Source organism: Mytilus galloprovincialis, chromosome 4 (genome assembly GCF_965363235.1).
Source record: "Mytilus galloprovincialis chromosome 4, xbMytGall1.hap1.1, whole genome shotgun sequence".
Lineage (NCBI taxonomy): Eukaryota > Metazoa > Mollusca > Bivalvia > Mytilida > Mytilidae > Mytilus > Mytilus galloprovincialis.
The window spans coordinates 26,053,724-26,157,540 of NC_134841.1; the positions used below are offsets into that span (position 1 = coordinate 26,053,724).

General features: G+C 31.7%; 1 protein-coding gene across 3 annotated transcripts; it reads right to left on the minus strand.

Moving 5' to 3' along the window:
* Window positions 1-7,446: 7,446 nt before the first annotated feature.
* LOC143071708 (furin-like protease kpc-1) lies at window positions 7,447-85,367 on the minus strand. 3 transcript variants are annotated; one of them, XM_076246200.1, is made up of 15 exons: window positions 84,879-85,367; window positions 76,760-76,858; window positions 68,568-68,675; window positions 58,569-58,697; window positions 39,718-39,794; window positions 31,828-31,916; window positions 30,892-31,064; window positions 30,108-30,320; window positions 22,748-22,848; window positions 18,516-18,619; window positions 18,069-18,186; window positions 17,315-17,616; window positions 14,400-14,927; window positions 12,196-12,333; window positions 7,447-11,422 (listed from the first exon to the last, which is right to left on the minus strand). In XM_076246200.1, exons 1-15 carry the CDS (start codon window positions 85,035-85,037, stop codon window positions 10,845-10,847), a joined length of 2,916 nt encoding a protein of 971 aa, XP_076102315.1. In that variant the 5' UTR covers window positions 85,038-85,367; the 3' UTR covers window positions 7,447-10,844. The 3 variants fall into 3 exon arrangements, with proteins under 3 accessions (XP_076102315.1, XP_076102317.1, XP_076102316.1); XM_076246202.1 differs by lacking the exon at window positions 14,400-14,927 and having other exon boundaries at window positions 84,879-85,364; XM_076246201.1 differs by lacking the exons at window positions 76,760-76,858; window positions 84,879-85,367 and adding an exon at window positions 76,515-76,560.
* Between the last annotated feature and the right edge of the window lie 18,450 nt (window positions 85,368-103,817).

A 103,817-nucleotide genomic window follows, 5' to 3' on the forward strand; every position in this document is an offset into this window, starting at 1 on the left:
ATACGACCCCAAAAAAATTTTGGGTTCGTATAATTGTATGATGTCGTCGTTGTCCGAAGACACTTTGGTTTCCGGATAATGACTTATGTTTAAGTGAATAGATCTTAATGAAATTTTTTCAGAAGGTTCAATACCACAAAAGGAAGGTTGGGATTTATTTTGGGGATGATGGTCCGAACCGTTTAGGAATTAGGGGCCCAAAAGGGGCCAAAACAAGCATTTTTATACGACAGCAAAAATTTTAATTTTTTGGTCGTATATTGCTATCACGTTGGCGTCATCGTTGTCTGCGTCGTCTTCGTCGTCGTCGTCCGAATACTTTTAGTTTTCGCACTCTAACTTTAGTAAAAGTGAATAGAAATCAATGAAATTTTGACACAAGGTTTATGACCACAAAAGGAAGGTTGGGATTGATTTTGGGAGTTTTGGTCCCAACATTTTAGGAATTAGGGGCCAAAAAGGGCCCAAATAAGCATTTTCTTGGTTTTCGCACTATAACTTTAGTTTAAGTGAATGGAAATCTATGAAATTTTGACACAAGGTTTATGACCACAAAAGGAAGGTTGGGATTGATTTTGGGAGTTTTGGTTCCAACAGTTTAGGAAATAAGGGCCAAAAAAGGGCCCAAATAAGCATTATTCTTGGTTTTCACACAATAATTTTAGTATAAGTAAATAGAAATCAATGAAATTTTAACACAAGATTTATGACCACAAAAGGAAGGTTTGGGATTGATTTTTGGAGTTGAGGTCACAACAGTTTATGAATTAGGGGCCAAAAAGGGGCCCAAATAAGCATTGTTTTTGGTTTTTGCACCATAACTTTAGTATAAGTAAATAGAAATCTATGAAATTTAAACACAAGGTTTATGACCATAAAAGGAAGGTTGGGTTTGATTTTGGGAGTTTTGGTCCTAATAGTTTAGGAATAAGGGGCCCAAAGGATCCAAAATTGAACTTTGTGTGATTTCATCAAAAATTGAATAATTGGGGTTCTTTGATATGCCGAATCTAACTATGTATGTAGATTCTTAATTTTTGGTCCCGTTTTCAAATTGGTCTACATTAAGGTCCAAAGGGTCCAAAATTAAACTTAGTTTGATTTTAACAAAAATTGAATCCTTGGGGTTCTTTGATATGCTGAATTTAAAAATGTACTTAGATTTTTAATTATTGGCCTAGTTTTCAAGTTACTCCAAATAGGGGTCCAAAATTAAACTTTGTTTGATTTCATCAAAAATTGAATAAATGGGTTCTTTGATATGCCAAATCTAACTGTGTATGTAGATTCTTTATTTTTTTTGGTCCAGTTTTCAAATTGGTCTACATTAAGGTCCAAAGGGTCCAAAATTAAACTAAGTTTGATTTTAACAAAAATTAAATTCTTGGGCTTATTTGATATGCTTTATCTAAATATGTACTTTGATTTTTGATTATGGGCCCAGTTTTCAATTTGGTCCAAATCAGGATCCAAAATTATTATATTAAGTATTGTGCAATAGCAAGAAATTTTCAATTGCACAGTATTGCACAATAGCAAGAAATATCTAATTGCACAATATTGTGCAATAGCAATTAATTTTCAATTGGAGTTATCTTTCTTTGTATAGAATAGTAGTTGATAATATATGTTGGAAATTTGCCAGACATGACTATGATGTCATTTTCTATTTTTATTTGCCAATAACTTTATGTAAATAACTTCATTGGAAATTTGCCAATATAAAATGTTGCTGATGAAGCTTTTTTTCCTTATCTTATCTAAAATGTTTTTAGATAATGTATGTTGGACATTTGCCAGACATGACTATGATGTCATTTTCTATTTTTATTTGCCAATAATTTTATGTAAATAACTTCATTGGAAATTTGCCAATATAAAATGTTGCTGATGAAGTTTTTTTTATTGTTTTATACAATAAACAATGTATATTCACTTTTACTACCAACCAATCTTTACCATTCAGTGATAACAAGCACTTTATTTTACATTTCAATATTTTATGATGTATTTAAAAGAGAAGTTATTGTTGCAAACTCCATTAGAAATTTGAATTGATTTCAGTTTTGGAAAAAGGGAAACGGGGATGTGAAATAAAGGGGGGGGGGGGGGGGGTGTTCAATTTTTCTCATTTCAGATTTCATAAATAAAAAGAAAATTTCTTCAAAAATTTTTTTGAGAGGATTAATATTCAACAGCATAGTGAATTGCTCAAAGGCAAAAAAAACTTTTAAGTTCATTAGACCACATTCGTTCTGTGTCAGAAACCTATGCTGTGTCATGATCAACTATTTGATTTTAGATTTAAAAAGTTTGAAGAAGAAATCTTTAATTGATTTGTAAAATCTTGACATTTGTTTTGTGTAAAAAAAACCCCATGTAATGTCAAAAATTTGATCACAATCCAAATTCAGAGCTGTATCACGCTTGAATGTTTTGTCCATACTTGAGGCCCCTCATGGGGGGGGGGGGTCCTAGTAATCACATAATCACCATTTTTTTGCCAATATAATCACATAATCATTAAATATTTGCTTATCTTTAGTAATCAAATAATCATAAACTAAAAATACAGTCCTAGGTAATCAAATAATCATGAAATATTTGGCTTAATAATCAAATAATCATTAAAAAAACGGCCAAGTAATCACATAATCAAAAACCTCATGAGGGCCCTCATACTTGGCCCAACTGTTCAGGGTTCGACCTCTGCGGTCGTATAAAGCTGCACCCTGCGGAGCACCTGGTTCTAGTTTCAGGATAATAACTTGTTTACCAGTATTTCAATTGCTTTGAAAGTATACTGCAATGTTTAAAATCACAAGTAGAAGGTTTGGATACATTTAAGGGGTTATGGGGCCAAAGTTTAGGAATTAAGCCAAAACAAGCATTTTTCTAGTTTCCAGACAATACCTTGTGTGTATTGCATGGATCTCTCTGAAATTGTACCACAATGTACCATATAACAAAGGGGAGGCTGGGATTAAGTTTTGGGTTAATTGCCCAAAATATGTAGGAATTAAGGGCCAAAAAGAAGCATGTTTCTAGTTTCCAAACAATTATGACAATAACTTGTGTTTATGTGTATGGATCTCTCTGAAATCGTACTACAAGGTTCAATATTACAAAGGAAAGCATGGGATTGAGTTTAAGGGTTATTGCTCCAAGGGGGGGTTTCAATAAATTGGGGGGGGGGGTCTCAGTTTACCATTTTTTTAAGGGATTTTTTTTTTTTTTTTCAACATTTTTCAAATTTCAAATTTTGAAAAGTTTCAATAAGAAATATTCAATTGCACAGTATTGTGCAATAGATGTGTTAGATCTTGAGCCACATTAATGTTGTGGCAAAAACCTATATTATGTCAAAAATTTGATCACAATCAAAATTCAGACAGTATCAAACTTGAATATTGTGACTAAATTTGCCCCAACTGTTCAGGGTTCGACCACTGGGGTCGTATAAAGCTGCGCCCTGCGGAGCACCTGGTTTGTACCTTGACCTCATTGTCAGCACTGGCGGATCTAGAAATTTTCATAAGTGGGGCCCACTGACTGCGCTTAGAGGGGGCCCGCTCCAGTCACGCTTCAGTGATTCCCTATATAAGCAACCAATTTTTTTCCCAAAAAGGGGGGGCCCGGGCCCCCTGGGCCCCCCTCTAAATCCGCCTCTGGTCAGGGAATTTTATACGACCACAAATATTTTTGCGGTTGTATAATGGTATCAAGTCGTCGTCATCGTCAGCGTCATCATCAGCGTTGTCTGAAGATGGATAGTTTGCAGATGATAACTTTAGTTTAAGTAAATTGAAATCAATAAAATTTTAACACAATGTTTATAATGACAAAAGGAAGGTTGGGATTGATTTTGGGGGTTATGGTCCCATTGGTTTAGGAATTAGGGGCCCAAAACTTACATTTATCTAGTTTCAGGACAATAAGTTGTGTATAAGTATTTCAATTACTTTGAAATTGTACCGCAATGTTCATACAATTAAGTAGAAAGTTGGGATTTATTTTAAGGGTTATGGGGCAAACAGTCTAGGAATTAAGGGCCAAAAACAAGCATTTTTGAAGTTTCGGAACCATTAGTGTTTAGTTTTCTTGGTTAAATCTGTTTCCAAGAAAACTAAAAATTGACCAATGAACTATGAAAATGAGGAACAATGCCAGACATACCGGTATACAGCTAACAATCCTTCCATACAACACATATAGTTGATCTATTACTTATAGTTTAAGAAAACCAGCCCAAAACACAAATATTTAACACTAATCAATGAACTGTGAAAATGAGGTCAAGGTCGAATAAAACCTGCAAGACTGACAAAAACATCAAAAAATATTTCCATACACCAAATATAAATTACCTATTGCATATAGTATTAGAAAAAAAAAGAACCAAAACTAAAAATCTGACCACTGAACCATGAAAATGAGGTGAAGGTCAGATGATACCTGCCAGCTAGATATTTACAACTTACAATCATTCCATACACCAAATATAGTAGACCTATTACATACAGTATAAGAAAAAAACAGACCAAAACACTAAAAAACAAGAATGTGTCCAAAGTACACGGATGCCCCACTCAATCATTTTCCATGTTCCATGGACCGTGAAATAGGGTAAAAATCTAATTTGGCATTAAAATTAGAAAGATCATATCATAGGGCACATGTATACTAAGTTTCAAGTTGATTGGACTTCAACTTCATCAAAAACTACCTTGACCAAAAACTTTAACCTGAAGCCAAAAACTTTAACCTGAAATTTGCACTATCATTTTCTATGTTCAGTGAACCGTAAAATTGGGGTCAAAACTCTAATTTGGCATTTAAATTAGAAAGATCATATCATAGGGCACATGTATACTAAGTTTCAAGTTGATTGGACTTCAACTTCATCAAAAACTACCTTGACCAAAAACTTTAACCTGAAGCCAAAAACTTTAACCTGAAATTTGCACTATCATTTTCTATGTTCAGTGAACCGTAAAATTGGGGTCAAAACTCTAATTTGGCATTTAAATTAGAAAGATCATATCATAGGGCACATGTATACTAAGTTTCAAGTTGATTGGACTTCAACTTCATCAAAAACTACCTTGACCAAAAACTTTAACCTGAAGCCAAAAACTTTAACCTGAAATTTGCACTATCATTTTCTATGTTCAGTGAACCGTAAAATTGGGGTCAAAACTCTAATTTGGCATTTAAATTAGAAAGATCATATCATAGGGCACATGTATACTAAGTTTCAAGTTGATTGGACTTCAACTTCATCAAAAACTACCTTGACCAAAAACTTTAACCTGAAGCGGGACAGACGGACGAACGAACGGACGAACGAACGGACGAACGAACGGACGAACGGACGCACAGACCAGAAAACATAATGCCCCTCTACTATCGTAGGTGGGGCATAAAAATGGCTATAACCACTGAACCATGAAAATGAGGTCAAGGTCATATGACACCTGCCAGTTGGACATGTACACCTTACAGTCCTTCCATACACAGAATATACTAGACCTATTGCTTATGGTATCTGAGATATTAACCACTGGGTCATTATCCCTATATTAAGCTTTCTGCTCGACAAAAATCATACAATACTAACAGAGGCCAGAGGCTCCTGAACTCAATTAGTAGTCTTATACTAGATGCCCTAATGATCATTCAGTTCAAGTTTGGTTGAAATTGGTCTAATGGCTTCAGAGAAGAATTTTGAAAAAATTAATGACAACAAACACCAAGTGATGGCAATGGCACACTTGGTCCAAAGAACCAGGTTACTTTTGATATGATATATAGTCATGAACCTGTAATTCAGTGGTTGTCATTGGTCGCTGTCATATTTGTCTTTTGTTCCTCGATTTTTCAAAGCATATATCAGGCCGTTTGATTGCACTTTTGAAATGAATTGTTCAAAATTTGGCAAGCCAGGGTCTTTTAAAGCTTAGTATAAATAGTCAGTTTTGCTTATTGTTGAAGGCCATATATATATATGGTAACATATACTTGTTTAACTCTGGGGTCTGGTTTACAGTTATATGATATATCACAATTCTGTATGCTGGTAAATTATTTCTACACCATACAACTGTGGTAAATGGTTTCAACAACTGTGGTAAATGGTTTCAACAACGGTGGTAAATGGTTTCAACAACGGTGGTTAATGGTTTCAACAAATGAGGTAAATGGTTTAATTAACTAAGCAACAGTAGTAAATGGTTTCATACACCAGACAACAGTGGTAAATGGTTGTATACACCAAACAACAGTGGTAAATGGTTTCATAAACTAGCCAATGATGTTAAATGGTTATATACACCAAACAAATGAGGTAAATGGTTTAAGATACCAGTCAACGGTGGTAAATGGTTTCATACACCAAACACCTGTTGTACATGGTTTCATACACCAGACAACAGTGTTAAATGGTTGTATACACCAAACAACAGTGGTAAATGGTTTCATACACTAGGCAATGGTGTTAAATGGTTGTATACACCAAACAACAGTGGTAAATGGTTTCATACACCAGACAACGGTGGTAAATGGTTTCATACACCAGACAACGGTGGTAAATGGTTTCATACACCAGACAATGGTGGTAAATGGTTTCATACACCAAACATCTGTTGTACATGGTTTCATACACCATACAACAGTGGTAAATGGTTTCATACACCAAACAACAGTGGTAAATGGTTTCATACACTAGGCAATGGTGTTAAATGGTTATATACACCAAACAAATGAGGTAAAAGGTTTCATACACCAGACAACAGTGTTAAATGGTTGTATACACCAAACAACAGTGGAAAATGGTTTCATACACCAGACAACGGTGGTAAATGGTTTCATACACCAAACAACAGTGGTAAATGGTTTCATACACTAGGCAATGGTGTTAAATGGTTATACACACCAAACAAATGAGGTAAATGGTTTCATACACCAGACAACGGTGGTAAATGGTTTCATACACCAAACACCTGTTGTACATGGTTTCATACACCATACAACAGTGGTAAATGGTTTCATGCACCAAACAACAGTGGTAAATGGTTTCATACACCAAGCAACTGTTATAAATGGTTTTATAAACCAGACAACAGTGTGGTAAATGGTTTCATACACTGGACAATGGTGGTAAATGGTTTTATACACTGGCCAATGGTGGTAAATGGTTTTTAAAGTACCAAACAACTGTGTTAAATGGTTTTAGACTTCAGACAATGATGGTAAATGGCTTCAGACACCAATCAATGGTGGTAAAATGTTGCTGCTCATTGTCAGCCAAGGCTCTGGATGACCAATAATGTTTTTTTTTCTTAAACAAATTGTGACTTGGATGGAGAGTTGTTTCATTATGACTCATATAACATCTTATATGTATTAGCACCAAACAACAGAGGTAAATGGTTTAAGACACCAGACAACGGTGGTAAATGGTTTTATTTGTATCATTTATTCTCATCATACAATTATAACTTATTGAAAAATCACCATGCATCATAACATAAGTGTATAAATATTGCTTGGTTGGTTCTGGTGGTACAATATATATATATATATATATAATGATTGTCTAAGTCAGCAAAACATGGGGATCCAGTAAACTCCTGTTAATAAAATTTTATCATGATTCCAAATACATTTTATCATGATTCCAAATACATATTAGATTTCTGTTAAATTTTCATTGATTAATTTTCTTAGAAGATCTTCCATAATTATGTTACCAAAATAAAATTGTAGAAATATAAAACACAGCACTGCAATATCTTAAAACTGAGCTTAGGGTAAACCATAGTGCTCAAATGCAGAACAATTTTACTTTATTTGTCAACTTTCTGGTATTTCTTTTTGTAGACTAAAAGTCCATTTAAGACCCCCATGTAATGTATGTAAGTAGTAAAAAAAATGACTAGATGTGAAAAAACAAAACAAAAATGTGCCCAGGTTACCATTGAAACCCTGAGATAACTATATTGAACTGTGCATAAACAATGGTACATTCTACCTTCCTCAGATCTCAGGATTTCATTATCTATAAACACTTTAATTCTTACTTTAACTTAAAATTGGAGAATTGGTACATGTATGCACTGCTTTTTTATATGACTTATTAGTTCAGTAAGTTTTAGAAAATTTATAATTATCACAAGTGTATATCAAAACAAGATGATTTGTGAACAGTAATTTCAGTAGAGAACCAACCAATGGGGGTAACAGTAGTTTCTATATATAAACAATGAAATTATCTATAGTTACTTTCTTAAAAGTTCAATTACTTCTTATGTTATGAGAAAGGTAAAATGTTTCCCTGATATTTTTCATAGCAATGAATAATTCTACACCAAAAGAATTACATAATAATGTTGAACAAAAATCAACTATAAAGTGTCATCAGTTAGGCATAAGTACATTACATAATCATAAGTAGACAAAAACATGTTACTGATGTATCTAATGGTTAGTATACTGAAGGTCAGCATTTACAAGGCAAGCAATAAGTATTTACATTATCACATTACCATAGCAACATAATAAATATACAGAAAAAATATGTAACTCTTTTCTTTGGCTTGTCATCTTGAACAAGTGAACACTTGTGGTCATTTCATTTCATTGTAAGGATTTGACAGGGGTAAAAGCAAAGTATAAACACTATTACATGATTTGAAGCTATTCGACACTTTATCATTGTCCCCTAAATTTTTGTTTAAGTAAAGCCTTAATAAACCAAGCACAGCAATACATTAACAATTTTTTCTAAAGTTAGTAAACTGAATATTAACAATTTTAAACCTTTAATCAAGAATATTTAATTTTCGTTAACCAACATTTGCTAGTTTATATCCTGTTCACCATTACTACTAATATAGATATGAGCTTCTTACAGAGTGAAATTGTAATATCAATTAAATGATATCATTCTAAATACGAGTATGATTTAAACTGAGGTAGCTTTGAGGCATAATGACATCTGCTAAAATTTTCTACAAACATTATCTGATAATAACTTACTAAAATTCCTTATCAAATTTTTTGATGCAGGACTGCAAAAGCTAAAAAAAACCTTATAAATTGCTCATAGTATGTGTGTATTTCTGATTAACAATATGGGTGGCTAGAGGAAGTCCCAAACTTAGTATGTGTGTATTTCTGATTAACAATATGGATGGCTAGAGGAAGTCCCAAACTTAGTTTTGACAAATCATAACAAAGAAAACTGTAAGTAGATACTGCCTTTGTAATCTAATACTAACACTACTGTTATCAAAATGAAGGGAAATCTTAACTTTAATCCAAATACTTAGGCAAAAAGAATAATAATACACTCAATTAGTCACAGTTCTAACATTAACAAGTATTACATGATTATGTTCTATAACAGTACTTAATCATGTCAATAGTATCCTCCTATTAAGTACTGACAAGGCTTTATAATAAATATCAAGTCTAACAGCAGCAAGCAGATTCTCCGTCACAACCAAATATATCAGGGACACTGTTTCTAAGTTACATCAAACTTAAAGAGCTTGAAAGGAACATGATTTTGAGGCTAAAAAATTTGCATGCCAAAGTTTTCAAATCAACAGTGAAATTATTCTTTCAAAAAATTTATTTTCAAGATCATAAGATATCTTTTCCCAATTTTCTTCTAAAATAGAACAAGTACACCTGGCTTCTTATACAGTAATGACTACAACACAAGAAGATTATTTCTTCATAGCAAAACAGCAGGAACATTAATATTAATAATATGTAAATAACAATTGTGTTTTAATTAGAAACAAAATAAAGAATTAAGTGATCCCTGTCTGCAATAAAACATCACAAAAATATTTACAAAATGATTTGTTCCCAAGTCACAAATATAATACATCTTATTGAGCTTTAATTACAATCAACCTAATGAAATATACAACCTACAGTCATAAAGCAATTAATATCATACACTTTAAATACCTAATATGACTGAATAAAAGTGCTAAGGTTAAAATGGAATTCAAAATGTTTAGATTTATTTTAATGAAAATAGTTCTTACATTGAAGACCCTACAAAAACATTTTTTTTGTATTGTTTGTTTTATCTATTCATACATGTATACATAAAATAACTGCTTAGTGTGTTAAGTTGGTAATTCTAGTCATTTATGTTAGAAATGTCTGTGTGTATTTCTAACCTTGACACCAGTTGGGGGGTTGCCCTATTTTTATCACATGAATACATGACTTATAGTTTAAGATTATATCAATATATCCCGAAATACAATTATGACAATATTATTTCATCGCAAATGATCAATTAAGGATATTTTTTCATTACATATATGATCCATTTGATAAACAAAATGTATACCCTCCTCTATTTTAGTGACCTTATAGAAATATAACAGGCATGGCTATGGTATCATTTTTTTTAACAGGAAAAGTATCAACCTGAATTCAGGCATCTTATGTTTTATCTTGATAAGCTATATAGGAAAAATCAAAAGAACTGAAAATGAAAAAAAGACTCAATTAATAATGCCATTTAAATGAATGAGACAATTCATAACACTTTTTGTACAAGAACAATTGCAAATTATATATAATATTAAATTCAACTTTTACCAACATTCAATCTACATTATATCTTATACATCATCTAACTAGCTAGGATCTCATATCCATATAGTAAACATTCATAAACAAAAATCAAAATAAAAAATTGAATAAACAAATTTTGACAACTGGCAACATGAATTAAATTGACATAATTATAATTAGACTTTTGAGCTGACACATACAGACGCACACAGACAATCATCAACACTGAACATGCGCTATGCATGTTGGTGTGTATAATTATTATGATATATATTACACGTATTTAAATTAGTTGTATGTCTGTTTTGTAAAACATGTTCTATATGTTCTGTATCACTACTCTCCTGTCCTGCTGACAGATTTACTGTTATACCGTTATATTTTCCCTTAGAATCATCGTAATGTCTTTTTTCTTTCCAACAAAGAATTCTATGGTCCCGTGCCTGTAGCACTATAAATACAACACCAAACAGTAATATTAATGAGGTGCATAGTATTATAACCCAGACAAAGAAACTCAGCATATCTGGATCAAGGAAGTTCATCAAAGGTTTTTTGTGACACTGACCGTCCCTCACTTCATACCCATTACTGCACTGGTAGCAGTCAGTCACATAAGGCCCCTTACATGTCTTACAGGCAGCGTTACACTTTTTACAGACTCCATGTCTGTTATAGGATGACGAGGAGGAGGACCTGGAAGAAGAAGTATTTCCACCATTTCCTACTAAAACTGTTTCCATTTCTCCATAATAATGGTCAGGACAATTTGGTACACACCCCTCACCATATCTATAAAATCCTGGCTTGCACTCTGCAAGAAAACACTTCATATATTAAAATCTATTGTCATTTATATAAGGTCTAAACTTAAACTGAGGAAATGTGTACCTTTATTCCTAATTGATACATTACAGCTATACACTTTTAGAACACCAAGATATATATGTACTGTAAAAGCAGAATTTTTTGTGGAGGTTTTAATTTTGTTTATTTTGTGGAAAAAATATATCCACATTTAAACCCCACTAAAATTTAACTTTCATATAATATCAACTCCAATTAATCTAAACCACAAAATTCAATCCCTATGAATTTTTATACGGAGACAAACAACAAAATTTTAACCCCACCAAAAATAATGATTCTACAGTATGCAAATGTATCACGGACATAATCACAAGAGGCTAAAAGGAGAGAATCATAGAAGATGATTGCAGGTAACAAACATTAATTGTTTACACTTCATATATTATAATAATATCATGTCATTTTGTTTTGTTGTCTGTTACTAATATACACTTGGTTTGCAGGTTTTAATTTGCTTTTTTTTTGTGTTTCTATTAAGTACTTAGTTCTTCAGAGTACTAGTGTATAGTATGTATAGCTTACAGCAGTAAATTCCATTTTGTTGTTCTATGTCTGATGTTTAGAGGTTGGGTACTGTAAGCCAACTTATTTTCGTGGATATATATTTTGCATTTAGCCCTTTCTAGCTTAATTTCGCAATTTTTGCAGAATACTGTAAATGAGACAGCAACCCAAAAGTACCTAACATTGCTATACAAGCATTTTTACCATACATACCTATACACACTCCATTATTTGTGATGCCAGCACATTTAAATGGCTGTTGAATGGGCATATAAGATGGAGTAGAATCATTCTTTTTCTGGGGATGTGTTAATGTTCCCCTCATCACCAAGCTCCACTGTTTTAACTGAGCTGCAATTAGAAAAAAAAAAATCAATTTATATTTACTTTCTAATAAAAACTAAATTATGTAACTTGAGTGTTTGACTATAAAGATGATAATAGCATTGAAGAATAAATCATACAAATTCAGTAGTTAGAAATCTTGTCTGTTGAAGATACAAAAACCACTGCTATTTGACTGACAATTTTTCTAAGTAATAACCATTAATGTTACCCTGGTGTTTTATCTTTTACTTTTTTATTGATTTCTAGATACTGTAAACCAACTTATTTTCATGGATATTTATTTCGCATTTAACCCTTCAGAGTCCAATTCGCGTCGGTTTAATTTCGCAATTTTCTGATTTAGTCGATATATTTACATAAGGATAGATCCAAGATTTACATATTAGAGACGATTTATATTCGCGTTATTTCACTACTCGCGAAAGTCGCGAAATTAAATTGCTCACGAAAATAAGTTGGTTTACAGTATTATGATGTACTGAACTGAAAATATCAGCTACCCAATATCATTTATAAAGGTGGTTGACTTTTTAACTTTGTCTTAAACAGTAAGGTAAACAAACGAATGCAGCATCTACAATCATTTGATAACTATGAAAATATGGATATGTAGCATAATTGCCAATGATCAAAGAATGAGGGCATCAACAACTATAGGTTACAGATATAACTCACTTAGAACAAGTGTATTCATAAATGTGAATGTATTTAATCAAATATGGTCTCATGAGAAATGTGTACAAGTTACAATCATTCAATCACACACTCACTTTACTTCACACTATCATCATGTCTTCACCACAAACTTTTTAATCTACAGGCCCGGAGCTCAATTTTTGAAAATTTTTAGTTAGATTCTGTTGGCCTGTAGATTTGATTTTTACAGGCCCGAGAGCAGTTTTACTAGCCTGGGCTGCCACTCAACATGAAGACTGCGGCTTGTAGAAATGTTACTTTAAAAACTTTATCTTATAGAGAAATTTAAAAAATATGTGTGTAAAAATACTAAATACAACTTGAAAAGGAAGCAAAATAAAACACATTACTGCTATTAGTTTTGTTTCTTATCTGCAGTGAAATATATAGCTACATCGAAAGGTCGTGATTGTGAAAGACTATATTTCTCCTTTTTTGCTACATATATATACATATACTATTATAATTGTTTTTTATGTATATAGTTTTTTTACATTAATCTCATTTAGATTGTTTTACATTTTTAATGTCATTGGCCTTTCATTGCTTGATACGTGGTCAGGGTTTTGCTCATTGTAAAAGGCGGTATGGAGTCCTATAGTCGCAAACCTTCTACATCATTAGGTCTCTTGTGGAGACACATCTCATCAACTCTTTTTACAGCTCTTTATCTTTAAAGTTATATAAAATTAATTTGCTGACTTATTAGACTTCGTGACATATTTTTGTAACAATCTACTCCTGCTAATTCTGTGTTTAATATTTCTACTGAGTTGTGATTCCTAAAATACTATGGAAATATTGTACGTGGTGAAGGCTAGAAGTAAAAATGTGTAAAATTGGTTAAAGTGGAAGTATGCACACACACACACATACACACACAACAGTGATTATCTACAAGAATCATCTGCAAGGAAAATAATAGAAAAGAAATAATATGAAATAAAGCAAAACAAACAAACATTATAATAAACTTCTCAGCAAAATATAAAAGCTGTTTTCAAAAAAAAAAAAAATCCAATAAAAAAAAAATTGTAATATTACTGACAGGAAAAACAGTTACTTGAGTTATTGGTTCACAGAAAATATTGCATAATTATAGCAACAATATATTACTAAGATCTAAAAAAAAAAAATACAAAAATTAAAACATCTCAAACAACATACTACTACCAATCTTACAGAACACAATACATTCAGTACATGCTAACCAAATAGTACTCCATAAAATATCATTCAACAACAATGAACAATGAATACAACTCAATACGTCATGGGAGATAACTCTCAGTCAAAAGAGTTATGTCCCTTTACAACAAACAACTAAGGAGTAACAAACAACAACTTCATGCCAATATGAAGATATTTCTTGCCTGGAGTCATGTTTTCTCGTACCATCCTCATGTATTGCTGAGCAGACATGTTTTTCTTTTTGGCCAACGTTTCAAAAATGCACATGTGGTCCTTGCTTGGGAAATTATGATTTTGAAAGAAAGGATCATTGTAGTGCGAGTTTGGATAAACATGTCTATTTATATTGCTGGACTTTGCCAGAAATGGTGCTTCAGTAGTAGTAGTGGTGGTGGTTGTCGTGGTAGAAGTTGTTGACGATGTAGTTGTAGGTTTTCGCTGATAGAATCGCTGATCATATGGATCATTGTAATTAGGATAGTTATGCTGGTAACGATTCCTATGAGGATCATAATTTCTTTCTGGGTGGTAATTATAAGGTTGCTTATGTACTTGAGAATCAGATTTGGGATAAAAAGGGTTATCATAGTAATTCGGAGTATAGGGGTTGTAGTCATTATTTTTTTTAGTTCGTGATTTGGTTGGCTCCTGTGAATGTTGCTTCGTTCCATACAAGACAAGCACCCAATCCTTTAACTTAGCTCCCCGGACTGTAAACAAAAAAAGACGCACAAAACAACATTAGTGGCATTGAATCAAACACACACATAATAGGGAATAAATATTACAATTTTTGGTTTACAATGCAGGCCCACAAGTAACATGCTCCTAGTAACAATAAGATTTAAATAATAAATGTATTAAACAAGTATCACCAAATTTCTTGGTTGGCCTGATTTGACTTGAAAATTCCTCAACATAAAATTCAGATACAAATGATTTATTAATAAAGATAATAAAAAAAAACAATCTAAACCACAAAAGAAATTATATGTCTACTAAAAAGCACCAGAGCAGCATTTTTAAAGTCTGTAGTAGCTTTTTAAATGTGGGTGAACATACAAAAAAAAAAAAAAATTCTAACAGCCAAAACTGAACTTAAGCTTCCCATGCAATTGCAAATATGGCCAGCTTAAAAATCAAAGCTTAAATAAACATAATTGAATATCGGTTTAAAAGGTATCAAACTAGAAACTGAAAAATGATCTCCCTTTGACATAACTTTATTTTAAAACCAAGACTGTTATACAATACTTTAATTTACAGAAAAATCTAACTCTTTGTCTAAAAAATTAATATTAGGAAATTAACATGATTGTATATAAATTAGCCATTCCTCTTGTAGGATAAAAATGATATATGAACATTGTAATAAATATCAGTTATAAATAAACCAGAAATATCTTTTGCTTGATAAAATGGTATGTAAACAATATCATAAGTATGATTAGCCTTCAAATCACAGAAAAATCGATGTTTTTCTTACAAAAAATATACATGGCCATGCTTTAAAAATTCTAAAACTGCATACACTAAGCTTCCAAATATCTATCTTCTGTGAACCATATATAAAACATTGACCCACAAAATATTTCAAGTATTGTAGTATCACCATATAAGGAATAATTATTGCGTCAAAATAAGATATTGCAAAACAGAGGATGTCAATTAGAGCAAAGAAAAATAAAAATACAGAAAACTCTGTGCATGCAAATCTTATTTCCAGAATTTAAGCCCATAACTCTTGAATTTATTCTTCATTAGAATAACAGAAACTCTTTAAAACAAGAGTGCACACGCTGAAATGTCTCGCCTTCTTTTCTTATCATTGATATTATGTTGATAGTCCAAAATATAAAGCTATATTACAACTGTCACATAAGCTCAACATTAACCAAGAAAACAAAACATTGATCAATGAACCATGAAATGAAGGTCAAGGTCAGATGAACCATGCCAGGCAGACATGTACAGCTAACAATTCTTCCATACAACAAATATAGTTGACCCATTGCTTATAAATTAAGAAAAACAGACCAAAACACAAACACTAAACACTAAGCAATGAACCGTGAAAATGAGGTCAAGGTAAAAAAAAAACCTGCTTGACTGACATATAGATCATAAAATATTTCCATACACCAAATATAGTTGACTTATTGCATATAGTATTAGAAAAATAGACCAATACTCAAAAACTTAACTTTTGACAACTGAACCATAAAAATGAGGTCAAGGTCAGATGACACCTGTCAGTTAGACATGTACACCTAACAATCATTCCATACACCAAATATAGTAGACCTATTGCATATAGTATTAGAAAAACAGACCAAAATTCAAAAACTTAACTTTGACCACTGAACCATGAAAATGAGGTCGGGTCAGATGACACCTGTCAGCTAGACATGTACACTTTACAACCATTCTATACACCAAATATAGTCCACCTATTCCATATAGTATAAGAAAAACAGACCAAAACACAAAAACCTAACTATAACCACTGGACCATGAAAATGAGGTCAAGGTCAGATGACACCTGTCAGTTGGACATGTACACCTTACAGTCCTTCCATACACCGAATATACTAGACCTATTGCTTATAATATCTGAGATATGGACTTGACCACCAAAACTTAACCTTGTTCACTGATCCATGAAATGAGGTCGAGGTCAAGTGAAAACTTACTGACGGGCATGAGGACCTTGCAAGGTACGCACATACCAAATAAAGTTATCGTTTTACTTATATTAAGAGAGAATTTAACATTACAAAAAATCTTAACTTTTTTTTCAAGTAGTCACTGAACCATGAAAATGAGGTCAAGGACATTTGACATGTGACTGACGGAAATTTTGTAACATGAGGCATCTATATACAAAGTATGAAGCATCCAGGTCTTCTATCTTCTAAAATATAAAGCTTTTAAGAAGTTAGCTTACGCCGCCGCCGGATCACTATCCCTATGTCGAGCTTTCTGCAACAAAAGTTGCAGGCTTGACAAAAATCCTCTTTAATCTAAACCATAAGCGTGTATAGTGATTCTAATATCTAATAAAAAATAAAATGATGATAAGATTCAATATACTTACAAGAACTAGCTCCATTTTCTATCTCCAGGATCCATGTTCCCTTAGCAGTTTCTCCCCAGCTATGTGTAGTCATGAAAGCCCAATTGTTAAAGCCTTCTCTGGAGTTATCATGAGCACGTCTGGCCAACAGGGTAGATCTGGTTCCCATTGGAGAGATCAAGAAGATCTGAATTTCTCCTCTCCGAGAGGCCGTCAGTGTGATCCTAGCCTGGATATGCTCTAAATATTTCACATGGTCCAACGTTCCTTCACAACCATCTGTGTCTAGATATACTGTTATTTTACCATTCATTGGAATAGGTCTAAAAATAAAAAGCATTTTAAAACTTCTATTTACAAAAGTAGAAGTACTTTGTATTGCTTGTGAATTCTTTCAGGAATATGAATGTGTACAACAACTGCTTCATATTTGCTTATATAGCAAGAAAAAGTACACTTCATATGTTCTTTTTATCCTATCTTTGAATATAAAAGTTCATCATGTGAATGTTTTCCAATCATCTAGCTTTAATTGTTTCTAATGTAGGTTATAAACTTTAAAGGCAGTATATTTGTTGTTAAATGTTAGTACTAAATTTTCCATAGTATTCTTTTTTGTTAATGATTTTGCTTCCTAGTAAACCATGGTTACTTTTGGCATGATCTAATAAAAGTAAATTATTTTTTTCAAAATATCTATCGGTGTGAAAGAAAATGATCATTACACTCTAAATTTTTAACATATTTTAAAAAATCACTGTAAAATTATGATTACTTGTCGACATCTCTTGATCTGATTTCACAAATATGCTGTTCAGGCACCTTTGTCCAGTTTCTGGCTAGTCTGACCATAGCACCTGCATCCATAAGACCATAACCAAAGGAATGACTTACTGAAATAAACAATTCACATTATGTAACAATAAGTGTTCTATCAATATCATTAAGAATACAATCTACTACAAGTTGATCTTCCTAAGATTGTTTAGAGATGAAATATGATTATCTTAATGAATAGCAGTGTGAAAACTGCATTAAAACAGATAAAATGTTATTTAACAGACTCATTTCCCAAACAGCATCTAAAGAGAAATAATTATGACATATGTTTCACTCTAATTTGATTGAATATCTAATGTAAATTTAATATAAGATAAACTTTCGCTTAATAATTTTGTGTTATTTTTCAATTTGTTTTAATTTATTTCTGTCATATACATACCACTTCTGTTAACTCCATTAACAATCCAGTCATCAGCTTTTAAGTTGGCTTTTTTGGCAGTGTGTACCACAATATGTTGCATATCTCTCCATGTTAGACCAGGACTGTAAATAATAATAAAAATAATTGATAAATAAAGGCAACAGTAGTATACCAATGTTTAAAACTCATAAATCAATAGAAAAAAAACAAATCCGGGTCACAAACCAAAACCGAGGGAAACACATTGAATATAAGAGAATGACGACACACCATTAAAATGTAACACACACACAAACGAACTAAGCATTAGACAAAATCTGATGAGAATAACCAATATAACATCAAAACTAAATACATGAATTTGGGATAGAAAAGTACCGTGACACGTCTTATAATAATGTGAATTCACACTCAAATATAAGAGGGAACAAACGACACAAAAGAAACACAATGTTAAAATGTATTAAACACACACAGAAACGAACTATAATATAACAATGACCATATTCCTGACTTGGCACAGGACATTTTTTAAAGAAAAAAATGGTGGGTTGAATCTGGTTTTGTGGCATGCCAAAACCTCCCTCTTTTATGGCCATGTTAAATATAACATTAAAATGACAACACAACATTACAGGACTACAATACAAAAAAATAGAACACAATTGACAAAGAAACACACGAATAATAGCCAACAAAAGGCACCAGGTTTAAAATTTAATACGCCAGAAGTGCGTTTTGTCCACACAAGACTTTCTTGTGACGCCCAGATACAAAAGTTTGAAAGCCAAAACAAGTACAAAGATGAACAGCATTGAGGACCAAAAGTTCAAAAAAGTTGTGCCAAAAACGGCCAGGGTTTTCTGTTAGGTACCAGAACATCCCTATTATTTAGAATAATTTATACTTTTGCAAACAGTAAATTTAATAAATGGATAAAAGCTGCAATCAGCTAGGGTTGATTTACTTGTCTGTAATTGGAACTACCAGTTAAATAGTAGACTCTAGCATAAGCTATGCCTCAGGGAGAAGTAGTTATTAATGTGTAAATTTTCATGCAGGGTTTATAAAAGCTTATTTTGCAAACAAGTAAAATGCATGAAAATATATCACATATAAATAGAACGTAATAAAATTGGTGTGAAGGGGGAACTTGGTGTTCAATGTGCAAATTAAACCCCTGAACAAAAAGTTTATGTATTGAAATTGTGAAAATAACAACCAGCATAATTATCCATGTTAACTGTTTCAAATGCTACCAACAAAAAGCCATATCTAATTATTTTTACAAATGATCAACACTATGGCTTACTATAGTTTCCCATTTCAAGGAGAAATTTTACATTGAATGAATTCTGACTCTGTAAAATCTGTAAACCAGATGCTCCTCAGGGCACAGCTTTATATGACCGCAGAGGTTGAACCCTGAACGGTTGGGGCAAGTATGGAAACAACATTCAAGCTGGATTCAGCTTTAAATTTGGATTGTGATTAAATAGTTGACACAGCATAGGTTTCTGACACAGAATGAATTTGGTCTAATGAACTTAAAATTTTTGTTTTGCCTTTGAGCAATTCACTATGCTGTTGAATATTAATCCTCTCAAAAAAATGTTTGAAGAAATGTTCTTTTTATTTATGAAATCTGAAATGAGAAAAATTGCCCCCCCCCCCCCCCCCAATTTTTTTTTTCACATCCCCCTTTCCCTTATTCCAAAACTGATCTCAATTCAAATTTCTAATGGATTTTGCAACAATAACTACTCATTCAAATACATCATAAAATATTAAAATGTAAAAAAAGTACTTGTTATCACTGAATGGTAAAGATTGTTTTAATTTATCAGTTGGTAGTAAAAGTGAATATACATTGTATATTGTATAAAACAATGATTTAAGTTGATTCAACTACTATTCTGGACAAAGAAAGATAACTCCAATTGAAAATTTCTTGTTATTGCGCAATATTGTGCAATTAGATATTTCTTGCTATTGCCCAATACTGTGCAATTGAAAATACTTGCTATTGCACAATACTGTGCAATTGAAGATTTCTTGCTATTGCACAATACTGTGCAATTGAAGATTTCTTGCTATTGCTGAATACTGTGCAATTGAAAATTTCTTGCTATTGCACAATACTTAATATAATAATTTTGGATCCTGATTTGGACCAAATTGAAAACTGGGCCCATAATCAACAAGAATGTGTCCATAGTACACGGATGCCCCACTCACACTATCATTTTAAATGTTCACTGGACCGTGAAATTGGGGTCAATACTTTAATTTGGCATTAAAATTAGAAAGATCATATCATAGTTAACATGTGTACTAAGTTTCAAGTTGATTGGACTTCAACTTCATCAAAAACTACCTTGACCAAAAACTTTAACCTGAGCTTCACACTATCTTCTTCTTTGTTCAGTGGACCATGAAATTGGGGTCAATACTTTAATTTGACATTAAAATTAGAAAGATCATATCATAGGGAACATGTGTACTAAGTTTCAAATTGATTGGACTTCAACTTCATCAAAAACTACCTCGACCAAAAACTTTAACCTGAAGCAGGACGAACGAACGGACGAACGGAGGCACAGACCAGAAAACATAATGCCCCTCTACTATCGTAAGTGGGGCATAAAAATCTAAGTACATGTTTAAATTCAGCATATCAAAGAAGCCCAAGAATTCAATTTTTGTTAAAATCAAACTTAGTTTAATTTTGGACCCTTTGGACTTTAATGTAGACCAATTTGAAAACGGGACCAAAAATTAAGAATCTACATACTCAGTTAGGGACGACATCAAAAGATCGATGTAGGATAAAAAACTTAAATCAAATAGTTTGGGGGTGGGGGGGGGGGGGGGGTTAAAATTCTGCAAGTTTTGTATATCAAATATCGATTTTTACATATATCCCTATTGGTAAATCAATTTTTCCCAAATTAAGTTAAGAAGGGGGGGGGGGGGGGGGGGGGTCAGTGAAAAAACTATGTGAATTAAGTTTTTTATCCTACATTGAACTTTTGATGTCGTCCCTTAGATTTGGCATATCAAAGAACCCCATTTATTCAATTTTTGATGAAATCAAACAAAGTTTAATTTTGGACCCCGATTTGGACCAACTTCAAAACTGGGCCAATAATCAAAAATCTAAATTCATTTTTTAGATTCAGCATATCCATGAACCCCAAAGATTCAATTTTTGTTAAAATCGAACTAAAGTTTAATTGTGGACCCTTTGGACCTTAATGTAGACCAATTTGAAAACGGGACCAAAAATTAAGAATCTACATAGACAGTTAGATTTGGCATATCAAAGAACCCCATTTATTCAATTTTTGATGAAATCAAACAAAGTTTAATTTTGGACCCCGATTTGGACCAACTTGAAAACTGGGCCAAAAATCAAAAAATTAAGTACATTTTTAAATTCGGCATATTAAAGAACCCCAATTATTCAATTTTTGATGAAATCAAACAAAGTTTAATTTTGGACCCTTTGGGCCCCTTATTCCTAAACTGTTGGGACCAAAACTCCCAAAATCAATCCCAACCTTCCTTTTATGGTCATAAACCTTGTGTTTAAATTTCATAGATTTCTATTTACTTATACTAAAGTTACGGTGCGAAAACCAAGAAAAATGCTAATTTGGGCCCCTTTTTGGCCCCTAATTCCTAAACTGTTCCGACCTCAACTCCCAAAATCAATCCCAACCTTCCTTTTGTAGTTATAAACCTTGTGTCAAAATTTCATAGATTTCTATTTACTTAAACTAAAGTTATAGTGCGAAAACCAAGAAAATGCTTATTTGGGCCCTTTTTGGCCCCTAATTCCTAAAATGTTGGGACCAAAACTCCCAAAATCAATCCCAACCTTCCTTTTGTGGTCATAAGCCTTGTGTTAAAATTTCATAGATTTCCATTCACTTTTACTAAAGTTAGAGTGCGAAAACTAAAAGTATTCGGACGACGATGACGACGACGCCAACGTAATACCAATATACAACCAAAAAATTTTCAATTTTTGCGGTCGTATAAAAATCTCTGTTTGTTTATGAGATGTAAAATGAGGTACAAAATTGCAATATCCAGAAAGTTTTAATCTTCTGGGTTGACAACTTTAGAACTTGTTGATTATGCAGAATGTAAGTACCAGTTCACTGTTTTCCGTACTGAAATTAAGCAATTAAATTTCCATATGTGTATGTTATACTACCATCATCCCAATATCTATTACTTACTTGGCTTCTAAGGCAAGGGCTACCAGTCCAGCAGCTAATGGGGCACTAGCTGATGTTCCTGTATGAGTTTCTGTGCAAGTTTTTCTCAAGTCAGTAGTTACCTGGGTAGAAATAAACGACATTTGAATAATGCATAGCAAAATTATAATTTTTATTATATATAAGTGAAAAAGCTAATTAAATAGTGTCTGAAAAAGTAGCCCTGTTATTAAGCCCCCTTTTCCATTGGTAAGTTTGTTGACTTCTTGCTTTCTAACAAAACATTTCATATTCGATTTCTGTAATTTAAGTAGAGAAATTTTTTAGACTGTGAACTTTTCCAATTTAGAAATAAGGATAAAAGTTGTGCCAGTTAGTCAGATATTTCCCATCTATTATGTCTCTGATTCAGAACCAATTATACTGAATGAAATCATAAAGCAATTTTTTCCTTAAATAAAAATGTTCACTTTTTTCATGTGTTTTTTTTTAAGCGTAAAACACCAGTTTAAAAAGACAATACATATTTAGTTAACTTTTTAAATGGGTACCACCTATTTCTTATTCATGTTTATTTTATATAAAAAAGAAGATGTGGTATGATTGCCAATGAGACAACTATCCACAAAAGACCAAAATGACACAGACATTAACAACTATAGGTCACCGTACGGCCTTCAACAATGAACAAAGCCCATACGGCATAGTGAGCTATAAAAGGCCCCGATAAGACAATGTAAAACAATTCAAACGAGAAAACTAACGGCCTTATTTATGTAAAAAAATGAACGAAAAACAAATATGTAACACAAAAACAAACGACAACTACTGAATTACAGGCTCCTGACTTGGGACAGGCACATACATAAATAATGTGGCAGGGTTAAACATGTAAGCGGGATCCCAACCCTCCCCCTAACCTGGGACAGTGGTTTAACAGTACAACATAAGAACGAACTATAAAAATCAGTTGAAAAAGTCTTAACTCATCAGATGGATTTTAACATGGATTACTTCCCTTTGTACTGTTACAAATTATCTGAATTTTCTAACAGGGTTAATCAATAAGAGATAATATTTATTCCTGTTTCTTAGTTATCTAAAGAAATTCCAACTGTAAAACTGTCAGTTAATATCATAAATAAAAAACCTTCGCTTTGGCAATTCTTAAATCAACACAAAATTTCACTATAATCATGATAATCAATTTATCCACAACTTATTAATTTCAGAATTATGCTGCATATGTGGTCTTTATAATAGACTGCCAAAAATGTTTACTTGATACTTCATGAACAAATATCTAACACTATAATGGTATCTTTGGTATTCTCCATGGTCATTCAAACAACTGTACAACCAGGGACCAATCTGGTACATTGACTTGAATACCAAAGTATTACTGCATATATTGTCTTGATGAAACACCTATGGCTGCTTCACAAAATATCTTGACAAGTTGTATATCAAATTTAGCAGAAAATCTGTCCAATCATGCAAGCTGTTTTTACAGATTTAGAAAGGTTTCATGTTTAAATACATATGCACCAATCACTCATTGAATTAAATCTTTCAGGATGAAGAGACAATGTTATAATGAAGGTTTAATGTGATAATAATGTCTGTGTTGAGACTGTCACAGACTTGTAACATTTAAATTAGTAGACTTTCACAGAAATCCTAGACTTCAAGAATGATAATTTTCTTTTAAGAAATTTTTTCAAAACAAAATCAACTTTGGTAGAATTTACTCTCAAATTAAATCAAAACTTTCTATCAATGTTTCAATGACACACAGGTTTCCTTTTCTTTCTGTATAGAAAGTGGTAAAACATTCAGAACTTTTAGGTAAAGAGGGAGGAAGGACCTTTTTCTTCTTTGTTCTGAAAATCACAATTCACACTTATCAGGACTGGGGAATGGATGATTTAATTTTTGGAGAATTCAAGATTCATTGTTAATTTTATCAGGAATTTGGGATACAGCATTTATTTTTGTGGGAAATCATGATAACTACCCTTCCTACCCTCTTATAAGTAGACAGATAATGAACAATAGTGATTTACAAATAAAACATTAATAAAATGCTTCGCTGAGCACAGCCTGATATACTGCTGGCCTTGAAGGCATAAAACTTTGCTCAGTGCTCGGAGCACAAAAATCATGCTCGAAACATGAAATCCAGCAATTTGATTGGTTGATTTTCGAGTCTGAGTACAAAAACCATGCTCGAAAGTTTTATGACCCTGAGGCCAGAGGTTGAACCCTGAACAGTTGGGACAAATTTGAACACAATATTCAAGCTTGATACTGTCTGAATTTGGATTGTGATCAAATTTTTGACATAATATAGGTTCCTGACACAAAACAAATGTCCAGTTCTTACAAAATTGCGCAATACTGTGCAATTAAAGATTTCTTCTTAAAACTTTTCAAAATTTGAAATTTGAAAATTTTTGAAAAAAAAAATTTGAACCCCTTCAAAAAAATTGCAGTACCTTGTAGTACAATTCAGAGAGACCCATACACTTTAACACAAGTTATTGTCTGGAAACTAGAAAAATGCTTGTTTTTGGCCCTTAATTTTTGCATGAATGGGAAAATTATCCCCAAACTCAATGTCAGCCTTCCTTTTGTGATATGAAACCTTGTGGTACAATGTCAGAGAGATCCATACACTTACAACCAAGTTATTGTCCAGAAACTACAGAAAAGCTTGTTTTTGGCCCTTAATTCCTAAACTGTTGGCACCATAACCCCCAAAATGAATCCAAACCTTCTACTTGGGGTATTAAACATTGGGGTACAATATCAGAGCAATTAAAATACTTATACACAAGTTATTATCCAGAAAGAAGAAAAATTCTTGTTTTGGGCCCCTTATTCCTTAACAGTTGGGACCATCATCCCCAAAATCAATCCCAACCTTCCTTTTGTGGTATTGAACCTTTTTATTAAATTTCATAGAGATCCATGCACTTAAACAAAAGATATTGTCTGGAAACCAAATGTGTCTACGAACGAGGACGTAGACGATGACATCATACCAATATACGATTCCTGTGGCCGTATGAAACCAGATGTTCCGCAGGGCGCAGCTTTATACGACCACAGAGGTCGAACCCTGAACGGTTGGGGCAAGTATGGACACAACATTCAAGCTGGATACAGCTCTGAATTAGGATTGTGATAAAATAGTTGACACAGCATAGGTTTCTGACACAGAATGAATTTGGTCTGTTGAATTTAACCCTCTCAAAGAAAAAATATTTGAAGAAATTTTCTTTTCAAATTCTGAAATCTGAAATGAGAAAAAAAAATTGACCCCCACCCTAATTTTTTGTTCACTTCCCCCTTTCCCTTATTCCAAAAATGATCTCAATTCAAATTTCTAATGGAGTTTGCAACAATAACTACTTATTCAAATACATCATAAATTATTAAAATATAAAATGTCATACAGTCATTGTAAAAATTAATATTAATTAATAGTAACTTCTAAAAAAATAAATGGGGAATGTGTCCAAAAGGACACAGTTGATGCCCCCCGCTAGCATATAACGTTATAAATGGACATAACTCAAGAACTGTAAAAGTGAAGCTGCCAAAAATTGAACTGAAACGGAGTTTAGAGGTAATATGCATTATATACACATTTCTTTAAAATAAGAACAGAAACTAAAAAAATCTTAAATTTTTCCACTTGTAAAGGGGCTTTACCCTAGAATGGTAATCAAAGTGCTTGTAATCACTGAATGGTAAAGATTGCTTTAATTTATCAGTTGGTAGTAAAGTGAATATTGCATTGTATATTGTATATAGCATTGATTTAAGTTGATTCTACTTCTATTATGATCAAAGAAAGATAACTCCAATTTTCAATCAAGATTATATAAAGCATTGGGTTTAGGTGATTCAACAACCATTCAGGACAAAGAAAGATAACTCCAATTTATTGACTTGAAACTACAAAAATGCTTGTTTTTGGCCTCTTTTTGGCCCTTTATTCCTAAACTGTTTGCCCCATAACCCTTAAAATATATCTCAACCTTCTGCTTATGGTATTAAACATTGTGGTACAATTTCAGAACAATTAAAATACTTATTCACAACTTATTGTTCTGTTATTGTATCTGTTAGATAAATGTTATTTTATTTTATTGATTTCTGTTTACTTATACTAAAGGTATTATCCAGAACCATCCGTCTTCGGACGACACTGAGGACGATAACGATGTGATACCAATATGCTTGTAATTCATTTTTATACGACCGCAAAAAATTTTGAGGTCGTTAAAAATGAATTACAAGCATCATGGTATCATATGCATGAACTATTATATAAACTGACTAAATAAAATTTCAATGCTCGTGATTACAAGTACTAGTATATTAAACATGACAGAAAGAAGTCTGGTGTCTGTGGCTTATATTTACTCAGGAGGTTAAAGGAGTTAGTTGAAGAACTGATTAATCTTAAAATAGAATCATTCAGGATGAAGCGCTGAACTCAGGAACCTTACTTTCAGCTAAGTGTTTTGATAACAGCAGTTTAACTCCTGAAGAATTAACCAGATTAAAGAGAATATATATAAGGTATTGAAGTAGTGGTTTCTAGAATGCAGCTAACACTCTAAGTCTTAAAACAACAAAGTCAGACATGATAAATTAAATCCAATGAAATCCAACATTTTCCATCCATATCTTGTAATTGATCCTGTCACATTTGAAAATGACCAGAAAGTGAACTGAAAAAAATACCCATACCAGACCTTCATCTTATTAACTTTTTTCATAAAATATTAGTATGCTGTTAGACTGTAATGTTAGTATAGATTGTCAGATACAGCTCATCAATTTAACAAAAGTACAAAGCACTTAGACGAATAATTATTGTATATTATTGTATGTAAATATTGTTCTTATTTATTGATTACTTCTCACAATAAGTTATATACATTTCTGCTTTGTACCAATTGTAGACTTAATCTACATGTAAATTATACCTATAATGTTCCTTGAGATATTGTTTTTCAAACAATACATCAATAACATACCAAAGCATAGAAGAAATCTAATTTAGTAGACAAGAAAAACAACGAGGGAGAAAGAACAAATAATGGTCCAGTCAATGTTTGATGACCACTTTGGTACCAGTTCGGTACCAGTCTATGGTATAATTGGTTTTGTAATAGGGTGATAATCAATCAATATCAGCCCTTCAATGACAAACTCTGACCAGTAATATATCAATAGGTCTGTAATATAATCATGACAAGAAACCATAGGGACATCAATTTCAATAGAAATCATTACATTTTCAAACCAGATTTACCAGATTGTAGGCTATTTACAATCTAATACCACTTATTACTAAGTAAGATTCTATCAAAAATCATTGAACATCTAACAAGCTAGTGTTTATCAAGTCTATCTTCTCAAGAAGTATAAGATTAAAACAGAAAAACTAAAGCAACTACCTTCCATGTTAAACATCTATATATAACAGAAATAAAAGATCAACTGGCTTCAGTGATTGCTAATGTTTGGGCATGAAAGGCTATTTTTCAGGAAAACTCAATTTTAGTGTTTGGAAGTGGTGAAATTATTAGGTGTCTTAGGTGTAGGTTTACTAAGGATTTTGGAAAGATCTGAAGTTTATTAATTGAAAGGTTTTTCCACGGTATTTGGTTTTTTAATGAACAAGGAAACGTCCCCATGAAACCACAGACTAATAAACAGGTATATCTAACAGAGACTGATCATGAGATATTAAATGATGGTCACATGACCTATATTTTACCATTACATTTGTTTTGACTCTGACCTATATTTCAACATCATGTTTGTTATAACTCTGACCCATAGTTGTAACTTCAGTAACTTTAATTAAGTTTTATGGCCAAGTTCATCAGCCAAGTTCAGTTAAATTACTATTATTACTAATTGTTAGGGTGTACAAAGGAGAGCATTACAAATTTACATCAAAACTAGGTTCTTCTCACCTACATTTATACTTCTGTAAGACAGTTTAACATCTAAGTTAAGTTCTGAGGCACCAAGTGACCTACTAGCATATAATAAAACTTGGGTGTAGTTGGATGAATCTATAGATGTAGTTATGATGACGGTTATTAAAGCTTTACAATGAAATTACAAACTTGTATATAACGGTCCTTCTTGGGACCAGATAAAATTGACATTAAAAGAGGTGACCTCCCTGATTTCAATCCAGAGAGGATCAAAACCACAAGATATTTCATTACCTCCTTTCTACATGTCTTTTTTAACAAGATTGGATTTCTTTTTCCTAATGCTGTATTTCAATGAAACAACAGAATTCATTTGATGGTTACAAAAAATAATATAAAAAGTTTAGTAAGTAACTTAAACAAGTAAAAGGAATAAAGAGGTCATTAGTTATAAATGTTATCTGTATATGAAATCATTAACACTCTAGTCACCAGGGTACTCTTATATTGTTCTCATGAATTTTTCTCCGTACAATGCTGATCAATAACATTTTTATATGATAAATATCGATAATTATTGCACACCCATTAGCTTCCCATAGGGAAATCAATTTTATAAATAGATCACTTGGTCCGTAATTGTATCTAGGATTTTTACTTTTATTTTATTGTCGTTCAACTGAATAGCATCTGAATTTTCAATACACGGATTAAAATATCCCGTACAAAGTTATAAAGTCTTCAATTTGAAGATATAATAAAACATCAAAGACATTTTATGACGAATAAACCTTTTTGTCTATATAATATTATCAAATTATCTTTTTTTCAGAATTCGAAATTTGTATAAATTCTTTCAAGGGAATAAGATTTGAATTGTAATTTAAATATATTCATTTTTCATATTTTGGGTTCTTTGACATATTATCTGGTCACATTGAGACAAAATGTATACAATCATATATTAACTTTTTCCATAATGAAGTTTAGCAAAAAGTGTCATTGATAATCTTCAAAAATTTATAACTGTGTATTTCAACTCTTTAAGACCAATAAACCAATATTCAAAATCTTTAAAGCAAATATACCAATATCTATATGCACATACATTGTTTTTTTCCCACATCTAAATTCAAAGTTTTCGCATTCTCCACTGCTGTTATTATTATTTCAAGAAAATTGTAATACAGATTAGGCACAGACATGCAACCATAAAGAGAACACTCAAACTGATCTCTATTTTAATTCATTGTTTAGTATTGGTGGCCTAAACAATGGCCAAGTTAGGGAGTTGTAAAACAGGTCTCTTAATATTTGTTAAAATTAAAAGCACTGATTTGAAAGTGAATCTATTTTTTCCATAAATCTTTAAATCTTTCAAATGATGTATGGACAGTGTTAAAACCTACTATTTGTTTCTCTCCTCCTGAACCACTGCTATAAGTCGTTGCTAATGTGGAAGAGCATGCCTCTGAGTACCATGGAATGTTTCCATACTCTGTCGCACTACTGATAGACAGAGTGTGAATACTGTTTGTATACCCATCACAATTACAGCTATCTCCATCTCGACCTCCATTACCAGAGGCCCAAACATATATGGAGCCTAAACCTCCTCTTCCCTAAAAAGAAATGTACAGGTGTCACAACCTACAATACTTAAACTAGCATTCCAAACATACAGGTTAAACCTTTTTATCCCTTGAAATGTACTCTTCACAATTAATGCTGTTATCCACAGCTAAAAAGTAGCAAAACTGAAAGAGTCTTATCAATTTTATTCATAGAAAATGGCAATACATGGAACTTAAACCTTCTCCTATCTGCAACAGAAATAATATGTGACCAAAACAATAATAATCATTTCCAACATCTATGTGCCCAATTAAAACCGGCTTTTATTTTGAAACATTACACATTTACTGTTGATTTAGAAATTATTGTGAGGTTTTTAAAATGTTTAAAATAATATGATAGAGTGTGATAGATACAACTGTATGCAAATTTTCTTATAATCTCAAAAAATCAATCTCACATTTTTTACCATTTTTTTTCTCAAAAATCACAACAATAAATGCATGCAATAATTTCCGAATTTACAGTTTTGCTTTGTTGATATTCTTTTTTTAAGCTGAATACAAGTGACTATTATCATTTTGGAGGTACACATCACTGAGTAAGCTTGAGGTATACCTTTGTGATACCATCAAAAAAAGCTTTTCTGGCAAGTGTGGCTGGTCCATCAACAGTCCTTCCATCATCATCTGGACCCCAGCTTGCACTGTAGATCTGGATGTGTTGTTGGTTAAGACTGAGAGATGTGGCTTCCACTGAATCTGTCACATCTCCATCTAACATCCTCACTCCTAAAAAATATATCAAAATAAACATAGGATCAGATCAATTAGTGTATATGCATCATAAATAATGCCCTTACTGCTTATGAAAACCCAAAATAACACCTCAAATTCATCATAAACAATGCCCTTACTGACTTGGAAAAATCCCAACCTAACACCTTAAATTCATCATAAACAATGCCCTTACAGTCTCTGAAAAATCCCAACCTAACAGCTAAAATTCCATTAAATATTAACAGAGAGATCAGTCCAAACTAAAATCACAAAAAAACTGAACTCTGAGGAAAATTCAAAACAGAAAGTCCCTAATCAAATGGCAAAATCAAAGAGATAAAACACATCAAACGAATGAATAACAACTGTCATATTCCTAAAGAGAAAGTAAAACTTTCTTCATTGATTTCATCATGTTTCTTGATTGGTGTCTCGATAATGTATTTTTTTTTTTGGAGGATTTAGCAAACTTTGTACTTTTCTGAAACTGTAATGTAGGATTCAAGTGTACCATAAAAAAATCATTTCAAAAAATCAAGTTGAAGTAAGTTTGCTTTCTTTTATCATGTACCTTCCAATTTAAATCACTCTTTAAAAAAATATTTTCATCTTATCTCAAATATCTTAAAATCACTAACAGTATAAAATATCAAAGTAAATAATTTTACAATAAAATTAGCTAAGTAGATCCAATCTATGCACCTTCAAATTGGTACTGCTTGATACACCAACACAATATATATGGTATGTAGCTTGTGCTGTCACCTGTACCTACCTCCAATTTTGGCATTATATGCCACTCCAACACTACACATATGGTTATCAGCTTGTGCTGCCACCTCACCAGCACACCGCGTACCATGTCTGAAAAGACAAAAGTATCATCATGAAGTTGTATCATTCCAATTTTTTTCAGGTCCAAAAATAAAGAACAAGTTCTTACAATAATAATATGATGAACACCAACAAATGTATATGTATTTACTTGATGAACACCAAAGAAGGTATCTGTGTTTCCTTTATGGACAACAAAGAAGGTATTTGTGTTTACTAGATGAACACCAACGGAGGTATTTGTGTTTACTAGATTAACACCAGTGAAAGTATTTGTGTTCACTAGATTAACACCAAAGAAGGTATTTGTGTTTACTTGATGAACACCAAAGAAGGTATTTGTGTTTACTTGATGAACACCAAAGAAGGTATTTGTGTTTACTAAATGAACACCAACGGAGGTATTTGTGTTTACTTGATGCACACCAACAAATGTAGATGTATTTACTTAATGAACACCAAAGATGGAAATTGTGTTTACTAGTAGAACACCAACATAGGTATTATGTTAATAGAACACCAACGAGGGTATTTGTGTTCACTAGATGAACACCAACAAAGGAAATATTGTTTAATTGATGAACACCAATGAAGGTATATATGACTTGATGAACTATACCACAGGCATTTGCGCTTATTAGATGAACACAAAAAAGGTATTTGGGTTTACTAAATGAGCACTAACAAAGGCATTTGGGTTTACTTGATGAACACCAACAAAGGTATTTGGGTTTACTAGATGAACACCAACAAAGGTATTTGTGTTCTAGGTAAACATCACCAAAGGTATTTGTGTTTTAGGTAAACATCACCAAAGGTATTTGTGTTCTAGGTAAACATCACCATAGGTATTTTTGTTCTAGTTAAACATCACCATAGGTATTTTTGTTCTAGGTTAACATCACCAAAGGTATTTGTGTTCTAGGTAAACATCACCAAAGGTATTTGTGTTCTAGGTAAACATCACCAAAGGTATTTGTGTTCTAGGTAAACATCACCAAAGGTATTTGTGTTCTAGGTAAACATCACCAAAGGTATTTGTGTTCTAGGTAAACATCACCAAAGGTATTTGTGTTCTGGGTAAACATCACCAAAGATATTTGTGTTCACTAGATTTTACCATATATGATATTGAAAAGAATGATAAATGCAAGGTTTCTAATTTCATTTAATGACATCTTGGTGTAAATGACTATAAACCAGGGGTCAATAAGCGATGAGGTATCTGAAATGCCATATAACCTTATGTTTGTGAGAAAATGAACCTCTATGCAAAATATTATTTCCAAACTGTTGAATACCAACACAGAAAAAAAACAATGAGTAATCTATATACAATGCAACTGGTTTTTTTACTGGCCTAAAACACTTTATAGCATTTCTAACACTAATGTTTTCCTTTCACCTGTTCAGGTACGAAAAGTTGAATTACAAATGTCAGCAGGACTATAAATTATCCCAAACAAGGTGTCTGAGGTCAAGGTACTCACTAAAATACAAATCATCTGTCTAACGAGCAACCACAATCTTGTACTAAACACTGTTTGTGTCATTCAGTAAATCTGACACTTGATAAATACAGTATGATATACACCTGAGAATAGTCAGGACTTCTTATTTGCCATGACTTTTTTAATGATTAAGATAAATCCTGAGAAATTTCATCTGGAATGAAGATTATATAGATAAGTAATAAATGGATCTTACAGATATCATATTCGTTTGCATTTTTGACACCTAATCCTGATGTAAAGGAAAAAATATCTCTCTCTAACTATTAAGACATCAATTTGGATGACAATTAAATTGTGTGTAATTTAGGAAGTATAATTAGGCACTTTGTACTCTTGTTACCTGCATGAGTTTGTAATTACAGTAATTTTAATTCATAAAAAATACCCGCTATTTTGACGTATTTAAAATACCACCTAGAAAACCTTTTCTTTTTATATTTTAATTCACAGGAGATATGTATTCATTATATTATTATAATGTCAAAAAAAACCACAGTATTAAATTAAAAAGCTTCAAATTAGAAATTAACTAATTTTCACTGCAAGCCTGGAGGTCTACTTAGATTGAATACAATGGAAAAGACCTCCCAGAAAATAAAAGTGAAGAGCCTTATAAAAAGGAACATTAATTGGTAATAAGAAATTTACATGTCAGAATATGCCCCCATCCCACCAATGAACAAAGCACTCACAGCAAACACCACAAATCTAAGTAAACACATCTGTCTTGTGTACATCTGGAGCAGGCAATAATCGTTACTTGTCCAAGTCAAAGTTATAATTTCATAATTCTTTTGTAGAAAAAAACAGGCCAGAAAAAATACAAATACTTGAGTTATAAATCAATATTAAAACTAGATGTGTCAAAGCGACAGGAATGGCCACGTCCCAAAAAGTTGAAAAATCTGCAATTTCAATATCAACACATGTGGACACAAACATGATGGTAGTCTCACATATAAAAAATTCTGCTCAAAATCTGGAGGGGAATAGAGAAAAAATCTGTATAACTGTGAATTTCAATAATTTATCAAAGTCCAAAGCCCGTAATTTCAGCGAAAATAAGCGGAGCGGAACTAAACTTTAGCTTGACCTATAACTCATCATGGTTAACTCACATACCAAAAATCAGCCCTAAATATCTGAAGGCATTTAGAAAAAAAAGTCTGTATAACTGTGATTTTCAACAATTTCTCAAAGTCCAAAGCCCATAATTTCGGCAAAAATTAGTGGAGCAGAAAGAAATTTAAACTTGATCTGTAACTCATCATGGTTAATTCACATACAAAAATCAGCCCAATATCTGAAAGCATTTAGAAAAAAGTCTGTATAACTGTGATTTTCAACAATTTCTCAAAGTCCAAAGCCCATAATTTCGGCAAAAATTAGTGGAGCGGAAAGAAACTTAAACTTGATCTGTAACTCATCATAGGTAACTCACATACCAAAAATCAGCCCAATATCTGAAGGCGTTTAGAAAAAAACTCTGTATAATGGTTTGTTGCAAATGACGGATTAATGGAAAGACGGAAAGAGGAAATTTCGAACAAGGGTAAAACTATATGGCACCGACAACTTCGTTGCGGACCATAAAAAATTACTTTTATATCTCTTTCTTATCTAAAATAATTTCATTTAATATATAGTTTGGATAACATGTTATGGTTGGAATAAATAGAGAACAAAGATCAGATTTAGTTTGTTACCCCGATTTTGTTTTTTGTCCATGAATTTATGAGTTTTGAACAGCGGTATACTACTGTTGCCTTTATTTATGTTCAGCAAGTGAGGGATGCTTACAAAAGTGAAACAGTATTTAGGAGCATTATTGAAATTTATGTAAAGAAAGAATGACTAAACTTGCTTAAGTTATGTCAGAGCTATTTAATTTTGTCCTTCATATTTGTTTATTTTTGTATCAGCATATCAAACAATTTGAAATAATTTTCATTTTAAACTTGTATGAAGGATATAGGAAGTGAAGGATAAACGTCAAAAACACCAAGCTAAGGACACTAATGATTCTTCTTCAACTGATCTAATCTCAAGCTTTAACAAACTGGTGACACCTTCACTATGGCCAGAAAAAGTAAGCCTAATGCTACCCCCCCCTCTCCTCTTGACTTCTTCTAGGGGAGATGAAAAAGAGACAATCATAATCTTGACACATTGAATAGACACTTGGTGAAAATTCAGAGTTAAATCCATGATAAAGACACTTGTCAGACAATCTAGAGCTTGATAGGTTGGTCCCCTCCATAAAATATTCAGTATGCCTTCGTAATATACAAATATTAACGGTATTGTCAAGAATTTCAATACACAGATTAGACACATGACAAGTTAGAGGTTGACACATGACAATTTAGAGGTTGACACATGATTATTAAAAGGTTGACACATGGAACAAACACTTGTCAATTTGCCTTTCCAGAATCTAAAGGACTATGGGTAATCTCATTGTGCATACACCAAAATTAAAGTAACGTTATGTCATTGGTTGAATTAGCATTGTTTAGAACTTTTAAACCAATCACAATGTTTTGGTGTACACTTGTGAAAATGTTACCAAAATGCATTAGATTTTGAAACAGGGCATCATGGTACAATTTAGAGTTTGACACATGGTACAGGTACTTGACAGGAACATTACAAACTTGACACATGGTATAAACACTAGTTAGAGAATTTAGAATGCTAAAACACATTTTGGTATGCTGTATTAGAGAAATTCTTTGGTACTAAACTATATACCAGTAACCCTAAATAGTGTCTTGAATACACAAGCACTATAAAACATTTAATCATCAAATATTCTCCACTCCAAAAATAGTCTTTAAATACACAAGTGGTGAAATACATGTTATTGTCTGACATTATAACAGATGTTCTACAACGATTAGACAAATCTCTTCTAAAATAGCAACAAATTCTTGTAATAATCTACATACTCATCTGAAGATGTGAAGACAAACAACTTTATCAACTATTATACAATCTCTGATGTTAAAAAAGATCAAAGTCCTACAGTATGCAGATAAAAGAAGATGTGGTATGAGTGCCAATGAGACATCTCTCAATCCAAGTCACAAATTGTAAAAGTAAACTATTATAGGTCAAAGTACGGTCTTCAACACACAGCCTTGGCTCACACTGAAAAGCAAGCTATAAAGGGCCCCAACAATAACTAGTGTAAAATCATTCAAACAGAAAAACCAACGGTCCCATACAAAAAACAAGAAATATATACCTGCAACTATCCTGTGCCCAATACTACTGACTTGTTAACAATTATAAAATGCAGACAATTTTTGTCACATTTTTAAAAACATTCATCACTGTTTGTGTTCCCATGGTGACTCTATATATGGTATTCATATTATTGAGAAAAAAGTCTGACGAAGGCAATCAGTCCATTACACTATAAGCACATTATAGTTTTTGTTTATACATTTCTAGCTAATGAGAATCAACTGGGCTTTTGAACAAATTAATTCTATTTAAGGTGAATAGGATCTCAATAATAGAAAGACCTAGACAATTGTTGCATGCCATTATAAAAAAGTCAATTTTTCCTTCTATTTGTAGCATTCTATCAATAGATCAGATAAGATAACATTTATCTACTTAGAACAATACATCTCCATAAATATTTAACTACCATGTTACAAAACTTTGATGGGAATTCCAACATTAGCAAATTGTTAACTGTATATTTAAATGCTTTCAAGAATTAAGATAGCATGATACTTGGCATTAAATCTTGTACCTGAAAAGAGCTGAAAAACATCCAATGGTTTATTTAAAAAAAACCATTGGTTAATTTACAAAACATTGTTAAAATAGATAACATCAGGGCATACTCTAGAATTTTGAAAAGAAGAAGTGACTTTTCCTTCCACGAGAGAGTAGACCTAAGGGAACATTTTTTTGGAGACAAAAATGAAAATGTTAGATTATAGGTCTGTGGACTAGAAGTTGAAAAAAATGTTGGTGCTGACAGCTAAATATGGCAACTTCATTGCTGCTTATTGTTGCTTGGACATTTAAAATTTATATATTTTATGACTTTCTGAAATTCAAGCGTCAACTGTTCTCATAAAGGTTAATTTTGTAGAGCACTTTGATGTAACAAAGTCTTATGATGTTTGAATTTGACTTTCTTTAATTTGGCATCTAAATAAACAATTCATTTTACAAGACTGGAGGTTCCTTTCCAATTTAGACACTAGGACATCAATTTGCTGTGACTCAGGGTAGCTTGGGTTGGTTGGACAAACTTAACTGTTACCTTCTAACTTGTCTGACACTAGGACACCAATATGCTGTGACTCAGGGTAGATTGGGTTGGTTGGAAAAACTTAACTGTTACCTTCTAACTTGACACTCGAGACATCAATATGCTGTGACTCAGGGTAAATTGGGTTGGTTGGACAAACTTAACTGTTTACCTTCTAACTTGACGCTAGTACATCAATATGCTGTGACTCAGGGTAAATTGGGTTGGTTGGACAAACTTTACTATTACCTTCTAACTTGACACTCGAGACATCAATATGCTGTGACTCAGGGTAGATTGGGTTGGTTTGACAAACTTAACTGTTACCTTCTAACTTGACACTCAAGACATCAATATGCTGCGACTCAGGGTAAATTGGGTTGGTTGGACAAACTTAACTGTTACCTTCTAACTTGACACTCAAGACATCGATATGCTGCGACTCAGGGTAAATTGGGTTGGTTGGACAAACTTAACTGTTTACCTTTTAACTTGACACTTGGACATCAATATGCTGTGACTCAGGGTAAATTGGGTTGGTTGGACAAACTTAACTGTTTACCTTTTAACTTGACACTCGGACATCAATATGCTGTGACTCAGGGTAAATTGGGTTGGTTGGACAAACTTAACTGTTTACCTTTTAACTTGACACTCGGACATAAATATGCTGTGACTCAGGGTAAATTGGGTTGGTTGGACAAACTTAACTGTTTACCTTCTAACTTGACGCTAGGACATCAATATGCTGTGAATATGGGTAAATTGGGTTGGTTGGACAAACTTAACTGTTTACCTTTTAACTTGACACTCGGACATCAATATGCTGTGACTCAGGGTAAATTGGGTTGGTTGGACAAACTTAACTGTTTACCTTCTAACTTGACGCTAGGACATCAATATGCTGTGAATATGGGTAAATTGGGTTGGTTGGACAAACTTAACTATTTACTTTCTAACTTGACACTCGAACATCAATATGCTGTGAATATGGTTAAATTGGGTTGGTTGGACAAACTTAACTGTTTACCTTTTAACTTTACACTCGGACATCAATATGCTGTGACTCAGGGTAAATTGGGTTGGTTGGACAAACTTAACTGTTTACCTTTTAACTTTACACTCGGACATCAATATCCTGCAACTCAGGGTAAATTGGGTTGGTTGTACAAACTACTGTTAACCTTCTAACTTGACACTAGGACACCAAGATACTGTGACACTGGGTAGGTGGGGTAGTTGAAAAAAAACATGTTCGTCTCCTAACATACTGGGTATGTAGTGTCACGAACCAAATATCAAATGCAAATTCAAGAAAAAGGATAAATCTTGGAAACCATTGTATAGTTTTACTGATACAAGTTTTGTTATCTCTATAATAAGCACCACTGCTAGATAGTACTAGAACAGTGTTAATAGTGGTATAAATAATCAAATACTATGGATGCCAAAGGTGATTGGTATCAGCTAGTACTAATTGATAGTACTATTACTGGCTCAACTCCAGTAAAAGCAAACATATAAGTATTATTTATACTTCTACTACATAGAAACTAACAGAATACTGAAAAGTCTAAATACTTTGTTTTGCTTTGCCTCAATGTTGGAATGTTTAGTCAACCTTGACTGTGAAAAGAATGTATCAATCAAAGTACTGTTAGTACTAACAGACAGGTAATTTATGATCATCAATCTTTAAGTTTACTCATTGTGCTAATTCTGGAAATAAACAGACAAGCAAATTATTTTCTTTTTCTCCTAGAATTTCGGTCATAGAAATGGCTGTCCTATTTGTTTTTAAGAAGATAAATTATGTCTTTGCTGTTTGTGATTTGAAAATGTTGACTTTTTTTCATCGGTGAATTCAGATTATGGTTAACATTGATACATAACTATTTACATGCTTTCATGTGTGTTGTTATATCTTAGTTAACTAAAAATATTAGGTATTTTCATAGGTGTAATTAAACCTTGGTTGATTGTGATATAAAAATACTTATGTAATCATATCTTGGTTGACTGTTATAGAAATTCTTACCTATTTTCATTGGTGTAATCATATCTTGGTTGAGGGTCAGGATCATGATTATTAACATCATAACTTGCTTGACTATCCTGTGAAAATAAAAATAGACACATGGTTTAATTAGTTTCGTTTGTAAAACAGAAATGGTCTTTTGAATTTCTATATTTAAATGTCCCACGTACAAAGGAAAGAAATGTTATACCTAGAGGCAGCTGATGGCAAAAGCTATCTTTCATCTATCCAAAAATTATGCTTCAATACTCAAGGAACTGTGTGCAGGAAGAGATTACCTATCATAAATTACCAAATCTCATACTTTCATGATAATGATAAAAGTCTCATACATGAAAATAAGGAGATGTGGTACTTATCATTGCCAACAAGACAGCTATTCACCAAAGACTAAAGGATGGGGGTGATCACAAAGTAATACAACTCTTGTAATGACATACAGGGAATCTGTACATTATTCCAAGTACAAAGGCAACTCCTACCAAATCAAGAGAGGTAATTTTTGCTAAGATTGTAAATTATCACAAAGAAGCAATTCTATCTCTGATGGGTCAACTTCTGCAACATGAAAGGAGGTAATTTTTACTAAGATTATAAATTATCACAAAGAAGCACTTCTATCTCTGATGGGTCAACTTGTGCAACACGAAGGGAGGTAATTTTTGCTAAGATTGTAAATTATCACAAAGAAGCAATTCTATCTCTGATGGGTCAACTTCTGCAACATGAAGTGAGGTAATTTTTGGTAAGATTGTAAATTATCACAAAGAAACACTTCTATCTCTGATGGGTAAACTTCTGCAACATGAAGGGAGGTAATTTTTGGTAAGATTGTAAATTATCACAAAGAAGCAATTCTATCTCTGATGGGTCAACTTCTGCAACATGAAGGGAGGTAATTTTTACTGAGATAATAAATTATCACAAAAAAGCACTTTTATCTCTGATTATAGAGATGTCAATGACCAAAATGATTATGTGTTGATTTTTTTCACTATGATTAGAGTTGGCAGAAGATCCCAGAAGGATGATTTTTTCAACAAACAAGAGATCAGTTCTTTAGATAAGACATAATGTCTTAATATCAAATCATGATTCCTTGTCAATAATGTGTTTTCTATCCAAATAGAAAGGTGTACAATACTGATGTACTTAACAAAGCAGACTAGACTATGGGTGAGAGTGGGTTAAACATCTGTTGTTTGTCTTTACTCAATAAAATATAAAAATAGTAAAGATGTTTTATCTAAACAGAGTTCAATGGATAGGTGCAGTCATATCTCTATAACACTTGATACTAATTTACTGATTTCTCAGGTCAAACAGTCAATTATGTTACCAAAATAGTCCTGATAATGTATACAGAAGATGAAGATTTCAAAAACCTGCTCATTCTATGAATGTATAGTATTGTTCTGAGTTCATTTGTGGTGTACAACTAACATGACTAAGGAATCAAATCAAAATTCCTTGTTTCTTTCAGACATGATAACTTAATAAATAATTATGAGTAAGTTATATTTTTAGTTCCTATACTTTCTTAAAATACAAGAATTATTAAAACATTGCATCTTTTTCTTTTTTCTGAAATTTAACAAAAAAATTTCATTTTGTTTATTGTTGTTTTTTTTTTCCTTGCAAATACAATCTAAGAATGCTTCCACAAAATAATGATGAAAAACAAGTTATATAAACAAATTCAACTTCAATTTTTTTACAAGCACTTAACTGGATCCTTAAAATTTCTCTGATTCTACATCAACTTTTACCATCAAGATTCCGTTCACTTATAAGACCTGACATGTCTATAAGAAAGGAGACATTTTAACCAACATATAACGTATCATCAATATTCTGTACCCATCATGTCTGAGGTACTCCTATAGATTTTTCTGTCAAACATGATAAATTGCCCCATCTCCAAGGCAAGAAATTATATGGTTAAGGCTGGAAGATACTGATGGATCAATAACTAAAATTGTCTTCAAAATGGAAATTAATTTCACAACAGAAAATCAAAATATGGTACATTAGGTTACTATTTGTATTCAATTGCATTGTTTTGTAGGGGTGAAATCATAAATTATAGATCTTCTAAGCTATCAACTTGTCAATATTTAGTAAAAATAAATTATAAAAATCTTTTGAAAACGATAATTGCTGTCTATTGCTGATCTTAAAATCTTTATATTAAATCTTAAGTCTATTGTAGATATTAAAATCTTAATATAAAATCTGAAGAGTCCCTCTTCTCTTCAAAGTGAAACAATAATTAAACTATTTGTAGTGATTGAATAAAGAATACTTAAAGATAGCAAATAAAAATCTTTCTGCTTTTCCACTCTTCATAAACAAATTTCTTGATTCTAATCTTTTTCATGTTCTTGAGCAGTACATTGTTTCAACACACCTCTTATCCTCACCCTACTGATTCCAATAGTTTAAACAACTCTGGTTCTATATCTTAACTATTCATATGTCTTCCTGAAGCAAGGAATCTGTAATGACTTATCTATTTCATTATTAAAGCTATGATTAACCAACCTTTGTTTTCACTGGAAAAACAACAGTTTCAGGTAAATTACTTTGTAATTACGTTAAAAACCACATACAGAGAGAAACCGCTTTTTGCCTTTCTGCTCAAAGCAATATTTCCGTGAAAGCGGTTATATATCGCCAAGAGTTCGTCACTTACCGATGTAATAAGATGTTTTCTCAATTATCACCAATGACTACATAATGATCAATTATTTACATCATTAATTTTTAATTGTGCTACAAACGCTGAAATAGCGATTACTGGAGAAAGCCAAAAGATAATACAAACAGTAATACTTTGAAGCTTCTCATATAAAACATGATTTTCTATTTGCTTATGTAACATGTTATTACATACAACAAGTTCTTTGGTTGTTTATATGCTGGATAAGACATACAACAATCAAGTAATATACTGATACTTGCATTACTGAATACAGAAATTGCTCCTTTCATCTTATCACCCTCTATCAACAACTCTTGGTTCACATCCAGACAAATCTCTCTAGGCAGGTTAATTTAAATTTGAATTAAGATATAAAAAAGAGAAGGTTGTCAAAAGGTGATAAGACGACTTTAAAGATGATACTTTTCTAAGATTGGCCTGTTTTCATAAGCTGACTGGTCTGATAAAGTTCTATATCAACGTTATAATCTATATTAGTATAATCTGCTTACATAATTTAAAACAGAAAAGACCTTGAGGGGTATAAATATTTACTAGAAACAATTGTTGATAACAAAAGATGTAATTGTTACATCACACATCTTTGCTATTTATATATATAGTTAAGTGTTTTTCAATGTTTGCCTCGATACGTTGGTCATGGGGCATGATAAATATATTTTTTCAAACTTATTCCACACTGCATAAAAGGTTTACTGTCAACAAGAATTTAAGTGAAGTGTTTCAGAATTTCTAAAGTTTTAATCACAACTCCCTGAAAAGCCGATGTCCCGTAAGAGAAGGCAATTAAAAAATAAAAATTACCCCTGAAAATAACTTCAGTATCAAAACAATATTTGTGCTTGCCAAAACAGTATATAAAGTGATGATAGTATTTTCCTTAATAGTTTCCCAAAGGTTTGCCGTGACGTCTTAGAAAAGTAGCTACAGTGAATGGTATAATCTGCTAGGTCATGCTGATAGTAAAGATCTTGAGAAGTCCTTCAACATTTACTTTGAGTAGTGATGATGCTCCTGTGTTGATCTTGGCAGTAAGTGTGATGATAATTGTTACTAGCAGATTAACATGAAGTTTATCTTGTAGTCAAAGAAAAGCCTACTTGTTTCATGTAGATTACCCAAGTAGGTTACTGATACTTTGATGTTTATTCTGCAGCATTAATTTAGGTTGGTCTTCTTGATTGGTATTTCCTTGCTACAATAAACCCAAACTTCATTTTCAATCTATTTCTACCATCATTAATTCCATGGACAGAAGTATAATTCCAGAATTATATCTCTGATCTCTCAAGTATCCACTCTGTACCATGGCAACATAGGACATTGATGAAGGTCAAAATAGAAAATCTAAGTAAAGGATCAATTGCTGTAGATTTACTGAGGCGAAATATGATCGAAATAGAAATGGAAAATAGGACAATACAATATGTTTTAAATATGTCAGTCAAAACAAATCACACTCGCTAAAACAGACATACAGTAATGGGAAAATCAAAGTCTACATGGAGCAATAAAATAGGTTTTCAATAGCCATCCAACTCAATAATCATACATATTCGATTATAATATAGTTCTACTGTACTTGGTCACATGTGTTTTTACACCAATGACAAAAGGTCAGGACAACACAAGATAACTAACAACAGAAATGATCCTATGACAAGTATGATGCTTATCAAATATCTACTAGACAAACAGTTCTAAATGGACAATTTTAATATCAGTAATGACCAATTAGATAGATTCTGGAGACAGAGGAGTTACAGATTTATAATCAATCCTGTGGAGACTAAAAGCTTGAAAGGTCAAACAAAATAATCATACACAGTAATGGAGACATTAGGTTCTTATATAATTAGAACTTAAAGTACAGAGCAGGCAAATGGAAATTACGTTCAGAAAGAAAAGCATCGGTAGTCATTCTATGTCAAGTAAACTTGGACTATATATATGTATATGACATAAATGTTTAATTTTTCATAATAAGCCTCTCATGCTAATGCAGGAATAACTCCAAGGAAATCCAGACACTGCTTAAAATGGCACAACAGAAGGGTATGAAGGAGTATACAAATCCCAGTATTCTGAGGAAGTCATTTAAGAATCAAAACATTGTTTTCTCTTGTGTTCACACATATGAATTATTCTGGTTTAAACAATGTATATTTAATAAATCAAATCATGATGTACATAAGATAATACATAATAAACAAATAGGAGGCAAGCAACATTGCTAATTCTCAAACAGTCAAACTTTTTTTTCCTAAAGATTAACTTAGATCCATTTTACCATATTTATAAACATGACCTAAAAAAACAAAAAACAAAAAAAAATAATAATACAGCATAAAAAACAAGAAAAAAAAACATTAATTTTTTTTATTAACAGTACTATATCACCGTCTTACTTAGATGAGTTTAATGGAAAGGAAATTGATTTAACCTTGAAAATCTTTATTGCTGATTCAAAATGGCATTTCACTAATATAATACATTCGTGATGACAATGGTTCAGATACAGAATCATTAAGTATCAGTAATCTATACATTATTTATTTCCCTAATAAGGGATGGAAAAAAATGTCTGATTCAGCTTCGGATCTAGTCATTGGGCGGTGGTGACTTTATTATTACTAATATGGTTTATTGACCTTACTCTTACTTGTAAATTGATTTCATTAATATCAATTATTTCATTCCTTATAACTTATAAGAAATCAACCTCGTCTGTGACTTTTAATGAATACTAATATTCGTATGTATAACTAATGTATGTCTGGACATCATCTAGATCAATATAATCTTATTCAATGTTATATAATATTTGTAACTTGTTTATAAGACCAGTGATATATCTTGCTTGTTTACAAGACCAGATAGATATAGAGATTAGATCAGGAAGCTTAAGTATTGAGATTTTACATCCTGAATGAATAGAGATTCATTGTTTTAAACTAAAACACCTGTCATTATAAAAGTTCAAAGTAAACTTTTATATTTTACAAAAGATTAAAAAAAATTAGGACTAAAATATTTCCAAATAATTTCCTTCCCTTTTACAATTTCTGGGAAGGATATCTTATTTAAACAAATGAATCAATCTTTAATAAGCTGTGAATACAACCTGCAGACATGCTATATTATGCAGGCGATATTAAATATCAAAGAAAAATAAAATCTACAATAAGAGTGCAAAGATAAATGTAGAAAATTTAGCGATTTTTTTATGAGAGGACATTATCTATGTTGGCTCTGTTCCCTACCAAAGTGTGAATGTGATTTCATGGTATACTGCTATCAATAAAAAGATAGGTATCTGGAACAAAGATAGGATGTACAACTGCACTTACTGAAGGCTCTCTTAGTAGTATATAAAGATATTTTGGTTAACCATATTGAACTGATCTTTTTATATTATACCCCACAACTGTTCATTTGTTTATGAAACTTGCAAGTTCAACCCCTCAAAAACTATCAAATGGATTTCTATGAAATTTCATAAGAAGGGTTAAGTACACTGTATGAAGATAAAATAAAGCAGAACAGCATACACATAAATAATTCATATCAATACATTAATCAGTAATGGACCAAATGGTGTGGAAGACCTGATATTAATCAGATTGATCAAAGCAACCTCGTTTTCTTTGGTTTTGTCTATGCTTACATTTTATTTGGGGGGTGGGGGGACTTCTGCTTCATGTTTTTTAATGTATTTTTGTGTCTTTTCCACGAGAGTGTGTTTCATATTGACTAGTGTTCTTATAAAATTGAGAACGGAAATGGGTCAAAGTAAAATAACCAGAACAAAGAGCAGAAAACAGCCAAAGGCCACCAATAGGTCTTAAACATAAAATCATATATCAAGTATAGTTTTAATGCCAAGAAAATAACAATAAAAAGAGATATATTTATGTGTTAAGCACCATCGTTATAGCAACCTCACAGACAAGACATCAAAAGATTCCAACAAATAGCTTCCCACTGACCAACAAGTACCCACTCTGTATGGAATTTGCCCACTATCAAAGTAACCTTTACAATATGTGATGGTGGTTCCTACTCATGCCATGCTGAGAATAGCATCTTGAACGATAAAACTGTACACAAATCTACATAAATTACAATAAAAGCTAACCATTTAGTTAAACCAATTAAATTTGTAATAATCTCTCATCTTTGCCCATAAAAAAGATTCCTTATCTTTCATTGATGATATAGATGTCTGCCGAATTATCATCTTACAAATATAAGTACATAGTACTTAGCTAGTAGTTTGAGCCAAAGGTACTAAACTAACTGTGAGGAATAACTTGTATAGATACTACCCAGTAAGATACACTGATATCACATACTTAGATCCAATAAACAGACTTCCTTTAGGAATATGGATCTCCTGATTTCACAAGGCATGATAAAAATTTCCACTATTTTTGTAATTTATACCTTGGCCTTTTTTACAGGAGTTACATTTTAAGAAAATGATTGATTTTTTTTTCATTCACATATTGACACCTAGTCAATGTAATTAACAAAAACATATATGTGATTCATAATTTCAGTTGAACTACCATCAATGGGCATGTTTATGTTAACCTTCGAAAAGATAAAATTTGTTGAATTGCTTTACTCTAAATGAATAATGCTTTACAATTTTACATCCTCTTTTGACACACAATACAAGAACAATACTGCTGGTTCTTAATGACAATGACAAGATGAATTGTGATTTTATAATTAAATGTACCAAAGGAGACAGAAAAACTGTAATCAACATTAATCACAGTCAAATAAAAACTGTACCAGTGTTCAATAAGTCTTATAACATTATACAACATGCTGATAGACATTCAATATCAAACATAAAAGCATTGATATCAGAAACAAAAAGCCTTAAGAAAACAATACACAGACATAAAGCAAATATAATGCCATCATAGAAAATAAAACCTCTCAAGATCTCAGCCAATGGCTCTACTTCAAGTGCTTTCCGCATGGTGATAAATGATAAAATACAAAATAGATTTTATATGTAAATAAAACTTTGAACATCTTTTATATAAGTACAAATCAATAATTCCTCCCAGCTTAGGACAGGATCAAACAGAAAATTACAATCTTTTTCCAATATTTCCTGGTAAGCCATTATGGAATCCAGCCTTGAATATGAAATAAAGGTCATAAAAATAAAGCATAAGTATCTGTTACAGTAAGGAATGGAGGTTAATATGGAACTTTGGACATCAAATCAATACCAACAGTTTTCAAAGAAAGAACAAAAGTTGTCCAATATATCATCAAATAAGTATGGCTGTCAAAAGTCTTCAAAATTGGTTTGATACAACAATAAACTGTTTTCACAGAGATATATGTCTTGCCTTTTAGTAATTTTGATTATGCAAATGTTGAAATCAAAATAGCAATACTTGAACATCTTACACAAGTTATGCAAGTATTCAAAGTAAATGAACCATGACTGAGTTACATGGCTAAACAATCTCCATGTAATGAGATGTGCAAATGCAAATACAACTGCATACCAAATACCATTGACTTATTATAAGTTATTATAAGTTGTTCCCAAACCTAAATCAAAACATTAACTTGTAAACTATGTAAAAGTTTCAAAGTCAATGAACCATGAAGAGGGGGTGGGGCTATAATAATAATAATAATAATAATAATAATAATAATAATAATAATAATAATAATAATCTTTATTTCAAGAGGGTATACTCAATTAGTACAAACACTATTCTCCCTTGAGGCCCTCACACTCCACTCACAATGCATCACACAATTTCTTCATAACAAAGATAAACAAAAGAAAACATAATCAAAATTGATACATAGTTATTTAAATAATTCCTGGATTTTAAAGTTAAAACTTAAAGTAGTTTGTTTTAAAAGTATTTATGTTTGACATGTGTCTTAGTGCTTCTGGTAGTTTATTCCATAAAGTCGGGCCAGAATATGAAAAAGATCTTCTAAATGTGTTTGTTCTCGCCTTTGGTATATAAAGTAATTGGGTAGTATTTGAGCTAAGTTGCATTCCATTTTTATTTGTAACATAGGAGATTTTGTTAGACAAATATTCTGGGACAGATCCATATAAACATATAAGGCCTTGTGGTAAATTACACGATCAGTAAATCGAAGCCATGATAACTTTTTAAACATTGTATTATATAATGTCCATGGAAACAATACTTGCAAATGCCAATAAATTTGCAGACCAAATATCATTGACTTAACATTAAAAAGCAGTTCATCTTAAAAATGATCTAATCACAAACTAATACATGTAAACTAACATAAGTTTCAAAGTCATTAGACCATGACTAAGGGGCGAGACCAAATATTCTCCATGGAAATGAGATGTGCCAATGCTTATACATCTGAATACCAATTAACATTTGCCTACCACTAAAAGTCCCCTTGAACTGACCTAATCACAAACTAATATATAACTTTTCAAAGTCAATAGACCATGACTAAGGGGTCGGAGCCAAATTATCTCCATGGAAATTAGATATGCCAATGCTTATACAACTGCATAACATATATGATTGACCTACCACTTGTGAAATAAGCAAAATTTTCAAAGTCAATAGACCATGACTGAGGGGGCAGGGCCAAAAAAATCTCCAGGGAAATGACATGCGCCAATGCTTATACAACTGCATAGCAAATATGATTGACCTACCACTAGAGGTTCACCATAAACTACACTTATAACAAACTAATACATTGCTGACACTGTCCCAGAAGCCAGAAACAACATACCTATGTCTCGCTTTTTGACTCTGTCAAGGCAAGACAATAAAATAAAGATTGATTACAGAGTGGAAAAAAGTTCTTGTCTAACTATGCCAAAAAAACAATGCAAAAAACCTTTCAAATTTGAAAAGAAGGAAATGTGATATGATCGCCAATGAGACAATTATCTCTGATGAAACTAACAAATAACCTATCATTTTGGTTCATTTGATGTTTAGGAGTCAAAGAGTGATGTCCATTTCGCTTAACTAGTATACATTATTGTTTAGGGACCAATTAAAGCCTGCCTCTGCACATGGGATTTTCTTGCTGAGTTGAAAACACATTTGTGAAAATGGGCTGTTCTACTCTTTAGTTAAGTTGTTCTCTTTGACACATACCATACTGTTCCTTATTCTACAAACTTATTATTGCTAACAGTAGAGATGTACCCTTAACCAAAAAGAATTAAATTCAACCCAACCAGCCATACAGAAATGTATAGTATTTTTGTTATCCTGTGTTATTCATTGCATACAAATGTAAGCTTTCATGTAATAACATTCCTGTTATTGTAATGCACATCTAGCAGTAATGATCTGTGTTCCTGATCATTACCAAAACTATACTAGTGACTAGATTTTGTAGATTTAACAGTAATAATTACAATCCCAGAACACCATGTTTATTTATACAGTAGGTGCCAATTGTTATTATTGTGCATCAGAAAGGGTCATCAAGCCCTTTTAATTATCAACCTGATAGAAAATACATAACATCAAATGTTGGAGGCTCCTATTCAGTTTCATTTGTTTAAATGTCAATGCTAAAGGTGTCAAATTAATTATATTTCGCTTCAGGGGGAGTACCATGCAGGTATGAAATAAATTAAATAATTTGTTCATCACCTGTAGACCAAAATTTATTTATCATTCATTCTAGCTGCTGCAGTGAGCTACCAACATGGACCATGTACTACTGTATTCTAACATGACAGATTTGAATGTATCTTTTGGTTAGGCAAGAGGTGACTGAGTACACTATGCAGTGATGTATGTTGTAATTATATAAAAACAAACAGCAGCTAATTAGATCTGACAGCTTGATAGATAGGACCCCCTTTCACCTCCTCTATCATAACAGATTATTATGTGCTACAATTAAATATCCTTTCAACAAAATAATGAAACAATCTGGAAAGGAAAATTGGCTTAGAGGTATTTTGAAAGGTAGAATAAACTTCACACTGTATGGATCCTTGTTTTTGAAAAATTTGGTTGACTGATTCTTAAATGTTTTTCTGGATTTACCTTCATCCGGAAAACTAAAAAGTCAAATACTTGAAAGCCAATAATGTATAAGAACCGTTGAAAAGTTATATGCCAAAAAAGGACATAAAAAGAATGGCCTGAGCAATCCAAGGTCAACTTTGCCTGAGGGAGTTGAAAAGTTTAGAATTTCGAAAAGATAGGACTTTTTTTTATTTCAGAGTAAGCTTTAGCGCCATATGAAATATACTGCAAAGGACAATATTCTTCAATTTTAGAGCTATAAGCCGTTTGTATTCACCTCTGAAATTTCTACATATTGTATGTAGAAGTCTAGATGTCTTTGGTTATTTGTGTTGTTTGAATGCTGTCTCATTTAATAACATTAATTTCAAATCTTCATTTATTCATATGAATATATTGTGCAAATCCAGTTCAGTATTTGGGGAATTTGGTTTATTTGTTTACTAAATCATTGTCATTGACATTAGCATATCTAAGAAATAAATCCATAAAAAAATTTAAACATCGCATTTGAAGAGAAGTTCATTGCCAATACCTAAATGATACTTTATCATGTAAGTGCCATAGAACATTAGAACTTGTATGTCACTGATAAAGTTATCTTATTCATGGACAGATCTATCAAACATGTTTAGAATGTTTAGTAGAAATAAAATATACATTTATATCTCCCAGTATCTGTAAGCTGATAAATTATTTGACAAAATATTAAAGATTTAATTAATTCTTACAGGTCATTATTAAACAATTTTTTCAATATTCTTTTTTCCTTATGATTGCTCTAAAGGGTTTTCCGGATATGGAAACCAATACTGATCAAGATATCACTAAAAGAACCATAGCAGCATAATGAGAGACTAAGAGGAATTTCAAGTTTGGGAATAAAGATAACCTTGATATATTGATCATTATAGGTCATTACAGTTTCTTGTATCCTCTCAAGATACTGTTTCTGCAATGTTAAATCATCTATCCTTCTATCTACGCAGTAATAAGTCAGTTTTCTGAGCAGTTGGATTACATGATTTTGGGTAATTCCTGTTTAACTACTCCAGCGACATTATTATAAAGCCCCAGTGTTTTATCACAGACAAGAATCTTGGTCAATACAGTTCCTTGTTTGTTCATAAGAGTCTGTTTACCATACAAACTTATCATTAAACAGTATCTTCTAGTCGGTACAAGTTTCATCACTTACAAATACAAGTCAGACCTGTAAAGTGATCATAAGCATTTTAATGATTCACAAAAGATTCCAGCAAATGAGTAGGCTATGCTTGTTAAACATGCAGATGAATTTAACTAAATGGAAATAGCTTTCAACAACAGTGATTAAAATCTGGAGTGAAATCCTGATGAAACTGAAGAAAAACGTAATTAATGATTATTACTCAATTCTGCTTCTATAATTAGTAATAGAAAACAACATTTAACAATATCCTGTTGAGAGTAAGATACAGATAAACAAATATTTGAACAGTTTGAATTTTTGGAATTTTATCAGATAATACCTTGTAAATAGTTGATTTATACAATTCATACAATATATAAACTGTACTTGACCCAACCAAATCAAATGGTATCTATTTTCAACAAATAAAATTATAGCCAAGTTCTTAATAATGGACATTACTACATCCTACCTATTGGAAACTTTTAACAGTATCTGGACGGATAAACTAGACAGTAACAATAGTAAATCCCTATGGTATATTCTATAAATAACCAGGAAAATATCTTATACCAAATCTTGACACTGGGATAGGACCTACATTTTTTATCCAACCCTTTTCAAATTTTTATAAACATTTCTGGTTACCTTTCCTGAGCACCTGAGATCACAACCAGTTTTTGGTGAGGCTCAAGTTCCACAGTCTTTAAGGTTGTTTTTTTTATAGATTTTTTTTGTAATGTTGTTTTGTCTTTTTTTTTGTTGTAATCATGCCATAATTGTCAGTTTGTTATCGACTTCCAGTTTGAATATTCCTTTGGGATCTTTCTCCTCTCTTTTACAATCATCAACAGTTTGGATAAAGTCAATAATCACAAAGCAATCTGAAAATTAGGGAAATTTGGAGAATTATCTGATATTAATTTTGTTGCAGGGAAAGTACCTTTATATTTGTGGTTCACCTGTTCTCATGAAATCCCGGAAATTGGTATCCCACAAATAATAATAAATCAACAGTATTAGGTCCTTTACTAATATCATGAAACTTCCTTCTAAGAAAAAACTGTACAGGTCACTTAAAGCTCTTTCTCTTTATGTGTGGTGTGGGTATGTGAGCTTACTAATTAGAGGTACAGGTCACTTACAGCTCTTTCTCTTTATGTGTGGTGTGGGTATGTGAGCTTACTAATTAGAGGTATTTTCATTTATCTAACTATACTCAGACCAGCATATACTTTTATTCTGACCCAAACATACTGATGCATACCAAGGGTACCGAAAAATTCAGCATCAACTTAAAATCAATAATTTTAATCCATTCTGTAAATTTTTAAACCTTTTTTTTTCAATTATATGTACCAGTTATCAAAACACAGATTGGGTAAGTCAATTGGTTTTTATCCTGCTAATAAAATGCTTATCTTTCTTTCCTGATTTTTTTTTTTTTCATTTTTACTGTTTTCCTTACTTTTTAATAAGGTAATCATTTGTGTGCTGATTACAGAGAAATAATTGCATTCAGTTCTGTATAGAGTTTGGAAGAATAAACTATGTTACTTATGCAATGCATATCTGTTGCCATGTAAAGAGCAAACGGTATGATGGGTCAGTATAAATACATTTTCTGAATGGCAGTATCCCCATTCTTTTTGATATTTTGATATCTGCTGAAAGACTAATTTGTTGAAATAACTAGAGAGTCTAAGGAGTCTGTTTTGCTCACCTAGCACATTTGTATAAAATTAATACAATGCAACGAGAATATTTCTGCTGAATGGAAACTATGTTAAACAAAATCTTATCTTGCAGGTAATTTTTGCTGTTAAAAGTTTCCCTACAGTTATCAAAATAATAGGTAAAAGCAGTATGATTGGTATAAAAATATCCTTCATAGGAGACAGATCTTATAAAGAGTGGACTAAAGATTTCAATCATTTCAGTTGCAGGTTTGCTGTTGGTAGTTTCTCTCTTTCTACTCTAGTTTTCACCCAACTCTTATTAGGAGTCAACAGATGATTGTGGCCATGTTTATTTTTTTGGAAATCTACTGAAGATGATCAATTTTGTAGTTGTTCACTGACCTATTCCTGTTGCAGTTTAATAGTTCAAATGGTGTTATTATAATGCATAATATCTGGTCTTTAATTTGAATAATTTTTAAGAAAATAACAGATTGCTAAAGTTTATAATTTTCTGTAAAGTAAGGCATTACTGTTTCATCAATCTCCAGAGCTGGTTGTGCAGCGTCATGAATCAACCTTCAGTAATTGTTGTGCAGAACCCTGAATCAACCTTCAATGATTGTTAAGCAGCATCATGAATCAATTTCAAGTGATTGAGGAGGCTTGAGCCGTGCCATGAATCAACCTCCAGTGATTGTTGTATAGAACCATGAATCAAATTCCAGTGATATGTTGTATAGAACCATGAATCAACTTCCAGTGATTGTTGTATAGAACCATGAATCAACTTCCAGTGATTGTTGTATAGAACCATGAATCAACTTCCAGTGATTGTTGTAAAGAACCATGAATCAACCTCCAGTGATTGTTGTATAGAACCATGAATCAACTTCCAGTGATTGTTGAGGTTAGAGCAGTGTCATGAATCAACTTCCAGTGATTGTTGAAGCTATAGCAGTCATGAATCAACTTCCAATAATTGTTGAGGCTAGAGCAGTAATATGAATCAACCTCCCATGAATGTAGAGGCTAGAGCAGTGCCATGAATCAATCTCCAGTGAATGAAGAGGCTAGAGCAGTGCCATGAATCAACCTCCAGTGAATGTAGAGGCTAGAGCAGTGCCATGAATCAACTTTCAGTGATTGTTGAGGCTAGATCAGCAACATGAATCAACTTCCAGTGAATGTAGAGGCTAGAGCAGTGCCATGAATCAACTTCCAGTGACTGTTGATGCTAGAGCTAGCGCCATGAATCAACCTCCAGTGATTGTTATGCAGCCCCAGTGATTGTTGTGCAGAACCATGAATAAATCTCCAGTGATTATTATGCAGCATTATGATTCAGTAAATACACTTAATATGAAGAAGGACTTGCTTACCTTTCTAGAACACCTGATTTTGACAACTAAAGTACAATGCTTGCGATCTAATCTAAACAAATCGTGATTCTCTTTCTATGTTAGCAATTAGTTAATGCAGGTAAAGGGCAAGACAGACACTTAGGCTAAAATATACCATCTTGATACCCAATGATAAGAAATAATACATGTCCATATGCTTTCTAGTTTGATTTATCAACACAGTAAATTGGTTGGTATCCTCTGGAGATACATCAAACATATCAATAGGAACCCTTACTATCTATACAATTCTAAAGGTGTGTCAAGATAGTGTCTATATAGAATGATAAGATGCATTGAAATAACAATCCTGTTGCTGCTTTTTCTTGTGTTGAATGATATTATATTTCTATAGAATGAGCAAAATGCATTTTTCTAAACTTCTTAAACTATACCAAATTGGTTTATCATTGGCATGTTTGCAATAAATCAATTTCAACAAACAAAAATTTACGATGTGACTGATAGAAACAAACATTCTTTTCTAAGATCATTGTTTTCATCTTCTATGAAAGTAATATTGTTTTGGATTTTCAAGTTTCTAATCACATTATTAATTACCAAATGAAACATCCCACAATATCATTGATCCTTGGTTGGATTTTAAATAATTAAATTATTTAAACAGTATTTTCATTGGAATCTTTCAAAAATGGTGGGTACTGACTGAAAAAATCAAATTTTAATATTATACAAGCAGAATGTTTGCATGGCAAACTAATGCTCCCTGTACCACGTTCTAATGAAAGGTCAACCAAAATTGTTATTTGTATCGTCTTCAGAACCCTACTTAATAAAAATTCTAAAGAACCCTGTTGAAAAATTTTAGCTGGGCTCCCCTTGACCCTTGCTTACCAACCAAATTTTGGGGCACATTCAAATATCTGAAAGTTTTTTTTTGTATTTTTATATTATTGTGACATTAACTTTTAACCACAAGAACTCAAAATTGACGTACTTTGCCCCTTTCCTGTTATCAAGCCCTTGCATATATGTTTAACTAAGGTGTACCTCAAGAACTAACAAGAAACAACAAATTGATACTCATACCTCTTTATTTTAAGTCTTTTTAGTTTTTATTTTAGCAGCTGTGACCCTGACGTTTGAACTAAAATCTTAAAGGTTCCTCTCCCCTTCAACTTTTAATATTGTAAACCAATAAAGAAAAAAATGAGTTATCTTTCTATTTTTTTATCTCATAATTTTGTATTTTTAGTACCCTTGTTACCCTTCTATGAAAAATTGAACTTCAAACGTAACATAACTTGAGCACATCCTTTCAGCTCAACCTGGAACCTGTCAGTCACTAACTTATGTGACCTGTTACAGTTAAGAAACCAAAACAATCAATATATACTTTCTCATTTCTTATTGGATGTATACTAGAGATGCTTTGGTAAATATAAGCCAGCTATTGAAAGCAGATCTCAAATTAAATTAAAAACCAGATGCTCCGCAGGGCGTAGCTTTATACGACCACAGAGGTTGAACCCTGAACGGTTGGGGCAAGTATGGACACAACATTCAAGCTGGATTCAGCTCTAAATTTGGATTGTGATTAAATAGTTGACACAGCATAGGTTTCTGACACAGAATGAATGTGTTCTAATGAACTTAAAATTTTTGTTTTCTCTTAGAGCAATTCACTATGCTGTTGAATATTAATCCTCTCAAAAAAATGTTTGAAGAAATTTTCTTTTTTATTTATGAAATTTCAAATGAGAAAAATTGAACCCAATTTTTTTAATCACATCCCCCTTTCCCTTATTCCAAAACTAATCTCAATTAAAATTTCTAATGGAGTTTGCAACAATAACTACTCATTTAAATACATCATAAAATATTCAGATGTAAAAAAACTGCTTGTTATCACTGAATAGTAAAGATTATTTTAATTTATCAGTTGGTAGTAAAAAGTGAATTTACATTGTATATTGTATATAACAAAGATTTAAGTTGATTCTGGACAAAGAAAGATAACTCCAATTAAAAAAAATCTTGCTATTGCACAATATTTTGCAATTAGATATTTCTTGCTTACTATTCTGGACAAAGAAAGATAACTCTAATTAAAAAAAAAATTGCTATTTCACAATATTGTGCAATTAGATATTTCTTGCCATTGCGCAATACTGTGCAATCGAAAAGACTTGCTATTGCACAATACTTAATATAATAATTTTAGATCCTGATTTGGACCAACTTGAAAACTGGGCCCATAATAAAAAATCTAAGTACATTTTTGGATTCAGCATATCAAAGAACCCCAAGATTTCAATTTTTGTTAAAATCAGACTAAGTTTAATTTTGGACCCTTTGGACTTTAGTGTAGACCAATTTGAAAACAGGACCAAAAATGAAGAATCTACATACACAGTTCGATTTGGTATATCAAAGAACCCCATTTATTCAATTTTTGATGAAATCAAACAAAGTTTAATTTTGGACCCCGATTTGGACCAACTTGAAAACTGGGCCAATAATCAAGAATCTAAGTACATTTTTAGATTCAGCATATCAAAGAACCTAACTGATTCATTTTTTGTCAAAATCAAACTAAGTTTAATTTTGGACCCTTTGGACCTTAATGTAGACCAATTTGAAAACGGGACCAAAAGTTAAGAATCTACATACACAGTCATGACAGTTAGATTCGGCATATCAAAGAACCCCAATTATTCAATTTTGATGAAATCAAACAAAGTTTAATTTTGGACCCTTTGGGCCCCTTATTCTGTTGGGACCAAAACTCCCAAAATCAATACCAACCTTCCTTTTATGGTCATAAACCTTGTGTTTAAATTTCATAGATTTCTATTTACTTATACTAACGTTATGGTGCGAAAACCAAGAAAAATGCTTATTTGGGTCCCTTTTTGGCCCCTAATTCCTAAACTGTTGGGACCTAAACTCCCAAAATCAATACCAACCTTCCTTTTGTAGTCATTAACATTGTGTTTAAATTTCATTGATTTCTATTAACTTAAACTAAAGTTATTGTGCGAAAACCAAGAATAATGCTTATTTGGGCCCTTTTTTGGCCCCTAATTCCTAAACTGTTGAAACCAAAACTCCCAAAATCAATCCCAACCGTTCTTTTGTGGTCATAAACCTTGTGTCAAAATTTCATAGATTTCTATTAACTTAAACTAAAGTTATAGTGCGAAAACCAAGAAAATGCTTATTTGGGCCCTTTTTGGCCCCTAATTCCTAAAATGTTGGGACCAAAACTCCCAAAATCAATACCAACCTTCCTTTTGTGGTCATAAACCTTGTGTTAAAATTTCACAGATTTCCATTCATTTTTACTAAAGTTAGAGTGCGAAAACTAAAAGTATTCGGACGACGACGACGACGCAGCCAACGTGATAGCAATATACCACGAAAAATTTTTCAAATTTTGCGGTCGTTTAAAAACAATAAAAAGCATAAAAAGGATTTTTCTGTAATTATATTATCATGAAATTTGAGACAACAATACAAAACATAAATCATAATATGATAAAGCATATCCTAAAACTGGTGCTTCTAAGCACTGAATCTTTCTATCACCCTGTCTATGTTAACATACCAACACCTGTTTAAATCCGATACATGACTTAGATTTGAACAGGTGTAGACAAATAACATGCACATCTGCAAAGCAAAACAACTATACATCTCAACATCTTCTCAATAGCATCCAAGACTTTCATTCTAAACTTTAGACAGCAAATATGCTGCTTGAAAACTGACTGAACGAAAGAATCTGACAAGATTTCTGTCTATACTTGGTCTGACATTTCTGACATCAAATTAATTATATTCTTAGAAAAGACTTACATAGTTTTTCATTAAGTCTGGGTGATCTTTCTCTATTCCATCATCTAGAATGGTAACTATAACCCCTTTACCAGTCAAACCCTGCTCCCAGGCACTTTTTACATTCATGTCCAAACCTCCTCCTCGGCTCTGAAAAATAATGGAAGTTATCAGTACTAGCACTGTTCAATCCTTTGCATTATCTTACACATACATGTATATGCATATGTTTATGTGTGGTGTAGTGTTCAACCTAAGACTTGTGATTAAGTTAATGTGTAGTACAGTATTCAACCTAAGACTTGTGACTATCACATGTTTATGTGTGGTGTAGTGTTCAACCTAAGACTTGTGATTAAGTTAATGTGTAGTACAGTATTCAACCTAAGACTTGTGACAATCACATGTTTATGTGTGGTGTAGTGTTCAACCTAAGACTTGTGACTAAGTTAATGTGTAGTATAGTATTCAACCTAAGACTTGCGACTATCACATGTTTATGTGTAGTGTAGTGTTCAACCTAAGACTGGTGACTATGGTAATGCGTAGTGCATTGTCAACCTAAGACTTGTGACTATGTTAATGTGTGGTGCATTGTACATGTTCAACCTAAAACTGGTGACTATGTTAATGTGTAGTGATTTGTTCAACCAAAAACTGGTGACTATGTTAATGTGTAGTGACATGTTCAACCTAAAACTGGTGGCTATATTAATGTGTAGTGACATGTTCAACCTAAAACTGGTGGCTATATTAATGTGTAGTGACATGTTCAACCTAAAACTGGTGGCTATATTAATGTTTAGTGACATGTTCAACCTAAAACTGGTGACTATGTTAATGTGTAACCTAAAACTGGTGACTATGTTAATGTGTAGTGTAGTGTTAAACCAATGACTTGTGACTATTACATGTTAATGTGTAGTGCAGTGTTCAACCTAGGACTTGTGACTAAGTTAGTGTTAGTATGTTAAACCCTTCACTCCCTATATGCTATATCATATTGAATTTTAAAGAGTATAGAAACTCTAACAGTACTGTAAACTGACCATTTATTGACTTTCTTGGTCAAATAAAGAGTTCAGCCACTTAATTTTTCCACTTAATTTAGAGTTACTATAGAAGTATTTGAAACTCTTTTCACAAAAAATAATACAGTAGATAAAAACTAATTGTATGAAATGAACTTCCAATCAGATTCCATCTTTAGCTTTGATGTAAATTAGATTTATGACATTATATACAATAAGATAATTAAGTATAAATATATATGCATGGAAATTAAGAGATATCACCTTATTAATGGTATCAGCTTTAATAAGATATCAAAATACCTGTGGGAAAACTAAAGATAGATATTCCAATTATTTTAGAATCTCATTTGCAGTTTGGAATTCTGATATATTGAAAAAAAGGTTCCTGACAGAAACATTGACTATGTCAGAATTCCTAATTAGAAGTAAATTACTGTAATGCCAATGTTTGTCATGAATCTTAAATAAAATACTAAGAGAATAATACCCAACAGAGTTCTTTCCTAATGGATTTATAGCATTAAGTTGCTTCAATTACACAAACTGCTGCTTTATGATGCACAATCATACATTATTTAACAGAATAACGATACAAGTGTGAACAATCTTTTGTAATTATTTCTACAGAAATGATCTAAGAACAACAAAGCGTGCATGACAAAGACATGGTATGTTAGAATTGTTAACCACAGCCCAATTCAAAAGGTCCCATGTTGATTGTATGTTAATCAATACACCACTTCCTAATAACATGCCATTCCTACAGAGGAAAATCATGGACTTCTGGCAACCTCCATGAAGTCTCAATAATCCATTGAGGAACATGTAAAGAAACAATTAAACTTGGCACAATGGTCTTATAGGTAATTAATAAACTCTACTGGACAAACAATGCTCCTGAGTACATTATAGTCTAGGTTTACTGGGTACTTCTGCTTAATTATTCCAGATCCCTAAGCTGGCAAAGGTTTAATGAATAGCCATAAAACTTTATTACTGTCTTGTCTGCATGATGTTAGGTCAATGTTAAAAAAAAATCAAGTAAACAGGACATGTCACTCTTTTGATTTCACTTGTTAAACAGTGCTAATCTACTAATCCATGAATTCAACAAAGCCAGAAACTTACGCACATGTTGAATTCAACTGAATTTTATTTTTACTACTTTCAGCTTTTAAACCATTTGGTCACAAAAATGATAGTTTGTTAAACGTGAAAATGTTGAAGCCATTTAGCATATACTAGTATACAAAAGTAGTTAATTTCATGAATTACATAAACAATTAGATTAATCCTTTCATACTCAGAAGGCATTTCAAAGAACATGTGCTCAAGTTTCTCCAAAATAATTATGTTTCTTTGCAAACTTTGATAAGCCATTTCTTTGCAAACTTTGATAAGCCAATTAAAATAGAAAATAAACCAATTAAAATGGAAATTTTAATGCCCTTTCTTGCATCATGCTTATACAAGACTATATTTTATCCAGATAAATTCATTCTAAATGGAAATTCCCAATAGAACTTCATCTAAAAACTCTGCAGCAACCAATAAATCTTGGAATAAAGATTAAATACAAATGATTTTTGTTGCATCTTTATTTTCACAAGTGATCAATGCTGTTGTTATGGTAACCCTTCATATTTAAGAAGATTGTCTTTTTACAATAATACAATGCCTCCTGACTTATTAGGGTAAAAATGAACTCCATGTCTGTCTTGTCAAAAAAAATCACATTGCCAACATTACAGAATAACATCTTTTACCCAATACTGTCTGGGAAATGTAGAAATCAAAATGTCAACATTGATACTTTTTCCATTAATTTTCTTTTTCCGTAGTAAATTGAAGTTTGAAATATGGTGTCCTGGAAACAGTATCGAGAGAATCTTTAAAACATCTTTATTCTGAACACAAAACATTTTGTTTTTCACTCAAAATCTTTCACATACAACATAAATGTCAAAGTTTTTGAAGTTTTAATGTGGAATAAAATTGCAGCACATTAAATCAGCTGACAGAGATTTCAGTCTGACATTCTCCACATATATATGAAAGGACGGAAGCCATAACTTTCCTGATTTGGTGAACGTACTCTATTACTGAAGAACTTTTACATTTCAAGTATAGAATAATTAAAAGATAAATGGTAAAGAAAATAAATTTAAAGTAACTAAATACAAAATTTGAAATAAATCTTTCTATTTATCATATATGTATCTTATTTTTCAAAAGCCATTTCCCAGATTTTTAATCATAAGCAAATATAGAGAGCTGTATTATCCATAAACATCATTTCCACAATCAAGGGAATATCACAGAACTACAACTGAATAGATGTTAAGAAAAAAACATGTATATATTGTGTTTACCATACTGAGATAAGGGGAGTTAACTCATGTGTAAAGTTAAATGACTTATCCAGCTGTTAAAGCTAACAAAATGGTTTTACCAGAAGAAAAATGACCTGAGGATTGAAGAAAACAATCCAAATATTTTGTTACTTGATATAACTTTTCATGTTCTATCTATCCTATTGATTAAACATATAAATCATTGCCACTTTTACACAAGAAACAGTTGTAGAATCAAAAGGTTTACCAATAGATTATAAGAAATTGTGGTATGAGTGCCAATGAGACAACTCTCCATCCATATCACAATTTGTAAAAGTAAACCATTATAGGTCAAAATACTGTCTTCAACACAGAGCCTTTGCTCACACCGCACTTTAAGCTATAAAGGGCCCCAAAAATTACTATGTAAAACCATTCAAACAGGAAAACCAATGGTCTAATCTATATAAACAAAAGAAACAAGAAACACTTATGAACCACATCAACAAACGAACAAACGACAACTACTGAACATCAGATTTCTGACTTAGGACAGGTGCAAACAAGTGCAGCGGGTTTAAATGTTTTAATAGGTACCGTCACCCTTATCTGAAACAATAGTGTAACATCACTACATAGAAAAACACACTGTAAAATATCAACACATATAAAACATTAATCCTAAAGCATTATATTTATATATAATAAACTGATTATCATCACATATAAGTAATGATTATTTCAATTTTATGCATTGGAATGAACCCCAGACATGCTTCATTTAAACATGTAAAGTGCACAGGTATGTGAGATGTGAACACCAAGAAAAAAGACTGAAAGTCACACTGAGATAGAAACTGGAGTTGACAATTGTTAATAATATATTTACATGCGGTATAAACAGAAAATAAAAAATTACCAATGGACAAGCATTACAGGTGAGATATCTGAAAGAAACTATCACTGAGATATTTGAATCAATGGACAAGCATCACTGAGATCACTGAGATAGTTGAATCAAATTCAATCAATGGACAAGCATCACTGAGATATGTGAATCAATGGACAAGCATCACTGAGATATTTGAATCAATGGACAAGCATCACTGAGATATTTGAATCAATGGACAAGCATCACTGAGATCACTGAGATAGTTGAATCAAATTCAATCAATGGACAAGCATCACTGAGATATGTGAATCAATGGACAAGCATCACTGAGATATGTGAATCAATGGACAAGCATCACTGAGATATTTGAATCAATGGACAAGCATCACTGCGATATTTGAATCAATGGACAAGCATCACTGCAATATTTGAATCAATGGACAAGCATCACAGGTGAGATATCTGAAAGAAACTGACTATTTGAATCAATGGACAAGCATCACTAAAAAATATTTGAATCAACTGACAAGCATCACTGAGATATTTGAATCAATGGACAAGAACCACTGAGATATTTGAATCAATGGTCAAGCATCACAGATGAGATATTTGAATCAATGGACAAGCATCACTGAGATATGTGAATCAATGGACAAGCATCACTGATATATTTGAATCAATGGACAAGCATCACATGTGAGATATCTGAAAGAAACTGACTATTTGAATCAATGGACAAGCATCACTAAAAAATATTTGAATCAACTGACAAGCATCACTGAGATATTTGAATCAATGGACAAGCATCACTGAGATATTTGAATCAATGGACAAGCATCACAGGTGAGATATCTGAAAGAAACTGACTATTTGAATCAATGGACAAGCATCACATGTGAGATATCTGAAAGAAACTGACTATTTGAATCAATGGACAAGCATCACTAATCAAAGAGCTGAATAGCTCTGAGGGGAAAGACGGCCCTTGTTTCTATTTCATTTTTTTTGGCGGGGGGGGGGGGGGGGGGGGGGGTATCTTTTGATAGTCTTCATATAAAGAATGAAAAAAAAAAGAACAGCTAGAACATGTGGAAGGTTGACACTATTGGAATAAATTGTTGTTTAATTAATTTCGTTTCTTTAGTTTAGGATTCAATTTAGACCAATGGAAGAGATCTGCATCTTCTAAATCTAAACATTCAATTAAAGTTGATAGTCAATTATCTAAAATTCAACTAGTTGAATTCTGTCATTTAACAACAACTACAATTATTTTTGAAATCTTAATAGTGTACGACTAAACTACAGGCTAGGGTCATTTTCCATTTTTTGTGACAGTACTCTTAAGATTTTTAATTTTTTTCTTAAGAAAGTTAGGACTGAAAAATCTATTCAGTTTTAAATTTCCATTGATAAAGTTCCCAGTTACATCTCTCATCACAGGGATACAGGTACTAATAAAAATAACAATATGATTGATGTAAACTGTATGAAGCTTGTTTCCAAATCCTACATTTTGAAATATTTGTAAAATTTCATGAATAAATAGGTTTAAACTACAAAATGCAACATTTGTAATTTTTTTGTAACTATTACAATGATTAAGTTGGTACACAAAATTTAGTTTTAATGGAAGACTACTTATCATATACTAAATGTCACATTTTAAGTGTTTATTTTAGGGGATAATTAGCTCATAAATTGAGGTGTTCCTGAATTGGAGGAAGATTCTCAAAACAGAGTTTTACAGAAAAAAATGGAAAAGATCGTTTCACTCCCCGATCTCATGTAGCCCCTCGGACTTCATGTTTACTTTGAAAGTTGTTGACCTACAAATTAAAGTAATGCATGTTGATGTTTGAATCATCTACAGCAAACATCATTATGTTTAAATTTAACAAATACTATTTTTTCAAAGTGCACAATCTTTGAGAATGATTTAAATAACCAGTGAAGGATATCCCTGCTTATGCGTAGTGTGGCATTCCAACAATGACGTCACTATAAATTATAATGTAGGTTGGATATATTTAGAATATCTCGTCATACTGATTTTTCCGGATTGTAAAAGAAACGTAAATAGTGTAAAGGAGAGCTCAATATACGATAATTTCGAGAGAAACAGAAGGGAAATGTGTAAAAAAGTGTTTAAAGTCAATTTATTCATGTGTGTCTCCTCATCTCATCATTCTCAGTAAGATTTGTTGGAAGGGTTTTCCATACTATAAAAACAAAATGAATGATGTGAGGGAATGTCACTCTGGTCAACCCCATTGGGGATTGACGGCTTCCCCAAAAAATATTTGAATCAACTGACAAGCATCACTGAAATATTTGAATCAATGGACAAGAACCACTGAGATATTTGAATCAATGAATTTTTGATCAAGCATCACGGGTGAGATATATGAAAGACATTGACAAGCATCCCAGATATTACTGGTTATATGAGAGAATGTTTTAGTGAGTGCATTTTTAAGATATGTTGCATCTTGTATCCCCACTGTAAGAATGTAGCATTTGAAAGCTAAGTATATATAATATACATAATGGGTTCTAAATACATCTAGATTATTTTCAAGGATTTCTTGTATCAATAGTTATATATATTCTGATGCTCTTTTCACTTTATATATTTTTTCAAGTTAAACATTTTCTATACTTCATCTTTTAAATTAAAATCTAAAGGCAGACAGAACGCTGATAATATTGTTTATTAATAGAAACTTCACAGCAATAACTTCTCTAGTATTAACTAAAAATATTAATTTGCTTGTTATTCTCGCTGTAGGAACAGACTTTAAAAGATTTCAAAGAAGTAAAAATTTTCAACATCAAAATGAAATCTTTTTATTAGAAGTAGAAAGGTGGGATTAAGCAATAGTCTTGTTTTACAGAAATGTAATTAAGTTATATTGTTATTCTCATATATATTTGACATTTAAAACAAGTAAAGATGAACTTTACCAGTTCCTTAGAAAGAATAGAAAGGATTAGAGAAGTTTAGGTATCACATTTCTCCATTAGAGTCTAATTGGCATTAATTATTGTCTGACATGTTATTTTTACCAAATATTGACTGATTGCTGTGTTTTAAGTACATGGTACTTCTGTAACATTTGTCTAATGTCTTATAATATGGGTCGGTGTATGCCAAGTGTCAATTAACCCTATACTTTATATATGTCTACATATATTATTTAATTATTGTGATCCTGGGTTTTTCCATTAATGATTTTAATGTCCACTAAGAATCTGTAACAGAAATGGTATGAAAGCTAACAGCATCAATGGTTTGATATAAAGTAGAAATATTGATTTGTAATCCCACTAGACTACAGAGTACTCTGTACAATGTTATATTCATATTGATCACACTACTTCTTAATACAGCTTTTTAGCCTAAATACGCAAAAAATATATTCGCTGATAACTACATGATTATGTAAATCTGTCTGTGACATCTTTTTTCCAAGTATATATATACATGGGTACCTTACAACCATTGCTTTAACAGCTCTACATTAAATTGTTTACCACAAACCATGTGAAATCATCAACAACAACCAGAAACCATGAGAAATCAACAACATTAATACCAGAAACATCATTGAATCAGAAACCTTGATACACACCTTGCTAAAAAAAAATTGCGACTGACTATTAAATAAATGTATATACATTGAAATGAATCATTTAAAATAAGAATATTGCTATTAATTCTTTGCAAGTCTCTTTTCTAACTTTAAACACAAGATTTTCAAATTTTGGTCTGAGTCAATATTTAGTATTTTCCTTGGTTTTGGTATTGCTATTTTTATCTACTGTTGAGATGTAATTTGTCAAGCTGCTATGGAGCTGTTTTCCCTAATCAATACCTACGTATAAGATACAAATTACCTATAGTTTATATACTGCTTTAGGTTAAGTGTTCATTAACCTCTAACTCAGTAAAAATACACATATAATTAACAAACAGCCAGATGTGTACTTTAAGCTTCCAACTTCATGTTTCTTAAATAAAAATTCATTTCAGAGTTGTTTTTCAAGTCTAGAAAACCTTGATTTTAGTTTCTTCATTAATATGTTTAAAGAACCTGATTATCTAAGGTCAGATTCTTTGTTTTATATTGATCTTTATAAAAAGGAAGTTATATTCTATCTTATCCATTATCCTTCATAAAAAATATTAACTTGTTAAAAGTAGTAATTTTATTGAACATTATGACGTCAGGCACCATATGAACCTTGGCTGTCAGATTCTTATTACCACAGTTCAAATGATTTTATCTGGTTCAAATGATTTCAAAGTTGAATTGTTATCAGAGCCAGTAATATTTGCTATTCTGATAAAGTTCTGAGTGTAAAGAACTGTCAGCTGCTGAGATACAGGTGTTTTACGCAATACTTTCATAATAATGTTCATTTCATAATGATGTTTTATCAATGAATTAAAGAAAAACACCACAGATATGCCCTTCATGCAGCGAATTCATTTCTTTACTGTTATGAATCAGAATTAATGGTTATAATTTGAAGTTGCAGTTTTCTAACAAAATACAAAATAAAGTTTCCCCCTACTTAATCATTATTGACATATCAAACATGCATATCCTTCTGAAAATTACATGAAAAACAAAACATATTTAATTGCCTGCCTAAAGCCAGAATTTGGCTTTCTTTGACAAATATAAATATGAATGGAGTGGAGTTTATTAAAGCTTGTTGTGACCAAATTTATGACTTGAGGATAAGTACTTATCAGTACTAGAAAGTACCAGTTAGTAGAAAGTCTGACTAAGTAACCACTGATAAGATAAGACAGTACCTATCTATAAATATTAGCACATGACACAATAAACTTATTCAATATTAACATATGGTAAACATGCTAATTAGAAAAGAACTTCATTAATTAGATATACCGGTAAGAAGATGTGGTATGAGTGCCAATGAGACTACTCTCCATCCAAGTCACAATTTGATCAAGTAAACCATTGATTAAGACTGAATAATTGAGACAGTTATAGCTGACTAGGACCTTAATCTTTGTATGAACTCTGCTGAGAACTATAACATGCTTAACTTTATGATGTAAACTGTCTACCATTCTCAGCTTTATTCTACACTTGTCAGTATAATCAACTATCCCATAGACTAGGTGTCTCAAAGGTCACTCTTGGTTTAAGCAATATCTATCACCTACAGATTGTGTGTCTGAAAGGTTATTCTTGATTTAAAAAGAAATCATCATATACAGATTATGCATCTGAAAGGTTCATTCTTGGTTTAGACACAATGTACCACCAGTAAGACCTGTTTCTGAGGGCATGTATTTGATCAATTCGGAAGGTGTCAAAAGTCAGGAATCATAACCAAAACATTTGATACTGATATTGACTAGTCTGTCTTAACCAAATGATTGCATTGACAAACAACATAGGCGGATCCAGGGGGGGGGGCTGGGGGGCCCTGGCCCCCCTTTCGTGGGAAAAATTTGGTTGATTATATAGGGAATCATTGAAGCATGACTGGAGCGGGCCCCCCCACCCCTTAGGAAAAGTTCTGGATCCGCCACTGAACAATGAATTGTAATTTTTGATCTTTAGATCATCTAACACGGTCATAGGATTTTTAAATTACATAAAATAGGTACCCGCTTATGATGAAATCCAGCCTGCTTTACTGACATCATCATACTATAAGCAGGGGAGAACCTTCCCCTCCCCCCCCCCCTGTTTATTACAACTATACCTACCAAGTACCACATTCTGGACCATTTTGGATCATTGAACTCATAATTATGTGGAAAATAAATGTCTCTTTTTACCCTCTTCTTTATAACTTGCTGCTCTAACCAATGCACCTACAAAATATAAAACCACACATACTTTTTAAACATTTTAACACACATAACTTGCTGTCTAAATCAATCTACATATGAAGTACAAGAGTGTTTTTTTCAGACAGTATATTTGCTGCTAAGAACATTTTATGTACCAGAAGCTCATTCTAAAGAAAGCTAATCTTATAAAAGAGGAATAATTTAGATTTATGAGATATTAAAATGATTTAAGCTGATCTGGTCTACATTTAAGTTAAGGGTACCAGTAAATTGTACTCTGTCAGCAATATCCCATTTATAATTACAATTAAGTTTGGTTTCTTCTATTGAATGATTGTTGCTTGCTTTACAGCCAGTGTGTAATGTATTTGAATCTTTGCATCCTATTTATATGTTTATCACCAAGAAAACTTTTACAAATGTATACTTAGTATATGTGTTTATGAACATGATGACACCCATTTCCATACCCAAGTGTCGATAATCACTTTCCAAAAGAAGCAAATTTTTAAATGTATTAACTATTTGGAACCTGGTTTTTAATAGGCTTGTAAAGACTAAAAATTTGTACAGAAATAGTTGACATTTTTGTATAAATTATACACTATTAAAGTCAAACTTGATTTAAAAGTGCAAAATGAAAAATTTTCATGACTGTTCAAACAATGTGCCTATTATTTTTTTTTATTGATAAACAAAATGCCTACACTTACTAAAACATCTGTCAAAAGGTCTACTTAAAGTATCAAATAAAATGACTAATGTTTAGTAATCTTTTCTATAATAGGTAAAACATTATAGAAAAGTCATGCCCTGATCATATTTACCTCAATTTATATTTTAGAACCTGACATACATGTGCAAAACATGGTTGAAAATTATATGTTCTTCAAGGTTTTATGTCTTTGACATGACTGACACATGTTATTCCTTTCATTTCATAACCTTATTTAAACAGAAAGAAATTTATTGAAAAATATCAATGAGATGGCAACACAACATCACAACAAACTATTTTGCTTAGGGTTAGGGTATTAGCCAAATTTATACCAGACTCAAATATCTTTGATACATTTCTTATAGAGGCAACAAAACTTTAATAAATGAAGAGGAAATTTTAAATAATTTGATTAAAATTGCTGCAAATAGTTAGCCTGTAAGAGAGATTCAAATTAATTTCAAAATCAAAGTATGCTTCCCAAAAATCCAAAACCCAGCCCTATAAATTCTTAATAAAGATGTACAGATTAGTAAATGATTACTAATGTAGAACCTGGTGTTCAGATGTATAAATATAAAATATGTATTAAAATATACAGAGAATTACAACTGGCTTGCAAATTTCTCTTAAAAAACTTTATTAATTGGTTTGACCTGACAGGGCCTGAACAGTGGACAGAGCCTACAACCTTCCTCCCTGAAGGTGAGCAAACTAACATGAAGTCAAGTTTTATATGAAAATGAAAGGATTTAACATCTTCAAAAGTCTCCTGGATCTTTTTTTCTTTTCCCCATCTCTTTTATCTAATACATTTGTAACTGCGCAACAAAAACAATAGATTCTGTAGAATTCTACAGAGATATAATGCCAGGTATTCAGTTTATTGTAGAATGATTACCCCAGTGTGATATTGTCAAGGGATTACCCCATCATCTATCTAAACATCGCTGACATTAACACACAAGTTCAAACAAAAACACTGCCATTAATGTAGATCAGCAAAAATCAACCAACTTTCTCTACTACACTATCATGTCAAATAAAAACAAGAATAGAACTCTTAATGGACTGTTAAATTAAAATACCATACATTATTTCACAGTGAATAATGCAATACCAATCTTGCAAACAATGTTCAAGTATGTAAGGATTTATATATCTGATAGTATATGCATAATACAGTGAAGATCAAAGTATAACATTAGAAGTTTAATGTAGATGATAGGATCTGAGAACAGCAAGACCTATACACACATCATCAGGCTGTTATAAAATAGTATTGATCGAAAAAATCTGCAAAATAGTAAAAACAGATCTTCTTACAGCATCACTTTGTGGATAGAGTTTCTCCCCTGGGGATCTCTCTACCTAGGACACAAAAAAGTGTTACCTCCTGGCATCCCATCAGTCAATAAGTAGGTGATGATATATGTAAAACTTGATTTTTAAAGAGGTAAGCAGACTGTAATAAGAATAAACAGTTTAGTATACATACTATGTACCTGTAATATTTAAGACTGGATGAGATGCGGTTTGCCGATGAGGCACCCATCATACAAATTCATAAAATACGAAGTTTATTGACAATTCAAAGTTATTTTTATCTCTTTTTGATTTGGGTTTTATTCAGAATAAAAATTGTTTTTTGGTTTTCATTTTTATTTGATATTGCACCTATAAACACGATAAGGTAGTTGCTATCAGATCTATATAAATTCTTATCACAAGGCAAAACTCTACTTTCAACCTTCCTATTTTCTAATGAAGTCTGAAGATGCGCATCCTGTTGAAAAAAAAATGATCATAATTTTGTGAATTGATAAGATTGAAGAGGAAATTGATAATTATATCTCAGTCAGTTCTGCTTGTATCAGATACTACTTCTAAAATATACATATTGTATAAGAGTGAAATAGATTAATATGTAATTGATTTTTGTTTACATTAAATGTTATAGAAGTTATTTACTAGTACAAATGTAGTATTGAAATTTTTTTCAGAAAGTTCTCAGTTAAACAAAGATACACAAGGACTTTGCAATGCAATATAGTTGTTTTTAAACTTAGTTTTTAATATGCATAAGAGTGAACGACTCGAGAAAACTGTGGTCATGTTCAAAGAAGAAATCGATCAATGTAAAACTGGGTTTTTTTTGTAGATTTGGCTAGAGAAACAAAGGGTTTTGTGTAAATGTGGAGCAGAACAGATGCTGGCAGGTTCATTGTGACATAGGGCTCATCAGATCAGTACATGTATATGTAGGAAAATAATGTTTTACACAAGATAAGATACCTGTTTGATAAAATGATATGAAGAATTAGGAACTCATGGGAAAAACTGAAGAAACAGGTGTCCAATTATGTAGACTGACTTGTAGGACCCAAATACAGGTTTTTGCACAGATAACCATAAAGTTTACACAATATGATCCCTAATTGAATCAAATTCTAAGCTTCTGAAAACCTGACAGAGAACTATAGAATTTTATAAAAAAAAAAGGTCATTTAATAGGGGCCTTGATCAATGAACCTGCCACTTAATGGCATAAAATTGAATGATTGTAAGGAGTTTCATGATTTCAATATGATAGATTGCTGTAAGCAAACCCTGTAGTTAATACTAATAATAGGACTTGTTGTCAATGCTGAACTACAGGAAACATGGAATTGTTATTCATAGAATGTAGCAAATGTCGACGTTACTAGACGATTTCAATGCCAAATATAAGGACAAATTCAATTTGAGAGCTTCAAATTAACTTTCTACTATTTGTTATTTTTGTCTCCTCTTTAACTGCAAGCATTAATGATATTACTTCTTCAATCAGATGGAATAAACAGTGGGAAGCCAAAGGAATGCCTGAATTAATAAGATAACATTGAGTTATATAAGAATGTTGACAATCAACAGATGGTTCTGTTTGTATTTTACTAAGGTTGATGTAAGATGTACTTGTAAATGATCATCTCTACTAATTGTGCCAAAATAAAGAATCATTAACAGCCAATGATACAGCTGTCAAACAACCACAAAAAAATACACTTCCTGGTATAAGAACTGGGCCAAAATGCTGTATAGTTGTTAAACTGTTCAATTAATTAGGACCATGTAGGCTCCCATGCACATTTTTTTTAAGTCAGGAACGGCTGTTAGTCTGGTAAAATTTTGTGATCTTGACACAAACACATATGCATATATAAATTGCCATCACTTATAACAAATTATTCATTAGAATTCATCTTATTTTGATGCAAACTTTTAACTAGATGTGTCAAAGCGACAAGAATGGCCCCGTCCCAAAAAGTTGAAAAATCTGCAATTTCAATAACCCATGTGGACACAAACATGATGATGGTAGTCTCACATATCAAAAATCAGCTCAAAATCTGGAGGGGTATAGAAAAAAAATCTGTACAACTATGATTTTCAATAATTTATCCAAGTCCAAACCTGTAATTTCAGCAAAAATTAGCGAAGCGGAACAAAACTTATACTTGATCTGTAACTCATCATGGTTAACTCACATACCAAAAATCAGCCCAATATCTGAAGGCGTTTAGAGAAAAAGTCTGTTTAACTGTAATTTTCAACAATTTCTCAAAGTCCAAAGTCTGTAATTTCGGCAAAAATTACTGGAGCGGAACAAAACTTAAACTTGATCTATAACTCATCATGGTTAACTCACATACAAAAATCAGCCAAATATCTGAAGGCGTTTAGAAAAAAAACTCTGTATAATGGTTTGTTGCGGAATGACAGAATTCGGGAATTAGGGAATATCAGAATAACGAAATATCTGAATTACGGATTACGGAATTACAGACGAGGGTAAAACTATATGGCACCAACAACTTCATTGCGGGGCCATAAAAATTACGGACCATAAAACCAAAATAATTCTCAAAGTTATAAAGGGTCATTACTCCTTTAAAATTTTGTGATCTATGAGAAAAAATATTTCCATAATTAAGCAGACTCTACAAAAATTAAATCTTACAGGCCTTTGTCGGATGCTATAAAATTAAAATTTTAATCTTCATATATTTCATTCATTAAAACACAAAATGACAGTAATTGTTTGACAAGTGTATGTTATTACTGTATGAGAAAGCAATTTTTAAGGATATTTTCCTTCAAATAAAAAGTAAATTTAATTTAATTATCAATCTGACATTGACAAATTAATTCATGAAAGTTTAGATCATTCATAAGATAGAATAAATGTCTTAATATAGAAATGTATTCAAGTAACTTATAAATTTATATGAAACCAAAGTTCAAGCACAAAAAATGAAATTGAAGGACCAAAGTTTATCATTCAAATCTAAGAGATAAAGAAAATGCTTATATAATTAGAATGTCCTTGTCACAGGATACACAAAATTGAAGCAAAATAATTATAATTTTTTTTCTCTGTCATTTTTTATCTGCTCTGATAATACTAAATGTGTATAATAATGATAAACAACCTAGTCTCAGGTGAGTTCATCAACTATAAAGTTACCAGACTTACTAATTTATAAAACTTTATGGCACAGAAGAAAAGCTGCAGCCTCCCTCAACCGACTCCTTTGAGAGAATAGAAGAAACAAAAGTAACATGGTTCGAATATTCTGACTTGGCATAGACTTACAATGTACAAACATATGATGTATTATCAATCAGACTTTTTAACTATTGTGTTTGGTTTGGTAAAAAGTAACTTGCCACTGGACATAATGTACAACAGAAAATAGTAAGATCATCAGATGATACTAAAGTACAAACTGTTTGAATTTAGTTATGATTAAAACTTTTCCTAAACTTTTTGATGGGGAACAATCAGCAATTATTGCATTTCTTATAATACATGTAACCCCATCCATTCATTAATATTTATCAATTTTCAGTCACATTTTTATCTGATATTTCTAGTACAAATATGGTCTATAGAACTGAACAATATATCTGACAGGCAATAGAAAATATAAATAAATCTGTTTATTTGATCTTCACATGCTTTAAATATTTACCAATAATCCTATAAAATATGGCATTCTCATTCAATACTTAACAAATTAATATAATAAAGGCTATGAATAAATCATCTCTTATTTACTTTCCTTTTATTACAAGTAAGGTTTTTAACAATGAAGCTAGATTAATTTTTAAGTGTAGGATGATCTTAGCGTGTGGCAGTCGTGCTCAACTGATTTAGGACTGTACCCTAACACCCATGCTATTATGAAACATGCACCCTTCTGACAAAATTTAAATTAACTATCAAAAGTTGTCCTAATCATTGATACATTTAGGAAATTAGTTAAACCATTGCAGGCCAGGGTTTAATATGAACAGTCAGACATCAATAATCAACAGGAACACAAGACTACAGCCGATCCATGACTGATTCTGGCACCAACGCAGCACAATCGGTAGAACGGCACTAATCAACAGATATCAATGTCAAAGCTTAAATTTGTTGAGCTAACTTTCATCCTTTAAGTCAATTAACAAAATGAATTTTGTTCTCGTTACAATTCCATGATCTTTGTTCACAACCAATCGATTGTCAGTTTCCAAATGTAAAAGCATGGCAGAACTACATTTGTTTTAATGTCAGAATTTGTTTTCACTGGGATTCAGTTGATTTTTCCAATAAAGACTTCAAATACAATTTGTATAGAATATTCTACTTCAGTTCAGCTTTTACTCTACTTGCCAACGTTTGTAGAGTAGATTAACAATTATTGAACTGTTAATGAACTGAGTTTCAGCATGCACCTACACTAAATACCTTAATCTTTTTAGATTGAACATATGGGTTTATTTACAGGACTTTTTCAAATTCACCATTTATCGAGAAACATTATTCATTAATATTTTTCTAAATTACAAAATGTTAGCTTGCAAAACATGAAAAAAAGTGTGTGGTTGTCTTTGCTTATTTATCTTATTGCTATTTTTTTTTTGTTCTACTAATTTCATCTTGTTGCAAACTTTAGTTAGTCTTTGCTGAATAAGAAATAAGTTAGTTCAAGGATTGTGGTTCCAGAGATAAATCAGCTGCATAAATTCATTGAAATGTGTAAAACCAGTGTTCTTCATACAAATTTCATATAGCATCTTTTTGAATAGGGAATTTTGAATTACCATCCATCTTTTTTCTATAAATTATAGCATCACACCTATTACACAATCTATAAGAGAATCCTTTCAGATAGCATCACATTACCATGATACTAAAAGGCCTGGGGAGAACACTTGTAAAAGGAACATCTTATTTTATCATTTTTAAATGTTATTTGAATTTCTTTCCTTGGCAACTTGTACTTAGTTCAAGGACAGACTAACGATGTTGTTAGTAACTATATATATCATTTCTGATCTCATAGTCCTACATGTATCAAAGCTGGTAAAAACTCCCATCATCATGATACACGTATCTTTGGCAGTATATATAGTTCAGGTAATGATGGAAGATGCTTGGTAATTTCTTGGTTGTTTCATACATGCATATCTGTACAAAGGACTAAATTGACAATCAGACTATCTTCTATTCCATCAAAAAAGTGTGAGAACTTACATTTGATTCTTGTTCTAATATTAAAGAACCTTAGTGAGCATGCTCACATACCCCACGTCCCCACATTGTCGTTGGAGAAATTAAATAAGTATAAGAAAAAAAAATTGTATAAGAAAAAATATTGAATAATAATTTCCTGTCAATCCTTATTATCTACAAAATTTCATGAAATTATGTTGTGTGTTTTCAGAGGAGTTGAGATGACAAACTGTTGCAGAAGTACTTTGAAGCAAATAAGTTCAAAGGGGCATAACTCCTAGAAAAAAATTGAATCGCAATTTCCCGTCGATATGCACAACTACATAGTATGTCCTTATTATCTGAAAAGGTTTCGTGAAATTCTGTTGTGTGGTTTGAGAGGAGTTGCGATGACAAGAAACAGGACTGACGGACGGACGGGTCAAAAACATTATACCCTCCGTTGCATGGGGTATAATAAGGTTTTATGGTAGAAAGGTCTAAGAACTTACATTTGATTCTTGTTCTAAGGTTTTACGGTAGAAAGGCCTAAGAACTTATATTTGATTCTTGTTCTAATTATAAGGTTTTACGATAGAAAGGCCTAAGAACTTACATTTGATTCTTGTTCTAAGGTTTTATGGTAGAAAGGTCTGAGAACTTACATTTGATTCTTGTTCTAAGGTTTTATGGTAGAAAGGCCTAAGAACTTATATTTGATTCTAGTTCTAAGGTTCTATGGTAGAAAGGCCTAAGAACTTACATTTGATTCTTGTTCTCAGGTTTTATGGCAGAAAGGCCTAAGAATTTATATTTGATTCTTGTTCTAAGGTTTTATGGTAGGAAGGTCTGACAACTTACATTTGATTCTTGTTCTAAGGTTTTATGGTAGAAAGAACTGGAATACACTGATCGTTTGGCAACTTTTCTGTGTTGGAAAGTATAGTAGTCTGGCATTATCTGTAAAAAGACAAACATACATAAATTATATAGATACATAAATCTATTTTATTCAGTTTTGTTATGTTTAAATTTTTCATCAGTCTATTTTTTAAAACTCTTTCTACATCAAAGAGAAAAAAAGTATTATTATTACTTATACTGAATTGCATGATGCTGATACATAACAAATAACAAATGTTATATTGAAAATAATGAACTGTTGCATGTTGATGAAAACAAGGATGCCATCAAAGCAGTTAAGACAATTGCAGTATTAAAAAAAAAATAACACCTATTTTCTTGTAATATTATGCTCTAACTACATGTATGAACCTTTTAAAAAGTTTAAACCTAAAGTATAATGATAAAATTTATAAAGTAATTAGATTGAAAGCAAGACAAATTCTAGATATAACCCATCTTCTTTAAATAATAGATATCCCATGGAAAAGCAATACTTATAACACAATGGTATAATGAGAATTAAACATTTAAACAACAAAAGCTATTTCTGACATATTTTCTTGACAATTCAAATCATTTACACAATTGTCTTACTACAAACCTTACACAAGAAAATCTATAAATTTTGTAAATATACCACTTTGGATGATATAAATCTATTAACATACATTGTTAATAAATCATATTTTTGTGCATATTTTGATAAGACAACATCTAAAAGACAATTACTGTGGATTCATTTATTTTCATGTGTATCAATTTTTGTGGAATGAGGAAAACTTGCATTTTCATGGATGTTCAATTTTGTGGATTTGCCAATCTCTGCATACAAAGCCTACTGGTATATAAAATTTGTAATTTTTTAAACATTTGAATTCGTGGTTCCACTAGTACAGTACCCATGTAAGCCACAAGAAAATAGCGTTTATACAAATGTATGAGCTGTTTTCAATCATTAATGTATATATATATAAGTTTGGAGACAACTAATCATAGATCGATTGATAATTCATAAAAGAACCCACTCCCAATTCTTTAATCTCAAAATTCTTTCTTATTTTTAGTATACATCAATATTTGTATTGATTAGAAAGGGTAAAAAACATATTAACAAATTTACAGTGATCCCATTATAAATTTTACTGCCCAGACCCTGATCACGAATATAGATGATAATACTCATCAGCAGATTGAGAGTAAAAAAAATAATAACATGGTTAATTGATCCCTCCAGGAGTATTTAAATTTGAATGTAGATTTGTTGAAACAGCAGTTTCCACCAATCAATACTATCAAAGTAAAATTGCCAACTATCCTGTATAAAATGCTGTCAAAGACTGTAACCAATATATTTTCCCTTATTTCCATATCACAAATCAAATTACACAAAGACTAACAGAGTGATCGATAATTTATATGCCAACATCTGGCTCTGTGTTTTATACCACAATTGATTCCTGGGAATGCCACAGATCTTCTGTGTCTGTATTAATGTTTTCATCTTAATAGGACAAAGAGACCAGCATTTGTCAGAGAAAAATTGAATGTTAGAGTGAACTTCATAACAAAAAGCTTTTAGCATTACTTTCTTGTCTTGGGACTGTATATACATGTAATAAATTTGTTATAATTTCATCTATTTTAATAAATATCGGCCATATTTAGTTCATAGCAATATTTATAGTGTTTAGTATATGGACTTTGATCAAATTTATTATAATTCATATCATCCACACACAAAAAACTTGGATAGCCAAAATATATACATGTATATGGACCATAATTTGCTATTGGGCTCCGTTTCCTATAATTATAGAAAAGTGATAAAATGTGAATTACTGTAAGAAAAGTTGTAACTACATCTAAAGATGCCATTATTTTTATCAACATACAAGTGTGTGCTACTCTTCCCTAGAAAAAAAATAGAAATTAACAAATTTCAAAGATTATACGACCGTATTTGTGTGTCGTTTCTCGCGTTACTTTTCGCGTCCGAAGTGCATAACGCTGACTAATTTATAGATAATCGTCACCGGCAAATTCGTAATTTTTGCTTTAAAATAACAAAGAACATCGACCAATAAGAATAGTGAGAAGAAAATGCCGAGAACTATAAGTATTTCTTTAGCAGATGTAAGAACACTGTCGTTATTTTGGTTTCCCATTTCGTAACGCACATTTTAGATGGTTTAATCTGCTTTGTTGTAAAAGAATTCTTTGCAACAATATGCAAATACAAACTCTCGCGAGATGTTCAAACAGGTAAATCAGAGATGATTTACATTCTTGTTTTGATCTTCGTAATAATTAAGTTAGAAAATGACGTTATCGTTATGCGTTACATTTCACACGAAACAGAAGTCCATTTATTTATTAAAATTGTTTTTGTCGTTAAGTTCTAATCATTTCCGGTCATACGTGAAACATGTGACTAACATGTGATCACGCCCATACAGCCGGATATACGAAATACTAGGTCTAAACATTGTATTTGTTTCCAACGGGATGTAAGCAAACATAATCTGTAGGCTTGTTTCGTCTTGTTTAAAAAAGGAAAATACAATTTTCAAAGAGATTGCGCCGGGGGTCTATTATTTTTCCTATGTGCATAATGTTACATACGATCTTGTGTGAAAATAAATGCCCAATGACTTGACAAAATCGATTTCAGATTTGACCGACGTTTTAACACACTTCGTTTCCCAATAACGATGTAAAGGGTCCTTGGAAAATTCAATCGAAATTACGTCTCCTATCATGGTGCCGATGTTCGTTGGATTGATTTAGCTTCAGCAGTAAATATTACTGGATATTTTAAGTGAATAAAGATAATTTAATAAAAAAATACATGTTAATGTACCGTTACACTTGGAATGTACAAAGTTGGTATCTTTGTCACAATTTTTAATTAATTTTTTTTATTCATGTTCTGCAAACACTTATCAGAAACGCAATAAACTTGTCAAAGGAAAAGTAAACTTTTACCATGCATGACTTGAAAGGAAGAACTTTATTGATTTTAGCCCACTAAAGTAGGTTAAAATGTGTAAACCATGTAGATGGTGTACAGGTCACAAATATCACATGGTGCCTATTTTAAATATGCTAATTCCAAGTTAAAAGTTGTTTTCTTTACTGGATTTAAAGAATTTTACATTACCAATGATTTGGAATAAATTGTATATAACTGGAATTTCAAAACCAAATATAAATACATTTTTTTGGCTAAAACATCAAGATACAACGATTATGGTATCCTGTATTAATGAAGAAAATACGGAAATTCCTGAATAAATTGTACTAATTGTTTTCAAAACAAGCACATATTTAGGAGTTTTATAATACTGTTACATTTAAGATGGATTTTAAGAAAAAGTATACTGTTCAGATCATTTTAAGCAGATTTTGCAATAAAATAAAACTAAAAAAATGCTTTCGGTTTCTTATGGTTTCCTGTCGCGTTTAAAAAAACCTTTAATTTAACATTGAAAATAGATTTTAAATATTAACATGAAGCAAGTAACACTAGTAATGGTGTTCATTTATGTCTTTTGAAACATATTGTGCAAAATAAAGAAAATAAAGATTGGTTTCCTGTTTTGTTTCCCGTCACGTAAACGGTGAATTAAAATGCATTAATTTTTTCTCGAAAAACTCAATTGTTCCATTAATACTATTCTAACATCAACACAACCCACAGAATAAAAGTTAAAGTTTTAGAACTTATAAAAAAGGATACAAAAAGAAACCAAAGGCCGAATACCAAATTATGGTCCATATGTATTATAGTATCTATGAAGTTATCTTGATTATTTTTCTGATAGCCTTTTGTGTAGCAGGAAATATTTTCTTTGTATATGCTCATGTATGTCATAACAAAAACAAAAATATTTTCATCCATTCATGATTTAGATTTGAACATTACATGTATAGTATAATACATGCATATATACATTAAACACAGACATGAACAAAAAACTTCAAATTTCATTATTTTTAACTTAAACCAACAATTAAATTGCAGCACACATTTAATAATGAATTCAAATAATAAATTACAAATGTTCCACTGTCAATTTTTTTTTCAGTTGTATGTGTAAATTATTAAGGATTAACTTTGAATGAATATCCATTCTAACTATACGTTTGTACATTTCATTCATTTTTATTTATTTACATAAATGAACATGGGTTGAGACACCCTTGCACTGCAATTCTACTTGACTTTAGACTTGATGCGAAATGACATCTCTCCTTTAAATTCTTTAAAACCACACCAAACAGAAAACTAGGGATATAAGTAAATAAACTGGCCTTACTATAAATAAACTTATTACATTTATATTGAGGGTGCAGGATTTTCTCCCTGTGTTGAAAACCCATTGGTGCCTTTCGGCTGTTTTCTGCTCTTTTGTCAAGTTATTGTCTCTTAGACACATTCCCCATTTCCATTTTCAATTTTATAAGTCAATAGTTTTCAGTATGAGTATTCACTAAGTGGAAATGAGGGTTTGTATTAAAGAGAGATTCTACTACCAGTGGTTAAAGAAGAAGGTGTATAATCATTCTAATACTTGGAAGAATCTATTGACCATGACCAAGTAAGTATGTACAATGTAGATACAGCCTTAAAATACATATCCCTGGTTCATCTAAATCAAAGATTATTACTAAAATGTGTCTGACAGGATTTTTATTATACATTGTATAACCTTTGTCCTCATACTCATTTCATGAGATGGGATGATATGTATTGCCTAGGTAAACATTATAATTTACATAAACATGATAAACACAAACATTTTTGTACATATACACTGTAAATGTACCATTAAATATAACTTATTTATAGAATTTGAAATGTGGAAAGTGCAGTTTGTCTTTGTTACTAATTTGTCACTGTCAAGTCATCTATACCATACATTAAAGACCACACAAGTATGCATCTACTATGTAAATCTTTTTATCAATGGATATGTATGGATTTAACACCTGTGAAATTTAGGAGGTGGTTATTTTAAAATAAATTGCATACAATACATAATATATATATTTAAAGATACATGTACATCTGTAACTAAATCATATTCATCTCCAATAACAGAAGAAATACGTACAACAGTCCACTAAAGAGAGACAGAACAAATAATCACATCTCCTTAAACAATGAAAATTGCAGTATTCAAAAAACATTCTTTAAAATCTTCTTTAAAATTTTAAATAAGCAAGACTTTGAGTTGTTTTACATTGTCATTTCGGGGCCTTTTATATCTGACTATGCGGTATGGGCTTTGTTCATTGTTGAAGGCCGTACAGTGACCTATAGTTGTTAATTTCTGTGTTATTTTTGGTCTCTTTTGGAGAGTTGTCTCATTGGCAATCATACCACATCTTCTTTTTTATATTTAACTCCTGAAAAAATTACCTTCAGAGTGTTTTAAACTAACTTTATATCATGTCTGTACTCTGTAGGACTAAATATATAATAAAGAGCACATGGTCGCTATTTCAACTAATAAAGTTCCATAACTCGTTAATGTCAAAACAGAATTTAGTTTACAAAAAACGTAAAGAAACTTATTCTTATAGATTTAAACAAGTCACCTAAGTTTAGTGAAAACTATTCGAAGTATTTTTGAGTGAATGTCTGAAAACTAACAAGAAATCCAGTCTGAATTCCCCCCTCCCTTTTATTATAATAAAATCCAATTTTAAACACAAAAAACAAACATTTCGAGTAAAATGTAAAATTTCTAAAAAAAAAAAAGAAAGGGAGCTTACTTCAACCGATATGAACAATTCACAAAAGTTTCATGGAAATTGGTTCTATAGTGTTTTTTGAGTTAATGTAAATGACGAACAGACAGACGGACAATGGTTACAGTTCACCTTTAATTATAATATCTTTAACATAAATATATAATTATATATACGATCAGTTATATGTAAATGCATCACATTTCACTATAAATATACATTTGTAAACAAGTAGATAAAGGAGAAATTATGGTTAGATAGGGAGGGAGGGTGGCAAATACATGCAGTATACCAAACTAAATTTGTCCTTACTATCTCTTAAATAACTAACGTCATATTGGTCAAGCGCAGTCTTCACACTTAAACACAAATCCTTCAGCCACTGCTTGTAAAAAGGGCTTTTAAAATTCTTCTGTACAAGCAAACAGAATCCAACTAAAATTTTCGAAATTTATTTCAATTTATAAAATATCTTGTGCATTCCATATGCCTGTTTACGGGTAGTAATATGGTAAAGATATGGAAACCAATTCCAAGATAAGGAAAGATATATATATATTTATGTATACTTCTGAATATTTTGTGACTTGTGAATGATTTACGAAAACTTGTGTAATCCATCCACATGATCCATCAGGTTATAATATATTATAAAATAACATCCTTCATAAAATTAAGTGTGTGTGATAAGCTTAGTTAAAATTATTTGTACTTCTTCAATCTCATGTATTTTATTTTTTAAATTTTTAAGAGAAATAAAATGTATTGGGTTTACCATAATATGATGTACATTGTACCATACTAATATTGTACACACACAGCATTATGTTCAATGAAATTTATTGTGAATATTAACATGATTGATTAATACATTACAGTATTACTTTGAACATGTCCATCAAAACTGATCATGAGTCTAATTAATTAAGGAATTCCCTCAGAATTATAACATGTATAAATTCTCCATTCTTGAGATTCTTAACAAAGTTTTGAAAAACATGCATCTCATACATCTTTCCTTATCTTGGAATTGGTTTCCATAGAAATAAGAAAGGTTCCAAACAAACAATATTCTTAATCAAAGCAGCTTCAGATAGAAACATAAACAAAGAAATGGGATTCTCAGCTTTATCATCAAATCCTTAGAGTAAACATTTAATGTGTTCGTTTTGGATGATATTCATGTTACATGCATCATCTCTTTTACAATACACATGGTGTATGTCAAATAAAAATGTAATAAAATTATAGAATGTAGATACACAGGTTTTTTTCAATCTCATGTTTTTATCAAATTTACCTTTTAGTTTTTTATCAATTAATATAGAGTTTATTTTTTTTATACTTATGTTTGACACATATATGATTTTAAATAATTTCAAATGAGGTTATATACAAATGTAAATATACATAGTCATTGTATGAGTACATCTATACACAGGATATATGTTTCTTAAATCATTTCCAATAAGGTAATTTACAAATGTATGCACTAAATTATTTTGTAATATCTAGCCTTTGTAAGTCTTGTATGATTTTTAATTTTAGTTTCTTTTATATATTTCAGAATTTAGTATGATGGTCCATTATCACTGAACTACATGTAGTATACATTTTTGTTTAGGGGCCAGCTGAAGCACACCTCCATTCACCATTTCCATTCTCAATTTTATAACATGATTGTAGTATTTTTAACATAATTTGAATTTTCATTAATTAAAAAATGTATGTAAATGATGTAAAATTATCTAAAAATCAGTAACACTAAGTTTGATTACTATCTAGAAATCTAATTTAATCTTCTGAAGAATATGATTTTTAATATGATTAAAATGCTGAATTCAATATTAATTTGACACTAAAAATGTTCAGTTACATTTTGATACATGCCCTTTTTTTTTTATTATTGAACAATAAATTATCTTTATGTACAAAATTAATGAATGTAATAAAAAAAAATATGTTTACAGCCTTTCTTATATTTTGTTATAAGATTTTACTTATTATTTCAACCTGGATGCTTCTTCTTTCGTAATTCCCTCCTGTTTTACTTTAGGTGCACTCGGATGAGACCGATAAATATATTTGTATATAATTATAACCAAGGATCAAGGACGTATAACTAACATCTAATATACGTCCTTGAAAGGATGCACACATTTCAGTTTTCAGTAAACTGAATTGAAAAAAAAACAAGCATGTAAAAAAAAAAATACAACACAGCTACAGTACATTTTAAAGATTTTTTTAGACAGCACATTTATATAATAAACAGACTTGTAATAAATTGTATTGAGTCTTTTTGAACCAAACTCACCTCAGAAACATAAGCAAAGCCATGTCTTAGAGCAAGATCTTTTGCAGCTCTTTCACCCCCTGTCAAATGAACAGCCCACTGATCTGTGTAATGTTGTATTCCGCAAGAAACTTTAAATAAAATAACTCCAAAAATGAATGTGGTGCAGTGCATTTTCATGACAGATTAAAATAACGGTAACGTCACTTCAATATTAAAAATCGAAAAAATGGAAATCAATGTTGAACAGTTGAAAGACTTCAAAGAATCACTGGAATGGTTAAGAGCGGGTCACTAGAAATGAATTGTCTGATAACAAAAGCGGACTTTGAGTAAACAGACCCATTCCAGTCAATTGTACAAACATTCAACCGTATTCCATCTTTCAATATCAACTGCTTTTAGTATCAATATATGTTTTCCTTGGACTGATCGTGTGCTTAGGTGCTGTGATCAGCGATAATTCACGATAATGCTTATTGACGTTTGTTTGGCCTCCAGGTGGCGTAAAATTGTACCGGAAATGACCTTCTTTCAAAACAGTATCAAAGTACAGAAACGTAACTAACACAGAATACGAGAAAAGGTAGAAATGTTTATATGCATTCGTCACCAATGGCTGGGATTATCACTCTGATATTATTGTCGACTTACATAATGCACATTTTAAAGCAGAGTGTTCACACATGTTTGATTTTAAATAACAGCTTTGAGAAAACCCCTTATTAACAATTTCCCTAATGACCAATAACAAAATTTTAAAATTAGAAGACCATGATGGCTGATAATGATAACAAATATATGTATAAAAAAAAGCATTTAGCAATACCAAAAGTTATTGTTCATTTCAGGGAGGACAAGTAGTTCCTGCTGCACAAATGGCACACAGAGTTGCTATTTGCAAAAAAAGATCCGTTGAATAAAAGTGGATGTTATTGTGGCTACGACACTGCTGAAGTGTAACATATCCGTGGTCCGTATCTCAACAACCAACCAACCCATGATGGCATTTGTAAAACGTTCGAATCGATGTCTTAAAAAATGTATACATATATTGAAATGCCTGGTTCAATAGCTCAAGTTACGTGTAAGCAGCAAACCTCTACCAACGAAATCAATATAGGAAACGCAATCACTCGAATATCACAAACTGGGAAGTATATCGTTCCATGTGGTGACGCTGTTGAGTGTTGTAACATAGAAAAGAGGGGGGGCAAGGGGGTCCCAATAACAGCAAAACAGCAAATTGATTTGGCTCATAACAGATAACAAGGAATTAAAATGGACAAAAACAGATAACAGTAAATGAAATATTAAAATAATTTTGTCTTTGACAAATCAGTATTTCTTATTACGGATATAATCCTTTGTAATGCATTCCATTTTTATGACTATGTTTTTAGTATTAATTTATGTATCTAGAATGTGTTTAAATTACTACTCAATATATTATAATATTTTTTATACGCTCGTTTACGGAACGTATTATGGTATACTGTTGTCCGTCTGTTGTCAACATGTCGGACATTAACTCAAAAACTCTTTAACCATTTGCATTAAACTTTGGGAAATTGGTTATATCTATTGACGTGAGCTCCTTTTTTTTTCTTTTTTTTTATATAAATTTTAGATTTTAAGTTTCTGGGTAATGGGTTTTTATTCAATAAAATTGGTGTTTTTTTTTCTCAGTTTTCTGATAATATCTGAAAAATCTTTCACAAAGCAAGGAATTTTGGTGAATTGTTTATATCTATTAACATGAGGTAACTTTCAATTTTTATAAATTTTAGATTTTACGTTTCCGAGTTAACGGGTTTTAATAATTAAAAAGGGGTGATTTTCCAGTTTTCAGACATTAACACAAAAATGTTTTCAGCAGTACTCATGAAACGTTGGTGTATTGTTTATATATATTGACTGAAGCTCCCTTTGTCAAAAAAGTGACCTAAAAGAGTTTGAATATTCTGACTTTTTCTAAATGACCATTTAATGAGGTGTGTGAATTTTTCTTAATAAAACTTTGAGGCAAAGTGGTAAATAGGGTAGAAAAATCAAAAGCCCCAATTATAAGCATGCAATTTATCAAGTACTTCGAACGAATTTTGACACTCTAAAAGCAATTTATTCCACTATTTTCAAAGGCCTTATTTGGAGGTATGTTTTGTCACATGATTTTGTAGAACTGGGCATGCCCAGTTTTACAATTGTCTGTTGAACTGGGCATGCATTGATTTACAATTTTCATATGATCTGTACGTTATGCACAATTCTCCAGGAAATTGTACAAACGAGCAGTTCATATATATGCATGTAAAACAATGAAGCCTAGATCATCAAACAATTGTAAAACTGTGCATGCTGATGCACGTTAAGGCATGCAACCAGGTCCATCATACAATTGTTAAACTGTGCATTCGTTTATAATATGGAATGCACAGTTTTACCTAAGTTTGTTGAAATGGGCGTGCATTGTTTAACAATTTTCATACGATCTGTACATCATGCACGATTCCCCAGAAAATTGTGAAAACGAGCAGTTCATATATATGCATGTAAAACAATGAAGCCTAGATCATCAAACAATTGTAAAACTGTGCATGCTGATGCACGTTAAGGCATGCAACCAGGTCCATCATACAATTGTAAAACTGTGCATTCGTTTATAATATGGAATGCACAGTTTTACCTAAGTTTGTTGAAATGAGCGTGCATTGTTTAACAATTTTCATACGATCTGTACATCATGCACGATTCCCCAGAAAATTGTACAAGTGAGCAGTTCATACATGCATATAAAACAATGACTCCTAGATCTTCAAACAATTGTTAAACTATGCGTGCGTTTATTATTATGGAATGCACGATTTTACCAAAGTTTGTTGAACTGGGCATGCATTGTTTTACAATTTTCATATGATCTATACATTATGCACAATTCCCCAGGAAATTGTACAAGAGAGCAGTTCATACATGCATATAAAACAATGACTCCTAGATCTTCAAACAATTGTTAAACTATGCGTTCGTTTATTATTATGGAATGCGCAGTTTTACCAAAGTTTGTTGAACTGGGCATGCATTTTTTAACAATTTTCATATGATCTGTACATCATGCACAATTCCCCAGGAAATTGTACAAGTGAGCAGTTCATACATGCATATAAAACAATGAAGTCTAGATCATCAAATAATTGTTAAACTGTGCATTCGTTTATTATTATGGTATGCACAGTTTTACCTAAGTTTGTTGAAGTGGGCGTGCATTGTTTTACAATTTTCATACGATCTGTACATCATGCACAATTCCCCAGGAAATTGTACAAGTGAGCAGGTCATACATGCATATAAAACAATGAAGCCTAGATCATCAAACAATTGTTAAACTATGCGTTCGTTTATTATTATGGAATGCGCAGTTTTACCAAAATTTGTTGAACTTGGCATGCCATCCATCTGGAAATCTGCACCGCATACTTCCCAACAAGGGTTAGAATCCCGACTCAAAATCGAAACAGGTAATTTTATTATTTCCTTCGTCATTTGTTTGGACAGTTACATGAAGCCGACTTGCGTTGCTGAAATCATTCACGTGCGGCATCTTTTCCGAGTACATGTTTAAATATACTTAATCGGCAATGAGTATAGCGCCTTCGTTTGTTTAAAGTTTCAATGATCATTTTCATTTAAAAAAAAGAATGTATACTAAATGAAAATGAATAAGACGAAAAACCAAACCTTGTTTTCCGGACTAATATTTCACACGCGTCGATTCCGAATCTAATTTTCCAACTGTCTTACTCGGTTGAACAAATTTTGAAACGTGTATGGATATGATGTTGTTTCTTTCGTGAGCGGTGAAGACGTTTTTAGTAAATATGGTGAAAATGTACCACAATTTCAATTACCATATATAAAACGAATCATGTTTAAATGAATTGTCCTTTAAAATAATATCATTTGTATATACATGAATAAAAAACTAATAAGTAAACTTTCGAGAACTATTTTCTTTCGCGCATTTTGCGTAATTTGTTAGTTATTCGGTTACCCCCTGGAAGAGTTTCGGTAGTTATCACAAATTCGATTGATCCCATGTCTGGAAAAAATTACGATTAATTGACACCTGATTAAAATTAACACATACAGTAATAATTGCATTTAACTACATTCATAAGTGTCAAACACTTATCATTTGATCATGTGATTCCATGCAGTGTCAGAATTGCAACCCGCAAATTCTGAAGCTAATTATAAAGTGCGAACTATGTAGATTAAAAGGGATTTTGAAAAGGACTAATCACTAATTTAATAACTTTATAATCTGGTGTGGGAACAACAAAGTTTTTATTTAGTTAACTTTAGGATGTACTTAGGTGAAATTTAAAATTGATAAGTATAATCTGGAAGAGCAATAAATAGTATCAATATAAGCAAAACAAATATTGATAGCTCTTTTTCGAGATATTGGATTTTCAACATATGGCGGGAAATGACTGACTCGGATTTTTACCTTATATTTGCAATGGTTATATTTGGATATCAATACAAAAAAGAACATCAAGAATCTGCCTTAATTTGGTAAATGACCTTTTATGAACTTTCATGTCTTCTAAGAAAAAAAAATAATGGGTGGTATGTGTCAAAATAATTTTACATTGTATTGCAGGGGAAAACACCAAGAAGTCCGAATATCTTACACAAATTCTAAAACCTCACCTAAAAATCTAAACATTTTTGCTTTCTTTATGTTTATTGACCAATATAGCACAGAAACTTAACAATTGCTGTACGCAAAGATTTTTATTATACAAAATTTATCCTTGCCGTGCGTTACTGTATATATATTTGTTTTGCCCTCTTAAAGCCAGGCAAATGTTAGTAATATGGCCCGAGAACACAGTTATTTAGTAGTGCATTTCATTTAGACAATAAATTCAAATTAAAAAAATCGAACCTGCTCTTTCTCAAAAAGAATTCTACAGTGTAGTATACTACCAGTGAGACAATTGATATCAAAATTATAGAAACTTCTACCAGCTCTAACTCAAAATATTGACAAATCTGTGTTAAGGGGGTGTAAAATTCAGTTTGACAGCTTCAGACGTGATAAAATTTGACTTCAGCACCCAATTTTTTTACATGTAATTACATCCCCCTACTTAATATTTCATGCATTTAATATCAAGAAATAAATTGGGAAAGTGTATCAAATAAAACATGCAAGTTATACACTGTTTACACTAGGGACTATAAAGTATTTGGCAGTTGTCTCAATTGGCAATCATACCACAATTCCTTTAAAGGGGCACTAGCTATCAAATTCATTGTAACCGATTTGACTCAAATTCTCATATTTGGTTTATAACAATGTAAAACATTTATCCAAACTATCAAAAGTCTAAAATAAACAGTTTACAGAGCATGGGGTAGATTATATATAGGTTCGTTTCGTGTGTATTTTAGTCCAGACGCCATCTAATTAACTATCGATTTGACCTCAGATGACCATATAAGCGATGTAAACAAAACAAAAGATACGAATAGATTAAACGAACACGTGCAATTGTATTTTTATAGGTCTGTTTGATTTTATTTTATAGATTAAAAATAGATGTTTCTCATTCTTTTTAACCATATAAGAATGATTTTATGTGCATCGAATTAGTAATCAAATGGTTTACCGTAGTTTCACTTTCATTGTTGACATTCTTTTTCTTTAAATAACCTGTACACGTACAATGCATGCGTTGTCAATCTCTAGCTAGGGGTTAACTTGAAGTTCACATGAATACCGGTTAGAATGATGATGACGTTTTCACTTGCAAGTGAATCAGTCAAAAATTATGTTTAATCGCTTATTTCAACAAAATTAAAGGAAATTGATTGCTAAAAGCAAATCATTATTTCATTATTCCAATTTGATTAATGATTGATCTAAAAAAAATCATACTTTATTTTTTTATATATATCGTAGCTAGTGCCCCTTTAATACTTTTATAGGATATTAATTTTTCTAAGTATCAAAAAACGAGTTTTTTTAAATGTGTAATTTTGTTTATCTCGCAGTCAGTCTGCTATTGTAAAAATAAAAAAATACACAAATATTTTGTTCTTTTTGTATACGTACATGAATGTGTATCTTTCTTTAACGGTTGATTGATTGGTCTGTATTTGAAAGCAACTTTTAACACGGGACGTGATATTTCGTAGCGGTCAGTGTACAATATATAATATATAACTGAAGCCCTCCTCCATGTGCTTAATTTATTCGGTGTGTTAAATTGAAGACCCATTGTTGGCCTTTGACTGTTTTTCTGCTCCTTAGCTGTTTTCTCTTTGACACATTTCCATTAAAACATTCTCGATTCTATGAATACATATACATGCTTATATCATTATATGTTTATATAAAGATCTTTTTTGCAGATACCGTAGTAAAACTTATTGCGGAAAAGTGAAACTGTAAATTTTTAAATATGCGAAAATGTAAAAAACTCATTGATTGGGAAGTGTTTCTTTACAGATATCAATAGTGAGTAAGTCAGTACAAGTAATTGTTTATTATACAGAAACATGTCCTTGACATATGATGTGTATCATAACATACATTTATACAATTATATACATGGCAATTTGATATTATTTACACCCGGCCCATTGGACCTGTATGTTTTTTAAGCCCGGGATATCGGGATCAGGACCCCTCCGCCCCCTTTTATGAATGTTCATATTAATATACAGATAAGCGCTAAAATTATTCATGTGTTATAAAAATTAATAGAGAACAACAAAAAAAAATTGATTTTTTTGTGTGGAAAAAGGAGGAGCCGGGATAGAAAAACAATTATCTGGTCGAAAATTACCTATGACTTTTGATACCTTTTCTAAAATTCTCCAGTCATTAAATTTTTTACAAAAAAATATTGATTACAAAAAAAGAAGATTTGGTATGATTGCCAATGAGACAGCTCTCCACAAGAGAACAAAATGACACCGAAATTAACAACTAAAGGTCACCTTACGGACTTCAACAATGAAGAAAGCCGATATCGCATAGTCAGATATAAAAGGCCCCGAAATGACAATGTAAAACAATTCAAATGAGAAAAGTAACGGCCTTATTTATGTACAAAAAATGAACGAAAAACAAATATGAAACACATAAACAGACGACAACCACTGACTTGAATGTTCATAATATACTAATGTATGTTCATAATGAAATTAATACAAAACCAAAAAATGGGAATTTTGGAAATAAAGGAGGAGGGTTAAAAAAAACATTTTCCTGTCCCCTAGTACCTATGACTTTTGATAATTTTCCTGAAATTCTCAAGTCATTAAATCTTTTACAAAATTCTTCCTACATCACTTTGCATACTTTCAACCACTGTCTGAATGCCCGCGATTTCGCGGGTGTGTTCTAGTAGAAGTTGAATATAGAACGAGTTTCTTTTCTTTTAAAAGAAAGCAACTTGTTTTACATACAAATAATAAGACCTAGCCAACTGATAAATAATCGTGACCATGAATAATCATGCAAGAAGTTGTAAAACTATTCACTTAAATTAAAGCCATGCATAATCATGCAAGAATTTGTAAAACTGTGCACTTAAATTAAAGCCAGGCATAATCATACAAGAAGTTGTAAAACTATGCACTAGAATTTAGGCCATGAGTAATCATGCAAGAAGTTGTAAAACTGTGCACTTGAATTAAAGCCATGCATAATCATGCAAGAAGTTGTAAAACTGTGCACTTGACATAAAGCCATGCATAATCATGCAAGAAGTTGTAAAACTGTGCACTTGACTTTCAATAATTTTGCCGTGTTTGCTAAAATAAATCTTGTAATACTATGCATGCAGCATTTTTCTAATAGTGCTAGGAACTTATAAAACTTGCTGAATTGTGCATGCCCGATTATTCTGATCTTTGTCTTTTTGGGCATGCCCAGTTCTACAATTATCTGTACCCATTCATACCTGTTATTTGAACAATTTTTTATCAGCTGAGGTTTTTGATTGTACCAAGTGTACTAGTAAGTAGAATACATAGTTTAGTGGGGAAACAATGGCTTGAAACGAAATAAATCTTTGTTTGTAATGAGTTATGTGCAGCTTCGGACCCAAGTACATGGTTGGAACTTTCATTGTACAATGCATTTGGTTCTGCTTTGAAAAGAATCACAGAGCTGAGTCTATGTACTATATTATATAAAAGGTTAAGTGGTTGTTAGGACCTAGTCCTTAATTGAGATCCTTATCAGATATTCCTGGCCATATGTTTTCCTTTTTGTCATATTAAGAATTGTTTTAATTTAATATGTTCGTACGGAAAACAAGGAACATTATTCTCATACAAAAAATTAAGATAATTCTAAATACACATTCATAAAAAAATGGAATTTATTACAAAGGATAATCATAAGATATACTTGAATTGTCCTGGACCTCACTTCTGTGATGGGTATATGTTAATGGAATCCTTCTCTGAATACGGGACAAACATAGTAGTGGTAGACCCCAATGTCCAATGATCTTCAATATATACCGAATATTGACTGTAAAAAAAATGCTAACATTCCAATTTTCAATAACAGTTAACAGCAAATACATTATCACAATAACAGATAAGAAAAAAAACTAAAAGCCCAATAACAGCTAACAAAGAATAAGACAATAACAGCTAACAGCAAATATATTTTCAAAATAACAAATAACAAAGAATTAAATTGCCCCATAACAGCATAAAGGTTAAACCCCTTGCCCCCCCTCAGAAAATACTGAAAAATTGCAAAGTGAAAATTGATGTCATGTCTTTCGTCGTAAAGTTTAAGTCTCGCCCAACTCTCATTGTCAATTTCCAAATGAAAGTTTAGATATGAAGCAGAATTGAATGCATATGTCCTATCTTCATTTCAAGTTCATTGGAATAGATGACTCATATTTTCAAAGAAGCAAGTCCACAAGAAGAGGAGCAGAGTTAATTCCCATATGAATGTACAGTGTCTGTTTGACGATAGAGTTCGGTATTTTTGTTATTTTCCTTTTTGAAAACACACTACCAAACAAATGTTTTCAATAAAATAAAACACCAGGCAGCTTGATGGTTTGAATTTCAGAGAAGATTTTGTTTTAATTAGAGTGCATAAAACAATACCCGAATGCTATTATTTAAAAGAAAAAACACGCCTCTAAGTTCACATATACCTACGCCTAACCTACATTGCAACCATAGCAAGATTATATACCACAATAGGGCTACATCATAGGATGTTAAATTAAAACCTCTGTATTTCATTTGTTCATCATACGCATACAAATAAAGTCCTGTTGGCAATATCGTAACTGGAGAACCAAAGTCTCGAAATGTCGAATTCCCAAGCCCATCAACTGGAATCAAAACTTTAAATTCATTTGCTTCAACTTAGATAAAGCCTTTTACTCTAATAAGATAATGCTTGATATACTTACTTGATTTTTCACGAGCTGATTAAAGCTTTAAATTTTCTTCTTAACCAAATGTGTGTAATAAGGTTTATCTAGAGGTTGTATGTATTCTTGTTAGGGCACTTATAATGCCCCTTAAATAGCTTTGTTCCTGTAATGTTGTGAATACCAGTTTATGGCCAAACTCTGTCAAACCTATATAGTTTCAATTAAAATGATTAATTCAACCATGCTTACCGTTAAAGTGTTGATATTTTTTCCTTCAAGAATCAATTATTCTCAAAATATACTACCGAATTTTATACTATTTAATTTACTGTAAATAAATCAAATATTAACAGCAATAACTGTCCTTAACTAGATTAAGATATTTCACTTTTTACACGAGAAATTTTTCATAAAAATTTACGAAAAAAGAGACAATTTCTCTTTCCCTGTTGTAAATTTTCCCTGTCTGGACGGTGATATTCCTTTTGTACCGTCTTACTGTGTTAATATATCCAAACTTCTTTTCTATGCCCGTTTCTATAGTGACCTTTTTGATTTCAATGAGCATACGTAATCCATGTAAATTATTTAGTCAGGAGTATCGTTACCACTAAATTCTTCCTTAGATAAAAAGATTTGGTTTTGAAATTGGCTGTTTCCAAACAAACATTAAGTTAAAGGGAATATCACATTTTAGTTTTTACAATGTAGTTGTTAACTGAGCCCGGAAATTTAGATACAATCTTGTTAATCTTCTCAACACAATAATGATAAATTGTCTTTGAATATTTCGTTTTTGTTTTGTAATCAGTGAATTCAAACCATACTTAATATTATTATTATACACTTTGCACATTAACGGTACTACAGTCTCAGTGTCGATACGTATATTTTGACATTGAACAAGGTATAGTGTTTTATCTATGATTTACATTTAATGTATTATGTGTGTACTGATTAGTATTTTAAATCAGTATTTTTTATAGGTTGTTATTGGCTTTGAATTAGCTGTCAGTACCTGAGAGTTCTCTCAGATCTGTACATTGGGTCTTTATTGATGGTAGGGATGTATAAGGTAGATACATGGTATACCGCCACCTGGGATTGTACAATCATAGTACAAAATCGGTCTAGTTATTTGCTTAAATCTACAAACGTTGAGACATATTTGCAATTTAATAGTTAGACTGTTTATTTATATAAGGAAAACTTGGTGATTTGTTGTATTATCCAAAATATTTAAACAAACATCATTTTCTTTTGTATTTAGAATCATTTTTTTCAAAATGAGCCATTTAAGGGGAGATAACTCTTTTGTAAAAAAAAATATACTGGACTATTACGGAAAATTTTAATTTTTACTTGTAGCAAGAAAACGAGTTCGGTTACCCCCTTTTTCTTATTTTATTTTCTTAAAACATGTAATAAAACCTATCTTCTCTCAAGTTATTTCAAAATCATTCTATCTCATGGAATTTTTTTTATTCACACAAATGTGTTTTTTATGAACAATCTAACCAAATTTAGGCAATTTTCAACGACTCATAGCTTGAAAAATAGCACGGTGACCCATATATTATTATATTTTGGAAAAAAGCATATTAAAATCTTCATTTTGGCAAATTATAAAAAAATTCGTTCGGGTTGTCACATGTATTTTCCTAAAAATTGTTTTGTTACAAATTTGGCCATTGGTTTTCTAAATTGAATTGAGAGATTTCATGTCGGGGCCTTTTATGGCAAACTTTACGGTATGGGGTTTTCTCATTGCTGAAGGTCTTACGCTTTTGTTTTTAATTACTTACATCAACTTCATTTGAACTTTGATGAATAGTTGACTCATTGCCAATCACCGAGACCTCATCGTCTTATTTCTAGATGTAGATATAGGAAGATGTGGTGTGAGTGCCAAATGAGACAACTCTCCATCCAAATAACAATTTAAAAAATTAAACCATTATAGGTCAATGTTAATACACTGATTTCGAACCCAACAATAATCCCGTGGCTATGAGTGATTTTCTCCCACAAAGACAAATATGTTGTTGTTCAAGAAAACCTTCAAACAGTATTGTTTTATATGCAAATATCATTATTCAGAATGTTTAATTAAACTGAGATTTTTGAAATGCAGAAAAACTTGGAATCTCACATATTATCTTAAAAAATTCACGCGAAAAGATATTTAGAAAATCGGAAATCCATCATCTCCTTTGGTATTATTTTTTTAAAAAAAGAACGACAGAAATGGGACAACATCCCTAATGCGCCTCGAAATGAGGAACTCAAAAGTCACGTGTAAAGAAAAAATCTCTGTGTAGTGATATTGGACATGTTTCTATTTTTAACAAATGACTGAACTTAATTATTTGTGGTGATTAGGAAAGTAGAGGAACATAGAATAAATGTGTAAAAACTATGGAGCTATTGAATGTGTTCAAAGTATTAAATTTTCAAAGAACTTATTGTGTTAAAAAGGGGATATTTTACCACAAGGAGCCGCATCACAAAAGGATGTTCGGGGTTTGCTAATTTACGGAAAAAGTAATCTCACTTCGTACCCCGAAAATTTAACCACATATGTGAAAATGTCACAGCTTCGAAACGAGCTATCATACATATCCAACTTTACGATATGGACTGAGCTACAGGAAAAAACGTTACCATTACCGCCTATGTAAAAACAATTAAAGCTATTGAGCCAAATGTCTCGTCTTTATAATGGATACAATTTATGACAAAAGTAAGTAAAGACCCATCAAAACAACATCTGATAAACAAATTTAATAATACTTTTAGATATTTGGATGATATTTTGGCTCTCAATAATGACGACTTCAGTATGTATATTAAAGAAATTTATCCTGCTGAACTTACTTTAAATAAAGCTAATACTAACAATGACCACTGTCCTTTCCTCGATCTTGATATCTATATCACTAATGAAAAGCTGAATACTAAAATTTATGATAAAAGAGATGATTTTTCATTTCCTATCGTTAATTATCCATTTTTAGATGGTGACGTTCCCTTGTTACCATCTTACGGTGTTTATATATCTCAACTTGTACGATTCGCTCGTGTATGTAACAATGTTTTAGATTTTAACGAGAGAAATTTATGTATTACTGAAAAATTATTACACCAGGGTTTTCGATATCACAAACTAGTCAAAACATTTACTAAATTTTATCATCGGTATAAGGACATCATTCGTAAATATAGCTCAACATGCAGACTTCTTACACGTTCAGGTATTTCACATCCAATATTTTATGGAAATATTCTTTATAAAGCACAAAGGTGTCAGTATTCACCTCAAAAACTAACAAAACCTTTGAATAGACTTATTAAGAAGGGATATAGTTACGATACTGTTGTCAGGTCATTAAAGATTGCATATTTTGGCGTTAATATTGATTCACTTATAGGGTCTTTGCATCGGAACTAAACACATTTATTCAAAAACTAGTTGTTGGCATGACACGGGTTATGTTCTTCTCATATATGTTATGATGGTATGATACTAAACCCCTAACGGGAAGGATTGTGCCTGATGTTCATATGATGAAATCATAATCTTTCACTCAGTTTAATTGATGTTTGGAGCTGGCATGTCAGTTAACTGCTAGTAGACTGTTGTTATTTATGTATTATTGTCATTTTGTTTATTTTCTTTGGTTACATCTTCTAACATCAGACTCGAACTTTTCTTGAACTGAATTTTAATGTGCGTATAGTTCATGATGCATTTACTTTTCTACATTGGCTAGAGGTATAGGGGTTGGGTTGAGATCTCATAAACATGTTTAACCCCGTCGAATTTTTGCGCCTGTCCCAAGTCAGAAGTTTCTAGCCTTTGTTAGTCTTGTATTATATTTAATTTTACTTTCTTGTGTACAATTTGGAGTTTAGTATGGCGTTCATTATCACTGAACTCGCATATATATTTGTTTATGGGCCAGCTGAAGGACGCCTCCGGGTGCGGGAATTTTTTCGTTGCATTGAAGACATGTTGTCTGTTCTATGGTCGGGGTGTTGTCTCAGGCTTTGACACACTCCCCATTTCCATTCTCAATCTTATAAGGTGTATTAAAAATCGTGAAATTTTTTGGTTAAGTTTGAAGTCTTCCTTTATCATGGTTCAGAAGCGGCATCGTGGTACCTGACCCTCTATTGTCATGAACTACTGGAAAATTTTAACCTTCAACAAATAGTTAACACATCAACTAGAAAAGAAAGAATACTAGACTTAATCTTAGTTAACAATCCAACAACTGTCAACAAAGTAAACACACTACCACCACTAGGACTAAGTGACCACGACATCGTCTACATAGAAACAGACACTTGGCTTCGAAAAGTTAGACAACATCCCAGAAAAATACTAAAATATGACAAAGCAAACTGGGAAAATATAGAAGCAGACCTACAAAAAACACTAGAAGAGCTTACTATTATGAACAATAACAACAATAGTACTATTAATGAAATGTGGGATTTATTTAAAAACAATATCACAAAATCAATAGATACAAATATCCCACATAAAATGTTAACGTATAAACATCGACTTCCCTGGGTGCACAACAAACTCAGAAAAATGATAAATAAAAAGAATAAATTGTACTCTAAAATGAAAAAGGACAAAAAGCATATAGTAAAATATGAAAAACTCAAACAACAAGTCCAACAAGAACAGAGACGTGCCTATTGTACATACATAGAAAAAATTATCCTTGACCTTCCAACAAATGACCCGGACCTAAGTTACAGCAACCAATCAAAACCAAAGAAACTCTTTTCTTATATAAAATCAATCAGAACTGACAATAGTGGAGTTTCTCCCCTAAAAAAAGAGGGCCAATTAACAACTGATACAAAACAAAAAGCAAACATTTTAAATGAGCAGTTTCAATCAGTCTTTACCACTGAAACAACAAATAATATGCCTGAAAAAGGGCCAAGTCCCCATCCAGTCATACCATCACTCACAATTACCACACCTGGCATACAAAAACTCTTACACAACATCAATCCGCACAAAGCCACTGGCCCAGATAACATCAGCGGAGAGTACTAAAACAACTTCAAAACATTACGGCACCAATCCTCACCATTATTTTCCAAAAATCACTCACAACTGGATGTATACCATCTGACTGGAAACATGCAAATGTCGCACCAGCATACAAAAAAGGGGAAAAATACAACGCAGTCAACTACAGACCAATCTCTCTCACTTGTATCAGTTGCAAACTAATGGAACATGTCATTACTAAACACTTAATTAACCACCTGAAAAAAACAACCTATTATACGACCTTCAGCACGGTTTCAGACACTCTAGATCATGTGAAACACAACTTCTATCTTTCATACAAGAACTAGCTTCAAATTCAGACAATAACACCCAAACAGACCTTGTAATTATGGACTTTGCCAAAGCCTTTGACAAAGTCCCACATCAAAGACTCTTATATAAACTACATTTCTACGGTATTCAAAATGAAACACTTAACTGGATCTCTGCCTTCTTATCAAACCGCACACAAACAGTTCTCCTGGATGGTGAGTCATCAGACATTGCTCCAGTTACTTCTAGTGTCCCACAGGGAACAGTTCTGGGTCCAGTTCTAGTCCTGGTATATATTAACGACCTACCAGAATATTTGAAATCCAGTAAACTCAGACTGTTCGCAAGACGACAGCATCATATACAAAAGCATCAAATCTCAAGAAGATTGTGATAGCCTTCAGGAAGATCTTAATGTTGCTGCAAAGTGGGAAGAAGACTGGCTGATGGCTTTCCATCCAGACAAATGTACAGTTCTCACTGCCTCAAACAAGAAAAATACCATCAAACACGACTACATCCTTCACGGCCACACTCTAGAATCTGTCTCCTCCGCAAAATATCTTGGAGTAACACTGCAATCGGACTTAAAATGGACACAGCATACAAATAACATCATTGGTAATGCTAATAAAAGCCTAGGCTTTCTAAAAGAAATCTGAAAACATCCATTACAAACATTAAGTCTCAGGCACATCTAGCACTTGTCCGACCTAAACTAGAATATGCTTGTTCGGTTTGGAACCCTCATACTGCTGAACAATGCAATAAACTTGAGATGGTTCAACGTCGGGCTGCTAGATACGCCTGTAATCGTTATCACAACACCAGTAGCGTTACAGACATGCTCAATACTTTAAATTGGCCTACCTTACAACAACGCAGACTTAAAACAAGACTTATAATGTTTTATATGGGGACGAAGTCCCCAATAACAGTAGAAAATTCAATAAAAAAAAAAAAAAAAAAAATCGGGAAAATTTTCCCGATATTTTCATTGTACAAATGAATTCAAAATCATTCAATTTTTTTTTTGTCGCGTTTTTGAATTTCCGGATCTGCGCAGAAATCTACAATGTACTTCCTTTTCCGGTCTCGTTTGTATGAAACTTTGAGTAAAATATATATTTATCAGTCTTGTATAAAATAGGAAGGAACGCAATACCAATTTTATTTTTAATAATTCCTCGATATGAAAAAACGTTACCTGATGATAGCGTTTCTTTGTTTACATTGTATATGACGTCATATGGGGACGGAGTCCCCAATAACAGTAGAAAATTCAATAAAAAAAAAAATACGGGAAAATTTCCCGAATTTTTCATTGTATACTAATGAACTCAAAATCGTTCAAATTTTTTTTGTCGTGTTTTGAAATCCCGGACCTGCGCAGAAATGTACAATGTACTTCCTTTTTTCGGTCTCGTTTGTATGAAACTTTGAGTAAAATATATATTTATCAGTGTAGTATAAAATAGGAAGGAACGCGCAATACCAATTTCATTTTTAATAATTCCTTGATATGAAAAAACGTTACCTGATGATAGCGTTTCTTTGTTTACATTGCATTTAACGTCATAATTTAAATAACGTCACAACTAAATCCCTAACAACAGAACCAAAATCGGAAACGTTACGGTATTTCCGTTTTATTTTTTTTTAAACAAATATTTAAGTTACAAAAAAATAATTCATACAGACTTCGTCCCCATTTACAGGTAATGCCTGCCTCATATTAACTTTAATAACGTCACAACTAAAATCTCTAACAACAGAACCAAAATCCGGGAAACGTTACGGTATTTCCATTTCTTTTTTTTAACAAATATTAAAGTTACAACAAAATAATTCATACAGACTTCGTCCCCATTTACAGGTAATGCCTGCCTCATATTAAAATTGTTCACCATATTGTCGCTGTACCATCAACATTACTCATACCAACAGACAATAGAACCCGACAATTTCATCCACAAACTTACAGACATATACTTACATTTAAAGATTGTTACAAATATTCATTTTTCCCGTATACTATTACACAATGGAATGTACTACCTCCAAAGGTAGTACTTTCTCCCACTCTAAATATTTTTAGAGAACAGTTGACACCTACTGTTCTCTACAATATAGAACAGTAAACCTAGTACAGCCGGACAGCAAATCTCATAATGGCGTCGATTTTATTATTCTGGTCACGTGATTTTCAGTTCAAAAAATGGCATTTTTAAGCAACGGCAATGACGCCACGAAATCGACGGCGTAAAGCTATTTTGTGTATTTAGCATGCTTAACCAAATACATCATTAAATACGGCAGGTTTCAAACTTTAACTACGTTATTCATTTAAGAATGAAAAAATAGAATTTCCTTGATTATTTGATTGGGAAAGATGAAAAAACGTGCCGCGGCCGTGACACTTCTCGGTAAATAAATGTAAATTGAAATGACACACGGAATGGTAACGTATTTTCCTTTATAGAAATGATACCTCCTGATATTATGAACATGAAATGCCTATTGATACAAAAACTCGCCAGGTAAAACGGCATTGTGTCAATTCAACAGGCCCAAAACTAGCGACCGGCCAAAGGGAGATAACTCGAATGAAAAGTCGTTGAAGGGACGGCTGATCAGAAACGAGAGAAAATAACCATTTCGCTCAATTTTAGTAAGTGAAAGAGTTCATTCTGGGGTAAAATATCCAATAATTTATCAGTGTGCGAAGGAAAATGTGTAAATATGAAAAATACCTTGGATATTACAATTAATCATTGGAATGAGGGCACCTGTCAGGTATCAAGACCCAAACAGTGAGAGAAAGTATAATAGAATGTATGTCTGCTTTGGTAAATCACTATTTAATTACATATTGCATAAAAATATCTGATAATCATCTAGAAATCGGGGAAATTGCAAATATTATTACATATTCAGTTTAAAAAATATATTACTACAGCTTCAGAAGAAATATAAAAAAAGTTTTCTATATGGTTATTTTTTTACATAAAGTGAGGGGTTTTGGACCAGTAAATTGTTAGAAAAAAAATACTTGCCCAAAGCTTTGGTGTTAAGATTCCATCATTTAAAGGGGGGAATGTTGCAGAATATTCCCTGATTGCATGTGTATACCTCTATTTTGTCATATATATATATATACTTTGATGGAAATAATTATTTCATGGCATACTTTTTAGAAGAATCATATTAAAATTATTTTTCTTGAATACACATAAATTCTTCATTTTGATTCAGCATTCAGTGATGCAGAAACATATTGTTTCTTAGTAGATCTACATAAAAATATATTTTATAAAGATTATGGGTATAAAATGTACAATTTTGCTGTTATATATTCTATTCTAGAATAATGTTTTTAGAGAATTTCTGTTAAGTTAAGACCCAATGTCAGTTATATCTGTGAACTTATTAAGTGTTTATTTCCATTCTAAATATGTTTATCTATGCAAGTAAATATTTTAATATGTGAGGCCTATTAATGATGAACACTGAAATGTAACAACTTCTAGACACTGGCGATAGGATATCATATATACCCTTGACAATTTTGATTAAAAATTGAATTAATCAAAGTACTCTATAAGAAGGCTTTACCAAAAATGTAATTTCTATGTGTTTGTAAGTAGCAATATTACAAAGTAATAAAAATTTAGAAAAAATAATAAATAATAAAAACAAAATCAGGGCTTTATTTCATTTTGTATTGAGAGACTGATTAAAAGTAAAATCTATTCCTGAAAAAATAGATGTCATAAAAATATTGCATTTTATATTGAACTTTGTTCTCTGCAGTGGTTTTTCATTCTAACTATATATTTAGATTTGGCCTGATAGTGACACTGTCATGTGTTTTGTTGTGTGCTGTCTCATTTTAGAAAAGGGGTTATATTGTAAAATATAAAGGCTGAAATGTAGTAGTTTAAACTTTCTGTTTTTTTTTTTAAATCATTTGGCTTAGGAGATATTATATTAATCTAAGCATAGAACATGGATACCCATACAGTCCTCTTGAGTCATGTCTGTTTAACATTTAAGATAAAGTAAATTTTATATTTTTCTAGAATAAAGTAAAACTGAAAATAGCTTTCTCGCTAATTATATGTAATTCAGTGGGATAGTAATGCATGTACTCAAATTGAAAAA

What these genes read in the sequence shown, in the direction of transcription:
- LOC143071708 (XM_076246200.1), bottom strand. Translation starts at nt 85,037, where the DNA reads ATGAAAATGCACTGCACCACATTCATTTTTGGAGTTATTTTATTTAAA. An exon ending in GATTACACCAATGAAAATAG is followed by an intron (nt 31,917 to 39,717) that starts GTAAGAATTTCT and finishes TTGTCTTTTCAG; the next exon opens with ACATGGTACGCGGTGTGCTG. An exon ending in AGAAAATGGAGCTAGTTCTT is followed by an intron (nt 14,928 to 17,314) that starts GTAAGTATATTG and finishes TTTTGTTTACAG; the next exon opens with TCCGGGGAGCTAAGTTAAAG.